Source organism: Labrus bergylta, chromosome 9 (assembly GCF_963930695.1).
Source record: "Labrus bergylta chromosome 9, fLabBer1.1, whole genome shotgun sequence".
Lineage (NCBI taxonomy): Eukaryota > Metazoa > Chordata > Actinopteri > Labriformes > Labridae > Labrus > Labrus bergylta.
Window position 1 is genome coordinate 21,887,393 of NC_089203.1, and position 144,179 is coordinate 22,031,571.

General features: G+C 40.3%; 4 protein-coding genes across 6 annotated transcripts; 3 read left to right on the top strand and 1 right to left on the bottom strand.

Moving 5' to 3' along the window:
- The first annotated feature begins 10,675 nt into the window (after window positions 1-10,675).
- Window positions 10,676-17,344, top strand: smu1a (SMU1 DNA replication regulator and spliceosomal factor a). Its single transcript, XM_020637498.3, has 12 exons — window positions 10,676-10,810; window positions 12,002-12,212; window positions 12,445-12,597; window positions 13,285-13,395; window positions 13,576-13,704; window positions 13,874-13,993; window positions 14,114-14,230; window positions 14,551-14,678; window positions 14,809-14,935; window positions 15,032-15,199; window positions 15,315-15,467; window positions 16,280-17,344. The coding sequence occupies exons 1-12, from the start codon at window positions 10,785-10,787 to the stop codon at window positions 16,376-16,378; spliced, it is 1,542 nt and encodes a 513-aa protein (XP_020493154.1). The 5' UTR covers window positions 10,676-10,784; the 3' UTR covers window positions 16,379-17,344.
- Window positions 17,345-18,824: 1,480 nt separating this feature from the next.
- LOC109986712 (probable carboxypeptidase X1) lies at window positions 18,825-33,691 on the top strand. Of its 2 annotated transcripts, XM_029277978.2 has the most exons (15): window positions 18,825-19,197; window positions 20,879-21,034; window positions 24,211-24,320; window positions 24,435-24,574; window positions 24,966-25,050; window positions 26,484-26,643; window positions 26,734-26,825; window positions 28,298-28,421; window positions 31,094-31,290; window positions 31,363-31,542; window positions 31,817-32,014; window positions 32,117-32,213; window positions 32,483-32,622; window positions 32,831-32,933; window positions 33,257-33,691. In XM_029277978.2, the coding sequence occupies exons 1-15, from the start codon at window positions 18,864-18,866 to the stop codon at window positions 33,571-33,573; spliced, it is 2,433 nt and encodes an 810-aa protein (XP_029133811.2). In that variant the 5' UTR covers window positions 18,825-18,863; the 3' UTR covers window positions 33,574-33,691. The 2 variants fall into 2 exon arrangements, with proteins under 2 accessions (XP_029133811.2, XP_065814876.1); XM_065958804.1 differs by lacking the exon at window positions 20,879-21,034 and having other exon boundaries at window positions 18,826-19,197.
- Window positions 33,692-34,443: 752 nt separating this feature from the next.
- elp1 (elongator acetyltransferase complex subunit 1) lies at window positions 34,444-48,079 on the bottom strand. Its single transcript, XM_020637478.3, has 36 exons — window positions 47,972-48,079; window positions 47,244-47,466; window positions 46,957-47,109; window positions 46,723-46,804; window positions 46,294-46,374; window positions 46,057-46,142; window positions 45,750-45,940; window positions 45,464-45,587; window positions 45,245-45,338; window positions 44,071-44,301; window positions 43,813-43,983; window positions 43,240-43,318; window positions 42,871-43,026; window positions 42,659-42,765; window positions 41,796-41,899; window positions 41,655-41,708; window positions 41,448-41,553; window positions 41,219-41,334; window positions 40,945-41,018; window positions 40,356-40,434; window positions 39,963-40,042; window positions 39,735-39,872; window positions 39,569-39,654; window positions 38,985-39,133; window positions 38,267-38,390; window positions 37,984-38,081; window positions 37,525-37,726; window positions 37,347-37,408; window positions 37,131-37,193; window positions 36,838-36,898; window positions 36,345-36,458; window positions 35,842-35,941; window positions 35,587-35,714; window positions 35,203-35,354; window positions 34,814-34,892; window positions 34,444-34,598 (listed from the first exon to the last, which is right to left on the bottom strand). Exons 2-36 carry the CDS (start codon window positions 47,391-47,393, stop codon window positions 34,531-34,533), a joined length of 3,942 nt encoding a protein of 1,313 aa, XP_020493134.2. The 5' UTR covers window positions 47,394-47,466; window positions 47,972-48,079; the 3' UTR covers window positions 34,444-34,530.
- Window positions 48,080-48,487: 408 nt separating this feature from the next.
- arhgef37 (Rho guanine nucleotide exchange factor (GEF) 37) lies at window positions 48,488-80,037 on the top strand. 2 transcript variants are annotated; one of them, XM_020637509.3, is made up of 18 exons: window positions 48,498-48,600; window positions 49,145-49,174; window positions 49,687-49,787; window positions 55,161-55,362; window positions 55,678-55,797; window positions 59,260-59,759; window positions 63,324-63,453; window positions 64,329-64,476; window positions 64,610-64,809; window positions 65,531-65,661; window positions 66,677-66,781; window positions 68,254-68,367; window positions 68,625-68,794; window positions 69,236-69,383; window positions 69,600-69,728; window positions 70,647-70,842; window positions 71,532-71,701; window positions 76,336-80,037. In XM_020637509.3, exons 6-18 carry the CDS (start codon window positions 59,271-59,273, stop codon window positions 76,531-76,533), a joined length of 2,328 nt encoding a protein of 775 aa, XP_020493165.1. In that variant the 5' UTR covers window positions 48,498-48,600; window positions 49,145-49,174; window positions 49,687-49,787; window positions 55,161-55,362; window positions 55,678-55,797; window positions 59,260-59,270; the 3' UTR covers window positions 76,534-80,037. The 2 variants fall into 2 exon arrangements, with proteins under 2 accessions (XP_020493166.1, XP_020493165.1); XM_020637510.3 differs by lacking the exon at window positions 49,145-49,174 and having other exon boundaries at window positions 48,488-48,600.
- Window positions 80,038-144,179: the final 64,142 nt, after the last annotated feature.

Consider the following 144,179-nt stretch of genomic DNA (forward strand, 5'->3'; position numbering starts at 1 on the left):
TCAACCTCTAGATATTTTCTGATGCTTTAGGCAGATTTCCTTCTCTCCATCAGTAATTAACATTCAGGCTGAAAAGCTGGAAACAACAGAGTGCAGTCTGTTCCACCCTTATAGTAAGCCCAGAGCCAAATATTTATGCAGAAACTCGTGCCGCTCATGACTCGGCCTCTGTGTCACCCCTCATCACAGACTTCAAACTGAACGTATGATTTACCTGGGTATTATTTGGTGAAGAACTGTACGTTACATGTTTACTTGCTCTTGCCATGAATCAGAATCAGTTTTTATTTTCAAGTACATTCACACATACAAGGAATATGACTTGGTGTTTTGGTGCAAAACAATTAGCAAAGGACTAAAGCATAAACAAAAAGCAACATCCAGTACAACACCATCCTTCCAACAAAATCATATTTCCAGTCAGCCAGGGAGCTACAATTAGTGATATATGAAGGTAATGTGTGAGATCACATCGAAAAAAAAGTTGAGTGTCTGCGGCCTTCCCTGCTGCTTCAGACAGCTGTGCAGGATAATACCACATGATGCTGCAGCCCACATGTTCTCTATCTCCTCACGTCCTGCTGATCAGGCTCCCCTTTGAAGCTCAGGGATGACAGACAGACAGATGCTTCTTCTCCTTCACAATCCGCTCTCCCTGAGTGTGTGTGTGTGTGTGTGTGTGTGTGTGTAAGAGAAAAAAAATGCATCAGCATGCATGTGTCCGTGGTCTTTGTTTTCAGGAGCTTTCTCTGCATCGCTGATTATTCATCCTCAAGAATACAACAAAGAAAAACAACGTCCTTTTGAGTCAGCAGCTGAATTCATGCTTTTATTTTTGCCTTAAATAATGTCATATGCTGCAGAGAAGCCACATTTGAAAATTATTATTTTTAAATTATCCTTAAGAATGTCAAGATCATGCAGACAGAGATCACAAGCGGCAAACTCTAACACCTTATCAGGGGTAACATAGAAAAACTGGAACTGAGACAGAGAGAATAACAACAAGAGTATTTTTTAGACATAACAAGCCACTTTTGCTTACTTGAAATTTTATGATATTTCTTAAATATCTTTTGAAGTCTGATTTATACGATTTAGTGTCCAGATTTTGTAACGCTGCTATACGAGATAGTTGTGAACAAAGTTTTGTTGTGTCTCTTGTACAATGACAATAAAGCGCCTATCTATCTTTCCATCCATCATCCATCACTTGTAGGCATGAAATAGTGAAAAGGTTTAACGTCCTTTACATTCAAATTTTACTTATCTTTTAATATAATTTGAATGCCAATTAGCAGTGCAGCAACTAAGAAATACCAGAATAAATATGTATTAAGAATTTTTCTCCAATGCTACAAATAATAGTACAAGTTATTGAATCCTCACTAAATGTACTTATATCTTACCTTCTCATACATCTTATATAATACATTCAAATTACTCATATGAAAAACGGCTTGACAGCTCTTATTGTCAGACTGTGACCTTTGCAGATGGGCCTTTCTCTTTGTGAAATTGTGACAGCTTGGATCCTTCCTATAGAGACAAAATGCCAGTGAAAAAGTAATAAAACACAGAGTGGTGCAATGGGACTGATGAGCAGTGACATTTCAGATTTCTTGTTCCATTTCTGCAGACACTCGCCTGAAGAACCCACAAGTGATTTTCAGCCCGATCTAATATTTGAAAAGAAAACCACGCATGCCAGTCCTGACTCGTTGGTGACAACTGCCATGGGGCACGGTGACAGTCTCCGGCCCATTATTTCAGCTTGAAACCGGCTCAATGCAGAGGACGGCGACTGTGGAATATTAAAATAGCCTCAGTCAGCGAAGAATGAAATGTCGAGGACTTCCTTTAAAAAAAAACAGGGTCTCCGAGGGCAAGAGGATTTGTGACATGTATGCTAATAGCTGACAAAAAAAGTCTCACTTTAAATTAGAGAAAAACAGGCAAAAGTATACCATGATATGTATATATTTTGATCATTTAAGGCCCATGCATGTCTCTATCCACTGGAAACCCGAATCCATTGTAGCTCTCTCACTTTGTAATTTAGGGTTAAAATAGTTTTTTGATTAACCCAAAAACCATTATGGTCAGTACGTTTACATGCACAGGTTGTGCCTCAATGTGGCCATTTAATTATTCCATGTACAAGCGCCAGGAGATTATCGGTTCATTGACAGAAAATGTCCAACTCAGCTACTACAGGTCAAAATTTGACCCCTTTCAGATAGTTACAATTGAACCTTTTACCTGACGATTCCTTATCACAATCAAGCAACAATCATTCAATATAAATCCTTCAGCTGACACAGCACAGATTGGGCCTCCTCGCCTGTCCAGAAATGTGTGCTTTTATTTCAAGCATTGGCCCGGGTTGATACCTTCGTCACGTTTTCGTCACAGCTTTCTTCTACGTCTTCTTGCATATGAGCATGCTCAGAACGCCTTGCCCATTTTTGGAGCCGATCAAGGTTTATACATGCAAAAGAAAATCGACCCCCCCTACCCCATTATCAAGGTGTGTTTGTCCAAGTTACTGTTTCAGTCTGACTAGCAGGTTTATATGTATTTTAAAAGTCTAGTTTGAGTCACACTAACACAATTAATCCACAATAGATCTACACATAATGTAAACGAACTGACTGTCAAATCAGTTTCTGTAAACTTTACGCACATTTGCTTTGAATCAGGCATGGTCCTGGCGAGACATTCAGTATGAAATCATGCTATTTAAACCAATACAAGGCTGCTAAACAGCAGTTTTCCATTTTTTCCACAGGCTTTTGAAAATGTATTTTCATTGGCGAGTTTTGCACATCATTATGGAGTTTAACACACAATTATTTTTTACAAGTTAACGCTCAACAACCATCATATTACGCTGCATTTACAGGAATTAGATAATTAGAGGCATTAAAAAGTACCGTGTGTATATCAACATTTAGCCCTAATATAAACAGTAATTACATTTTTGCAACTTTTCATTCAACATTAAAATGACAAATCGGAATGAATATATTTGAAAGGCATGACTCCTTCTTCCTCTGATTCTGAATTTGATGATTTTATTTGATGATTTTAGCACGTGGGTATAGACTGTTTGTTTTTTTCAAGTCTTATTGTGTGCAGAGCCACACAGATGACTACCAGAAACAGGAGGGTGTCAGTCAAAATGTGAGCGTATTTGAAAAACCAATACAGCCTTGAAACAATGGTTTTATTTGTTATTTTTGGCTTACGTCTGGTTGTGAAGGTTTACTTTACTTTTGCATTGCATGTTTACTATATCAAACCATTTTACCAGCGGCTTTATAGAGTACATTAGCTATGCTTCTGCTGAAGTGCTCCTATGTCTTTGCTTGAGTGTTTATATCCCATCAACTAGCTTTGTTCCACTCCAGCAGCCCACGTTAATTAATCCACCATGGATGATTTTATTCTATTATAGAATCCCTGCTGCCTGTCCGTTTTTTTCCCTAATGTGTCTGAGTTCTCTCACACTTCATGCATTGGTGCAGCTCAGTTCAGCGTGTTGGGACTGAACAGGGGATAACAATAAAATTGGCAAAGCCTCACCAAGACAGTAATATGGGACCTGAATAAGTTGCCCTCCACCCCTAAGGACTGCTTTCTCTTAAGCAGGGACTGACAGAAGATGGATTTACTTATCATCGGGCCTGTGCATGCCAATAAGTGAGACACAGGGAATCAATAAAACCCCAGGAAGAGCGTGAGGGCAATACAAATGCACGGTCACTCCGGTTCCTGTGAGGCAAGGGCTTCAGTAACAGAAAGCAGAGAGGTCTAAGAGTCAACTTTTCTTTTGCTGTATAAATTATTAGACAGTCACCAAGAAAATTAGCACATTAATTATCTGCAAATAGCCTCCTTTTGTCTTCAATGTTTTGCATAATAACCTCATTTCCACCTACCGGATCTGCCCACTGCAGGCTCGTATGAATGGGTTTCTGAACACAATTAGGTTTTAATTATTAGCCTCAATAGAATGATCAGAGCATTTTTGTGGCTCTGCACCTTGGAAATTATTACAGTGTCACAAGAGGAATGTACTTCTCCAAAGGTGAGAGAGGGATGTCTGTCTGATTTTTAAGAGTGGATTGAAGATTAGAGCAAGGCAGAAAAACCTGTTACTCTTTCCTCCGATATTAGGGAGTAGTGATGTAGTGAGTGCAGAGTACTTTTTATGAGTGGTGAGGAATCCCTACCCATCTCAATACCAAAGATTAAAGTGCACATAGTTTTTATCCTACAAAGTTGGCCTGGTCGTTCTACAGGATTAAAACTATTGGATAGGATTAAATATTGAAATTGGGTTGTTCAAAAGGGAAAAAAAGGTTTCCATAATCAGATAGGATCAGGCAGGATCCATGTAGGATCCTGGTTTTATCTGGATAAAAACTTCCAGTTTGTGTTGTCAAAAACTCTTGAGTATACGATACGGATTGTTTTGATAGACTAAATCAGGATCATCTTGATCCCAGCAGAGAGCTGGTTTCAGGCTGGATTACAGGGGGAAAGCAAGAAAACTAAATACATCATTTTAGTAGGGTACTAGAAGGATATTAGGGTCGAAAAACGGAATACGAGTTATTCACAATAAGGTGCTTCGCTGACCTGATTGACAGGTGTAACGGTTTGTAAAGAAGCTTAAAGCCCGCCTCAGCTCCAGCTCTCAGCTTGTCAGCAGGTTGACTGAAAGTTATGCTGAGACAGCATTTTCAGCATGACGACCACCATTGATGGGACTCCAAAGCCCCCTGCAGTAAAAGATGGGTGACGACACTCGGGCTATTAATTCATATTTACCGTCTATGGGGGGGATAATAGCAAGTTTTTAGCAAGATAAAAGTGAGCTGGATTACTAAATCATTTTTTTTCTGAATGAAAACTTTCCAACAGCTAGGCCCTTGAGATTTTCCCTGTTAGTTCAGAAAACTGTACATATTTATGAAAGCTTGGCTGGAACCAAAAAAGGTAAAGGAGAAACAGTAGGATGGTACAGTATAAATCTTAGTACTAAAAGGCCCAACACATACTCTTCATGTGAAACTCATAAATCCTGCAACAACAGACTGTCATGTCTGTTCACCAACCAAACCTGGGAAAAATATTTCACACCTCAAAGCTCATCACAGCCTTAAAAAAAAATGCCTCAAATGAAAGCCTTCAAAAGTCTCAAAAGGCACGCCATCCATCTATACTCCAGCTGAAAACATTCTGGTATGCTGTATGAATGTTCATCAATCAATCAATCAATCAATTTTTATTTGTAAAGCGTCAACTCATAACAAGTGTTATTTCGAGACACTTTACAAAAAGCAGGTAAAATCCCTTACTCTTTGTCTGTTAACATTACAAAAGAGCAGGTAAAAAGACCTTACTTATTGCTATGTTACAAAGACCCGGCCTATCCATCATGAGCACTTTTAGCAAAGCAGCAAAAGTTACAGTGGTAAGAAAAAACTGCCTTTTTAAAAGGCAGAAATCTTCGGCCTGGTCCCCGGCTCATGACCAAACAGCCTTCACAGGCCTAGACTGCGCCGGGCTTGGCTTCATAAACCCTTCCCGTGAATTCCCAAACAACCAAAATAAAAGAGGACGACTCAAGATGTACATGTCAGACTTACATGAAGGCAGGCGCTGGAACAAGCAGAGCTAAACCAGTAATTGAAAAGAGAGAGCTTTCCCCACCCCATACCAGCTACTTGTGTCAGCACTTTCTATGTTTTTTTTGGTCTTTTTTTCTCCCAAATACACCTCGGGCCCACAACCTTTTCAGCCGAGGAGAGGCAGCAGCATTTTCTCAGTATAAGTTGATAGCCTTTATTTACATTGAAACGAGTGGAGGAGTGCTCTGCTGCATACCTGCCTTATCTGGACTGCTCAGGGACCGGCATACTGTATGTCAGCTCACGCTTTTGCTGCCTGCTCTCCGCTTTATAAGCACAATCCTATTTCCAACTCAGTGCTTTATCACCTTGATAACCCTTAATTCATTGCGCTCCGATGCAAGCAGCAACAGCAAGAACGAGCCTCATGCTACTGCTCTGTATGGGTTTGTTCACCCACTCTCTGCAGCAACAGTGTGGCTCCTTTTCCTGTTTTTGTGTCAAGAAGATTGAAACTATCAATAAAGGTTTCCCAATGAGTCCCTTTTGGCTTCTAATGCGCCCAGTGAGAATAATGGACATGCCAATAGGCTTCCCCGCCTGCATGATAACCCCCACCACCCCCATCACAAATACGTCTTACAAACACACACTCACAAACAAACACACCCTCCACCCACCACCCCTCTTGACTCGAGGGCTGACAGTCTGAAATGAGCCATTAGTAAGGAGCTGCAAAGGTCTTCTAGGCAGAAAATTAATGGACCCTTGCTCATTGGTTTTGGCCAACAGGCACACTTAAGGGTAAAGCTCTTAAATAGACAGAAGCAAAAACCAAACAAAGCAATACATTTTAATTTTCTGTTGCTAGTTGCTGGACATGTTGTTACATAATCATTTCATACAAATGCAAAAATAAAGTGCAAATAGAAGCAACATAGATGGGAATATAGGAATTATGCATGAGTGGATGTTTGCACCCAGGTCCAGCGAATCTGATTTCAATTTTCTACCTCATGCTGAGATCAGACTGGTGTGTATCCTGCGGCAATTTGCTTGCTGTCGTCTTATCTGTGACACCATCTTGGAAAGAAAACAGGTCATGTTTTGCAATGCTTTGACTTGCCTACATTTCTTTCTTTAACCAAGCAGCCGGTGCAGTGCTCCATGTAATTATTTCCTGTCTGAGGCAAAGGTGTAAGAAGTGTGATCTTTGCCTGTGTTTTGTCTACATACTTCTGGTCCCTCACCTCTGGAGACAGTTTGATTCTTTTCTGCTTCAGCTCAGACTAGTCACACTCACAAGTGTTTATCTACCACAGGGTGGGTTAATGATTACTGACTGGACAGAAGAACACTATTAAGGCGTGTTTTTCTTTTTTTTTTGGTAAACATTAATGTTATTCTCTTCAGCAAGGTGACGATGCTCCAGCCCATGGGTCCCCTTCCTTAATTCATGTACAATGGATCTGATACCTACAGATCTAAGGGAAGGCAACAAGAGTAAACTTCATTTCACGCCTCCATGAACGTGCACTGCATGACAACTGGTGCAGGGTGAGTCCATGAGAGAGCTTTGGGAGATGAGCTATAGAACGTCCCTGTTTGAAAGGGATTGCACCTTTTTTCAAGCTGGGTGCCCCAAATCAACTATGAGTCATAGTCAGGCTTTCAAAGGCTGTGTCTCATGTGGCTCTTTCTGACAGAACCTGACAGTATGCTGACTGTTTGCTGTCACACTGAAGGGAAAGTCTGTCCTTTCAAGTGCAACAGGAGGCTGACGCCGTCTTTTGTAAAAGGGGAATGAAAATGCTGTTTTAATAAGATGCTTTACTTTAAAGCTGCTTTGAGGAACTTTCACTTTGTGTTGATTTTGGCACCCCTGTTCTTGTGCTGGCAATGGGTTTAAGGGCAAATTGTGAGCATGCAGCTGGATGGCTGACATTTAGGTTAGTTAGGGCATACTACAATTAGACAAAAAAGGACAGCTGTCTCATGTCACATTGTGGACTTCATTTAATAAGATCCTACACATCACAGACAGTGTTCTCCCTTCGAAAAATTGCCTGTCATCACAAATCCGGACCTGCACAAATCTCTGGGAGCTCTTCCTCCTCCTCCTCCTCCTCCTCCTCCTCCTCCTCTTCCTCATCATCTTTTCTCACTGTATTGTTGTAACCTATTGATTCATTCATCTATTCATCCCAATAAACAAGTTGCCCGTGGCTCTTTGCCTTGATTTGTTATCATTGCCAGACCGGTGAGAATTCAGACTGGCCAAGCGGTCATTTGATTTGAGCATTTTAAATGGTTTCCATGAGAACACAAGAGATTGGGTGTGTGAGGATCGTGCCAGAAATGTAGATTTGTCTGAAGTGTTTGATTTTTTTTTTTTTAAAGTGATTCACAAGCCATGAAATGCAGATATATGTTTGATTTTTGCAGTATAGTTGGTTCATGAATGTCAAGCTTTGGTCATTTTGGAGTATAAAGAATGAACATCCTGTGAAAGTACATCCTTTTTTTCCCTTTCTTTTTAGGCTGTGTGAATCATGTTTGAAGAATATTTTAAAGCCGCACATTAATTCATCCTACCGTCCTCCATCACTGAGCAGGTGGAATTTTATGTGTTTGTGCTTGAAAGTGTAGTTATCTTCCTGACACATCAAAGAACGGCTAAATGTCTTTGTGGTGGTAATGTGTTTGAGTTAAAATGTAAAAGGGTAAATTTAATGCACATCGAAGAACGGCACCTCATATAAATTTAAGATGTTCTTTGTTTTTCTCCGAGAGGATGAAGTGATTACATTACAGCCTTTTGTGTCGCTGTCATTCCTCCAGCGTGGTGGCGTCTCCCTCGTCTGTAAGCGTTCTCCAAACAGCCTCTGCTTTGTCATGCCAGCAGACGACAAAATTATATTGACGTCTCTCTTCTGCTCTTATGTTAATGTATTCATGACTGCAGTGTTTTTGTATTGTGTGAAAGCACCGCTGCTTCTCCTCCTGTCCCTATCCTCCGTGCTTCTCCTCATCGTTTCCCAATATATTTCTCCATCTGCAAAAGCAAACACGGTCTGGTGTGTTCCTGGTGCCAAATTTCATTTCCAATGTGGATGAGGCTCACAGTGGGATTATGTCATGATTGCCCAAAACAATCAAGCCCATGCCGTGGGACTGCAGACTGAAGTGGGGCTGCACTGAGTATCATCATCATCATAACCTTGAAAGACCTTCACTGGCAGAGAAGAGAGAGTCAAGAGGGCCTCTGAGGGTTAGCTGAGCAGATAGCGCCCTCTGTTGATCATGCTGGGAACAAAGTAATGCAACTAAGCAGATGTGCAGACAATAGTTTACGAGGCTCATAACGATCACATTATCGGTCCTCTTATTGACCGAATCCAAGGCAACCAACCCCATTGACTTCGTAAAGCAGAAGATAGAAACACCAGACCAATGAGACAGATAAAGGCAAAATAGTTAAACTGATATAAACCTGCAAATGAAACCAGTAGAATTACTTTCTACCAGTTTAATTTGGAGGTTTTTCAGTGACACAGGTTGGTACCTTAACTCCATTTTTAAAATGTATCTCATTTGCATTTTTATTCTTTTTAATATCTCTACTGTTCAATACTGAACATTTTATTTCTTCAATTCTCTTTACATTTTTTAAACATGCTTTTCTTATAATAATCTGCACTTTTTGTACTTAATGTTTGATTTCTTATGGATATTTCTTACTTAAGTCATATTTCTAAATCTATATTTCTCATTACTATTTTCTGTAATGTCTGAATTTTCCTTCAGGGATAATTCTGATTCTGATAACCACCTTGAGGGCTTAGTATAATAATGATGGAGGTATTGTGGATTATAGTTTTCACCTACATGTGCATTTAATTATATTATTGATTATATAAATGAATTGGCATTCTTATCCACACACATAATAGCCAATCAGCCATATACAAATACAAAATGATAACATTATTATCACCTGCTAAATGTTGTGTAGGTTATCCTCTCTTAAGGTCAGGGCCAAATCAATCAAATATACTCCACTAGACCTCTAAGGGTGTGATGTTGAATCTGGCACCAAGACGTTAGCAGTAGATCCTTTAAGTTCTGTAAGTTGAGAGGTGAGGCCTTCATGGATAGGACTAGGTTGTACAGCACATCCAACGGATGCTCAATAGGATTGAGATTTGGGGAATTTAGAGGATAACTCAACACCTTAATGTTGCTGTGTTCCTTCAGGCCACCTTCTTCCATTGCTCCATGGTCCAGTTGCGATGCTCCTGTGCCCATTGTAGGTGCTATTGTAGTGCACAGGGCTCAGCATTAGAAAGACAGTCTATGCTGCCCCATACACAACAATCTGAAAAGCACTGTGTGTTCAGCAGTGTGAGCTCCACTTGCTTTTTTTGTTGGATCAAACCACACAGGTCACCCTTGGCTCCCCACTCCCATTGAAGAGCCTTGCTGGCCCATGACCCTGTTGCTGGTTCACTGGTTTTCTTTCTTTAGACTAATTTTGGTAGGTTCTGACCACTGCAGACCTGGAGCATCCCACAAGAGCTGCTGTTTTGAGATACTCTAACCCAGTCATCTAGCCATCACAATTGTGGCCCTTATCATTGTCACATCCTGACCCTTGGTCATTTCCTGCTTCCAACACATCAATTTTAAGGAAAAAATGTGCACTTACTGCCTAACCAATCCACTGACAGGTGTCATTGTAAAGAGATAATCAAGTCCCCCTGTCAGTGGTCATAATGTTATGGCTGATCAGCATACAGTATATCACAATGTTGTAATAAGCCTTACATTTGTTTGGATTTATTATGGAGCCTTTTTGTTTGTCAGAAAGACAAAAGTGTGAATTGTTTACAGCCTACTGTCTACCAAATATTAATGTATAAACCACTGACTGTTTTCCCCTTTTATTTTCCTTTTAATGGCCTGAAAATGGTAATTTATATTGACTGTGTACTGCTGCCACACAATGAGCATTTTATTTTGAAAAGCCGTGACTCCTCCCACTACTTCCGTGTTTGCGTCCGTCCTGCTGCGTGTAGTTTCTTCCCTTTGCTGCAGATTCAAGAGTGTCTTGTTGGGCTACTTTTTTTGAGATAAACAATCATGTCTCTGGAGGTGGAATCCGCAGAGTAAGTCGCCTTTATAATAACTCTTAAATCGGGGGAGTTCCTGTTTTAAAATCCCGGCTTTAAAAACAACATTTGAGCACAGTTTGTGTGAACGAGGCCTACTTCACCACCCGCTGCAGTACACTAGCGTTAGCTCGCTAAGCTAACAAGCTAACTTAGCATTTCGTGGATGTTTTGTAGTTTTTCATTTAAATTCAAAATTTTCTCTGCGCCATTCATAACACTATTATTAACTATTCTTCTTGGATTAAAAAAAAGATAGAAATACGGGGTTACACGTAAATTAGCATTTACATAAAGTGAAGTAAGCGTTGTGTAGTAACTCCAGTATTAAAAGGTTTATTAAATTAAATTTTCTTATTGCAATTAATATTAGATTAAACCATATGAATTAATAATATGTGCTCACTTTGTTAAATATTTCAACAAAGAAATTAAGTTAAATAAATCACTTTTTTTTATTGTTTTGTTTTTCATTTTTTATGTTTTAAGTTAATATGCTCTGTTGTTCTTTTGCTCTCTTTCTGTTTTATTCTTTTATTTTTTATTTTTTCCTTCCTTTTTGCTCACTCTTCTCTTCTGTCGTAGAATGAGCCAGCAGTAATATTTATCCAGGCTGTGTAGATGATGCACTTACATGTAGATCTGTGCTCATTCTGACAGTTTATGTTATTTTTCTTCAAAACTATCAAATAAAAAGTATTAAAAAAAACTGAATGTAGCTGACTGCAAATATTGTGAAGGTCAGATGTACACATGCTGAATGAGAAATATTGGCTTCTTGAAATATTCTAATTTTTCTTTTTGTTTGCTATAGTTTAAGACTTGTGTATTGGGTTTATTGCAAATGGTCATGTAATACTGGTAGCGATAATATTGCCATCTATAATGCAGCCCTTCTAAAGAGGGCAATTGTACGACGATTGCATGATTAACTCTTTTCTGAATATAAATGTAGTGCAAAAATGTACAAGAGTCGATTGGATTTAGTGATATAGCTGAGAGATATTTCTCAAGATGGAAGGATGATCACACAAAAGAAGAAACAATTTGATTTTTGTTGGTAATACTAACCAAAAATAATGCACAATCATTTAACTGTCTCCTTCTTACAAGCACATTGTGATTTCAATATGCTCCTATCAACTATCTAGTAACGTCAAAGTGATCTGAGTTTTCTTTTTTCAACAGTGTGATCCGTCTGATCATGCAGTACTTGAAGGAAAATAACCTGCAGCGGACACTGGTCACCCTGCAGGAGGAGACCACAGTGTCTCTGAACACTGTGGACAGTATCGAGAGCTTTGTGGCAGACATAAACAGCGGCCACTGGGATACTGTCCTGCAAGCCATCCAGTCCCTCAAGCTGCCAGATAAGACCCTTATAGACCTTTATGAACAGGTGAGGTAGTAGACTAATTATTGTTTTATTCTATCATAATTCACAAGGTGTTTTATTGGTGGATTTTTCTACTTTTGTAATCTTGGAACTCGTCTGCTTTATTGGGATCAGAAGAGCGCACTTGTTCTTTTGTTGTCATTGCTCATATGAACAAATGTTCCACTGACAAGAACTTCATGAAGGCGAGAAGTTTGTTTTCAATCCAATTGTGCTTCCCTGACCTCCTGACCAGGTGGTGCTGGAGCTGATCGAGTTGAGAGAGTTGGGTGCGGCACGTTCACTCCTCAGGCAGACCGACCCCATGATCATGCTGAAACAGACCCAACCAGAGAGATACATCCACCTGGAGAACCTGCTAGCCCGCTCTTACTTCGATCCAAGAGAGGTTTGTCTTCTCATTTGCTTTTGGCCCTTTATATACCTTAGAGTCACATGTTTTGTCGCGGCATTGTAAAGCATTACTGTGCTGTGACATTAGAGAATATTGAGCATGTTTTGTTTTTCTCTCTTTTTCCTTTTTTTTTTTTTTATTACTGAAACAAATTGGGAACAATTTCCATGACCGCAGGGCTTCATTAACTTTAAACTGTGGAGAGCTCTTTATTCTCACAACAGGAAACACCAGATTTTGAACGCAGGGGGGCCATGAAAGAAGTTAAAATATAACAGTGTCTTACTTTCCCACTACATGTAGTTAAAGAGGATTCTCCAGCTTCACAAATCATTATATTGAAAAATAAAATAACAATGTGTTTCCACTCTTCAAACCACATCACGTCTTGCTACATCAGTGTATTCTGAATCTCTAAAGTCTTATTTCATTAGTTTAAGTTGAGTCTTTCGTTCCTTTTTCTCAATGTTTGAATTCAAACACTTCTCTGTATTTGATTGTTCTTTGTTTATGTAAAGGACCTTGTAATGCTTTGTGTCTATAGTGTTATATACATAAACTTCACCATTACCATTGTTCTAATCATTAGACTCATTTTGGCTAGAATCATATGGCATTAAGAGAATATGTCTGAGAGTACGGCTGTGTAGATATTCTGATCAACTTGTTCTTGTTGTCCAGGCGTATCCAGATGGCAGCAGTAAAGAGAAGAGGCGAGCAGCCATCGCCCAGGCCCTGGCAGGGGAGGTCAGCGTGGTGCCTCCCTCTCGTCTTATGGCTCTGCTGGGACAGGTAAGACATCTCAACACCTGCAGCAAAAATGACTGTAACTGTAATAACTAGATATGGCTTAATCCTGCCATACAGTAGTTGTCTCTCCTGATTCATATTCTGCACAGATTTAATTTATGTTTCCGTTTAAATAAAGTGTTAATGAGCGTTTGGTTTTCTGTCTTTGTTCTCTTCTTCTAGTCTTTGAAGTGGCAGCAGCATCAGGGTCTCCTGCCTCCTGGTATGACCATCGATTTGTTCCGAGGTAAAGCGGCTGTAAAAGATGTGGAGGAGGAGCGCTTCCCCACCCAGCTCAGCAGACACATCAAGGTAACCACACTGACCCCAAGTATGAGTCGTAGAATGCAACTTTAAAAGCCCGCATTACTGCTCCAAACTGTGAATCCAGATGATCATGCTGTTGTTTGATTTCTGGTTAATGTCTTGACCTAACTGTTTAGAAGTATTGTGATGTTATTTGTTTTTCTTCCCTGTACAGTTTGGACAGAAATCTCATGTGGAGTGTTCCAGATTCTCCCCTGATGGTCAGTATCTGGTCACCGGCTCTGTGGACGGCTTCATTGAGGTGTGGAACTTCACCACCGGCAAAATCAGAAAGGTAATGAATCTAAAAAATAAAGATGCAGAAACTACATTTACTGTGTGGTTGAATTTGCACGCACATTATCATTTCAAAATGACTTCTGCTTGAAATAGTTGTCTGCATTGTTCCCTACAGGATTTAAAGTACCAGGCTCAGGATAACTTCATGATGATGGACGACGCTGTGTTGTGTATGTGCTTCAGTCGAGACACAGAGATGTTGGCAACTGGAGCTCAGGATGGGAAGATCAAGGTTGACCATTTTTGTAATTTTACAGCTTAAAAAAAACATTATTAAATATGCGTAGAATTTCATTGTGCCTCCTCTTCAAGTTGGGCTGGTTGATGGTACTACCTGTGTGTTTCCCTTTTTTGCTATTCTGTTGCACAAAAAAACTCTTCATTAGTGATTTAAAACTGAACTTTGGAAGTAAAATGTGTGTAATTACAACATACCATGTATAGTCCTCATTTATTTTCATACTGTTGTTGAGTCCTTGTACTTATGATTGTTGCATGCAGAAAGGATCATTTTGCAGAAACAGAATAATGTAAGGCATTTTGTGTGTGTAGGTGTGGAAGATCCAGAGCGGTCAGTGTTTGAGAAGGTTTGAACGCGCCCACAGTAAAGGAGTTACATGCGTCAGTTTCTGTAAGGACAGCAGTCAGCTCCTCAGTGCCTCCTTTGACCAGACCATCAGGTAAACTCATACCAGCCCTCTCACTCTTTATTCTTCTGCACACCAAAAAGATTCCCAGATGAATTCTTCTTTACTATGTGGGAGGATTTTGAAACATGCCAATTAAACTTGTTTTGTTCATTTTTTGAAGAATCCATGGACTGAAGTCAGGTAAAACCCTCAAAGAGTTCCGTGGTCACTCCTCGTTTGTAAACGAAGCCACCTTCACTCCGGACGGCCACCACATCATCAGCGCTTCCTCGGACGGTACAGTCAAGGTGGGAGAAGCAGCTGCAGAAAACACACTTCTGTAATGGATGTCTTATGTGCCCTGTACCTGTATCTTAAACTATACTTGTCTCGCTCTTCTTCAGGTGTGGAACATGAAGACCACTGAGTGCACCAACACCTTCAAGCCTCTGGGCACGTCAGCCGGCACAGACATCACAGTGAACAACGTCGCTCTGCTGCCAAAGAACCCGGAGCACTTCGTAGTGTGTAACCGCTCCAATACAATGGTCATCATGAACATGCAGGGACAGGTCGGTTCAAATCATCACTGCACTAACTTGCAGTGTGTCTCTACAAGTGTTCTTAGGTTCAGATCTTTAAGGGTGTTTGCTCATGAAATCTATCTGTCTTCTTACCTTCGTGCAGATCGTGAGGAGTTTCAGCTCTGGTAAGAGGGAAGGCGGTGACTTTGTGTGCTGCACTCTGTCGCCCCGAGGCGAGTGGATCTACTGCGTGGGAGAAGACTTTGTGCTCTACTGTTTCAGCACAGTCACCGGCAAGCTGGAGAGAACGCTGACGGTACGTTGAAACACTGAGGAGCACTGATCAAAGTGTTGAATAAAAACATGACAGCACACTCCCCTCCTCTGCTTTTACTGCAAAGAAGTTCTGACTGAAGTTGTGATCTACATCTTAAAAGTGAGAGTGAAGCTCTTTTTTTTTCTTGCTTATGTAACGACTTCATAAATAAGCATGGAGAGGAAAATCTAACTTGACATGATCTTAACTCCATTTTGCCAGTTTCTGAAAGATCACATCTTATAAATCAGAATAAAATGCATGATTGAAAGACTCCTATATTAAAGTTAATGAGTGACCAGCGGAGACGCAAGATGTGGGTCTGTACTTCACAACTTTTATCGTATAGGCTGAGAGCCAAACTACCGTATCGTTCCTAGTTGAAGTGAAAACTCCACAAAGGGAAAAGAGCGACACAGCTGCACAGAAACTGCACATTGTTGACTTTGCTGAACACAATAGAAATCATCACGCTGACAGAAAGTTTAAACTTTTTATCTTTCTGGGAAACACCCCAAAACATACTGCACATACACTACAAGTTATTTATCTTTTTGTATCTACTGTCCGCTTTCATTCATACAGTGAAATGTGGTAGTATTATAACTTACATGCAAGTATTACGCTGTATGTATGTAACTCAAAACTATCAAGAAAAACAGCTTTTTAACAATTGATGCAACCATAGAGAACAACAATAAGATCTCCTAGATTTCTACTTTTAAAAGTTATAGATGAGCGTTGTTTTGAGTTTTTTCCACTATACAGCTCCTTGATTTTAAAAGATGTCGTCTTGTCCTTCCTCTCCTCAGGTCCACGAGAAGGATGTGATCGGCATCGCCCACCACCCCCATCAGAACCTGATCAGTACCTACAGTGAGGATGGTCTGCTGAAGCTCTGGAAGCCTTGACGTGTTTTTTCTCAGACTGAAATTAGACGTTCTCACTTGACATCTTCTCTCCTCACTCTGGATAGTCCTCCGCCCTTTTTGTCGGTTGTTGTTGTTGTGTGTTGGGAATCATTGTCTTTCAGGTCACTGGTCTGGACTTTGAACTGGGGTGAATAATAGAACCACCAAGTTTGACATTTAATCAGCTGCAGATTTCATCTTATAATTGTGACTCTTTTTGTACCTTTTGAAGTCTTACAGCTGAATAAAGGTAACTAAGGACAGTGAGGTATTTGCAGAGTAGAACCTTATTTAACTGAATTTGTAATTCTGAGAAACCGTTTTCACTTTATCCAACAGTAAAATGATTTAACATCTACTCTACAAAGATTAACACTGTTAATTAATTGAGTATTAGTCATTGCTTTGCAGAGGGAGTTAAAAACATACAATTATTACAAATACTGTGAACGTAGTCATTGACCATGTTTGGAACATGTTTATCCAGACTTTTGAGAATTTAACTTATTTCCCCTTGATGTTTAGTTTTATGTCCAAGTTGAATAAGGTTCTGCTGTCCAACACGAAGTCTAAAGACATTAATAAGATTCACCATGAGAATCTTCAGACAAAGTAACGAGGTGACTCAGATTTTCAGGGTGAGGAGTGTAAGATACGTGACTCAGTTCTTGTTTTGAAAATTCTTTTTTTGTACATATTTTTTATTTGCATCTTGATTTTTTCAAAAGACCTGGTTAAATAGTGTGTGGTTGATTGTCCGTCTGATTTTCTTCTTTTTTAACTCCCCAAAGAATTGAGTGACATCCCCTAAAATTATTTCATACACTTCTTTGTTAACTGAAATGATTCAGTTCTTACTAAGAGACCCAAGTAAAACATGCAAATTAACATCAAAGCCAATGTACCCTGATTTGAAGACGTCACATGTAATATGTCTTTATTATTATTAAAGCTGTTTAACCAGAACTGTTTGTGAAATGAGCATCTTTGAAATGTGTTGACCTGTGTTGTTAAAGAATCTAAAAATGGAAAACAGTTGAGTTAATCCAAGTGTTTTTGGAGAATTTGAAGAAAGCTCAATAAAATACAATACATTTGAGTTTTTAATAGACACAGACACAAGATGTCAGTACACAGCCGCTAAACTGGTCATTTTTGATTGGGTAGGTCAGGACGATTACATTTCCAGCCATGCATGCTGCCTCTGTGTAACAGAATGAGGGAGAGTGGACTGAGCTTAATCTCTGAACATACTTTGGTTGTTAGTTTAGCAGCTCTGCGGAGAAGAGAATAAAGTCAACATGAAAAACCAATGCAATAGTTTTAACACCATCAAAATAAAAGCATGATACTCTACTATGACTATGTATGTTGTAGAGTTTAAAAGTGCTTGCTTCTAGGTTTTGTCTCACCCTGCGTTTTGCAGAGTAGAACATTTTTGCTACCACAGTAATGAAAATGACATTTATTTAAACATAAACCAATTCTTATAAAATTAGTATTATTTGGGATAACCAGGTTAAGGAGGAAATATGTCCTCAAAGCTTTTTGTTACAAAGAGAAATTAGTTGTTTTTTTTAACTAATGCAATGCATGCGACAACCTAATGTAATAAAGGGGTTAAAACATGATTTGTGAAATGCCTGCTTTGCAATACCCAAACATTGCAAGGCGGGCAATTCACACATTACAAACTTTAAGTTTAGAGCCAAAAATTGTATAGTTACAAAAAAGCGGGCATGTTTATGCGTTGTTTCCAGTGAGCATCATTTTCTTTAAAGGGGCAACAACAGACAATCCTTAACATTGTTTGTTAATGCAAACGTTTCTAGTGATGCAACTAGCTAAGATATAAATATCATTGCTCTTCAAACCCCACTAAAAGCTCCTGTGGTTTTTTTTAAGACGGTAATAAAACAAACTGTAATTTACTTTGATGCTTTTTTATGACCTAAAAGCAAACAAGACCAACTGTGCCAAGATTGATTATTTCTATAATGTTCTTTTTAATGCTTATTAAAGCTGCCGCAGGGTAGGTGTTGACATATCTGATGAAAAATAGGTTGACGTGCTGCCAAAACAGCCTTGTTTATGTTTACACAGCAAATATTCTTGATGTGTACGTTTTAAGCAGGATGAGATTTTCTTTGCTATAAGAACGCAACTTACACAAGTACAGGACAAAATCAGAAAGAGATCAGATTTGTCCACAGGGGGCGCCAAAATCAAGATAAAACAGTAAGTTCCTTACAAGGAGCTCTAAGGGCTTAATTTAGTATCAAAACAGCTTCAAATCAATTTCCTGTAGATATCCTTATAACATCTTCCATAATACACTCTCTTCATACTCTACATCAACACAGCTTTTATTTTGTAAGTGCACACATGGAAGTTGTTTTTACACTGTGATGGGTGACTTGATGGTTCTGCTTAGCGAGTCAGGGAGGTTAAATGTACAAGGGATATTTGCAGGGGAAGGGACACAATGGCAGGAGCTCTGCACTTCATCCTGCTCTTATTTCTGCATTGTGGATCTTTTCTCCTCATTTCAGCCACTACTGTCAATGTCACAAGTACTGTGGCTTCAGATGCAACTTTTACAACAACATCTAAGGGCCTTTTTCCTGCAGAGAAAACCAACTCCACTCAGGTTTCCACCACTGGAGTCACAACCAGTGATAGTAAGACAACAACTAAACCTCCAAAAACCACCAAGACTGGCGTGCATCCGACTGAAGAAGCTGCTAAAACAGTGGAAAAAGATGTTTCTACAAAACCAAAAGAAGAAGAAGAAGAAGAAGAAGGTCCTTTGGAGTTAGGTGAGAAGATGTTTTCATGTTATGTGTTACATTTTATCCCCTATGGAAACATCATATTTTTGTGGAAATTTGCAATGTGTTTAATTTAATAATTGGTAAGATGCAAATTGAATCTCTCAACGTTTTTACAATATTATCTTTACGTGCTTATTGTTTTTAATGTATTGGTTATATCAAAGCTTTTTTTTAGGAGGGGCTGCCACACTCATCTTTAAAATGTTGATTTTAACAGCCTGACAAATAAGTTTTAAATTTATCCCATTCCCACACATAGTAAATGCAATGCTGGTGCAGTTACCAGGCAAACAAACACACCTCCCCCTGAGAACAAAGTCACTGAAAGTTTAATAAGAGGAGTAAATGTGTTAGAGAAAATAAAAAAACTCAGGGCTGGTGTGCCTCTGGAAATAAGAGCTCCTCAGGTTCAGGATAACCAAACCAAAGTATGTGGGATTTACATGTCAACAATGAAACAATCATTCAGGTTCCCTTAAAGCATAGTGGATTTCCAGAGTGTAATGGAGCTCTGTGGGTCTGTGCATATCTGCGGTCAGAGAGTCAGTGTCCGAGGGTTGGGGGAGGATGTTCCTGTGTGCTCTGAGGCATTTTAGCTGTGTATTTTCTACTGATGGAAACCAGATGGGCCATATGATTCCTCATGCTGAAAAAAAAAAAGAAAACAGAAGAACAAGACCCCTCACACTCCTCAAACCAAATTCAGCAGTACATTCAGTGAATCTGTAGCTGCAGCCAAGTGGTTGTAATGTAAACAGATGTAAATGTCTGAAGCCAATACCTCCACTTTAGCAGCAGTTACATAATCTCAGTCTCAAGTTGGTGCTGCTTTCAGTGTCCTTGGTATCCTCTGTTGATGGTTTCGTGAGCTATACCTCCACATATGTTCAAAGGCAAATATGAAGATGCTGCTATCAGTTAGCTTAGCATTTAGACTTGATAAATGAGGCAGGATCAAGAAAGGGGCAAAAGGTTAGCTAACCCAAAATGATCTGCACTAGCTTGGTTAGCAAGGTTTTTCCACATTTAAGAGTAACTGTGATATTAATTGGGATGCTCATTTTGGCTCAGGTTTTATACAAAATGTAGGTTCTAATGTAGAGTCTCCCTCTGCAAGCCAATAGACAGAAAACAGGTTTAAGGCATCGCTGTATCAGTTTAACTTTTCAGACACAGAGGCTGAGGATGACTGTGTTAATCCAGTTTCCAGGCTGGTTGTTTCCCCATACATTCAATCTTTTTGTTTTAACCTCCCAATGTCTGTTGCTTCAACTTTAACAGACAGATATAAGAGTGTTAACTACAGAAGCCTCAAGCGGATATACGTCAATACATTTTATTTTTCTCAATTTTCCTGTAATTTCGAGTAAATTTGTCCAGATCCCAAGAAAATGACTAAAATGAACTCCCTATTCCAGGAAAATGAGATTAATGAGTGGAGATCAAGGGAAAAAAACGATAAAATAAAATAAAATAAAATGTATAGATATGTTCTCATAGGACTTATGTAGATAAATGTAATGAACACATTTCTTAATATGTCTCATAATGTTTTCTTTTATAGTGAAAATGTATATAAAACGATGTTCTGTGTACCTTATAGATGTCTGAGCTGGAGGTATGCAGGCTTTCTATACGATGCATATAAAGGTTTGCATTTTTCTAGAAAGGAGGTCAACAAGGAGTGTTAAGGTAGCAAAGAAGCCCAAAAAGATCCTGAAGAAATCCAAACGAATCACCAAGAAGACAAAGGTGGTTAAGAAAACCAAACCTCAGGTCAAACACAGTGTGAGCCGGTCAGCAGCCAGGGAGACAGTCCCACGTATGTATGGGGATTAGCCCAAATGTATACAGTATGTCAATCAGACACGGGTCAGATATTAGGGGCAAATAGTTTTAGGTACTTTGCTTGCTTTAAACATGTGGGGATTTGCTGTGTCAGGACAATTCAATTAGTCTCTGGTGTTTTTTTTTCAGACCCATAAATACCTTTCACACCTATGTGTAAAGGTTTAATGGGGAGTTTGAAGCTCACACAGACACACTGAATTGTTAGCTGATGCAAACCCACCCAAGAAAAGGTCCAAACTAACTATAAAACTATTTGCTAATTCAACACTTATTCAGACCCAGATCTGATTCCCATGGTAACATTTCACATACTGTATATCTCAACCCGTCGAGGAGGAAACTAATTCAACTCGCTGCTTCAAATTCCAAGCTTCACTTTAAGTCTTAAAGTGAAGCTTTAAATAACAGAGAGGACTTGCTAAATCTAATGTTTTTCAATGTCAAAATACTAACAGCTTCAAAGAAATAAGGTGATATCTGAAGATGCCTTATCTATCTCTCAGATACAGGTTCGTTCAAATTTGAAAACTGCATTTTCAGTGTTTTGTGAAAATGTTCCCTTTCTCAGGTGATAGTCAAAGTTTTCCATTGTGCTTAATACAAATGTTAGTTGTTCAGAAATCTTATTGACCATAAAGTTGACTTTTATTTTTTTTTTGCTTCTGCAGACATTTAAAATGTTTCCTGTGCTCAAGTCTGAGAATTTTCCCAATTTGCTGTCGTCCTTCCTTTGATTTTCTTCATGTCTGCCTTCGCCTTCTTTGTCATTCCTTCTCTGTAGGCAGTATGTCTCCTTCCTTATCTCTTGTCAAACACTAAAACAAACAAGCTTGTAAGGACATTTTTTGTTATGGTATCCCTTACTACTGGTACTTGAACTCAAACTCCTCAAGAGCCACATTATTCTATGGAGGTTTGTACTGAATGACATGAACTGTGGTTCACATGTCTCTGTTTCCCAACTGCTTTGTGTATTTGCCCGTGCAAATGTATATTTAAGAAACCTCATGTTCCACAAATTGTTGTGATTGTATCCATATATGAGTACGAGCACTGGACCGGGAAATGAGTCAGCTGAGTCAGTTTGTGTACATAGAGCACTTTTATAATGATGCATGTATCGAGAGGTGAACGTCTCAACAAAGATTAGCTTATGAAGGAAATAAATGCTTACTAAGCAACATTTACATCCTGACTCGACATGTTGATGGGGAAGTCGCACATCAAGTCAAGTAAAGCCAAGGCCCTGTTTACACCTTTATCATCCCTCCTGGGTGATCTGATCTAAAGTGCGAGGTGTGAAGCATTGAGGCATTGTGAGGTATTAGTACAAATCTTGCTTTATGTTCCATGTAGTGGAAAAGCTAATGCCCTCAGTTCAAAGCAGGAGACAACAAAGAGAGATAATACTGTTCTCTACAAAACATAATTTTCCTCGTTTCCTTCTTTGCAACAGAAAATAAATCAAGATGCCCCCCCCTAACCATCAAACAGACGATTATCTGGGTAAATAAATTTAACTGGGAGAAAAAATAAATCACACTGAGTCTGGGGCTTCCTCAGCGTAACAAAGTTTAATGAATGTTTTTTTTTTATTCTCCTCTGGGCATCCTTGTGAGCTTGCCAGGTCTCTCTGGCTCAGCTTCAGTAGTTTGTGGTTTGGCGGGAATCCACCGGTCACATCGACGACAAAGACATTACAAACTCATTAGAGCTGAGTAACACTGTATGACAGCAAAGAGCCAGCTGGACTACAAGGCAAAATGGGGAAAGAGGTGATTAAATGAAATGCCACCTACATTTAGCATTTATTTTCTGCCTCTATACCTTAGCCAATGACTTTCTAGCAGCCAGTAAAGCCTGCTGGCAGGATGACACAGTATGAACCGAGCTGAACCCTGCAGACAATGAGGGTCTGTCTGAGGTTTTAACACGGCAAGCAGAGGACGCTGGACGAGTTGAAAAACATTTCACCCTCTATAATAATCACACTTTTTCTGTCTTTCACATTTTCTCTACTATTTGCTGCTGTTTTAATTTGCCATGGTGACTTGATTTGTAAACCTGTTAAGTCTTTACATCTTACCATAAAAGTTCTTAATTACAAGTGAAAACGTTTAAGAACAACGTGAGGCTTTCTCTGATTGTGGTGAGAAAGCCTCACATGTTAGTCAAACACATCTCTACATTTAACTTTATTTTATTAAGTTTTCATCTTTCAACTGCTATGAAATAGGCAGTTGGTTGTGTCTTTGACATTTTTTGTTGTTGTCCTTCTGACTTTTAGTTTGTTTGTCTCTTAGAGCCCATCCAAACTGCATTCGATCTGCAGAGTCCCTCTGCACCTTTAAGAAAAAGCTAAAGACCCAGCTCTTTCATGAATACCTACTAACTTAATGATGATGGTCTCCATATCATTGATGATGATGATGGTTGTGATGATGGTTTTTGTTTGATAACGATGTCTTATAAGATGGTTTCTATACTGATTAGAGCTCTCAAGAACTGCCGTCAATGTTGTGCTTTGCCTCTGTGCAATGCCTGTCAGCACCTGTGTGTCCAATCGGACTCAGAGCTGATCGTTTGCTCTTACTGACATTGTTCCCTTTTTTCTAGATCCTTGCTTGTGTTGTACTTACTCTCTGATGTACGTTGCTTTGGATAAAAGCGTCTGCTAAGTGAATTGTAGAATTGTAGAGCTTTTTTGAATTCAATGTTTAGTCTGTGCACAATATAGACTGTATATAAGGCATAGACGTAGTAACCACTACATCAACCAACTGGTTTGTTTGACCACTATTTTGAAGTCTTGAATTTGGGGTTTTGACTGAGCCAGAAGTGACCATATGTGGACGAGAGGCTGGACTTGGTAATCATTTGGTAACCATTCTCAAAGCATAATCTACTGTATTGTTGTCTAGTTCATTGTAAATTGGACAAAGGATTTGGACGAAATAAACACAATTTTCTTATCAGCTTCACTTCAAACCCAAAGCCTAAGTTGACTTCTTAATTACAGTCTATGTTGCACAATAAACTAAAATCCGACCTCTAGACGCTTGCTTCTTCTTGCTTTGCTTCTCCACCCTTTATTATTATGGTTAAATATTGTTCAAATGGTGAATAAACTCTTGTTTAATGTGTCAGAATGTCCTCCTCTGGGTCTGGAGTCCCTGAAGGTCAAAGACAATCAGCTAAAGGCGTCTTCCTTCAAGCGCAGAGGTCTGGGCCCCCACCGAGGACGACTCAACATCCAGGTATGATCAGTCACAGACTAACAGCAGACAAAAAAATATAATCTACACACACTACAGCTAATGTCAGTGTGTGTTTCTTTGTGTTGTTTCCTCGTGTGTGCATGTGTGTTGCAGTCTGGGATAGAGGATGGCGATATCTACGATGGAGCCTGGTGTGCTCAGTACAGAGACGAGAAGCAGTGGCTGGAGGTCGACGCTCTGCGACTGACTCGCTTTACCGGTGTCCTCCTGCAGGGTCGAAACTCCATCTGGAGGTAAGTTATTAAGGTGAAGATTATCTGAAGTCCAAGGGAGCTCTGGGAAATGTAGTTCCTTTTCAAAGATGTTGTATGAAAGTATTTTACTTTTATACAGTTTATGTGACTTTCAAATAAAAGCTAAAAGTCAGCACTGTACCTGTATAACATTTATCTGATTACATAACAAAAAAGTCATTCCATTAGCCTGCACTGTATAGTTCTGTTTATTTTAAAAACACATACATTACAGGTTTCTTCTCTCCTTTATTACGATCTTTTCTGATTTAATTTATAAGTAGAAATAATGACTAATCCAGGTTGAGGTTTTTATTGTGACTCGAGCTCTACTGCACGGTGCGTTTGTGTGTCACATGAAAACGTCTGAATGTTTCCTATTCGCACACAGTTGGGACGTGGTCTACACCTACAAGGTGCAGTTCAGTAATGACTCGCTGGTCTGGAAGCCGTCTATGAACGGGACTGAAGAGGCCGTAAGTGAACATTCAAGAGGACTTCTTTTTTACTCTCCACTTTCATACATTTTTCCTACTTTTGGTTTCAGATTTCGCAGCTTTTCACAACTTTGACATTCTAATCATAAGCTCTCTCATTTGTCTCCCAGTACTTTCTTTTTTTTATGATTTTGGTGTGTGATTGTAATGAAACTGTTCCTTTTTCACTTTTCATCATTTGGATTAAATTACAATCCAAATAGCCGAGCCAGTTTCAGCACCATTGAAGGAAGAAGTCAGCAGGCAAAACTTGCCGGTTCCCATCATTTTTATTTTCATGAAGACATGAACTAGACTGGGTCTTGAAGGTCCCAAGATTGACAGGGACAGGCTAAAGTCACTACAGAATTTGTTATTGACAATAAAAAACATTAACAGTTAATACATGAGGATGTATACATGTTTTAAACTCCACTTAGTAACTTTAATGTTGGTTTATAGAAGAGAACGAGAAATAATTACCACCGTTCCAACAAGGAAATGTTTGGTCATCAGTGTTATTTAAGGACATGAACATTTTCTTCCTGCAAAATTCTTTTATTTATTCTTTAACAGCAATTTAACAATCTAGACATGTTCACATAGTAAGCGCGTCCTCCCTTTTTCAGGAATCAAACGCTTATATGATGCATCATGCGGTCTGTTGTCTACATAGTTCTGACTACAGCTCTATAAGGTTTTATAAAAGTCATGAATCTCCTCTCCTCGTCGGTCACTCTGTATGCTTTAAAAGGCTGAGGAAATACTGCATACTTGGTTAGTTCAGTCAGACAACTCGTGTTTGTATCGTTTAAAATATTTATTGCAGCAGAACATAGGTTGTGTTTGGCGTCCAGGCTCCGACCTAATCACTCCTTGCGGTTTTAATTTACATGCAGGAATTTGAGGAGTGATTGGATGATATCTTAAACTCCCCAGTCGGAGCCTACAGGTGGATGCTGGGGTGGTGGGTGCTGAGCAAGAGTGCAGTACTGCTGCAGGTCAGACCAGGCAATGAAAGGGCAGAGGGAGAGGTCAGAAATCGTGCAGCTTTAATAGACCACTGGAGGTGAAGTCAGGAGACTGTTGAGAATGAGGCATGAGGCACATTAAGTGTGAGATCAGTGCAGCTCAAGTTTACTGCCTGAACTAGCTTGAAGGCGTTGCCTCATGTTTGTGTATTCAGCTGGTTATAGTGCATGTGTGCCACAACCACATGTGGGCAAGAAGTGTCAATCATGCAGAGACTTTTTTTTTTCCATGGGGGCACCACACAAGTTTACATAGCAGAGACAAATGAGTGAAGAAAATTATTGTCGGGCCAAATGTTAAGTCCATTGCAGGATTTCACCGTTATAATTTGATGTTTTGCATCTTTGACCTCTTGTTCAACATGATTTGAGATTTTTTTTCACTGTCTTTTTGTGCTGCAGGTATTTGAAGGAAACCAGGATGCGGATACGCCCGTCCTCGCTCTTTTCAACACTTCCACCGTGGCCCGTTACATCCGGATCAACCCTCAGACGTGGTACGAGAACGGCACGCAGGGTGACATCTGCCTCAGGGCCGAGGTGTTGGGCTGCACTGTCCCAGGTAGAGGAAGTAAACTCCTAGATACAAAGATTTGACCTAAATGTTTACATTTTGTATTCTCTTTCACATGCACTTTAACTCTTTTTATAGATCCAAATAATATCTACCCATGGCAGACAGAGCCAGCTGCGTCCAAAGACAAATTGGACTTCAGACACCACAACTACAAAGAGATGAGAAAGGTCAAGCAGTGTCCAAAATCTAAATGATAGTTTAATAATGTGAAGATAGATGGCTTTCTTTTTGTTTTTCAGGGATGACAACAATGACTTTAAAGAAGATGCTAATGGAGTTGTCACTTCATTCTATTTTCACTGGTTTCTTTGAGCAGTTGGAAAAAAACTGGACTTTAACTAACTCAAGAAATGTTCAAAATAAAACTCTCACACTGAGAAATGTGCTTGTTTGAAGAGAGTTGGGGAAGCTCCCACAGAATGTGTGCGGGCTGCCTTCAGTCAGACCATAAACAAATATTATGAAAAGCTTCACTCCCTCATGGCAGCGTCGTCACCTCGCTGACACTACCAGCGGTCTGTGTGGAGACGCAGTCATGCATCTGATGGTCAGAAAACAGCCCACAGAAACAAACAGAGATTCACATTCCACATGTGAAAATACATTCAATAATTAACCACTAAGACCAGACTAAGGACGAAAGTGCATGTTTATCTGCAGACAGGCGACAAACCAACTCCCCAATAGTTTATCTAAATCATTTGTCCTCGCTCAGTTCCACAGTAAAGTCAATCAAAAATGCTGACATACGGGTACAGGGAAAATTCTGAGACTCAAGTTTAAAAGCTTTAGATTCAAGGTGTTTAGAAGATTTAGAAGAAATAGATGAGTAAAGTGTCTCGAGATAACACGCTATACAAATAAAGATTGATTGATTGATTGATTGATTACTTTAGTCCCCTGCTGGTATTCAGTCATGAGCCTCCATTTTCTTCTGTGATGTATGAAGTCTCTTCTCTCAGACAAAAAAAGAGAAGTCATTGAGGCCCAACTGTACGTCATGCATGCAGAAATGTAATCTTGTTTTGAATCTGAAACATGCCCACACCGTAGACCTCATTAAAGAAGACAACAGTTGTGCTACGATACGGGGCAACAGGGCCTAGTGTAAGCGCCCCTTAAGAAAAAGTCTAATAGGAACTGCGTCTGGAAATGGAAATCTTTTACCTTGAATTTTTACCCCAGATAACATTTTCCCAATAAATTTGTCTTAACCTCATTTCAAGTCTCTCAATTGTTTAGCAACGCAGCACAGTGTTAATTTTACCAAATTGTGATCCCATTTAGACAGGTAGATGTTTCCTGCTGGACCAAAGTGTACATCCTTTCGTCCAAATACGGTCACTAAGGCTGCAAGAACACAACAACAAGATAGCCTACTGTAAATGTCAAACTGCCATAGCTTTAAAGTGATGCAACATTGGCTCAAACTATTGTTCATATTTTGTTCATGGTCCATGCTGGCCAAAAGCATTAATTAGTTCATATTAAAGTGCATTTCTGAGGTTTAATGTTTGTTGGTGTAGATAAACAGATCTTATTTATCATCAGTGATACTGTCGTTATATTGCGCTGAACAGCTCTATCAGATGACAGTCTCATTCTGACGTCTTCACACAGCTTTGTCTTTGTTTTCCAGCTGATGAAGGCGGTGAACGAGGCCTGTCCTGACATCACCCGGATCTACAGCATCGGGAAGAGTTACAAGGGGCTGAAGCTCTACGTCATGGAGATCTCTGACAACCCTGGAAAACACGAACTGGGTGAGACACACGGGAGACAGGTGGGATGAAAAACCTGTGCTACCAGATCGGTTTTAAAAGAGAACAAAATAAACCTGGCGTCCATTGTGGGTTATTTCTGAAATGTAGAAGATCCAGTTGGGGAAAAAAATAATTCTATTCATTTGAAAGACTAAAACGTAACTAATATTTTAAAAACTAAAGTAAGATTTGTCAGGGGAGCTCTTTATGTGAAATTAATAAGTTGAAGATAAAACACTTTGCAATGGAGAGGGTTTTGAATAAATACACCTGTAACTAAATATTCAGCCTCCTACATACGACCACAGCCACACATCTTCTGCTGCACTAAAATCAATCATTCAGTCTAATGAGGGACAGACGCTGCTGTGTGATCACAGTAATTTAAGAAGGGACATCAACTGCAGCTGGCACTGAATCCCAACCCTCCGAAACTACACAGGCAGTCCTTCACTGTGTGACACATAAACTCACACAGACCGGAGTAACACTTGGTTTGCGCTGAGGTGAACAAATGTTTTCTTTGGCCTCCTCAACTCATCCAAAATGGAGAAGTTTTCCCGCCGAAACGAACCGCAGAAAAAGGGAGCCGAGGGATAGCAATGTCCATCGATTCAGACATCCAGGATTATACTCATTTATCAAATATATTACAGATTTTTTCAGTCAGAGACTGTCGATAAGATGTGGGCGTGTCCTCTGTGACATCACTCATGAGCTTCTGGACATATTTTTAGAGCAGTGCCCAGTAAAACAAACTATTTTAATTTGATTACTGCGGTTTTGTCGGATGTAGCAGTCTATGCTTCAGCAGGTTCTGTGACCATCATCAGAAATACAAACTCATATGTTGGTAAAATTTTGGAGTTAAGGCAAGATCAGAAGATAAACAACTGCCTGGGCTACAGTTGTCCGGTCTAGTCCAACTGGGAGGAGACCCTGGGGTTAACCCTGAGCACCCTGAAGTGATTATACATCTCATCTGACCTAGGAAGACCTCTGTGTCCCCCAGGAGGAGCTGGAACACGTTGGTGAGAGAGAGGAAAGTCTGGGTCTTGTTTAGCCTGCTGCCTCCACAACCTGACAAGTTCGTCATAATAAGGGGTCTGACTGATGGACGGGCGCGGCATAGGTGTTTGTCAGGAGCCTTAAGACCCGCTACCAAAGCTACCAAAATCACTAGCTGGGTTAGCAAGTTGCATCTTTTACTCACATTAGCCCTATTATATTGGGATGCAGATTTTAAAATTGGCTTTTCGCACAAAGTTTAGTGTAAATACGACTAACTTCTCAAAGGGCTTTTAAGTATGACTGGTTCGATAAGTAGTTATCAAAGACAATGAAGTCATCAGCAAAATGTTTATTGTGGAAATAAGTTTCTCTTAGAATTCAGTGGAATAGAATAGGACTTTCTCCTTTGAACAGTGGAGTCTCTCCTGGTGGGCATGAGAAAGAATGCAGGTGTAAGGCATTACTGCTTTAGAAAACTGAAGAGGCCCAGAGTCCATGCCATCCCAATGTACAATCTTTGTTTTTAACACACTTACGGAAAGTGTGTTAAAAGAAAATATAAAGAAAATATAAAGAAAATATAATACCCACTTAAAGTACCCACTAAAATACCCACTTAAAGAAAATATAACCTTGGGAAGGGGGGAAAGTTTAAAAAAATGAGTCAAACATTCTTTTTTAAGGACTTCCTGTGAAGTTCCTTTAGAGGGACTTCAGATAATTGGCACAAAGGAAAATATCAGTTTTTCCCTTACACACTCAACTCAGTCTGTGACCTGATTTCACGTCTTTTTTCCAGTGGCAAGTATTGGTGTGGTGACTGGTTAACGTTCCATGTGTTTCCAGTATTTTCTGTCTTCTTGGTGGTTACAGTGAGAACATACAAACCCGGTTAAAAAGTCCATGTTGGTGCTGCTGTCTTGGCTGGGCAACTAGTTAAGTCTGTGTGTCTAATCATGGTAAGATTAATTAACTTAAAATGCATGGGCCAAATCCTTCAAAGTTTACAGAATAATAAGAAAGGAAAACCAGATTAACTGAAATGGAAAGACATTTCGTATGCACACACGCTGATGGCTGCATGCAAAACAAGTCTGGACAAACCAAGATAAGGTAACCAGCACAACCAGCATGTGAGAAACTCAAAGTGGGCTGAAAGTCCTGCTCATAAACAGAGTTGTGAAGAGGACGTGTGAGATTTCAAAGATGCCTGTCAGCGCAGTGTATGCAGAACAAACAGGAAACAGATCCAGGTCTTTTACTGGGGCCGCTCTCAGAGGGTTGATCTGTGCTGGAGATTTAATGAAAGCACAGATTGTATCCAAGTATTAACATTTTAAGTGAGGTCTTCTTGCCTTAAATTCTACTGTTTGCAAAATAAGGATCTCTTGTTTATGAAAATACTGAATAAATGTGTCACATACTGAAATGATAAAAGTATCTGGTAGAGGTAGTACATTGCTTCCTCAAAGATTTTATGACGTTGCCATCTTGGGTCTTGCTCTGATTTGTTTCAAGATCTTTGAACTTTTTCCCTCTAATAACTCAATTCCACTTGAAACACAGAACAAATAAAACATGAACCATGTCAAAAGATGTACTATATCAAAGCCAGCGCTGTTAACTCCATGCCTATGTTTGTGTTATGGCGCCCCCTGCAGGAGAACCAGAGTTTCGGTATGTTGCAGGGATGCATGGGAATGAGGCGCTGGGCCGAGAAATTCTCCTCAATCTGATGGAGTACTTGTGTCAGGAGTACAAACGCGGTGACCAGCGCATCGTCAACCTCATCAAAGACACCCGCATCCACCTGCTGCCTTCCATGAACCCTGACGGATACGAGATGGCCTTTAAAAAGGTACGTGTCGTAATCTCCATTGTTCCAGACTTAAGTGAAGAAAGGCTTCACTCCTCTTTCTCTACTCCTCAGGGCTCAGAGTTGGCAGGCTGGGCTTTCGGTCGTTACAGCTATGAAGGCATCGACATGAACCACAACTTCGCTGATCTCAACTCGGTGATGTGGAACGCCATCGAGCTGGAGACGGACCGGTCCAAACTCATCAACCACTACTTCCCCATCCCAGAGCAGTACACCTCAGAGGATGCTTTTGTAAGTTTCTAACACATGCCATGAAAAAGCACTGCAGCTTTACCCTCGGCTTTTAAAAGTAGAAACTTTTATTTTGTATGCAGTAGAATGCAGTTGGAGGGCATTCTGCATTTAGGCTTCACTTTTGCACAGTCAATGGACTAAACATAGAGAAAATAAATAAATAAAATGAATACAGCCCAAGTTAAGATGCATGCATTTAAAGGAATTTTGACAAAAGTAATGAAATGAAGATGTTAAAATCGGCGAAACGTGTGTCAATCATCATCCCTAGGTGGCATCAGAGACCAGAGCTGTGATCAACTGGATGCAGAACATCCCCTTTGTTCTGGGCGCTAACCTCCACGGTGGAGAGCTGGTGGTCACTTACCCGTTTGACATGACCCGGGACTGGGCGCCTCAGGAGCACACGCCCACCTCTGATGAGAGCTTCTTCCGCTGGTTGGCCACAGCGTACGCCAGCACCAATCAGGTTGATCCTACACCTCCGTTACCCCCTTCCTGCCCTCGTGAAGCCCCCTGCGTGGAAACACGTTTTTCCTCAACATGTTTCTGTGTCTCCTGTTATAACCAGGTGATGTCCAACCCAGACCGGCGGCCGTGTCACAACAAGGACTTCCTCAGATACAACAACATCATCAATGGAGCCGAGTGGCACAACGTACCAGGAAGTAAGAATGTGTGTGTTTTTTTTTAAAGTCAGTTCATTCTGATTCAGTCCTGACTGTTAACCAACAAATCAGCACGCCTCTTCTATAGAAGCAAAGTCAACTTTCAGGCTTTGTCCTGATAAAATCTTATGCATGCTGTTCTGTAGGTCGTGTGCCTTGTATACTTTCTGTCTTATTATAGATAGTGACAGAGTACACCATTGAGTCTTCACTAGAGAATTAATTAACTAAAATGATTTCTGTGCGTTTGTTTTTTGTTCTCCTTGCAGGTATGAATGACTTCAGCTACCTGCACACAAACTGTTTCGAGGTGACGGTGGAGTTATCCTGTGATAAATTCCCTCATGCCAGCGAGCTTCCCATCGAGTGGGAGAACAACAGAGAGTCTCTGCTGGTTTACATGGAACAGGTGCTGTCTGCCTTTGATGACTTCAACTGAGATACTGATCGTTTTAATAATGTCTTTTTTATCACGTTTTGTTTGCCTCTTTATCTTAACATATTTTCTTTTCTTCCTTTAATTTTAAAAACTCTTAAAAATGTTGAACATCTGAAATAAGTTGGGTCCATACATACAAAAGTTTATATCCCCTTTTTTTCCCGTTCTTTTTTTTTAGGTCCACCGTGGCATTAAAGGGATAGTTCGGGACAAGGACACAGAGGCCGGTATACCTGATGCCATTATTAAAGTGGATGACATAGATCATCACATCAGATCAGGTACAGTCTCACATCAGATATTTATTAGATCAAGGGCTGTTGGGACCTACATTTGAAGTTATTAGTCAAATTTTTGAAATATTACTCCTCTTTCAAACTCTTCCAGATACTTATGTTGAAACACATTTGATTCATGTACCTCATGACACACTAATATGTTCGTCTAATGGAGTTTATTCTTGATTTGAAGTTTGCATTGCAGGAAAAAATTTAGTGATTGGGATGCATTTAAAATTGCCAGATAATTTAACTGTATTTTCTCACAGTTGTTCATTTCTTCCTGAGTGCTTACTGTTACTTTGTGTAAATCGCTCCACTTCCAGTTGCTGATGGTGATTACTGGCGGCTCCTGAACCCCGGTGAGTACCGGGTGACGGCCAGCGCAGAGGGCTACTTCCCCTCCTCTCGCACCTGCCAGGTCATGTACGACTTCTTCCCCACCATCTGTGACTTCAACCTCACCAAGATGCCCAACCAGAGGCTAAAAGAGATTTTAGCAAAGGGAGGCAAACTGCCCAAAGACCTGCAGCTCCGGCTACGACAGCTCCGCCTGCGTAAGCTCCGCGTTACCACCAAAGCGATGAACCGGCGACGCGCTGCTGCTGCTGCTGCGGCTGCCAAACGGGCAAAGAAGGTCTGATGGTGATTGAATGTGAGAACAGAGCAGGACTTGGTTCAGAGACACTGATTCTCGCTGCTTTCATGTCAGTATTTCCACTGGTGTTATTTATCAAGGACCAACAGTAGGCACCATGAAACTTTTACACCAGTAGACAAACACGCCTGAGAAATAAACCGTGTTATCTCCTGCTGTGGAGCAGCAGAACAAACTGAGGGAACAATATCCTTTAAACAAGATGATAAATGTCAGAGTAATCCAGCGCACACCAGGAATGTTCAGATAGACTTTAAAGTTTGATGCATATAAAACATTGGAGCGAATTGTGGCTTCCTGAGGTCCGCTCTTCTTGATCAGCGTCAGGTGTGGGTTTACAATACTTTTCTCTGTCACCAGGTGGTGATAATTACAGGTCATGTGACAACTAAAGTCGTCTCAATACACAAAATATCAACTTGCATACATTTAATATCAAGTGGAGAGCGAACCTGAGGAAGCCATAATGTGAAACACGTTCTTCGCTCTAATGCTTTATATGCACTAAACTTTGAAGTCTATCTGAAGAGTCTCGGTGTGCACTGGCTCACTCTGATCTTGAAAGCTGTCTTGTTCCTGCTCGACCTGCACCCCGGATGAGTGCACAGGGTCATCGACCCTCAAGATGATAATTGTATTTAAGGCCAAACAATTCTGTTTTCGGTGATGTCATGATGCCTACAAATACAATAAAATCAACTTTTGATCCACATGAAGGAAAACCAGTCAGATTTCATTCCTACTTAAAAAGTCATTTTTATCGTGTTGTGGTGGGTTGAATGGTTTTTAATGAAGTAAGACTATAGATGTGTAGAAGGTTTCTGGACTTCAGGAATTGAAAACGAGGACATTCACTGAGAGGAGACATTTACCTGAATCTTTATTTATGACATACTAACCATCAGAATTTACAGTTAAAACAAGTTCACAAACAAAACTAACTTATGTCAGAACAGTCAGCTTCCACTTGACGCCGCTTCTCATCTTCGGTGGCGTCAGGACTTCAGCAGCTACGGAGAAAAAAAATGATTTAATAAAAGTCATAATAAATACTGGAAATAGAGAAATGGTGTTAGTTGTGCTAACTGTGACGGAAAATAAAAATAAATCAATAACCCGTGGCACACTCAAAATATCTTTACTGAATTTTATGGTGAACTACGTGCCTGATGAAACAATATAAGATAATGTACAAGTGTAATTTAATGCCTTAACATGTGCTGACCTTGTAGTGGAGCTGCAGGTCTCTGCTGCTGCTGGAAAGACGCCATGATGCTGTTTGCGGTCGAGTTTGGTCCAGTTAGCTAAAATAATAATAAAGAATAAGATCAGAGTTTCATTTACAAACACACAGAAGAAGATACAAAGATCATGTCAAGTATTAAAAATAACGAAAAATACTGCAAACATAGAAGTACACGTGTCTCCATTTTCAATAATTTCTAATTTTGATTCAAATTCTTTGATTCAAGTTAAAAACCTACGTAGAGACTTGTTTTACTGAGTGAACAATGTGAAAACAATGTGAGTAACAGGCCTTTAAAGTAGATCTGATGAAAGCATGTTTAAACGGCAGGTTTAAAAGATGTAATGATATGTTGTTATTTTATTTACCGGCGCTTGATTGTTCTGCTGGCCTTCGGGCCACACCTCAGGGGCCGCTGCCTCCATCATCTGCAGAGCCTCCTCGTACGCCTTCTGCAGCTTCTCTGCCTGTTTGTCGAACTGGAACATCAGCAGCGCCTTCAGCAGGTTGTGCATTTCCTCTGGAAGGGACACATGAGCTGTGAGTCCAACTGGATGAACTGATTACACAGACAACTACAGAGCTCAGCGGTTCAAAATCATTACGATTTTGTAAGAGAATGTTTTTAAACGCTTCTGTAAAATAAGACCACATTTCCATCGTCCTCGGCTGCTATTTCATCTCCACATTGCAAAATCTAATGTGAGGTAAAGCTGAAAGATATTAGAGCCTGTAAGTGTTTGTTCCCGTACCTCTCATCTTGTCCACGGTGGTGATGATGTCACTCATGGCACACATCAGCGCTCGGTCCTCCATCGGGCTTCCCTCCTTCAGACTCATCTTCTTCCGCTCGGCTTTCCGGCGGTTCTTCGATGATCTCCTGCAGGCAGAGCATGGAAACCATTCACCATAAAATATAAAAAAAAGTATCCTCCTCACAGGCAAACTTGACAATACTGGACTTAACTAGACTCTTAATAACTTGAAGGTGAGTGTGAAGGTCTTACGAGGAGATGCGGGAGTTGCTGTGGGAGTATTTGGAGCCGGTCATCACGCTGCTGGCTTCAGAGTAAAGCTCTGCATCAGGACAGTCTGGACCGTCCTCATCTGATGAGGGAGAAAAACAGGTGACACAGGTAGGATTTTATTATCGTTCCAACAGCAGAATACAACCATGAAATAATTACTAATTAACCCATTTCTCATTTCCTTCCTTTTTTGGCTTTGCATGCTGCATGTTGAAAATAAGGCTAAAATATATTCAGTGTACAGACTGAGATTGTTTTCCTGAATATTTGGATCATTCTACTTCAAGAAATACATTTTCTTTGTCAAGCTGAGATTCAGCCAGTATATATGATTATAAGCAATATTACATTTTGTCATATATAAAAAAAAAAAAAAAAAAAAAAAAAAAAAAAAAAAAAGGTGAATTCTGATGAATAAACTTCAAGTCAAATAAATTGTTTTAAAGAGATTAAAAGTCAAGTCTATTCCGACGAGTTCTCACCCAGCATGTCCAGCCTGGCCTTCTCTTTCTGCTCTCTGACCACAGCCAGGCGAGTCCTGTGCCGAGTGAACGTTGCTACCTGAGCCTCCAGGAAGGCGGTCTGAGAGCTGACGGCTGAAACAAGACACCACGATGACATCACACATTGAAAAAAACCCAAAAGTTTTTTCTTATAGCTTCTCTAGTACTTGTTTTATATTTAAGATAATTATAATTAGAACTTCATTTATATTCAGAATGTCCCCAAGACTCTCTAAGATAAATTTAAGACTTGAGACCTCTTTTTAAGACCCTGATTTAAAACTTCCTAAAGTTACAAAGTCCTTTACAATTAAAACAAGACAAAATAGCAAAAACCAAGACAATGTTAAAGAAAGAAATAGTCGGCTGATAAAAAGTGAGTTCTGAGTTCTGAGTACTGAGTATGATAAAACAGTGACAGAACAGCTGGGTATTGAACACAGCTGAAGAGATCAGTCTGATCCTTCGTTACCTTCCAGCAGTGCAGGTTTGAGGTTGGTCTCAGTGATGTCCTGCCTGTTGTGCATGTAAATCTGAAAACAGACAAGACAAGAAAACATCTCATATAAGACTGAAGTGAGACATATAAGAATCAAACATCAAAGAACTGCTTGTGTTACCGGAAATTATTCTCAGTTCAAATCCTGGACCTAAAAATGTGCTTTAACTGAATTTTAAGTGCTTTTCATATTTCCAGATGTGAAAAGGGAATCAACTCGTATATAAATGTTTCAAAAAAGAAAAAAGGCTTTTATCTTTACTGACCAGTCTGAGCGCCTCCTCCCAGACTGCCCCAGTGATCAGAGCCAAGATGGCCTCCTCACAGTCCTGTTGGAAACAAAACAAAAAAACAGACCTTTTCATTTTAACAAACAGAAGACTTTCCTTTTCTCACTCAGAAATCCTATTCACCAAATCAACATTAACATGCTTCGTCTTGTTGATCTGAAGTAGCAAGCTTCTGTCTGCGGAGGATCTTACTTTAGCGTACTGGTCCAACAGCAGAGCAGCTTCTGAGTACCGTCGCTGTTCAGTCAGCTTCTCTGTAAGAGAAAACAAAAACAATCTCGATATATATTTTTTTACATACAATAAATTGTCAAATGCCTAAACCCTTAATTGGCTAGCTGCATTAGCATCAACCTGTCGTCATGGTTACCTGCCAGGTCTCTGGCCAGCAGAGCTAACTGGTCCGGTGGAAGCGGGATCTGCTGGGCCACACAGATGGCGTTTCTCCAGCTGGAGCTGCTGGTGAACGCCTGCAGGGCGCTGGCTAACTCTCCACATCTCCATAGCAACAAGCCGGCCTGCTCTGCCTGCTGCTGCTCCATGAGGTGCTCTGCATAAGCACAACTCAGAGCCTAGAAGTCAAAGATCAAAGTGTTCTCACAGTGTCACCCCGCCGAAAAGCTTGATTTTTCTTTTTTTTTTAGATCAGAGAGATGTGACGAGTGTGTCGAGTGCATCTTCAGCCTCGTACAATTAGGCAAAGTTTGTTTACTCTGTGTTTAAAATCCCACGTTGTAATAAAATAGTTTAAATGATGAGTACTGCAGGTCACACACGGTGAAGTCAGACGTTTACACCGTGCGAGTCCCTCGGGTGTTTTCCTCTTTACCTTGTAGTGAGCACTGTCTGCTGTGTAGAGCCGCAGAGCTTCACTGTAGAGTCTTTGCTCCTTGACGAGCTGCAGAGCTTCATGGAAATGTTCCTCTCCTGAACACAAAGCACGACAGAGATAAGGTAACTACAAAAATAAAAGATCAAATCATTCACAGCTTTCTATTCCACGTTTTTCTTTTAGACTCCCAGAGTTAACTCATCATTTTACTCAGAATTACTTCCTTTAAAAAAAAAAAAAAAAAGAAGAGCAGCAGGAATAAAATGTAGAGCTGACTGACCACACTTGCTGAGGTGATGCAGGGCCTTCCTGTAGCGTTTCAGGTGTTTGTCGATGGTGTAGCGCTGGTAGTTTGGCTCCAGGCTCTTCAGCATGTTTAAGAATGGAAGGTACTCTTTGGGGTCCTGCAGAGATCCGGAAATTATATAGATACATACTCAGTAATTCATCCGCCACTTACTGTTGAGTTACATAACAAGTGTAAAAAAAAAACAACGTGTTTTTTGCTATGATAGAGGTTTTCAATCTTTTCAAAGTCTGGAGATATCAATGTCATAATTCTGGATATTATTTTGAAAGTTACATCTTTTCTCTCTTCATATCCTACATTTCTCTTTTTGTAAAAGATTGTCAATGTGCCACAATCTGTATATTTACAACCTGTTTGGTTTTTAGCACCTATATTGCCTCTTGTTTTTTGTTTTGTTGTTTTATATCCGCCTGCTGTTTTGTTGTTTTATATCCGCCTGCTTCCTTGAAAACATTCAAATGCTTCAAAATACAGAGGTCGTGAATATTTCTGGTGTGTCTAAATCAAAAGTGAGGGCTAGCGTAATAACCTCTTTGAGATGGATGATTGTGTTTGATTTATAAAATGTTGGGATTCTTTGGATTTCCGTTTTTTTAATTTTTTTATTACTGCCCTGAAGTATTTTCTAACACGCATTTAAGTCATCAGAGTGAAAACAAGAGAAGGGACATGATGTGTTCACTTGTACCTTCTGGGACTTTTCAGCCACCATGAGCACCAGATCAAAGTCGTACGTTCCCAGCGAGTGTTCGTACAGGTCGTTGACATTGACGAGGAAGAGGAGGTACTTCAACGCCTCTTCGGCGTTCACGGCACCGGGAGCCTGAGGAGGGTTCACTGTACAACAAACACAAACACAGGAAATGATGAGAGGAACCATCTGCTCTCAATGTTTGCTCCTGCTCCTGCTCCTGCTCCTGTGTGTGTGTGTGTGTGTGTGTGTGTGTGTGTGTGTGTGTGTGTGTGTGTGTGTGTGTGTGTGTGTGTGTGTGTGTGTGTGTGTGTGTGTGTGTGTGTGTGTGTGTGTGTGTGTGTGTGTAAAAAGAGAAAGAGAGTTTAGCCTTATCACAGACTTCAGCACTGCAAGAAAAAAACAGATTATCAGCCCTGTAAACGCCCGGGAATGTGTAAGATTCCCGGCAGTTAATGGAAGTTTACGACAACGTTTGCCTATGCCGTTAATTATTGCGAAGGAACAAGCAAGGGGGGGGGGGGGGGTCAGAGGTCAAATCCAACTTTTCATGCAGTGCAGCAGCTCATCAGCATGCTCACCCCGAAGCTCGTGGACTTTCTGCAGAGCGATCTCCAGCTCAGGAAGCGTCTTCTTCACATGAGCCGTCAGTATGGACAGAAAGAACCTGGATGGAAGACAACATGATGGTTTAATAAAACATCACCTTCCTCTTGCATGATAAGGTGTTCTTTTAGAATCACTGACTTGTTGTGATCCATTGACTCCATGGCGCTCCTCAAAGCATCACAAACCACATCCACCTTCTTCTGCCCGGACGCCGGAGGAGTGTGGACAGGACTGCCCTCAGGACGGGGGTACATGCTGCTGGTTGTGTCCTCCTCCCTGAAAAGAAAAGAAATGTGTGAGTCAAACACGAGAGTTGTTTTTGTCTTTGAAGTCTAAATCTTCTCAGGTGAATCTGAAGAGTCTGACTTGAGCTCGGTGAGGAAGAGGTTGACGTGGTTGATGGAGTTGAGCTGTGTGATGAATGTCTTGATATTCTCCAAGAAAACCTGAAGGTAGAAACAGACCGTGAAATGTGAGCAAAGAGAAACCTCTGTGGCGTCAATGTTTGGTTTTGTGTTTTTCTAATATTTGTGCATTACCTTATAATGTTAAGGGTAAGAAATAAGAAGAGTCAAACTAACCTTACCCCTAAAAACACTAGTTTACCATTTTAATGCTTTTTAATTCACCATTTATCTTTCACTCAAGTGTTCACTTCAGTTTTTACTTCAGCTTCCCAAACTCTTCAAAAATCGTAATACCACAAGGTGTTTTCTTCACTTTCTGCTGTGGAAAAAGAACTACACTGGTTTAATTTACCTTTGGGTTGTGATCATAGATAAAGTTCAGGTTGATCCTCAGCTTCCTCATTGACTCAAAAGCATCTCTGAACCTCAAACTGCAAAGCAGACAAACAACAGGTGGGAGTGTATTAAACAATCTGGCACAGTATTGTGACATGTAAGCATTTAGGCTGTCAGCAGCAGCTCAGTCTGTAGGGACCTGGGTTGGGAACCAGAGCGTCGTCGGCTCGAGCCCCGGTGCAAACCAAATACAGGAATTGGTCTGGTAGCTCACCAGGGCAGCCCCCTCCCCCTGACATCTCTCCATTAGTGCATGTACAGAGGATCCTTTTTGTGCATGTGTGTGAAGCATTTACAACAACAGAATGTAAATTGAATTTCCCCTCACAGGATTTATAAAGTATATTTTCTTAAATTTTGCTCAATCTGAGTTTCAGGTTACACATTCTGAAAATCACATCAAGACAATTGTGTACGTTTTAAGCATTTAAAAGGTTGTATTTTGTTATTAAAGGATCACAGATTGCTTTGGCATTATTTAAACAAATAATTCTCGCTGAAAAACGTTCATCAAGAACCATGAAATAGAAGAACATCAAACTCACCCGTCCAACCACTTCCTGAGCTGAGCCAATAGCAGCGCTCGATGATGCACCGTCTCCAGGTTTCCACGGGGCATCTGGACACGAACACACCAAACAAATGAAACAATACACCTTCAAACGTTTTCACTTTGCACACAAGAAATATAACAGTGATACTGAGCATTGCATGAAAACATAATAGTCCGATGAATGTAAACTTTTGAGGCTGCTGTCGTGTTAGCAGCGTAACAGGGAAATGTAGCATCAGGTTTGTGTGGATTTGTGTTCAACTCACCTGAAGTATCACTCTGGTGTCCTGTGGGACCACAGTGACGATCCTGGATCCCCTCTCCACCCGCCTCAGAGTCTCGTCATTCTGAACTCCATCTGACGCCAAGGCCACCTGCAGCCCTGCAGGGTCATTAAAAAAATCATTTACCAGCGGGAACATCAACCTCACATTTAAAATATTCCTAGTCGTGACTGTTTTTGTAACTGAGAACGCGTCCCTTTCGTGATCTTACCTTTGATACTGAGCGCGCTCAGTTGGAGGCAGCGGCAGGTGTGGGAGTGTGTTGTGATGAGGAGGAAGTCGTTGCAAACGGCAAAGGAGGAAATATTAGAGGCCAGCTGAGAGAGAGGCAGACAGAAATGGACACAACTACCATGAAACTTGTCTCTTTTGCTGAACACATCCTAAAAGGAAGGTGCTATGAAAGCTGACAGCTTACTTCTGTGTCTCCTGCGTACAGGTGGGACCTGTCTGTCAGGCCCAGTAGGTAATCCTGGAGACAAGGAGGCCAAACAAAAGAGAGAACGTTTAGAGAACTCATAAACAGGGAACATATCATTATGTGTAAGTGCGTATGTACCTCTCCACTGATGCTGCAGAGTGCAGTCTGAACGCAGGGAACAGGAAAGTTGATGCTACATCCGCTGGAGTCACGCCATTCCTCCACCGACAGCTCAGGGCGATCTACAAAGAAAAATGTACAAAATAGGAGATAGTTGTCTTTAAATAACCAGATGAGGGTTTATGCTTCTAAGCTGACATGTTCCTTGATATATAAAGCAAGTATGAATATCTAATTAAAGCACAAAGAGATAATCTACCTCTACTACTACAACAACGTCTTTTAAATCCGTTGTTTTGATGAAAGAAAATAACATCTTTTGCATTTAGATCTGTAAACTTGGGGTAACTGAAACACAAACACACAGCAGAGAATTAAGTTGAACTCTACAATTGACTTTGCAGACGCTTTTATCCAAAGCGAAGACCATCAAAACCATCCTCATTATCGTCATCCTCATCATCAAGGTGCGTAGGTATTCATGAAAGAGCTGGGTCTTTAGCTTTTTCCTAAAGGTGCAAAGGTACTCTGCAGGTCGAATGGAGTTTGGTAGTTTGTTCCACCACCAGGGGGGGGCGACAGAGGAGAAGAGTCTAGTTAGAGACTTGGGGCCTTGTTGTATAGGTTGGACTATATGCCTTTTATTGGCAGAGGGAGTGTAGACTTTATAGAATAAACTGTCATTTTTCATGACTTTAACAGCGACAAACTGTGATGTTCAATGATGTTTCTATTTGGGAGGCAAAAAAAGTCAGACCCTTTGGAAAACGTCTTTGCTGTGCAGGGTGCTTTTAGAACGTAAAATAAACATTTTGATTATAATTCATTGTAACTAAGACATCATATAATTTGAAGTCAGAAGAAGAGTTTTGGTGACTGACCCCACAGCAGCTTCCTGATCTGTCCGTCCTCCAGCTGCAAAGCCACAGTGCCAGTCTGAGAGCAGTGCACCGTGCTGATGACGATACCGTCCACCTCCACCTCTGACCTGAAAAAAAACAGAAACACCACGCTGAGTCCTGACTCACAACGGGCATTTACTTTGTTGGTTTCTATTTAGTTCATGAGCTAGGATACAAAAGGCCCTGCTGACCTGACAGTGAGAGTGTCATCAGCATCAGGAGCAGGGCGGAGCATCAGCAGGGTGGAGGAGGTCGGCAGCAGACCGGGGCAGACACCCACAAACAGCTCGCCTTCCAGCCACAGCAGCTGCCGCAGAGCCAGAGGCTCGTCCTGGTGAACTGTCACTCTGCAGAAAGACAAAAAAAAGATCAGAAGGAGAACATAAATCAGGCTGTTTGCATATTTTAGCCTGCAAACTGGAAATAACCTCCAAACTTAAAGTAGCACTTATCAGTTCATTATTTGGAACTTATTGAGACAGTGAATGGACACTAGAGATCAGACAACCAAGTGTGCACCATGTGGAAACAGCAGCACAGCAGTTTTTTGTTGTTGTTACCTGAAGGTTTTCTGGAGGACCAGAGGACGAGACATCGTCCTGAACGCATTTGTTGTTTTTTCAGCTTGTTCTCCTGAATCTGGAAACATTGGCAGGTCAAGTAAAGACAAAAAAAAAAAAAAAAATCACATTATATGCCAATACAAATCAGTGTTTTGAAGACTTGCTGAGATTTCTCCTTTCCACGAGTGAGACTAGAGCTCACAGTGGCCTTTAACCTTTGACCTCGTTACTCTAACCAGTTCATCTCTGAGTGCAAGCTGACATTTGTTGTGGATTTGAGGATATTTCCTCCGAGCATTCCAGATGTATCACACTTACAAGAATGGGAAAGATGAGTAGAAAACCACGGTTGTTGCTTGCAATGAGGTTCAAATAATTCTTAGAATGAGCATTATCCAGATAGATTCTACTGTGCTCAACTACAGATCGTTCTCCTTCTACCCAAGATCCTTTGTGTTTGTGTTTTTTCTGAATTTACCTCTCGCTACTCATATCTTATTTTCTGAAGCTGCAATATAAATGGTGTGAAAAAGAATCCAACACATATCGTTCTGACAGCTGCTTTCATACCTTGTCTGTAGACCGAGATGCGTCCGTCTGAGGTTAAAGCTGCCAGCTGATTGGTCCTCTGAGGTCGACAGAGGAAGGTCACCTGGTTGACTGGTGATGTCATCTGGAGCTCAAATGAACACATGGGAGGAGGAACCACACACTGCCTGAAGGTTGTCATCAGGATTTTATCTGAAGGGGGTTTCAATAAATGAGTCGAAACATCAAGTTGTAATCATCTGATATCTTTAGGTCCTCTCTTTTCTCATTGGCTCTCACCTCCGTCAATCACCGCCACGTTGGCATTGTCGGTGGCGTCCAGCCCGGGGCTCCTCTCGGTGGTCCAGCCCCAGTCGTAGGTGATGCAGGTCCAGTTGCTGGACACCACGTGGAGCCTCAGGGGCCGCTCAGGATCCCAGCAGACACAGACCGGAGCCTTCTGAGAGTCTCTGCCAAAGTCCAGACTCTGCTTCAGATACCAGTGGTAGTTCCCCACCGACCACAGCTGGACTTCAGAGAGAGCATGGACAGATTTAACAAGGAATAATCATATACTAGATGAAGTAGCAAAAACTCAAAAATCAGGTTTGTCCTGTAACCTCTCCAGTATTTTCTTGTTTTTATCACTTTGGAAGAAACGGGAACAGTTCATCAAACGCGCAGACCTTGATCCAAAATAAATCCAGTGAGAGTTGATTCTTAAAGTTGCTGATAGTTTTTATTGCAAATCCAAGTAAACCAAAAAGTATGTGTGAGGTCTCCAATGACCTAAAAAACATGTAATTCATGTAATTAAACGCCACTGCTGAGCCTGCGATCAATGACGGTATGCGCCGTGACCCATCTCCCCTCCCAGGTGCGCTCTGTACTCCCCATTACAGACGCGCCACTCCGCCTATCGAGGGCGCACACGCAATTAGCTACAAATTAAAATGCAAATACAATAAACTTAAATGCGGCTCCTACACTAGACAATCTATTTAATCACTTATTTATTTGTCTTTCTTGCATTTATCTACTTTTGAAACCCCTCCTTGCAGAGACATATCAGTTTAGATTTCTTTCAAGAGGGTATACGGATAAAAACATTTGCACGGTGCCAGACAGATCGGTGTTTAAAGTTTGAATCCTGTGCAAGATATAAATCAGTCTTTTGCATTCATAGGGACTTTGAATGGACTTGTACACTTGAATATGCTAGGCATGGTGATCTCCATGGTGATCTCTTAATCCAAATACTGCTTGTGACAGTTCAAAGTCTGACATTAGCGGCTCATCTCAACATCCAAGGAGGAGTAAAGGAGTGTTTCTTTATTTCTGTTTGGCTTGCTAAATGTCTTGTTTGCATGGATTGTGATAACTTTTTTGGAGATGATTTAGTGATCAAACTCTTTTTTTTTTTTTTTTTTTTTTTAAATGTCTAGCTTGAAGCTGTAACTCCGTCTGAACTCACTGTAAGTGTTGACCTGTTTGTCTTCTCCAGCAGTCATGTCCTCCAACCAAACAGCTAACACAGTGGAGTCACTGTTCCACAAGAGGTCCTTCACCTGAAACGTGCACCCGTTAAGACAATGTTTTAAAAATGGTACTGCAAAAGAAAGCAGCGACATAAATACACCGGAGTTTATCATGTGATCATTTTGAAACTGGAGGCAGGTTTAGCTGAACATACTGTTGCCTGGTCTTTGCTGAAAGGTAGGGTGAAGTCTCCGTGCAGCAGTCCGTTCTTCTCCATGAAAACCACGCTGTGTTTGTTGGGATGACGCTGAGTGCTCGCTATCAGGCTCCCTGAGGGTCTGAAACAACAGAAGAGGTTATTATACACGCAGGCTACTGCTAATGCTGCTTCGTTTATTGGACATTTGTAGTAATCCAGGAGAGACTTCTTGGTCAACGTGAAAGAGAAATCTAGAGATACGCAAACGGATTAAAGAAAGGAGTTGTGGCAGCACTCTTACTTCCAGCAGAGCGCCTGCTCCAGGCCGTTGATGGTCTCACTTGTGGCCTGCAGGACTCCCTCTCTGTTCCACACCCGGACCTTCCTCGCTCCAGTCTGGGGACAAACAGCACTGACGGCAAACAGCTGTCCGTCACCTCGCCAGGTCACCCGCGGCCTCCGGTCGTCCCAGGCTGCAGCCGGCTGCACCTCCTGCGGTTGTGTGTAACCACCATGCGGAATGATTTCTCATTACACAGGTTTTCACGTGATCTATTTCTGACACATTTTCAATGTTTTAAGCCGTGATGATAAATGAACACACCGACCTGGATCTTCTTTTGTGCTGCCTGTTTCCCCTCCGAGCCGTGAAACTGAGTCTCTTTCTTTCCCCAACCAACCGTGATGAACTTCCCTGCGCAACAAAACACAACCCTACTTTGACATTCAGCTACGAAACAAACATTTACTGCAGTCCTTGAATCCACTGGCGATCCCCTGTGGGTCATGAACCTTTAGGTTTGGATCCATTCATCTTTAACAGGAACCAGTTGGAGCTGACGTACCTTCACCAAAGTCGTCCTGGTGGATTCCAACCTCAGTGATTGGCTCAAAGTCCTTCGTCATCATAATGATCGTCTCCTGACCTGTAGAAAGAGACTGGAGTGATAACTTGAGAATCCTTTTGACTACCTTCCTTCTTTGTGTCTTTGTCTTCAGACGCAAATTTTTCAAATTACAAAGTACTTTTTTAAGCAATGATTTTGATCTAACTTATATGTTTATATCTAAAGAAAGAGTTTATTCTGACAGAACTCATTTTATTGAGGAAACAAAAAACTATTTTTACAACTTCTGTAATTACTTTACAACTTATACAGTTTTGGAACAAAAAAAGTATTATAACTCAATACTTCTAAAGTGTACTGTCAAAGTAAAAAAAAAAAAGTTGACTGAGTGAATATTCCAAGTTCAAAACTTAAGGGGGAACATACCAGTAGTGAGAATGACGAGCTCCTCATCAGGACTCCAACACATCGAGGTCAGACCACTATCCACACTGCCAACACACTCCAACTGTGGAATATGATCAGATCACATACTGTATTATGTGTTGTCCTTCATCCTAACTTGATTTAAACAATAAAACACCTGAACCATACAACCAACAACTCCTGATTAGCACACAGCCATTCAAAGACATTTTCCAACTTTCCTCAGCTGCTCACCTTGCACGTGTTGAGGTTGAAGAGGATGACGTCGCCACCAGCTGTGGCCAAACATGCCGACTCGAGTTCAGCCAATTCCTGCAACCCCACCACCTCTCCGCTGCCGTCCTCCGGGAGGAAACCCTCAGCGGTCAATGACGCCTCAGTGACCACCTGCAGAACAGAATTATGGGGGCTTGATTATCTCCAAATGAAAGTTGTCATCTCTCGCTGTTTGAATGTAATACAAACAGGCATTTAAACTCCGTCTGCAGCAGAAACAACAACAACATCCACCACATGCTCACCTGGCCAGTCCGTGGGTCATATTCTGTGATGGAGTAGTGAGAAGCAACCAGCAGTGATCCGGTGTCTGCCCGCACACAGAAACACTGCGGGGAGCCCGGCCCCTGCAGCTCGGAGCTCTTCAGGCTCTTCAGCAGCTTCAAGTTACGCATTTTACCTCAGGAGCTGAGTCTGAGTCTGGAGCTTGAGGGGCTGCAAAACTCCTGAAGCTGCAAGGAATGCAACCTGTGGAGAACAACAGCTGATGTAATGAATACACATCTATGTAGTTGTGTACAAAAGAGTTTTTGGCGACCCCAGACATCAAACACACAAGAAGCTTTCTGCTGAAATGAATTTGTTTTTCAATATGTAATAGTCTTTCTACTGTGTGGCAAGTAAACATTCATTTATACCACAGTTAGAGATTTTCATATAAACTTTTAATCACAGCCACTTCATTCCTCCTCATTTTTATACACACACAAACACACACAAACACAAACACACACACACACACACTGTTCCGAGTCTTATTTAATCCTGGTCATCCAGTCTTTGGATGGTATAAAAGCTGCTTTGCTGGCTGTTTTAAGACCAAAGAGAGGCAGCAAGGGGTCCGGAATGTGTATGGATGTGCCATCTTACGTTTTAACTAACTATAAGAACCGATCTGATGTTTATTCAATAACCTTTATAGACAATGATGTGTCTAAAACATGATCACATCACAGGTAAATGTCAAACTCACCGACAATAATAAGCAAGAGCTTGTAAATCCCTTTAAACGTCCTGCATCAACACCACAACATCAGGCATGCGGCTCTGTCAGACACTTCACCTTTCACCTCTGACGCAGTAACGTGTATCAGCGGCGCTGGCGCCCCCTGGTGACGTGGAGGGAAGACACAAACATTGTAGAGTTAGCAGCTTTTTTCCAGGACAATTGGTCAAATTAGAGATTTATCTTTGAAAAAAAACAACAACACAATAACTGTCAACAAAGTTTAGCATATTTTAGAGAAATGAGGTGAGCCAGCAAGATAAGTATTTGTCTTTTATATACCTTTATTTGCTTTAATCTGTCTTTCTTCAAGAGAAACACAAATGCTTTTTTTTTTTAATTGATACGGAGCACATTCCTTGTTAGGCGTTCACTCTAAAAAAACAAACAAACAAACAAAACAACAACAACATGGGCGTTGTTGTATTTTTAGACTTTTATTTCTAAAGGAGTAACCGGATGTCGTGTTCATGATTTGATGACGCGTGTTTGACAGGTCGCTGACTGACAACAGGTGAACACGGAGTTAGTAACACGGGGCTCGCGAGGACACCACAGCTGGATGAGATACCCGAGGAGAGGACGGTGACAGAAAGGTAAATGTTTTATTTCATGTCTTTGTCATTCTGTTGTTTTAATTGTTCAAACACAAACGGAGCAGCCAGCACCCAATTAATCCCCCAACCGACCCTCAACCCAAATTAGGCTTTTTTTTTTTTTTTTGCCTCGCTTATTTTCTATCTACTGAAGGTAAAATCTTCTCATGTCCCCTATTTGATTGAAACAATGCTTTAAATCGTAAATAGAATACATGTATCGTCTCTTGAGTGGTTGCCGCCCCCTTTTCCTATCACCCACAATAAGACCTAAACAGGCTGCTGTTTATCTTGGTGACACGTTTTAACCACCAAATGTCTGAATTTAACCTGACACATATAAATATGACATTCAGAACTTGATTTGTGGAAGAAATGTACGAAAACCGCCATTCATTGTTTTTATTTTATATTAGATGGTGAAAATTAAATTCTTAAATAGCCTGTCATGCCCCCCTGTTGCTGGTGGAGCTTAATGTATTTGAATTGGAGTATGTCTAACTATATGTGCATTTTTGTAAAAATATTCCTCTGTGTGTTTCAGATTTGTGTTCAGAAATTCTATCCCATGATGGTAATATTTTATGGTCAACTTAACACAATTTATTTTGAGTTAAACTTGTATTTCTAGTTTCCAGATTTTTCTTTTAAAGGCACATTATGTCTGTAATTGTTTTTCATATATTTATTTTTGATCCTTATTAGAATAACCAAGGTGTCAACTTCTATTCATGGGGTCTACACATGCGAAAATCACAATAAAATCCACATAAATAACCCCCAAAAAATGCCAGGAAAAATACTATTCATTAAGCAACAATAGTAATAAAAGTAACACATTGAACATTATGTCATTATCATGCCCTTAGTGTGTTTATTTAATGTCATTTGAAGCTTCAGCTGTCTAATAACTCAGAATTATTTGTCTGATTTTAAGCGAATAGAGACAGGAAGGTCAAATTTAAACCCACATGAGGTAAACTTAGAGTTGTCGTGACCGAAGTAAAAACACAAAAGAAAAACCCCAATGTGTGTTGATGTGAACCATAATGTTGAGTCTGTCTGAATGTGTTTCCTGTTCTCCAGTGATTAGGAAGCCAAGGATACCGGGATGTTTCCTCCTCCCTCCTGCTTCCTCTGGTGTCCTGAGCCGACCGGCGCTGACAGAAGAAACATAACCCACACAGGTAATCATTATACAGTCTATTATCAGTGTTTCATTCTAATCATTCTGTGAAACAACCTGGTGGAGGTAGCTTCACCTTCTACATTCACGTTCATGCACGTCAACTATTAGGATGCTCATCTGAAGAACAAACATGTCGTTTATTTGTTTCTCCTCTGGAAGAACATGTTTTTTGCACTCAGGTTGCAGACAACTTGAAATCTGATGAATTATGTGTGTACTTTCTCAACTGAGGACGCAACAAATAATCCATATGTAGTCATCTATTGAATGTATTGCCAGATATTTTGATAACAATAAGCAGTTTCAGTAGTTCTGTAAAAAAACAACACTAGCATTTATGAGATTCGAGCTTCCTAAATGTAAGAATTTTGTGGTGCTATTTTATTTCTTTATGACGGTAAATTAAAATATCTTCAAGTTGTTGATAATAAACAACTTTTAGCGATGTCATAAGTGCTTTGGAAAACAACAATTTTCTCCCTTTTCTGACATTGTATAATTGTATGTTCTGGGTAACACTTACTTGCCTGTATGTTGTTTCCTGTAGTCATTAACATTTCTTTCAGGGCAGCATGGCAGATTCTGTGATTTTTCTAACGTGCTTGTTTTTGCCACTGACACATATTAAGAAATATATATATCTTTTTAGTGTTAGATCATTTTTTTAAACCCGAAGCATTGAAACAACTGTAATTATAGCTCGCAGAAGACGGGAGTCACTTGTTTACCTGTGGCTGGGATGGTGCGGTTGTTTGTGGTGTTTTGGATCTTAGCTAACCCTTTGAAACGACAAGTCACAAAACAACACAAACAAACTGATCCAGGCAGCAATATAGCAGCATGTTCTGTAAGGTCAAATATGCTGTTTTCATTACTGAGGTGTGGTTGCTTTGAGGAGGCTGTTTCTGGTTTCAAAGAACTCGCTACATTAACAAAAGCTTCATGTTTTGTAGGGACCCTTTCTGTATTGTTGTCAGAAACTTTGAATTATTTTCAGAGCCTGTGAAAGGCAATAAAAAACAACTTTTATTGGATGCACTTTGATTCTGAGGCAAAGGCCGAAGGATTAAGTTGCAGCTACAGATAGATGGATAGATTTACATGCACAAACAGGATCCTATGAACATGCAATAATCCTTTGCTCAGGGGCCCCTCGGCAGTGAATTTGCACCTCTTCAGTTACCAGACCAATTACCAGACTTTGTCCGCACCAGGACTTGAACCAGCGACCCTCTGGTTCCCAACCCAAGTCCCTGCAGACCGAGCCACTGCCGCCCCAGATAAATGTATAAATACTTCATTTATCCTGCGAGACATTCAGGTTTTACTCATGCAACATTACAACCCGTTTACTAAATGATTTACTGAAGCAGTACCAAAAACATGTTGTATTTATTTGTCTTTTAAAACCTAAAATATATAAACCACGGCCATGCTTGAAAATATTGATCGTCCCCTTAAGCTTAATGGAGCTGCTTCCTCGCCTCCTCCTCCTCCTCCTCCTCCTCACATAATTCACATTGCTGCCTTTGAAGTTCTTCATCCAGTGAATATCTCAGTGATACACTCCTCGCTGCCAGTTTCTTTCCCCAGTGCCAGATTACAAAACCTGCAACCTATTTAGAAAGCTCAGCGTATGTCAGAGTGTGAAACAGACCAAATGAGGCAACAAAACTTCACTGGCCCAATTCTAGGTCAGAGCAAAGAAAGCAAATTAAGGGCGTGAGTGTTTCTCCTTATCTGCTGTAAATCACAGTCATGCTCATTCATTGTGTGTAACGCTGCAGCGAGCCTGAGGATTCAACAGAGAGGGTGTCAAACACTGACTGAAATGATCATCACTGCTTTTCAGGTTTAGTGTTGTCATCTTTAATCAGCTGTTTGTCACTCAGCCTGCAGGAGAAACACCTTCACACGAGCTATTATCAACAGTTTTGACAACTTTCAGTTCAGCAGATGATGTCATTTTTACTGAACACACGACCACAGTCAAGCTGTGTCTTTATGTTTAACCGACATGTTCACTACAGCAGTCAGGAACTGGACCAACCCTGTGATTACAGTAAAGATGGTTCTACATTTAGCTCTCTTACTAAGACACCACTCATCACTCCTTCCACCTCTGACTCTGCTTTCATGGTACTCATAGCAGGACTCACATTCTGCCCCTGTCTAAAACTCTGATGTCTAACAAGCACATGACTGAATGTTCACTAATGTGCTACACCTACATGTTGTAAAACTGCAAAAATCTAACCATCCAAAATAAATATTGATTATGACAGAAAGTCCAGACGAAAAAGTGATGAGATCTTTGTTTTTGTAAGAAGTTTCTGAACTTTTTAAAAGCCTGAGTTATCCAGTTAAACATCAAAGTCAACAAAAGAAAGAGTTTAACTAAAGCGCTTCTGATCAGTCGTAATCTCTCCATCGAAGACTGTTTCCGTCCTGTTTGTCTGTCTGCGAGATATTCTGAGAAACTTGGTGGAAACAGAGAAGCATGAGTCATGGAAATGAGTGATGAGCATGTGTTAAAATGTTTCTACTGAACTTTACAGAGAGATGCATTGTGATGATTGGGAAATTTCATGTCACAGTTATTATAGCTAAAAAAAATGCTGTGTCATGATAACCAGGTTAAAACTTATATATCCTATTGGAATCCCTTTGCCGAATTAATCAAACTCATTTGATATCGTCAGTTTTTTTGTAAATATTTTTTTTTTCGTAAATTAAAAAATAAAAAAAATCATCATCTTGTGTGTAGGGGGCCGTGTCTCTTATTTAGACTGTAACACTGGGAAGGTTGCGGCTGTAACCGGGGGATACAAATCAAACTAGTTATATGAAGTTATATGCTGTTTTAGAAATGGGTGTTTTCCTCCTTATCACAGTAATGACGTGGGAAAATAACAGTGGTGGTCTTGACCGGTCTTGAATAGAAATCTGGAGTCCGCCCAGTCACAGACCGGTAAAAGTAAAAGACCGGTACCTTCAAAAATCTCAAGTACTAAAACACTAAAGCACACTACAGTTTATGTTAGTGACAGTATTTTCAAGTTACTCAAGAGAGGATTCTCCGGTTTATCCCAGTGATTGAAGTTTAATCCAATTATCTTATCTGGAGTTTGTTTTGGGCCCTAATTTCAATAAATTAACATTTTCATCATTTAAAACAAGATGAGATAGGAAGATAATGTGCACAACAATCAATAGTTATTAATATCGGGAATACAGTTAGAATATAAAATAACATTCCCTAATGTAAACTATTTAAACAAATCCTGATATGGAAACAAGATCAGAGTAATCCAGCGCACAAAAGGATTGTTCAGATTGACTTTAAAGTTCAATGCATTTAAAACATTGGAGCGATCAACGCTCTACTCAAGGGGAGAGTGAACCAGAGGAAACTACATCCTGTACTATATGACTTCACTTAGACACTATTGCTCAATTTTCCATCCTAACCCATGTATCAGTCTGGCTTCATTGTCAGAAGAAGCCTCAGAGGTTTGCACAGGCAGACGTTTTCTGAATTCTCCCCAGTAACAGAGCCCTTTACCTCGTGTGAAGGCAGAGGTTTTCCCCCAGAGGAAGAAGTGTGCGCTCATTGTGGCTGAAGAGATAAATGCCTGAAGTGTAGACTTATTATGTCTCCAACACACCTTGAGTTGTCGTCACGTGGACATAAGTCAGCTGATGAAAGAATGTCGTCCTGCAGCGTTCCTCCCTGTCATGCCTATCTAATGAAGCAGATTAGCAGCTGCCCTCCTGCCTCTCTCATTCCCGACTCAATCAAGGCTGTGATGAACTCACTCATTTTGGTAAAGGTTAATGACATCATCTAAGTTTCATGTTTACAGGGTGCACAGACACATGATAAGATGGAAATTTAAATGTGTGTGTTCTTGAGACCAGTTTTATTCAGAAAAAGTGGACAAATGTTTTTGTTGAATCAGCTTAAGGGGAGGAAAACCCTCCACTAGAAATTATCAAAATACCTGCTGTCTGAATCAATATTTTTTTTTATGCTCTGCCAGTAAAACATGTTCAGTTTTCAACATGTAGTCATCAGAGAAAAGTAGAGAAGACCAGTGCCTCCCTTCTTCAGAGATGAAGATCAAGTTATGATAGCATCCTGTCTCTGTTCTGTCAGGACTGAATCTCCACCCTGTTACTTTTTTGGGGGGGATTTAGTGCAGCATCTCCTTTCTGCACTGTGTCAAACTATGGATTTGCTGTGCTGTGTGAGGTGACAGATCGGTCCTGTGGTGTGGAACACATTCTTATGAAAGTGCTGAAGCTGAATGAAGCTGTCACTGAGAACCCAAGTACCTTTTTAGAAAGTGTTGTTTGAATGTGTTTTCTCGAATCCCATTATGTAGGAGAGGGACAACTTCCAATGTAAATATCAGCGTAGTTTTTTTACAAAAACGTTCTAACTAACCGAACTTCAGTCTTATCCCAAGTTAGGAAATCCTCAATAATAAATCTAACGCCTTTTCAGTGTCTTAAGGTTTATATTGGTGATCTGAAAAGAAGTCTAGTGTTAGTCAAAAGTGTTGGTTCATGAAGTGAAATTGAACAAATACAAGTATCAAAAATGTGCTTTTTTTTTAGGGGCGCTGATAGCCTAGCAGTCATGACGTGCGGCCCATGTTTGGAGTCAATAGCCTTCAGCGCAGCAGTCGTGGGTTCGAATCCGACCTCGGCCTGTACTGCATGTCATCCCCCGCTCTCTCCTCCCAACATTTCTCTCTTCAGCAGTTCTAACTTATCAAGGCATAATATACAGTATATATCTATTTAATATTTTTGAAAAATCTGCATCGTCATTGTGATCACAGACTTGAGTTCAATGCATAAAAAGAAATAAACTGTGTTTCCCAACAGTTGCCGGCAAAGCTGTGGGCTACATCCACACATCTGTGTTTTCGTAGCCCAAATACAGCCTCGTACAGATGTTAGCACAGCTGTTGACTCCCAGTGCTTGTAGCATCACATGTGAGATTCCTTCCTTTTTCACTTTGTTTTGACAGAGTGAAAGAGAAAATGAAGTGATCATCTTTTAGTTGGACTGCACACCTTTTTTTTTTTTAGATTTTTTTTTTTTTTCTGGTTGAACTCGATCTTGAATGTTTAGGAAAAGTTGAAAAGTTTTTCCCTGCCTGGACTTTCAAAATACAAAGTCTTCTCAACTAAAAATCTGAAGTCCTTTGAACCAGCCTGTCGCTGCTCAGCGAACATGCATCTTCCCCAACTATCTGCTTGATTGTTTGACGCTAACAACAACCATGAATCTTTTAATTCCGACTGAAAAAATCCAAAGGAGTGAGCTGTAAATCTCCTTTTTGTTTCCTTCCACCAGAAAATCCAGACAATCCCTTTGCAATCAGGAGAGGATGGGCTGTCACGCTGTGCTTTTGTTTCCTGTGAGAGGGAAACTTCAATCACTCCAACGCTGCGCCCTGACTGGTCAGCTTAGAGTTTCATGAACCCTCTATACCTGCCCTCTAATTGGTCCTTCATTCCACTGTGAAGACTTTTGCAGCCAATCGGTGTCTGTCTGGGTGAGTGCCGCTTCCTCTTCCCACCAGCTGCTGCAGTCAATCAGCTTATTCAGCAGCATGAGTGTGTTTGTGTGTGTGAAGCTGTGGTTGAGTGTGTGTGTGGCAGCCCTTTCCTCCCCCTCCCCTCGTTTTCCTTCACAAAACCACCGGCCCACCCTCCTTTCCACTCCCATCCCCCCCTTATTCCTCACACACTCATGCCCTGTGTTTCTCCCTCACACACTCAAACACACTCTTGCCACATGAGGCCCAGCAGTGTGTGTGAGTCACCAGAGAAAGTTACACTAGTGCGTTTATGTGTGTGTGTGTTTGCAGTGCTGCAGCGTCTCCTCTGCAGCAGATTTCTGCTTCAGTCGGGACAGAGCACAACAGGAAAGAGAGAGAGAGAGAGAGGAGAACGAGCTTCACACAGCTGAATCAGGGATTCTGCACAAGGTAATAACAGCTTGATGTCATGTAAATGTTTTGTATGATACTCTGTCACTTTTACACGCTGTGGTCAGGATTAGTGTTGAGTTTTCTTTGGTTTTGGTTCATAATCTGAGCAGCACTTGTCTCATGAGTCAGCAGCTCTGATACACTTGTTTTGGGATTTAAAGGAAGTGTTGTCATGTGTTTCATTTATGTGTGTTTTCATGCAATAATTAATATGACTTAATGATTTGCAAAGAGCATGTAGGTAGTGCTAATATGATGTCAAAGTGTTGGTACCTGTACTAAGCTGTTACTCTTATAAGTACCTTCCTTTAAGAGTTATAAACAAGTTTTTCTTGTTTTCTTGTTTTTTACAGTATTCAAACACAAACAGCATGTCAACAACTTTGCCTGACAAAAAAAACTCTAAAAAAACGCACTCAAATTTGAATTTAAATAAGGAACTATTTCCCCAAAATGATGCCACTTTAAATCCAGTTTTTGATAATTGTTGTCTACGCATTAAAAAAGAATTGAGGTTGGATGCCAGGCTCTTGTTGTAAATCTCAGTTATCCCCCACATTGGGTCAACTCACCATATGCTGCTTAAGCCCTAAACCCCCGTTTGTTGGAGGGAAAAGATAAATCTGTGAGGTAGGGTTACAGTCACAATTGCCTACTTTCAAAGTATTGTATTACAGTGCCTGGTGTCATGTTAGTGTCTGAGTGTGAAGTACTATGGTCTTTAAGAAATCACAGTTGTATTTATTGTTTAAAGTTAAAGCTCTGAGGGCTGCATATTGAACATCCATGTGTTTCAGCACTGATCAAGCAATGTGGAGTTCAGATATCAAAAACAGTCGTTACCAAACGTTTCTGTGAATTGTCTTGTCTTAGTATGGCTGCCTGCTTAAAATAATTATCTTCATTATGAGTCAACTTTGGATTATTTTCACAATTCATAACTTAGTCTTTAAAATGTCATAAGCTTGTTTAAGTTGTTTGACAATTTCCTGATCAGAATAAGGCCCGACGATTCACATTATGTCCGAAAACTCTCCTTTGAAAATGACCATGAACTCAAAATATGGAATCAGCAGCTGTTTGACCAAAATGATTTATTCATTGTCAGTGTGTTTGGCAATTCATATTAAGTCTAATGTCTTATTTAAGAGTGTTTTAAGACTTTTTTTGTACAGTAATAGTTTTTCTTTTCTGTGGGAGGAATCAGTGAAAGGTTTTCAGAACAATCATTTTGATGATCTTTGGACATCAACAGTTGTTTTTGCACTTTTTCGGCAGCAACAACAAATGTGAACTGTGAACTCACATTTTCTCTCATGTTTGACAATGAAAACAAGACAGAGTTTGTTCAACAGGTGACTTCCTCTGTCCAATAAAAAACACTCTGGATCAGTAGTTAGGTGTGCTAGATTGCAGCAATTAAATTAAACTTCAGCTGAAGACAGCGGTTCATGCCACATTATTTACCGATGTGCTGATGTCTGTCAACAGGGCCGATATCGGCGGATACCGATGTTGAGCCGATGCATCGGTGCATTCCTGGTATCACGCTTTTAGAGCTACATATTCAATCTCTAGTCCTTTAGTAGTAACTGAAATCTGATGAGGGGTGTTAATCGTTTGATATCTTTATTTACAACAATAAAAAAGGTAAATGATTAAATAAGAAAATATGACAAGGAAACCTAAACAAAAATGCCGACCGCCATGTTCAACACAAAACATAAAGTAATGTTCGAAAAGGAGCAGGAAAAAGTTTAAAGTATTTATTTCTACCCTTCATCAATTTTAAGTAACTTTAACACTAACATCCATCCAGTGTCATCCAGAGCTTTTTTTTCTGATGCTGTCATGAGCATCTCCTCTCAAAGAAGTTCTAATTGAATCACTCGGTCAGAAATGAAACTGCCATTAGAGTTAGCGCTTTAAAGCCACAGATGGCTGAATCATGTACTGTACAGGCTAATTGTCACAACACTGTTGCTGACTGTGTTCGTCTGGCAGCCTCCCGGTGAGCCGACATGAGGTGTTCCAGCTCAGAGAATCCATGACAATACCCCCACCCCCCCTTCCACATGTTGGTGTGAAGTAAACAATATAAACAAAGCCTCGTCATCTGTCGCTCTGCTGCTGACTGCTGGATTAGTCATCTCTTTATGAGTCCCCTTCACTTCCTAAGGATTCAGGAATGTTACATTATCTGCAGAGAAATTCAAGGAATGTTCCTGTGGATGAAATGATTGGCACCAGATGTTCAGAGAAACGTATCTTCAACTTTCTGCACTTCTTCAATCTGTAAATAAACAAGCTCCTACATTTAGTTTGACTCAGTCTTATGTGTGTTATGTGTCACTTTGACATCTCTCTTTCACTGTTTGGACAACACGGCGGTGCTTATACAGGAGGAGGAGGACCTAAACATGTTACCAGGTGGACTCCTAGGATGTGTTGGTTAGAGAGACGCTGGAAAAACATCATAGTTGACAAACAATGAAGGTGCTTTAGTTTGAAAGGTTCTCCCAGTCAAAAATTATTTGACAGAACAAGAGATGATTGTACATAAAAAACCCTTCAAAATGTATTCAGAATATAAAAACACAATTGGTCAAGTATGTTTACAACTTTTCCCTTCACCTAAACTAAGGAGTAGTTCTAACTCGACTTTTTAAAGCATTGCTACTGATCTCTTGTTAGGTAAAGCTGCTCATTCAAGCTGAAACGGCTCCACAATGAAATGACTGAGATGTTAAATGTCTGAACTTGACCTAGTATTTTTAATTAGGGCCCGAGCACTCAAGGGTTTGAGGACCCTATTGGAATGCGCACCATGCAGCTGTTGCCCTTCACACTGATAATCAGACAATCGAAAGCCCTTTTCAGAGTGCGCTGTAAACGAAGCTCCTCCGACATCACGCCTTTGTACCTTCATATCTTTTAGGCAACGGCGTAATATTGGTTTCCCAGACTGTGAATTCACACTGCTTTATGGCGTTGGAAAAGCATGATATGTAGATAAATGCGGGAGCTTCACATCCCTCGGACATGCATACACACACACACACACACACACACACAGCGCTGTACTTCCCTTGCTGGCTGCGCTGATCCCTTCTCACCCCTGTAACGTCGTCTACCTCTCTGATAGCCGTACAGAGGTGGGATCACTTTGTTTTCCCATGACATTCATATTGAAGGCGAGAAGTCGCAGGGGCGTACATATCATACTTTGACTGGACAGTTGGAACAGGGCTAATAAAAGCAGATCTTATCCAGATGAGTATGCTATGCACTCTGAGGTTGAAATTAGAAATCATGGCGTTATCTCTCTTTTTAATCTTAACTCTATGCACTAAATGATTTCAAATTTCAATTACAGCTTTTATCATTTTGAATAGAGGCCTAACAGTGAGTTTGAAATTGTTGAACAACTTTGTTCTAAGCTGTGTCTTTCTCCGACAGTGATCTCCAACATGGAGGTGCCCAGGAGGCCTCAGCCCTCCTCCTTCACACTGGCTCTCCCTAAACCAGCTCTCTCTTCCATTGGCGCTGCAGAGAAAGTCACCAAGAAGGAGCTAATGACCGAACTCCAGGAGAAGATGGACCGAAGTACAGAGAAAGATCAGTTTGGAGAAGAGACATTGAGTTCAGAGGAGGAGTCGAATGTGTCAGTGTTTGTGGAGGCACCAGCTGACAGCTCAGAACTTACAGATACAAACACTTTCACTGCTGGATCTAAACTTTCCGCACAGGATAGCTTTTCAGAGGAGAGCTCCATATCGGAGGAGAGGCTGGCTGAGGAGGCCAGAAAGAAATCTGAAGAGGATGAAAAAGCAGCTAAAGAGAGAGCAGCTCAGAGGCAGCTGCTGGCTATAGAGGAGCTGGTGATGTCTGAGAGGAATTACCTTCGACTGCTGCAAGTCAGCACTGTGACCATCAGGAGCAACCTGCAGCAACTACAGGTAAGACAGATGTGTTTGTAGCATTAATCATGGATGGAAACAGATGATTCATTTCCATATGAATTGTTTGCAACCTGTCAAAAAATAATGAAAATGTTAATAGAGTCTTATGAGACTATTGTGGAGGTCTTAGCATTTTTTCTTTACATAGACAGAAGTCAAAATCTTAGAAAAAAAACATTAAAATGTACAACCAAAACTCATAAACAAAGGAAGTACAATACAGATTCAGGTTATAAAGTCTCTGAAAAAACGAATAACTGAAAAACCGAGTTTGAATAAGTCTCAGATCTCCCCACAACATGCCTGTGAAGTTTCTTGTTCTAAATCCACTCTGATCCTGTATTTGATCATGCCTATAAACCCCTCTATTTCAGCCCTGCTCAGAACAGGCTGTTTCTGTGTCTGTATCTTTAAATATGTAAATGAGCTGTGTCTGACCACGCCCCCTCTCTGGAACGGCTTGGGCAGCTCAGGCTTTTTCGCTCCATGCCCTATTGTTTACGGTGAGAAGGCAGACTCAGAGGGCAGAACAAACACCTAGCTGTGGGAGTGCCACCCACCTGGGGGAGGGGTTACTGCCCTTTGTGATGTCATGAAGGGAAAATCTCCAAACAGCCTGTTTGAGCACACATTTTCTGAAAAGTGGAGCAGGTAAAAGACAGAGAGGATGGACTTTTCTCATAACTGGGGGGTTTGCAGACAGACTAGGGACACATATAAGTGTATTTTTGCATTATGTGACCTTTTATCTACCATTTATTATTGTTGAAGAAATTACCAAGACTTGACTCCATTCATTAAAACTCAGTTGACTCAGATGGCTTACGTTGATGAAAGTTTATACATAAGATGAATACTCAAGGAGACATGATTCAACATCACACTTCCGTACTCGTGTCTTGCTCAATCACATCTGCGGAACTTTTCGAAAGGCATCGCATGTAATCTAAAAGACATCATTATTATCAGGGTTGTGTCACATTGACCCACCTAGACTAATCTGTGACGTCAATAACACTGGAGCAGACAATAAGTCTACCAAACATCCTTGCAGATATCAGGAAGAACAGTTGACACTCTCTAAGCTGTACTTGGTGTTATCATAACATCTGAACTCCGTCAGGTCTGACTGACATTAGAGAACAGTGAATAAACCTAATGACGTCTGTACATTATAATCTAAATAACTACAGAAATTCCACCACAATTATAAACAGATTTTTAAAGCCATTGTTTGGGCATTACAGTGAGCAAAAACCTCTAAATGTGTTTGTTGAAGATTCATTTTTAACTTTGGCATCACATATTTGTCATGAATTCCAACAAGGCTCTCATACTTCCATACATGCAAATGCCCTGGGAGGAGCTCATTTGTCAAACCTGAGTAAAAAGTTCTTTATCTCCCATAAAGATGCTCTCCCTATCTCATCTACCTCCATGTGACCCCAACTTAGGGTATTTTGTTCCTTTTCTTCTGCTTGCAGATGATGAAGAGATATTGTATAGAACTTATATAGAACTTATATTAACAATCATCAGCAAAGCTTTAACATAGATTAAATTGCTGCTTATTATTTTAAAAGCTGTCCATCATTTTTTTTAGCCATGATTGAGTTCTGTGTTTAGATTTTATTTTTTTTAGATATAAAGTTTGATAAGTATTAAATAAATCTAATGCATTCATGCGCTGCAGCCTCCAGAGGAGCCGTTCTGAAGATGTAGTCCACAGCTTGATTGTTGTTAGCTTTTCATTACATCTGATTCATTGCTTATTACTGCTGAATAATCCTTCATTATGCAGTAATGAAAAGAGGCCCCGTAAAACATAATAGAATCAGTCTTCATGGGCTGATAGGATGAGCATGGAAATGATAACACACACCAAGGGAACTGTAGATGAAGAGCAATGAAATGAAAATGGGAATAATGAATGGAAGGGATAACTATGAGCTGCTATTACCTGCTGAGAGGAGGACATTAAATAGGGAATAGAAGAATGGTTGATGAAGGAGATATTAGGGGAAAGATTCATCTAGGTTATGTGGCATTTGTCCAAGGTGAGAATTAAAATAAAATGAAAGATGGAGGTAAAAAGTGTGCAAAAATATGGACTATGAATGTGAGAGAGGAAGTGAGCACAGCAGGAGAAGAGCTGAGTGAAGCTGTGGAGAGACAGACAGAGGGCTGGGGTCGAGAAATAGAATAAATATTTGGCTGAATGGGGCTATTGTGGTGCAAGAAAAGTTCCTGGATTGTTTTCCATGTTAATGTGCCGATTGTTCAGTCTTCCAGCACGGCCCACTGTTGTCTCATTGGAACAGAATGGAGCCAAACAAAACGGCTCTTTATCAGCTGTGCAGGAGAATTTTTCATGTCAGGGAGCAGACACGTTTGGGTATAGTGCACAAGGGAGACATTGCATTTTCAATGTGAATAAATCTGAATTTTTAACACAAAGCAGGACATGATGCCATTGCTTATTATGATCTATGTCAATAATAAAGTTCTGATGAAGATGAAACAATATATTAATTGTGCTAGTAAGAAAAAACTGAAACAACTTTTTGATTTTATTCAAGCCATCAAAATATGTCAACGTGCTCTGGGATCATTTGCACTTATCACTATTTTTAATATCTATTTTATGTTTATTTTGCGCTTCGCATTTAAGCACAACCGAACAATAACTTTTAATATTATTGAAATCGTAATATAGCCGGTTCAATTTAGCATGCCAGGAGCAGCAGTTTGTATGATTTGTTTTTTTAACCACACATTGTTAATGAAACTTCGGAGAAACCCCAGCCAAGAGATCATGTTCTCTGAACATTATGAAAAGTCCTGGTGTTGCACAGACCACAGCAAAAACAAAAATCACATTAAGACTATTTCAAATATTTTTTCAATGAAGATAAAATGCCAAAATTGCAAAATCTGTCACAATTATTGCAGAAGGACTGCATTGTACCATGATTAAAAATATCTAATTTTGGCACGTTTCATCGACATTTATTGCTGATAAATAAAGTCAAAGCAGAAAAATGTGTGGATTATATTTGGGCGTACAGTATAATTAATGTTTCACTGGATGGAAAGAGAGTTATGTATAGGCAACAAAAAGCATTTGAGATAAAAATGTGGAACGATATAAGAAAAGTTCCTGCGGTAGGTTGGAACAAAACAGCTTTTAGACACGGGCAGAGCCAGAGGGAGAAAAAGAACCAGGAATCCAACCAGGTTAGAGTCAATGGACCGGAAGAATTGTGGATGAACACAAGAATGATATTAGATAAAGACGAAAATATGTTAAATACTTTTAAAAAGTGAAAGGGCCATTGATTGTGCATTATATTTGTAAAAAATGTATAACAATGATTTAAAAGAAACAGGTTGACACTGGATCCCAGAACAGCTGCTGTTATCGCAGGTAGTAGAGAAGAAGAATGATTGTGTATGTGTGTCTAGCTTGGACAGATATTTAAGTAGTCTTCTATCTAATACACAGTGTAATTCTGTGTGTACTGTACGTCAAGTTAAATCCTGTATTTTTTCTCACTACAGCCTCCTCTTACCAACTTGGACAGCATGTTTCAGTACATAGAGGATGTGATCAACGTGTCGAGTCGTCTCCTCAGCCTGTTGGACCAGAAGCAGATCCAACCAGGAGACCCTCTCTACCTGGAGACTCTCTGTAAGGGTTCAAACTATAACATAAGAGGCATGCAGTGCACCCCCATGTACAGAGGCTGTTGTCCTCTGGCAGTGGCTGGCGTGGGTTTGAATTCGAACTAGGCCCTTTGCTTGTCATCCCCCACTGTCTCCTCCAAAGACTTCCTCTCTCTCTTCAGCTGTTCTATTTAATACAGGCAAAAAAGGCCCCAAAAACAACTTAAAAGTCAGTGACTGACATTGTCTTAGTTACCTGGCAATATGAGCTAAATTAGCTAAGAAGAAGTGAAGCTGCTGCCGGTTTCACAACTGCTTCCCCCTGTAGATCAGTTTTCTTGATTATACTTGTTGACAGGAAACCAACAAAAAAAAAAAAAATCTTCACACATCTTGCCGACAGATGATGTCAAACATACTATCTCACACTGACAGTCTCCGCTATCGGTGGTGGCTGGAGTTTGTAATGGGTGCAGCTTCCGCTTAATGCAAACACATTAGTGTTTATTGTGAAGGATGTGTGCCTGGAAATGTCGGCTGAGTATTTTTCTGTATTGACACATGGTTAAAACAACATTCAAGAGTTAACAGCTGAAGATATTTGACTCTTTCTGGACTAAAAGTTGCTTCCTGTATTTTTACTTCACTTCCTTTATTATGGAAATTAGACCCATGTGGGACGCTTCTCTGTACACTTTAAACAGTTTATTGCTACTAAATCAGTGGATTGTGCCAAATTAAAGGAGGGTACACCTAATCTGAACTGCCATGAATTTAAGGCATCTGTAGGCATTTTAAAGTTAGTACATCTTACATTGCTTGAAGCCCTTATTTAAAAGGAATGTCATTACACTTCAGATTGTGTGTTTTGCTCTAAGCATGATTTGACTTTCCTGACAGGTGAGTCGTTCCTCAGCCTGTCTTCAGATATTGAAGCAGCTTACAGGGAGTACCTGGCAAACTACAACAACGTCACAGTGACGGAGAACAGCTACAAACAGAAGGAGGCGCTCTGGAACGACATTGTCAGAATCATCAAGACCTCAGCGTAGGTTTTTGTTGTTACATTTTCTGTTTTTTGATACTGGGACAGAAGGATTAACAATAGACATAACCTGTGATGGTTGTTGATTTTCATTGTTCTTAAGTCATGACTGTTGATACTTGCTGTTTATCTCCAGGCCTGAAGTAAACGCCACCTCTCTGAGTTTCTTCTTGGTGATGCCGGTGCAGCGGATCGCTCGTTACCCACTCCTCCTGCAGACCATCCTGAAACACTCCGAGAAAAGTCACCCAGCATATGCCCTTTTGGAGCAGACCGCTCACACCTCCATTGCCCTGAACTGTCGCATCAATGAGTACAAACGCTTCAGAGAAGTTGGTGAGGCAGGAAATCAACTATTTACCTACTGTATGTGCTGACAACAGAATATGTGATGTTATTCCTTTGACCTGGTGAGATCTTTTTAAATTGAACAAGAGAAGCAAGGCACTGTTATTCAAAGTGTCTACTGTATGAAAAGAATGCCTACTAAGGAAGACCTTATTTTGGCCTTTTTGTCATGAAACAGCCATAGCATTACTCTTTAGAGAGTAGAAGGCTGATATGCGACTACAGCCCTATTCAGACTGCCGTTTCAAGGTGTGATATTTACGCCCCTGTGACATTATCACGCACTGACGTTATCCCCCTCTCTGTGCCGGAGTTAGTAATAGAGGTGTTACAGGGGCGGAGCCAGCGGGGGAGAGCAGTGCTGTGTGTGTGTGTGTGTGTGTGTGTGTGTGTGTGTGTGTGTGTGTGTGTGTGTGTGTGTGTGGATGTCTGAGTGTGTGTGTGTATGTGGAGCTCCCACTGTGCCTTGGCTCTCTCGTGCTTCCACAACGCCGTCGAGCAATGTCAAATTCACAGACTGGGACACCAATATTACGCCGTTGCGGAAACAATATTAGTCTCTAAGCGTGTGATTACGACAAAACTTCATATCGGCACTGTTGCTGAATCGCGATATGAAAACGTCTTATAAAGCTATGTATGTAAAATGGAAGGTCTAGAACTGTACACCAGATTAACTATCCATCGTTCTCCCATTGTCCCATTGTAGCTGACAAATACAAGAAAACAGAAACTCTGACAATAAAGGACAAGATCAACCGTCTCAACACTCACAGCATCGCCAAGAAGACGGCGAGGATCAGCCAGCACTTCAAACACGAGACTGGAATAGCACCTAAGGTAAGGGTTAAAAAAAAATCCTTTCCTTCAGAAGTGTGCATGAGCCAACACAAGATCCCTTCTCCATGAAGCAGGACATTGAAAAGAAATCCTAACTAATTTGAATCAAAAAGGTAACTTGTTAGTCGTCTTTAAGGATGGTTTGAGGTGACTCTACAAGGCTCCTGAAACCTTTTTGAGTACCCACTCAAACTACAATTCTGTAGTTAATGATTAATCAGACAAGTGGACAACCTGCAGAGAAAATGGGACCTTTTATTGACTCTGCTGTTTGCGCTGACCTGCTTCACTGCGCTTTGCCAGGTCACACCTTTCAGTCTGATAAGGTTTTTATGATCTGACCAAAGGGTTGCTCCAAAAGTTAAAGGAGCAATATGCAAGATATATTTACTGAATTAAATCATAAAGTGACCTTACTACATGATCAGACATTAAGGAAACATGCTATGTTGAAGTGCTGACTTCTCTGAAAACAACGCAGCAGCCAGTTTGTCCTCCTCTTAAGTTTTGATTCCGGTCCGGAAGGGTCTGTTTTGTTTTGACCGGAGAAGGTAGGCGGTTTTAAGGCACCCCCACACAGCTGTGTCGGACGCCACTCCGTTTGCTAGGCAACCCACGTGTGCATTGACGCGAAAGAGAAGGGGAACTGAGGGAGACAACTCTCTCCAATGTTTTGAATTGGACAGCAATACCAATGTTAAAAGCTATAAGAGTTAAATATTGCTCCTTAAAAATAAATGTTCTCATTCCTGTAACTTGTTTTCCAGCAAATGAAGATATACCACTTGGAACATTACAAATAATTGTTTCAAGCTGATCATTTGCAGGCAAAAAAAATTCAAGCAATAAGCTCAAAGCCTCTGAGAGATATTATACTTTAAGAGCTGAATAAATGAATAGCTATGGAGTGGGAAATGATTTTAAGTGCAGATCAGAACTCCGCAGGCCTTTTGAAAATCCTGTTTAATCATCAATTAACAGATCTATTTGTGTCTGCCTGTGTGTTGTTTGATAGCTGGTTGATGAGGAGTTTGACGCATTGGAAGGTTTCTTTTACGTTCTGGAGCATGGCATCCTGGAGCTCCTGGAGAACGTGGAGATGTACCTGCACCACCTGCAGGTAGGCCGTGCTTGTTTGAACATTCTACTTACCGATGTTAAAATATTCTCTCTTTATGGCCATTGTTTATGGCTTAAATTAAGTTGACAAATAACATGAGCCTCAACATGACGAGATGATTCTATAGTGCTAGGTAAAAAACTTTTCAGGATATGTGTTGATATGGATACAGGAGGGACACACTCCTATTGGTCAACACATTTCTGAAGGTTAGAGCGTCATGTGTGCAATTTCTGGTTTGAATAAAGTCCTGGACAGTTTTGTGAAGGTCATGATAAATATCCTGGTATCTCTCAGGAATGCTTATCTGCCTTAAGAAAGGCATAAACATCAGATGTTCCCAGACTTCTTTCTCACTGGCAATAAGGAGGCTGTAAACATGAATGCGTTTTTTCTTTGTTTACATTCACACTGCAGACTTTGTTCTGTCTACAAAATACTGCTCATGTCCCACATGTGTGTTTGTGTCTCTGTTGTGTGTGTGTGTGTGTGTGTGCTTGCTTGTAGCTTTTCATGTAGTAAAAACTGAGTACACAATTATTGATTTGTAACCGTGCTTCCTCTGTTTGATTCAGACTCGCTTTAAACACAGTTTGTACATTTGATTAACTGAGGCATCTAATCAGATAATACTTTTGTTTTTGGGTGTTTTCAGATTACTTTGTCCTGTTTTCCAGCTCACAGCTCTGAGACAAAAGACTCATCTAGCTCTATCTTTAAGCCTGTTTCAGCTGTAAATGTGGATTTTTCGATGTGAGAAGCACAATTTTTATACAGGAAATGTAATAGATGTAATTGACCCCCTTTATTACAAGTAAATACCAACTCATATGTAAAGGCAAAATAATACTGTGAATGATTTGGGCTCCAGAGGAATTTTGTTGCTTTTTTTCCCTCGATATTAATTTAATCTAACAAAAATAAAGTCATCAGTGCAAAAGTGCAACAACCAGTTCAGTAAGTGTGCTTAAGAACATATGCAGGACTTCAGTGAAGATCAAAGAAAGCACACATTACCTAAATAATTTCTGGACACCAAAACTTGAATCTATGACTCTCTGGAGACGTGGAACAAGTTGGACATAGCTGGATATTTATTCTTGTACATGTTTATGAATCACACCATGTAAACTCAGAGGCTCCACAGGTCAAACACATGAGTTCCTGTGTACATTTCCACCCTAAAATTTGCCTCTGTTGAAGTTTTTCCTCTTTCTGTGCCCAACCAACAAGGATCAGCACGGAGTCCAAAATGTTTTTCAGAGTTTCCAACGTATAAAGGGCCAGTTATTTTTGAAATGGCAGGAAAGCTGTATGCTTACTTAAAATTAACCGTGTCTTGCCTTTTCACCAGCAACATCTCTTTAACAAGCTCTAACGTAGATGTGGTAACCAGTTTTAACTTTGAAAAAGAATCAAACAAACAAGATTTCAGCATGGTTTTTATGTTCTTCTATTTTTTTGGTCCGCAGGGGTTCCTGGCCTGCAAAACAGAGGAGTTTGACTTCGACATGGATGGAGAAAAGGCACCTATTTGCTACAAGGAGATCACTACAGCTCTCAGACAGTGGATTCTTCCTACATTTGTGAGTCTACCCATCATGTCATACACTTAAAAGAAGCAGAAACAGTATTTACTTGAGACAAAGCAGCAAAACAAAAACTGATCTGCAGGGAAAATTGTGTTGAGGAAAAAGAAAAGGCACAAAGAACTTACTCATAGATTATGATTAAACACACTCTCTGAACAGAATGGACCGTCTTGAATGAAGTCTTAATGGATTTATGCGTAAACTAACAAAGCGTTTTTCTGATGACGAGCACCAATTTTGCCTCCATGCAGGAGAAGAGGATGAGGACGTTGATCCACAAGCCGCTGTGTGCACTCCGTGACCTCCTGGTGGGCCCGAGGAACCTGATCAGGAAGAGGCTGGACAAGCTGCTCGACTACGAAGTGATCTGTGAGAAGTCCAGTCTGAGCTACGAGGAACAGGCTGTGGCTAACACGTACAGGTAGAGAGAGAGGGAGGCTTTAAAGCTACACACTGGACTGATGGGCGTTCTGTGTCAGTGCATTGAACCACGGGGGAATTCATCTCCACGCTCTGATTACTCATCAGAGTTCTCAAATTTAAAGGTTTATTTTACACTCTTCAGGGATGTAGTGCTAAATGCTGAGCAAATGAGAAGAACAGTGTAAACACTGTGAAGCTCTGAGTGTATCTGAGTCGGTGTCAAACAGTGGCTCTATTTTTACAGAAGCCTTCCTCAAATTTCCAGTCAGTAGTGGTGTAAAAAGTAGAATTTGAGAGGATCATAAGTAATAAATAGATCACAAAGTTCCCAATAAGACCAATGTCGCTACATTTTCTTGCAATTATGTAAAAGTCAGAAGTGCAACAATGCGGTTCTCGCTGACGTCATCTTGCATTTCAATATCTCCTCTCTTCACAGGACAATGAACACATTACTCCTCAACGAGCTTCCTCAGTTCAACGGTTTGGCTCTGCAGATGATCTGGAGCATGTTAGGGACATTCAGCTGTCTGCAGAAAGACCTCGCTTCAGACATGGAGCAGCTCTTCCAAAGCTTTGCACAGCAGGTAATGTCATGGGAAGTTTACTTTATATAGAATTGTATTCATTTAGCTATATGTCTTGTATGTGCTTGTAATGAATTTATCCCAGTTAACTAGTACAAACAACTCCATGAAGCTTTGTTCCAGACCCTAACCACAGAGGATATAAACATTAAGGACTTTCAAAGGTGTGATTGAACTTTTTCACTCATTTTGTTCTTATTCTCTGATGTCTTTAAGCTTCCTCACAGCTCTCTCAGCCCCAAAGCATTCTGGGAGTGGGCGGAGTCTGCAGTGCTGGAAGGTGCCAGAAGGCTGGAGACTTTGTGTCGAGGTGTACAGGACACGCTTAACGCCCCTGTCGACCAGGTTGGTACAGATGGAGATAAAATAGTTGTTGTCTCACATTTTATTTTTTTTGGGGGGGGGGGGGTTGTTGATCAGGAACAAAACTTCTGTGTCTGTTTCTTTTTATTCACCCTCAAACAAACAACATATCTTTTAACATATGTCCCCCTCCTGCCTGCCTCACCACCTATCAGATACCTTAAACTGACAAAAAGTCACTTTCAATTTGTTTGTTTTCTAAATAACCAAAGGTAAAATGAGAAGAGCTTCTGACAGGTGATACTTCCCTCCAACATGTTGTTCAAGCTGAAGAATTTGCTGAGTCATTGTTGTGATTCATAACTACAGCGTCGGTGTTATTCATGTATTATTAGAAACAAGTCATGAATGTGCTTCTTCTTGTTCTGAAGATCTCTTGATCCCTTCCCTGCATGGTCACATATTCTCAGATGTGGAAAAGTTTCATGTTATTACTGAGCTTTTGTGACATTTAGAACTTAGGGTATGAAAAATCACAGTGAAAAGTTCTTGTTGTTAATTGTTACGCATTTTTTTAACTTTCAAATGTGAACAATGGCAAAGAATAAAAATAATTGTATGTATAACTTTAACAGAAATATGTATCTTATTGATCTATCTGGTGGATTATTGCTGCTGCTAAAACAGTATATTTAATCCAATTGGTCATCAACAGAATTTTCTAAAATTGAATTGTGATTTATCTGCAGATTTTGTGAAATTGCATTAAGTCACAAGCTAAATCCAAAACTTTTCTACTTTGATCTACTTAGAAAATGATTTAAAGAATCCCTTACAGATTAAGTCATTTATTAAGAAGTATAGATTTTGAGAGATGTGTGTTGCAACATAACCATTCTTTTAAACCTGTCATTTCTTCCATTTCCCTGTTATCCACAAACTCTTTTATTTTCCCTTCAGCCTCAGAGTCCATCTTTTCAGCGCCGACTAAAGCAGCTGATGGATAAGCACGGTTCTGGAAAGATCTACCAGGTGGTGGGGACGGTGGTGGGCAGCCGGGATCTGGACCTGAACCTTGCCAAAGGGGAGCTGGTGGCCATCATCAGTGAGGCTGACACCCGCGGAGACAAGAGAAGATGGCTCGTCGACGCTGGAGGTAAGAAGCAAACATCCACACGCTGGAGAAACGTGTTACAATGTTAAAAAACAAGAACCTGTTGAAACACGAAACAATTCTCTGATTTCTAAGCAAGTAATATGTGACAGAAATTAACAAACATCTGCCGTTTATTTTTACAGATGTGCAAAGAACTATTATTACCCACACTGACTTATGTATATCCAATGTAGAAATAAATGTTGAGAAATAGAAACTGAAATCACAGAGGTTGCAGATGGTGCCAACAATAATCTGATGTCAGTGCAGCTTTAGCTTCATGCAGCTCGTTGGCGCCCTCTTTTGGGTGTTAATTGTTATTGCAATTAACCAGCGATCAAACAGGTAGTTTCTGGAACGGTTATACTGCTAGAGCATGAACTGAAAGTGGGATTTTGCTTTGAAAAAAAAAAGAGTGATAATTTCCACATCAAAAAAGTTATTTAGTAACCGTTATCTCCCACATCCCCTGATTCTACCTTCATAAATGTTATTTTCAAAATCTTCTAGTTTTAAACTTCAGTCTGTGCTGTTGCAAATTTTACCGACATTTTTTAGAATAATCAATACATTAATTCTTACTGCAGATGAATCCGCTATAAAAGTAAATGTTTCTTCCATTTAATCGTGCAGTAAATCTTAACATCTTTAACACATACTCCTTCTTGAATTGTTAATTTCCCATGCAGGCAGAAGAGGGTACGCTCCTTCCTCGAAGCTCATTCGTTATCACCAGCCAACAGATGACCCGCCCCCTTCACCACATTTGACCTTACCTGAGAGCATGACGGGAATCAGGAGACACTCCTACACCCCAGAGGGACGCCCACTGACTGTCATGAGCCAGCCCTGCTTTCAGGTGATTGCCTTTGTTTTGCATTCCCGAAACTTACCACTTACAACACTTTTACATAAAGGAGAATATTGATGATTAGAAATTGAGTCCAGATAGCCACAATCACACCAAAATGTAGACATGTGCATTCAAACTCATTGTAATGTGTAATGCATTCAATATGTGCCTGCATGAGAGAAAAAGTGTTTATACCAGCAGGTGACAGTGTACTTGTCTTGAAACCTGGAAAACAAAGATTTACAAAAGATTGTTCATATAAAGTAGCATAATTAATTATATTATAGCCATTTCTAATTAAAATTGTGTCAAATACTATGTTTTAAATGGCCCTGCGATTATCAGTCCTTTGTGTATGTGGATTGAAAAAAAGGGTCTTGCTGTTTGTTTGCTTCCCTCCCCTCAGTTTGTCGTTATCTTTTGCAGTGATGAATGTTTTCTATCACCCATGGGCTCTGCCTCTAATTCAACACGATCAAACAGCTGATGAACTGTAGACAAGAGCCTAAGAGGACCAAATGTGAGGGACACACAGCAGAAACTAGAGCTAAACATGCTCAGCCTCTAAAGAAGCCCCTCTAAATTCATCGCTCCTTAATAATATAGAAAACTTAGTTAATTTAAGCACTGCACACATTTCATGTAAAATATAATAGCTTATTCAAAATATTCATAACAAAACAGTCAACAGGCTCATTTTAGAGCCGTGTGTGTGTGTGTGTGTGTGTGTGTGTGTGTGTGTGTGTGTGTGTGTGTGTGTGTGTGTGTGTGTGTGTGTGTGTGTGTGTGTGTGTGTGTGTGTGTGTGTGTGTGTGTGTGTGTGTGTGTGTGTGTGTGTGTGTGTGTGTGTGTGTGTGTGTGTGTGTGTGTGTGTGTGTGTGTGTGTGTGAGAAGCTTTGACTGATGCATGTGACAACAACCTGCTACGGCTGCATCAATCTGTCACACATCTGACTAAGACTGTGTGTGTGTGTGTGGGCGCGTGTGTGTGTGCGTGTGTGCAGGTGTAATCATGTGTGTGTCAATATCTGCATAAAAGACTGTGCACGTGTGTTATTAATGGAGAGGTCCATAATTAGCAGTTTAACCTTGTAAGTGGGCTATTGTGTGAAGGGTCGAGAGTTAATTTATGCGGCACAGCGCTGCAGAGGAGAGATGGAGCGAGCCGGTGTGTGTATGTGTGAGTGCATGTGTTTGAGATTGATTTACATTTGCAACACATGTGAGTGTGAGAGGGGAGTGTCACAGCTTGTAAATTTGTGGTGGTTTATGTGGAAGTCTACATGGGAAAGACGGAGATTTAGAAGAGTGGATGAGGAAGAAGTGTTGTGTGGGGGTGTGTGTGTGTGTGCATGTGTGTGTGTGTGTGTGTGTGTGAGGGAGATATGCCTCCACATTGCCTGTTAAAGTGAGTGATTGCTCCAGTGACCTCATATAGGCGGTTTTTCATGCCCCCTCCTCCCCACGTCCCTCCTCCGTGACCCTGAGTCTGCTCGTATACAAAAACATACACAACACACACACCCTCACACTCTGTCATCACTAGTCCAGATCAAATATACTATACGTGTATGTGTGTTCTTTCATGCAGCCTAAAGAGAACATTTTAAAAACTAAACCATGGTTTTGTCATGAGGTTATGATGACGACCTTATGAAGACTATTTGGAGTAACAGAAACATTGAGTTGCAGGATTTGTCTTGACTGCAGTCCCCTGATAACCCATCTCTTTGTCTCAGATCTGCATCCAAGACAATGTATATACAGTATGTCTATCTGTATGACGTAGACGCTGATGTGTCCTGACTTATCCAGTGTCAACTAGGATGGCCTTCTGCAGCACCGTGACCCTGCATGTAGGCTGCTATATCATCTCTTCAGCATTGTTTGACAATGACCTGTACTTGGAGTCGTTTTGTTGGGCTTCCCTTTTACTGAGCTCTTTGTTGCGTCATCGCTGACAGAACTGACCTTTTTGTCTTTATCTCTACATCAAATATTTTCATTTCTTTTTGCAGTTGCTTATATTTTGACTTCTAATGGTCTGTAGTCTAATATGTTTTAAGACCTCTCTTTGTACAGACCTAGTGAAGGTTTCTGATTCTTATTATTTGGCCTTTTTTTGCCTATATTGATAAGACAGCTGAAGAGAAGCAGGGAATGTGGGGAGGAGAGAGCGTGGTAGACTCGCATGATTTGTGGTAGCGTGGTAGTTTCTCATGATATTTAAAAGTCAGAACAGATAAATGGAGGAGCTCAACAATGTGTCATTTTGAGTTGCTCTTTGGATTGAGACACATGGGATACATTGAGAACAAGAAAAACTCCCAAAAAATAAAATAAAACGCCTTGGTAGCCTAGTGGTTTGTGCGCGCACCCTATATACAGAGGCCTTAGTCCTCCAAGCGGGTGGTCCGGCTTCTAATCCAACCTCTGGCTCCTTTCCTGCTTGTCTTTCACATCTCTCGCATAAAAGCCCAAAAATACACCTTTAAAAAAAAAAAAAGACAAAAATAACTCAAATGAACTCTCTTTTTAAACAACTGAAAATCTTGTGTTTTCATGGCATGGTCATGCAGACCTTAAAGAAAAGTCTTGATGAAGACTTGATGCTGCTAGGCTTAAGTGTGTTTTACGGTCTAAAAGAGCATGTCATGAAAATAAAGGCATTTTAATTCTTTAAAAAGAGAGGGCCTTGGAGTTTTTCTTATTCTCTGAAACCTGTTATTAAACAAATACTAGACATAGCCATTTTTTGTCCTTGTGGCAGCCAATCAGAGATGTATACATATATTAGTGTCCCAGGCAAAGAAATGCCCTAATTTGCCCTGAGCCAGCCTATGTTCTACCATATCTGTTAAAATGATTTGTCCTTTTCATTCTATAGTGCACAGTGCTTTGAATATCATCGTCTCAGACTTTTTCTCACCTATTACTCTATTTACCCCCAGTTTACATTCAGTCATGAAGCTTCCTTGCCCTTCAGCAGACTTTCACCTTTGTTGGAAATGATCTATTTACCATCTCATTTTCTCACCGGTTCATGAGGTGTGTAGACATGCAGGGAAAGGGTGAAATGATCGATACATTCCAGTGTGTCTTCTGCAGGAGTTCTCAGTCAGCTCTGTCTCTCCTCCAGCTTCTCCTTTCATTTCCATCAGAAATATTGCTCCGGAGGATATTCACTCAGCTCCTTCAGCGTGGATCACTATGCGGCCGTTAGCCATGAATGGTCACTTTAGTTAATTTTTCTCTTTTTCTTAATTCTTACCCTCCATGTCTCTCCCTGGCTAAATGCAAATTTTATGCTAATTGGTGTAGACCGTCAGGGCAGAGCTGATGTCGTAGCTGAGAGGTGAGCCCAGGTGAAGGGTTTGTTAATGACACAGAACAGCCGGCTAAACTCGGCTATTAGCTGTGCTGTGGCTCTCTGTCATAACAACACGGAGCTCATTAGGAGGCCTTCATGCTCAGGGAGTGTGTGTGCATACGTGTGTGGCAGAGAGACGGGATTTGTCAAAACATAACTATGGCCTTAACCTTTTCAGAGAATATTACAATGATTTGTGGTTGTGTTTATGAGTGTGTGCGTCACATTTGTACCTGCGCGCACGCATTATCGTTCTCAAAGTTGTGTGTTGTGACTCTCGATGCAGCATCAGTGTGTGACTTGCACACAGCGGGTCCAGCATCACAGCTAGTGAGATGGTTATGAAGTCCTTGATGAGACTGTTAAAGCACTTCATCACAGAGGAGGTTGGACTAACTGGCTTGCAGACACTCAGGCAGTCAGGATGAGGTTTCTTTGGGACAGGGATCATTGTAGACCGATAGAGGAATGAGGGAATAATGGACTTGGCCAGAGAGAAGTTGAAGATCTCCTTGAACACTGATGCTATAGCAGGTCAGCTCTCTCTTTCAGATATGCTGTCCGGCCCTGCCTCCTCCCCTCAGTTTGTCCACTCTCCTGAAGTCCCCCCTTTGTACTCCACACTATTGATTTGCAGAATACTGTTGTGGATCCTCAAGTTTGGCACAGTAGCGATCGCCAAAAGTGTGCCTAAAAGATCAACATAAATAAAACGAGCCTTTTTGAATGGGTGTGTTTGTGAGTTATGGGTCTTCTGCAGCCAGCCTCAAGTGGACACTCAATGAACTGCAGGTCTTTACACGACCACATCGGCATTATTTTGCAACATCAGAGGTTGCTGCTTGGTGAATATGAGTTGCTACACCTCTCTTTTGATTTGTTGCTTTTTTTTTTCTTCTGATAGCTCTTTGTGGATCAAAAGGAAGCCACGCCCTAAAGCAAACACTGCTTTGTCGTTTTTTTGTACTATAAAATGACTAAAAATAACATCATCCCAGAAGACTTGAAAAATAATCAATTGTGAACTGAAACTCTATGAAATGGTTTTTGTTTAGCTTAAGAGGTAGGCTGATTTTCTCATAAGCTTACAACCACAGACGACCACATTTATCCTCCTTGGGGATGTCTTTTATTCTCTATAAACAAAGTATTTACTACATTTCCCTCTTATCTCATGATTGTATTCACTACTCTATAATGAAGAGCGTAAAAGCATCTCAGGCTAGCTGGTATTGGTGATTTCAGTCCTGTATTTGACTCCTTCTTCCAGGTGTTTGCAGCCTACGACTTCAACGCGAGAGGTAACCATGAAGTTTCTGTCCGGTCTGGTGAGCTGGTCCGTGTCCTGGAGCCACATGACAAACGAGGGAATCCTGAGTGGAGTCTGGTGGAGGCGAAAGGAGGGCAGAGAGGCTACGTGCCCTCCAACTACCTCACAATCATGGCTGTGCCGACTGCTTCTTGCTGAGAGGAGAGGAAGGATGGAGAGCAGCCATGTGCAGTATTAAAGAACGCTAACAGCAGTATTTCTTCAATGAAGCTGAACTTGCTTTTCACAAGTCATTGTGATTTTCAGTGACAAAATCAGTGTTCTCAATTGCAGGAAAGCAAAAAAAAAAAAAGCCAAATTCTGTTGACTTCTTTAAATTATTATTTTGGGGCTTCAATTTTTCAATTTCATCTTCAAGACCTTTTATGTTAAAACTAATGCGATGAGATTTTTAAAATTGGAAAAAATGTATGTAAAAGTCATTTTAGTTTACATCATTGTTGTTCCCCAAATCACTAATTTGCTTCAAAAAAGTCATTAGAGCATACAAGGCCTCTTTCTTTTAGACCCTGGTTTAAAGGGAAAACAAAGACAAGAGTCTTCCTCCTCTGATTATTTTGAAGTTTCACATTAAAAATTGTCCTCCAAAGTGGAGACAGCTGAAGTCACAAACAAATTTTGACTTTAAAAAAAACCAACCTGTAATGTTTTTGAAACTTCAGCTTTACATCAAAAATGACTTGACTTGAAGTGCATCAGTGGATTTGCCCTGATGTTGTGACGTTTCATTGTAGACCTTAAAACTGAAACAGGCGATGACATATCAGCAGTATTTTATATGTCTGCTCTAATGCGGACACTGCCTTACTCATGTCAATATACTACGTGACCCACTGGGGAAAATGAAGGAGGATACAGCCTTGGTGCTTGTAGTTCCATGTTGTCTGGCTCATGAGCTCTTCAGCACCACCTTGCTGAAGTGGATTATTCATTTGTATATATATGAAGGTCAAAGGAAGCTTCAAGCCCCACTTTTGTCAAGGCCATCTTTAAGTGACAATGACAGAAAGTTTTAATGAGGCTTGAAGGACTCCTGAGCTGTATGCAAAGGGGGACTCATTTCCCATGATCCTCAGCAGGAACTAAGGACACTTGAATTGAACGGCATGTTCTTGCTACTGTCTGCATGTTTGTGAGCTAACTGCAGCACTTAGACCCACAACGAGCAAAAAAGTGTGTGTGTGGATGCATCTGTTTGATGTGAAATTGAGCTGAAGGATGCGTGTGATATGTGTGGGGGTGTGTGTGTGTGTGTGTGTGTTGGGTCTTCTCCACATCCTCACCTGGAGGCAGGAGAAGTACTGTATCCAGACTGACAGGTACAACGCGCTCTCATCATCTCTGACTGTGTAATGTGATGTAAATATAAAATGTCTCCAGGGCCCAGAGACATGGAGAGAGGAGAGAGGAGGAGGGATTTTAAAGACAGTGGGAGATTTCTTTTTTTTAAGGGAAGAGGAACTGAAGGAGTTGGAGGAAGAAAATGTGTTTTTTCCTTCCTTAGCTGATTTAAATACACTCGTCTCTTCCTCCATGCTCTCATTTATCTGTGAATGATTACTTTCTGTTTTGCTTTTATTATCTCACTTCCTGTTGCAATAAGATGCTAAATTGTTTTTTTCCTGAGTTTTTGACCTAATAATGATATATACAGGACTGAAACAACCTAATTCTGTATTCATAGGCACCTGATGATGCTTGTTGCCATGGATACTGTTAATTCAATGCAGGTCCCGTCTGACTGTGCCATTTTTTTCAATTTGGCTGGACAGCAAGAACATTTAGTTCCAACAGAGTCATAATTGTAGCACATTTTTGCTGCTCCAGTATTTTTTCATGTCACTAAGTACACAAACCTGTAAGACAAGAGGAACCATTCTGCACGGAAAGCAAAATACCCCAGCCTCAATACTTCTGTGTCTGTACTTGACATGCAGGCAGAGTGAGTGTCTTTTCTAGACATGCATGTGATGGACCGGTTTGAATAGAATTCAGTGGCATGTAGCTGTGAGCAGCCAGTGTTCAGTTTGTCTTTTACAGGCTACAGTAGAAACATAGCTAAGTTGGACTATGTTGATTCACCTGTACTTAGCCTACTTTGCTGTGATTGGCTAGGGATGTCCAAACATCAAACACAGGAGTCCCACAAAGAAGTGTCCCTTGTTAAACCAAATGCCAATGCTAAATTGTGTAATTGAGACATTCCTTGAAGCAGACATCTTGTAACATGAGTATGTTCTTCATAAAAGCAAGCCTCCTCCCTCAGTATTGTGCTGTATCAGCTGCTTTGGGTGCGTTGCAGAGGGAGGGAGAACGGGGGAGGCTTGGACTCAGAGCGGCTCAGCTGGAGCTTAGCTGTCCCCAAACGTTTGAATGTCAGGACGGAGCAGAGCAGCAGGAGGGATGGGGAGCTGTTTGTGTACGATATGTTACCATCAAAACAAAATACCAAATGTCCTCGAGGTTAGTAGAGGAAGAAAATATACAGAAAATTCCCCCCCCCCCCCACCCCCGACTACATCTTACCTGCTTTCACCTCCTCAAAGGCCATTTTAAAGGGTGAAACCTTGGAGCCTTGAACTCGGTGATGTATTTCACCTGTTTGCAAAAGTGCTATAAATTCCCATGAGTGTTAAATACAGCGTGAAGCTGCTGTTTGTGATATACCTTCAAATTTGAAGCAAATTAATTTTTCACAAGAGTTTTCTCATTCCCAGAATATCTTACAAAATGTAGATAATGTATGAACTAAACCCCTATAAAAAAAAAGTCATACAAAGCCAGTGTCTTCCTCTTTTTCAAAGTACAGGGTCCCATTAAAATCTTTCATTTTGATCAGAAACCTAAAAATATAAAGTTATGATCAGTGGTTTGGGTATAAACTTTGTCCTTACAAAGATGTGTGTGTGACTGGAGCAGTTTTTGTTTCTCAACTCTCCACTAGAGGGCGCAGGAGACCTCGCCTGGTTGTGTTAAATAGGAGAGCCTATTGAAGTGAATGTAACTGGAAACGTCGTGTGTGTGTGTGTGTGTGTGTGTGTGTGTGTGTGTGTGTGTGTGTGTGTGTGTGTGTGTGTGTGTGTGTGTGTGTGTGTGTGTGTGTGTGTGTGTGTGTGTGTGTGTGTGTGTGTGTGTGTGTGTGTGTGTGTGTGTGTGTGTGTGTGTGTGTGTGTGTGTGTGTGTGTGTGTGTGTGTGTGTGTGTGTGTGTGTGTGTGTGTCCTCTTTACCTTTGTCAGTATTGGTGCTTTCTCGGGAGCAGAACATAATCCTGTACATTCTGTTCATATTGTTCAGTTGGGATTTTTTTTATTAACCACATGAAGTGTAACATATTAAACCTGTTGATATTCCAGTTTTAAAGTCTGTACAGCAGTTATGTTTATAAATTATTGTTTTGTAACTGTGCTTTTCTAACTTATTTGATGCCGCAGGGCTTTAGTGACCTGAGATGAATCATGAAGTCTTTGAAGTGTTGCCAAAGTTATGATGTTAAATTCACACGCGCACACACACAAACACACACAGATCTTTTCACACAACAGATGGGAGTGTGTGCACTGCAGCAGTAGTATCCAGTAGTATCTGTTGGGGCAGCTGTGAGCTGACTGTGTGTGGCTTCAATAAAACTAAACAGAAAACTGCTCTGTGTCCTTGTGTTATTTCACACCTTCACAAAATGTGAAACATTTGGTCTTAATGACAAGCTGCACCAATGACAACCAGCATAAAAGGAACATCAGCGTTCAAATTGTAGCTCACATCACTTCCAATCTGTGTAGGTTTTTAAAGTGTGTACTTTTTATTTTTTGTGCTTTTTCAATTTAATATACTGATATTTTTACTTGTTGGGTGGGAATTACATATTTGGGAGTTATCCATTCTGGGGAAGGGATGATTTATTGTTGGCTGATATTATCTCAGTTCTCTATCGGCTTACATGCTGCCTCATATGCACATAAAAGAAAACATCCATTTACACACCATGGTACAGACAAATATGCTTTTGTAAAGATGTAATATTGCTGTCTAATACTTTTTCTTGCAAAAGGCACTCGTACTTAATTGGTAAATATATGACAACACATCATAATAGCATGGATGAAAAAATGATTGGAATTGCATCTTAATTTTTGCATTAGTTTGAAATGTATTGGCTATTTAATGACACATTTTTGCAAAATATCTCTTAGCATTTTGTTTCCATGTATGTATGAACTACAGGTAATGGTTCTCTTCTAAGTTAAATTATTTTGTTTTTATTTGCTTTGATTAGTTGGTAATGGTTAAATAATAATTAAAAAAACTTTTCCTCCCTACATTTTTTGTAATGGTTAAAACTTTTATCTTAATATGGACATTGGTGATTGGTTTACAATACCATTCGGTAGAATAGCCTTTACTTTATTTTTTCAAAAATTTGTCTTTGACTCTTATGCACATCTCATACATACTGAAAGCAAATGACATTTCAGCTCAAGAAAACAGGTAGATCTATAATCAATTATTTTGTAACAAAAATATTTATGGATTTAGAGTGAAATGCAAATGAATACAAATGTAAAATAGAAATAGAAATACAGAATGATATTTGTAAACACATTAAATGACAGGCGCGATGATGACGTCATGTTTGCCATTTGTTGAACAACTTGCCTTGACAGGTTCTTATCTTTGAACATTATATTTTTATTTGGAAAATATAAACACAAGTTACCTCAAGAAGTTCTTTTCTAGCGCTCACCGCAAGCATCAATAGGATGGTGAAGTTTTGTGATATGAAGATACGATCAAGAAGAGGAAGGACTCTGAAAAAGTTGCAAAGACGATGTTTAGTTAAATTAAGCTAAAATGACCCAGGCTTCTGTTATGCGTGTTGTGTGTCTAGCTTAGAAGGCACCTGCTAGCTAGCTGATGTTGCCGATAGTGTTTCCATAGTAACCCCGAGGGGAATCTGCTTTAAAGATGGTTACAGATGTATTCCCTAAATTAATAGATGTTTTTATTGGTGGCATTTCAAATGTTTGAGGTTATTTTGCTCGTATTAAAGGATATTATTTGTTCAAACATAATGTAGTAAAAAATCATATAATTTGCTGGCGGTGTACATCAAAAAAGTAAAGTGGAAAATACACACATGCTGAGTGACACTACATTTAAACTGTTGTATTTTTGACTTTACTTTTACTGTACTTTATATTTTGCAATCAATATCTAGACTTAAGCAATGTGTTTATTGTGAATGCTCATATCGCTGAACGATAAAATCTCCATTAAGGGTAAAGTAAACCTGAATCTTTACTACAAAGAACAAATTAAGTGATGTTAAATAATTGTGATATATGAGACCAAAATGCCTTCACTTCATATTTCAGTCTACATACAACGGAGAACATACTAGCACGTTTCCCCCTCCCCTGCTGCTCTCTAAATTTAAGACCAGCAGGACAGATTTGGACCATGAAGATGGTGACTAGAGCTTTCTCAACAGCCAACCCTGTGGGGCTTTTTAGAAAGGCCACAAACTACACAGACTGAGAGTCAGCTGAGCAGTATACTTTGTACAAACTAGTTTTGGCAGATTCTCAATGACTGAACATGTTTGCAGAGTAAACTAAGCTCCTTGTAGGTTTGCAAACCTTGCAGTGTGAACAGGCCCGATGCCCAAACTGGTCAGAATCTTTACACAGCAGCTGGCACTACATCATCTTCTGAATGTTGTCTCTCCTCTCTTCTTGTTTGTTGACGTTGTAACATCCTCCACCATTCTTCCTCCTCTCTTATTTTCACCACAGTGTATAACAAAACAAGTGTAAAATCACATTTTCTCTTTAGCCATTTTGTGTTCCCCAGAGCAGCAGGTGTGTGTTTGAACTGCTCACAGGTACCTCTTTAATCTTCATACACTTTCAGTGAGGCAATGTGCAAAATTAATGCAAACAAAAAACTGCAGTGACTCAGTATATGTATACACACACCCACAGAAAATAAAACCTATTTGTATGCTGTGCTGTGTTAAGCTTTGTTTCTGTTTCAGGAGAGTTCAGTGTACAGTTCACCTACTGCATGAATGTAAATAAGCTCGGCAGCAAATATTTCCCAGGCAAAGAAAAATAGGGGAACATGTTCTGACAGTATATTTTTGTATTCTCCTCATATTATGTTCTTGTAGCTGAGCCAAACCTTAAAGCCTAGTTTGTATTTTTGTCTGGCTGTCAGAGGCTATTAGCAATATCTGCTTTTACCTGTTTGTTCACTCAGCCATCAATGCAAAGTAAGCATCAAGCCAAAGGTGCCTTAATGTGTCTTTTTGTTATAACTTAAGCAATTTATGGATAGCCATCACCTAGCAGGGCGGATGTGCTGCAAAATATTTCCTCGGAGGGGCTACACCCACAGCACACATTTGAAGTTTCTATGACAGAACTGGTGTCACAGATTAAAACTTTGGACATTATTAGAATGACTTATCTCTTTACAACTTGCATCTACTTCTCCACCAAGCTGCAGCCTCAAGTGTGGAAAAAAATGAACCGTCTGAGTGCACTCACAGGTTATTTGTCAGGAGGCTTTAGGCCTGCCTCAGCCCTACTTTTCTATTGACTGAAAGTTAGTTTGAGACATACAAGAAAAATCTCCAGCCTTTAAGTTGCATTAGGCTAATCACCTCCTGACACCAGGTCCATATTTATGATTGACATAAATCTTCTAATCTTATTGTTAGCAATTAAGGAACCAAGCCTAGTACAAAACAGGTTTAAAGGGTTATAATATGGGATAACATGGTCAATAATTCAAGAAAAACATGAATTGATGAATAAATAATAAGAGTGCATATTAGCTATTACCCACAGTTTCCATTCTTTTTTTTGTTGTTTTACACAACATCTGCAATAACGATGCAAAATCGCATGTTGATGAAGTGAATGGTTTAGCAAGAGGATTGAAAAGGAACTCTACATGACACAATTTATTTGGGAGCTGAGCATCCCGAAAGGTCTGATCCTAAAATCGGCCCCTTAAAATCTAGAAAACTGCCTCTGCACCATTTGCTGCATTTATTGACAGGTTACCGCTGTTAACTGATATGTGCAGGTACAACATTTTGGAGAGCAAGGAATTATATTTCTTATAGAGGGCAGCCGCTCTCTCTTGGGCAGCTGTCAGATGCTTAGCAGTGCATTATGTCCTGTTTTTCCATCAGGTTTTGTGGCAAAAGTTCAGCACTGACAGAAGGTGGAAGTATGATGGACAGCATCAATTTAGCTTTAGAGAGGAGTGTGGAAAAGTTGCTAATGTGCATTTCCAGGTCCCTGGAGTTCTTGATCTTAGATACTTCTGTGAAAAAGCTAAGTGCTGTTGAAAATGTAAGTGCAGAGGGCTATTGAGTTACATAAAATGATTACCTCGGTTCTATCAGTTATTTAAGTATCCTGTTTTTGTGTTTGTGCATTTTAACAGGTTTCTGACAGCTGCAGACGACCTGCGCAGGCGTGGCCAAGCAAAACAATCATGCAAAACAATCATGGCCGAGGCAACGAAAGCGTCTTACTACTGGAATGATGAAGAAACTGAGTTTTGTCTTACGGTAATGAAATAATTTTATATAATTGGAAGTTTTGATGGGAGAAATTATTGAAATGCGGACCTATTCAAGTCTGTGGTGAACAGCTTACTGGATGTCTGTTTCCCAGCATGTACAGCCGAACAAGTCATGGACTTGCACAAATAGGACAACCAGGTTTCTCTGTGTGCATGTTGATGCCATGTCCCGAATATGATCAAAACCGGAATAGGGCTTATAACCTGGACACCCAAGACCATGTAAAGCAAGGATGGGCAACTTTGGTCACAGCAAGGGCCACAGTCATTTAATTCTCACTGCCAGAGGGCCAAATTGTAGAATACAAAAACGATTACAGTCGATTATGTCTCAAATTTAACTCAACATATACCTGTGATCAAATATTATCATGGACATATTTCTGGTTTTCATGATTTCATGGCAGATTTTGTCACATTTTCTTCATGTTTCCAATTAATTGATATGTAAAAATTGACCTGAGGGCCACGTTGAGGGTTGATGGGGGCCGCATGTGGCCCCCGGGCCGCCAGTTGCCCAACCCTGATGTAAAGTGTCTTAAAGTTGATTGAATTAAAGAGCAAGTTATGTGTCCAACAGAAATGAACTGTCTTTGTAAATTAAGACCTTTTATCTTGGCTTCACTAATACGATTTTTCCTTTGTATCTTGTCATTTTTCAATGACCAAGATTCATTCACTGATCTGATCATCAGTACTAAACCTATAACTCCTACTCTTGTACTGTCAACAGAAAGTAAACATACTTTAAAGGTGGTGACTATGGCAGATTAGCTTTTTCACAACACATTTTCTGCCTTGATCTTCGATGATTGTATGTTGTATTGAATTCATATTCATATTTATTTCTTTGGATCTTACAAATGTAGGTCATATGTCGTTGGTTTATTGCCTGCACATCTGTAGCATCATGTCTGCTGATGTATTTTGGCTGTTCAAGACTGGAGCTGCCTTCTAAGCAGACAAGATATACTGTAGGTGTGTGTGCCTTGTGTGTGTGTGCGTGTGTGTGTGTGCTGAGCGAATCCACAGGGGGCTTTCGCTGGCTTTGACGTGCACTGGAGTGTGAACTGGTTTGGGGGCTTTTAGAGTGGCACTTAGTGAACAAATGCTGCCGCTGCATTTGTGTGGACGCACGTCAGGGTGAGCTCTGTGCAGCATGTTGGCGTGAGGGTAGATGCTGTAGATGGTAGTTTTGTATAAATATGGACAAACGCATGGAGATCTTGATGATTGTGTATGCATATTATGGTTCAACTCGTTCACTAAACATGTGTATCCATTCAGGGATGTGTATGTTCAGTTGGAACCGTGTCATGAATGTGTGTGGTGCTCTTAATGCTTACATCAGCTAACATATTTTCCATCAGCAGCAGTTTGCTGCAGAGGATAACCTTCAGGCGTCTCATACCCTCTGAATGACTGCATGCATGGGCGTATGTGTGTGTTTATAAATCCGTTTTGGTTTCAGTGTGTGTGTGTGTGTGTGTATTTGACTTCCAGTGTGTGTAGGAGTATGCATATGCCTGCGAGTGCAAGTGTGTGTGTGGCTGAGCCTCAGCAGCAGTGAACAAATCTCAGGCTATAAATATCCTGCCCGCTAACTGACGCTGAGCTAAAAATAGAAACACAGTTAACATTGCCTCCTAGAGGAGAACAGAAGAAAGGCACCCAGGTTTATAATCTCAAAAACACAGTGTACGGAGCTATTATTGTGGCTAAACTATTTGAATATGCGTACACAGATCCACAAATGTGTAAAAAGATCCACAAATGCGTGTACTAATCTGCAAATATGTAGACCAATTTTGAAATATTTACTTATTGATTAATGTCAGTGATCTTTTTCAGCTGTAAATCCTGAAAATAAACACAAATTATCGCTTACAACTGAGGCGGATCTCTCCATTGGCTGTCATTTTACACGTGACTTTTGCAACACTCCTGCCGTGCAAGATCCACAAATGCGTACATAATATATCTTCAAATGTGTGTCTGACCATCTGCAAACACATTAGTGGGGTTTGTTGCCCTGAGCTCAGGCTCACAGGCCCGCACTGTACAGGAAACAAATTTCAAAAACAATAATAAAACAATAATAAAACTATAATGGACCCTCCATCGTAGCCTCCTCGGTAAACCTGCACCCATGACAGCAATCCAGCTCAGTAATGTCCGTCTTGAAGTCACTGGGTGCTACCACGGACAGTCAGCCTAGCCTGGGCTCAGGGCAACAAACTCCACTAATGTGTTTGCAGATCGTCAGAAACACATTTGAAGATATATTGTGTACGCATTTGTGGATCTTGCACGGCAGGAGTGTTGCAAAAGTCACATGTAAAATGACAGCCAATGGAGAGGCCCTGTGTGTGCATTTGTGGATCTTTTTACATATTTGTGGATCTGTGTACGCATAATCAAATAGTTTTGCCACAATAATAGCTCCATAACGGTGTGTGTTACATCGTGTAGGCTGTTGTGAATTAGAGCTTTCCAGTGTTTTCTTTTATGTCTTAAAGGAAAAAGGAGGGAAAAACGTCAGTAGGTTAATATGAATAGCAGTAATCACGTTTGGAAAACCCAACAGAATCAGACTTCTGGCACTTGACTGCAGCAGTGTCTGTTGTAATTCAGACACAGTCAAACAAATGAATCTTTAGGTTTAATAAATCATTTTTAAAACACATTTGAAGGAATTTAGTAGGGAAAGGAATGTCATCATTCTGCCAGGACTGGAAAGCAGAGGCTTTTTTTTTTTTTTTTTTGGTCAGAATTTACAGACAGATAGTGAGACCATCCAGTGAACCCATTTAAAATGTCACACACACTTTTATTGTGGTCATTCTCTGCATTTTCCGTGCTTATATGTTTTCTATGCATGTTTTGTTTTGTGTTTTACAGCATGTTTAGTGTCTGTCTATGATGTTAAAAAAAAAAAAAAGCAAGAAACAAAGCGTTGATGTGTGTGTTTGTTGAAGGACTTTCTAATCTTCATATTCTGAGTGAGTTTCGTGCATGTGTGTGTGTTCAGGGCGACAACGGTCAACCAAACTGTTCATGTTGCTAATGGCAGCCTTGGGGTGAGTGCAGCCATCTGCGCCTCTGCTAGTAAGGAGTGTGTGTGTCATATTGTGTGTGTTTGTGTGTGTGTGTAGGTGTCACTGCCTTATTTACAGCTGAATGTTGTGATATATAGTAAAAAGGAAGCACACTAACACAATTTCCTCATTGGCTGGCCAACTCTATGACCTCATCCTTGTGAAAGCTAGGTGTTAACTCTGTGTGTGTGTGTGTGTGTGTGTGTGTGTGTGTGTGTGTGTGTGTGTGTGTGTGTGTGTGTGTGTGTGTGTGTGTGTGTGTTGTGAGGTTGTCTGTGTATTTGGGGGTGACAGCTGATGTCTGAAATTAGGAGCAGCCAAAGTCAAACCCCCCTGAGGAGTAGGAGAGGTGCTGGGCTGAACTGAGGAGAAACACGTGAATGAATGAATTTCGAACATGACACATTGCTAACAAATAATATTACTTTTGTCTGTAAGTGGCAAATAATAATGTCTGCTGGTAAAATTAAATGTTGCAAAGTCATTTGAAGAATTCTGGCATTTAAGGGGTTTCTACTCTTGACAGCTTATAAAACGAGGATAGGCCGGATAACTCACCAGGCAGATTGTTTTCTGCAGCTTTTAATTGACTCTGTAAATGACTCAATGTCATTGTAAATGAGGGTTTCCCCTCAATGATCCCCGGAGTTTAAGTAGAGCTGATGACGAAGATGATGAGAAAATGTGATAAAAGCAAAAATGATTTTACAGTCCTGTTGAAAAATGAGCAGAATGCCATTATGAGTCCCTGCGATTTAATTCAGACTCACTAATAAAGCTTTAAACAGGCCATTTTCACGGCAGATGCTTTTGCTGTGTTTCATTTTAGGCCTCCAGTTACACTTCCATGTAGTACTCTTCGTGCTCTGTGAATGCTACTCACTTGAGGGTAACAGCTGATGCCTGGTGTCAGAGCGTGAATTTCCGCAGAGAAGTGTTGTCCCAAACCTAACATGAACTTTCTGCACTTGAAAAGACAAATACACCATTTAACCATCCTTTCAAAAGAATGAGTTGCAGCCATCACTGACTCAGTCTCGTATGCAGCTTTTTCCACCTTCAAGCTGCAGATAAAATGTTAAGTCCTTGAGTGCCACCTAATTGATCAGTTGGTACAACCTTGTTGCGGCACCCTGTTTATAAAAGTAAATGGTGAATGGACTTAAGCTTCTGACTACTCACTCTACTTTTACACTGTAGGTCACACCTTTACATTCACACACTGATGGCAGAGGTTACATTGTAAAGTCACCATCAGAAGTAACTAATCCCTTTCATACACATTCACACGCCGCTGATGAAGCAGCGGGAGCAACTTGGGGTTAAGTGTCTGGCCCTAGGACACATTGGACATGTGACGCCCAAGGACACATCAGTCAACCTTCCAGTTGAGAGACAACTGACTCTACCAACTGAGCCACAGCCGCCCCTGAACTGTAGGTTCACTGTAAAACGCACAAGTGTTTTACAATCAGAATTTTGAAATACACTTGTTTTATTGTTACCGCAGCGCCCCCTGTGGGTTAAATGCTAAGTGACCTTTGCAATGCCAAGATATTATTTCTTCCCATCCTTGTATACCTGCTTATATTCATAGCTGCTGAAATGTGTTTGTTTTGCCGTTTGTCCTGGTCAGAGGATTAAGAAGTGACATCAACACATTCCCCTCTATAAACACAAGTAAAATGAGGTCAGTGACTTTAACCTACTCTATATTCCTGTATTCTTTTTGTCTGTGAGTGTATGTGTGTGTGTTGTACATCCATTTAGAAACACCCGTACAGGCATCCAAAAACAGAGAGTGTTATAAACACACTCACACATATATTCAGGAGGTCTGCTCTGCTATGTCGTCTGTCTCCTCTTCACTAAAAGTAAATGTCTATCTACCTTCAGCTTCTTCTCTCTCACGATGTCTGACATTTGGCACCAAGAGACTAACTCATTTTAAACATATCTGGGCTTTAGTGTGTATGTGTGTGTATGTGTGTGTATGTGTGTGTGCGTGTGCGTGTGTGTGTGTGCGCGCGTGTGTTTTCCATCCAAACAAATTCGATATTTGTTATCTGCTGTTTTCTGGCTCAAGTCAATTTGTTCTCTGTTGTGTGTGTGTGTGTGTGTGTGTGTGTGTGTGTGTGTGTGTGTGTGTGTGTGTGTGTGTGTGTGTGTGTGTGTGTGTGCACTATCACCATTGAAAGCTCAAATTGTTATTTTTTTCTTTTGTCATTGTAACCCAGCATTCATTAAATACAACACGCCTTTGTAGTGATTGTATTTTCATTTTGAAACCAGGCCAGTTTCATATGAAGACATTTGAATGCTGTTTCCTGAAAGTTTTAAAGTTTAAATACGGCAGCAAAGAAATGTTTTTATGAAGACTGATCTTTGACATTAAGCCTGAATGGAAAAATTTAGCAGCAGGTGGAAGAGTAACACTTTTTTTGCAAAACAGAAAAAAGAAAAATATTGTGTGAATAACTATTATCGATTCATCTTTAATGAAAGAAACTTTTCTCCAATGAAACCTGTTGTCACTGTATTGAAGTGTTCAGTATTGATCCACCAATACTTGGGTCACGTCCTCGGCTTGCATTTGCATAAAACTCTTTAAATGAAGTCAACAATATAACATCTACATTAAAATATCTGGCTGTCTGATATGAATGCAACATGCTTCTGTAGGCTTTGTTTGCTTACTAAAAAATGAAAAGCCAACTCTTCAGAGTATCTTTTAGTACAACTTAACAAAAAAAAAAAAAGATTTAAATTCGATATTCAATGCCACAGAGAAAAAAGAAAAATCAAAAGAAAAGACACCTCACAATTAATTTCCTGGGAAACTGACAGCTTTTCCACTCAGTTACTGCATATCTAAGATTCCTCTTTTAAGGGGGGTGCAGCCTCAGCCGTGCCTTTCATAGAGCAGGTTGAGGAGGTGTTGGGAACATAGAGGACATAGAAACAAAAGGGCAGTGTGTCATGTTCTTTAATAACTGTGTGGATATAAAACAGAATCCTGTGAATACTTACCCAAAGATAAATAAAGGTTAGAAAATAATTATGTGTTCAGTTAACTGATCTACAGAGTTTCAAATAAACACACACACACACACACACACACACACACTCCAGGAAACATTACAGCCACATCACGTGGTGCAGTTTATATTTGGGCTGAGACCGTCGCGCTCTCACACATATCAGGTGATAGTTGTTGTCAATTTATTTGGAGCACTCTGATGACACACAGACACACATGAAAGCAAGGTACACACAAGTGTAAAGAAATACAAATCCCAGCTCTCTTCTGCCTCTCTGTAAGGCTTAAACACCCACATTTACACACACACACACACACACACACACACACACACACACACACACACACACACACATACACACACGCACACTCTCATCAGTCTCATTTTACAGCCTGAACTGTCACTCTTCATAAGCTGTCTCACGATGTGTTACATTATACAGAGTGAGCACAGCAGATCGACATCTCAGTTTTAAAATATGAAGGAGGCTAAATACAGCTGGAGCTTAATGTTATGTTATGTGATATTACTGAATGAATATTCAAAATAACTGCAGTGCGTCACTTTGTCTACAGACTTATTTTTACTCTTTGGCGTGTGATGCGCGTGTTTTGAAATTGACCTGAATTCCTTTTTAATACTTAGCCTACTGCCTGCTTACTATTTTTAAATCATGAACCATTAGGGCTAGATTCATTGAATCAATACAGACTCCTGTGATGTTAACAGGTGAATTTACATTGATTTGGGCCATATGTTCTTTACCTTTTCTTCTGTCTTCAGCTGAAAATTTTTCTTTGTTTTCAACATGCGATTATTTTCTGCAATCAAACCTTTTTCTTTTCTTTTTGTTTGCAATATTGTTGACAGAGGAGTTGTAATGTTACCTCAAGAAATATCTCAAATGAAGGGACAAGTCCAATCAGTGGGATTCAATTATAAATTAAGCTCTTAGAGCCCTTTTTTGATGACATGAAGTGCTTTCAAAAGCGCAAGGCACAAAGTTATTTTCGGCATGAACGTCCACGTTTTGCTAGTTAAGCGGCACACAATATGGGTGCTAAATGCTAGGCTAGGGTGCAGAATGCAAAGAGGTTGAAAGAAGTCGCTTGATTATACATGGGTGTGTCTTGGCCGTAACTCAAACTAATCAGAGTGTCGTCTCTTATTCCCTTCAGTCTTTCTTCTTAAATTGACAAACTCCGGCCGGCTCATTTAACGTTAACTTTAACTCTCCTTCCTTTTTTTGCCTAGCTCCAGTGATTGGCACCCTTTTAGGTGATGCAGTCAAATATTTGCAATCATGTTCAACATGTTTCTATTGACATACCACACTGCGAACAGCCACAAGTATAACCACCACCGGGATTGAGGAATGGATTCTGCCATGCGTGACTGCGAACAGTGATGTGGGAACCATGATGGTTCAGGACAAATTCTACTACAGACCTATAATTAAAAAATCCACACAAGTTTAGTCACATTCAAGGCGTTGATGACATTATATAGGTGATACTTATGTGCTCTGTGATGAGAACATCAGCTGTCAGCCTTAAAGATAACAAGGTTGATTGACAGAACGTTTTTAATCATCATCTATGTGTCGTCCAGTGGGAATATTTGTTAAGGAAACTTGAAGAAAGGTCGGTCATGGGGCGACAAATTCCTCAAGAATTTGACAAATGAAACTGACACGTACTGACACTTTGATTGTGTATCAGTCTAGTGAGTGACATCTTGTTCAACTTGCTTATACTTCATGTGACTCCTAATGTCTTCCTTTATAATCATCATTTCTCCCATTTGACAGCTTTACTGTTTCCCTTTGTCTCCCAATGTTTTTGGGCTTTGCCAGCAAAAAGAATTGCCTGGAAACTTGAGACCAGTTTTTCAGTGTTTTTTTGGAGTATGTTTATTTTCCAGTGTACAAGGTGAATATTGAGTAAGTATTGCTTACATGCATATGGATATCCTTCATTTTAAATTGCCAGTTTAAAAATGATTTTCATCCATTGTTGATGATTTTCCAGACAGAGGTCAGACAGTTTTTGCACCTCCACAGAAGTTAGCTTTTCAGGGAAGGTGCTTTTGAGCAAATGATCAGGGGCTTTCTTTATCTGGTGAGGTCGATCTCACGTGATTTGTTACCTGTAAACGGTGACACATGAGGCTGAAGATGGACAACAAGGTAATAACTAGAGGTTGAGACCTGCCATCACTTTCCTCTCTGTCCCTCAGTGTCTCTCCCGTTATTTCCAAGAAACAGCTGAATCCCACTGTGACCTTGCTCCGCTCGATTCACCTCCAAGCTCCACCACACTGAGCTGTAAAAAAAACTGAAATAAAAAGATAATTGGCTATCTGTCTTAGAGGAAGAATAAGAGGATGGGAGTAGATGAGGAGTAGACGTTAGGAATGAAAATACTTTTTGATGAAGAAGGTAGGAAGAGAAAAATTAGAGGAAGGAAGAAATTTAGACAAAAGAAGGAGACATGGAAGTGAGAGGAACTTCATAGGGCTTAAGGTGTGGTGAAAAGAGTGGAGGACTATTGTGTCAAGAGAGAATAAGCAAAATGAGACAGAAAGAGGAGCAAATGACAGAGAAGCAGAAGATAAAAAGAACGAAAAAGAGAAAGAGGAGGTCACATTTATCACTGAATCCATAAAGACCCTGTCAATGTAAAGACTGAGGACGAGGGGAAAGGGAAAAAAGGTTGGAAGGCTGGAATAAAGGGCAAAGGAGCTCAGTAAAGGATTCCAGTATATCAATATGAACGAGGGAGGGAGAGGCGGTAGACAGCTTTAAGTGATTTAGTCAATAAGATGTTCTTCTTCTGGCCTTGACTCACAGCTGCCTCTGCGACTGCTTCAGAGATCGTTTTCTTTTTTTTTCCCCCTTTAACCAGCTGCAGATAAATGACAGGTTTCATTTTACTGCATATAGCGTACATATAAAACCAGGGTCCGCCGTTCCACTTTTACGCTCATGTCTCTGCAGCAGTCACATGCTTAGAGAAATTCTGCGACCTGAAAATCCCCCAGTGATTCAAAAATGAGATTGCTTAAGTCACACCAGCAAATTAGTTAACCGTATATTATCCCTCATCAGCCCCTTTCACTCACAAGGTTCCTCAAGACTCTATTTGCTCTGTAGCAACTAGTAAGCATGACATTTTCTTCCATTATTTGCAGATGACATCCTGCTGTATCTTCCAATTATATCCTAACGCCTTCAGTCTTAAAGCTGTTTTTGCCAGTTTCAAGTTGACAAAAGAGTGTAGATTAAGTGCTAAATAAAATGCATAAAGATAAACAGAACCGGTCAATGGCCCTGTTTCAAATATGGCAAACTGTGGTTACTGTCTTTAATCTAGCTAGACTTTGAGTTTAACTTTTTACTTATGAGAGTAACTTGATTTTAGGGGTCTTGCAGTTTGCATGAATCCAAAATCGAAGCAGCAGTTTACAATTCTTGAAAATCCAGTCATGTGGACTTAAAATTAAGAAGAGACACTTTCAAAAAGTCTTCTTATCTCTATGCTTTGCAGAAAAGCAATTGAATACAATGACAGAATTAATAATCTCACTGGTTTGAGATGCCTTAACGAAACCTGTGCTAGCATTAGCAAGCCAAGTAGCCAGAGCAGACCCAATATAAGACTTTCTCCGATGACAAATCAGCAGTCATTTAAGGCATCCAAGTCAGTTGTATGGCTAAGATTTATGATCTAATAGTACTGTTGGGAGGGACAGTTGTTATGCAATCATGGTTAAACCATATGAGTCTTTTTACTAGAAAAAATGCAGCATTTTCCTAAGAGCGTACCAGAAATGTTTAGCAATTTAATATTAAGTTAAACAGGAACAGTCTGATGCAGAGCCTCAATCACAACCAATCCCTGAACATCAAGTGCAATTCATATGATAATCAGAGAGAACTTATGAAAGGAGAAATATTATTTCTTGAATTGTTTTCCTGTTTTTAATTCCTATTATAGTTAAAATGTTAACAATGTTTACTAATGTGAATGCAGACCAGTGTGGGAGGGGGGAACAATCGTGCTCAGGCATGGTACGAGAAAATCTGGCAATGTTTGATCATTCTTTTATTCCTCTTAATCCATGAATATGCACATGCAATTCACAGGCAATGCAGCATACTAAAGATTTCACTATTCATAAGCAAATGTAACATAAAAATAGGTTATATATTGTGTATGACTCATGCAGTGCATTCATGAAGCACATAGAGGCATGATGCCCATAAAAATACACAAATAGTTTGTGCATGTGATGTGTGAGAGGGGGAGAGAGAATGAGCCTGTTTTTTTTATCAGAGAGGGAACACGATGTACATTAGAAACTCAGTAGCTGGGGTGGAACAGATTTTGGAACAGAACACACGCACACACGCGCACACACACACACACACACACACACGCACACACACACACACACACACACACGCACACACGCACACACACACACACACACACACAGGCACATCAACTACAGTAACACAAATATGCATGTGTTAATGTATGCTGGCAGTTTTTGTGCTCACATCCACACACACAATACTGCACACACTTGTACAAAAGCACTTCTCACACATGGTCTCCCAAACACACACACACACACACACACACACACACACACAGCCAGTGTCTGCAGAGGAGACAGATGCATGGTGACAAGGCTGCAGTGCTCTGGATTAATACACTTAGTGTTCCACATGTCAAACTGCATCACTGCAATCATGAATATTTTCAGGCAACTCTTTTTCGCTCTCTGTCAAACAGTTTCTCTTTCTGATTACTTCTAACAGCACAACCAGCTGTCTAATCATCCAGCCTTCAAGACAAGCAGTCGGTCACCGAGCACACTGGCAAACATTGAGCTGACAGACTAACAGTCACACAAGGATACCAACAACCTGCTACAACCCCTTAACAACCCTGCATGTCAGTGCACCCCAACATTTGCCAACGAGCAATGCAAGCAAACCACCCAATATCACTTTGCGTCAAACTATAGGGTTAAAAAGCCAATAACTTAGAACCTTCAATCCATGCAACTATCATTTTATAAAAGTCATCACGAAGATAGATTACAAGATCCCTAACTAGCCAAGTTATCAGTGAAGGCCGAAGGTCAGATGAGCCCCAATTTTATTTTTAGGTATGGCTGCAGACCTTGATCCTTGTCTTCTCCTTCTGTTGTTGATATAACCAAAATGAAATGTGCCCAAATCAAGACTAAGTCTGTCAAAACGGTCAAGTCCCTTTTGTCTTGTTAGTCATGTTGCAGATTCTTTATAGCCCTATAGCATCCTACTAACCAGCTGTCTTTCCTGCCCACCAGCTAAACAGCCAGCCACATCCAGGAAGAAACCAGCCAAGCCCTCTGGCAGACTTTGCTTTACCAAACAGTCAGTTGTCAAATAGCCTACCAGGCAGACTAACAGCTAAATGACCCAAAAGACAAGAAAGAGCCAACTGTCCTCCATCATGGGCCTTTACCACATGGGGAACTTGTTCCAAACTCAAACTGTTGTTTACTATTTGTTTCTGAATGAATGGCATTGGAAAGAGGTGCTGAAAGCTTCAGATTTGTTGTATTAGCATTGTCTTGTGTTATTTGCAAGGTGACCACAGCTTTGGCACAGACAACAGCAGCAACAGTCAGTTTACTTTGGATTGTCTTCCTTGTTTATATGTCACAAGGTCAAAAAGCAACACAAAATGAGCTGAGCGCAGGAATAAAAGAATAGCACAGCCTGCGAGAATGGCTCAGGTTCAATAGCTTGTCGTTGTGAAAAAGCATAAAGTAGTGAGTACACTCTCTAAAAAAGTGTAGTACTGATGTACAACAAACAAACAAAAACAACTCTATATAACTCTCTATAAAACCAACCTATTCCTACAGAAAACAAGGACATATACCAGTCAGAGAGCCAACTGGTGAGCTGGTTATTCAAGGTTGATAAACAGTTGAAGGTCGAGTCCATAAGAGGCCTGGCTCATGAAGAATGCTGCTGCCATGAAAAAGATGTCATGCGTAAAGATCACTGGGGATCACAGAGCACATGTGTGTCTTTATCTCCCTGCTGGTATGAGCACAGGCATGCTGATGTGTGCATGTAGAGGTGCTGCTACGAGGTGCAGAGGAAGCTGTGGGTCAAGAGGGGCGCAGTCACAGTCACTACATTCACGCCATTTTAGGACCCCCCCCCCTGCTGCGTTTTATGGCCATCTACTACCTGGCATTTATTTTGGCTTCCTTCCCAAGTGGGCCATGAATGTCCTGATAAGATGCTCTTGACTGGACCTCCACTGTTAGCTCATGATCGCAGAGCCACCTCGTCAGGCCAATGGCTCAAACTGCTTCATAATCTTGGTGCTATCTGTAAACAGCAGCCTGCTTGAGTTTGACCAACAAAAGTTTTGTGCATGTAAGATTGCTGGGTTGAACACTAAGGTCAGTAACACTTCCTTCCTCCCTCTGCATCTATTGTTAAATCGCCCTTGAACAGGACATAGAATCCCAGACTGCTTTGGCATAGCTGTTAAGTGCCTGTTGTGGGTATCCTAGTGCACAGTGCAGCGATAAAACTTTATTTTTATCGCACATTGTTAACCAAGAAAAACAGCTGAAGGTTCTTTACAAGTAGCACCATTTCTGTGAACTGAGAGTACACAGCCAAAAATACAATATTAACAGCAAATAGGGTCAAAATAAGAAAGACTGTAAAACAACTGCTTTAGAGTTTTGAACCATTTGATACGCTAAATACAACTTCAGAATCATGCAAACAGAAAGTGCAGTGGATCAGCTCAGGAAAGACGAATTTGTCTGACTCTGTTTGACTTGGCAGAGGTGGAAAAAGGGACCAGGGAATACAAAATCAGAAATTTAAATTACTTATTTTTTTACGCTGTTAAACTTTCCTTTCCTGGTTTATCTTGTTGACACAGGTTAACTTTCAGCGCCCAGTATGCTTTCACCAGGTTCTTTAAACTCATTGCACCCTTTTAAAGGATGTTATCAGATTGTGCTCACAGACCGTGTGTCAGCATATTCTGACTGCTTACACCTGGAATCAGCACCACACAGCTACACTTTCCCAGACAAAGTGCCACTCAGCAAAACAACACTGGCATAAGTATAGTTGTGTTTTCCTGAGAGAGAAAAATACTATCTCACTTTGTTTCTCCCGTTGGTTCACAGTGTTCATTTCTAACCTCCCACTGAGCAGCTAGTCTTAAGAAGCTCTCTCCTTCCTCTGAAACGTCTCAGTTTCCTGTGAGGAATTTGTTTATTGGCTGCGGTGGTGATGGAGCTGTAAACTCCTGTTAGAGCGTGACTCTAATTCCTGAGCTGGATCTCAGAGTGTTTAAATCTAAGCCTGTTCCTTACACTGAGCTTTCTGGAACAAGCCCCGTGCCACATGCTTCCTCTGGCTGCTGGCCAGACCGGACACACACACACACACACACACACACACACACACACACACACACACACACACACATACACACACAAACACATTTACCATAAATCAAAGTATGTGACCCCCACACAGATGGAACTAGATAAACTGCAAACATCTTTTCACACATTAGTAGATTTACAATTTTTTAACACATATATGCTCATACCTCATTTAATCTGCTTTTAATTTAAGTGCGCTGGCCAAAAATGTATAGACAAATATCAAATTTATATTCTAAATTCTCTATTGAAAATGTTTCACCTCACAAACATGCAAAAGTGTCATGCGACAGTGCATGACATACACAATTACAAACCAGTGCAATAGATCGAAATAATAAAAATAGGGGCGCTGGTGGAGCAGTGGTTAGTGCGCGCGTCCCATGTATGGAGGCTATGCTCCTCCAAGTGTGCGTCCCGGGTTCAACTCCAGCCTGTGGCCCCTTTCCCGCATGTCATTCCCCACTCTCTCTCTCTCCCTGATTTCCGACTCTGTCCGCTGTCCTGTCTCTGGCTTAAGGGCACAAAAAGCCCCAAAAATAAAATCATAAAAATAATGAAAGATTTCAGTTTCCAATGCATGATCTGTGACAGTTTTCTAACTTACAAAAAAAGCCAACACGAGATGTTACTTCTTGTGTTGTTCCCTGCCTTAGCGATTGAACACTGTAGGAGTGGGAAAAGGACTTAAATAGAATTTCAGGAGGACTGCCCCTTTAATCCCCCTGATCTGGATGTCCACATGCACCTCACAGGGGGAGATCCCTGTCGGACAGAACAGTACGCTATATCATGCTATGATGACAGTATTTGTCTATAGATCAATGTAGCTCGACAGAATCACAAAAAACAACATAAGAAAATAGAAGAAAATATTGGCGAACAGCAAGCGTAATGTAGCCATTTAATAACATGAGATCGCACCAGTCGCGTGCAGACAGTCTATGGTGGTGCACCGGTCGCAGGGACTAAACGTCTCCACCCCCTTTACTCTCACTCGAGGGGAATTATCCTGATTATATCCTGCTTAGTTCTCACATCAACTCACTCTGACTCTGCGGAAATTCTACTAGATGCAGATAATTTTGTGTAAATGTAAGATCCCATTACCAATAGTAAGCCTCTGATTCAAACATAAACATGGACTTCAATGGCTTCAATGTCATTAAATGGTTGTATACAAACACAAACATTTATAGCGTTTGAGTGGCATATTAATGATGAAAAAACAAATGTTTCCAGCACGTTCCAACTCCGCAGCTTTGTGAACATCATGCATATTTCCTGTGTTTAACTACCTGTGAGGACGCTAGATGGCTTCTGTTCCACAGTCTGTTATAATAAGGCTTACATGTCAACAGTGACGCAGACTTACACCCTGTCACTAAACAACAAAACTGTTTACAGTGTAAGCAGCCAACATAAAGGATTTCAACCAAAACCCAAACAGTGCTTAGCCTGATAGGGGACGTGATGATCTAATCAGAGTCCATGGGAAGCAGAACCGCAATATTGACTCAACAATTTACTCTAGAGAGTTTTTTTTTTTAAACGGCTAAATCCATGACTAAACAAGGGGAAATCATGTGATGGCATCTGCAACTGTCTGGATGTGTTTTTAGAGCACAATAAGAGCTGAACCGTGACTGCCAGGCTTTTTAGTTATTTTAATTCTTATAGGAAACAGTGACTTTTTTCTCTCTTAGGATTTACAGAAGATAAAAGGGAATTAGTTTAATCGTCTGCGTCATGCTGCGACCTCAGACTTACAGTATGAACCCTTTATCATTTGTTTCCTATAAAGCGTATTTTACAGTTGCACTCAATGTAAATCACGCTCTATGTTAGAGTCAGCAAAACCACAAAAATGTAAACATGATCCTTGGAAAGTAGCCATGGGTTGCTGTATGCTGTGCCAAACTGGCTACTGAATGAATCAAAATATAATGTAGTATAATGACTCCGATGAGAGGACGCCTTGTTAATGTGTTTTAAAGGTGTCAAGACAAAAAAAATAATCAATGTAGCTTTCTTTATGCGGTGAACTAATTGACACATTGGAGTGAGTTGTTATGCGGCATACAGCACTACACTCTTCTCACCACACCTGTAGCTTGTTGTTTTGATTCGTTGTCCTCCGCCTGCTAATTATGTGTCTGACAAGCCGCACAAACAGGCTGAGACTGAGCAGACAGATGGGAACATACCATGTTTATTGAGTAATAATCCTGTAGTGGATGGTATTTGCGAGATGGAGTTTTTGCATGTTGTGTAAGTGTAACATGGGCCCCTTATCTAACCTGTGTGTACAATATGAATGTTCTGTTTTTTGTACTCACAGTACAGTATTTTCTTAATTGCTGTTCAGTGCAATGCCAAGGTTTTTACAGCACCTTTAAACGTCATCCAGTAGGTACTATAGCACAGTGAGCCTGCTGTGTTATGGCAAGGACCAAATCCATGGGATATTACAAAATGTATTCTTGGGATATATTGTTTTGACACTTGCAGAATTAAAACACCAAGTAGTTTTGGTTTTGGCTAAGGAAGTGTATTTTTCAGCAGAGCATAACAACCCTACTTGCTAAAAGTGATGTGTTTTCTTTGTCAGAAAAGCGCTGGCTGTGAGCTCGAGAGCGCTTAGATGAAATGCTTGTGAGCTGAGAAAAAAGCAATGCACGTGCATCCTAACACTTTTTCTATGGGTGGCTGCCCTCTATCCTCATTGGGAAAAAAATTGAAAAAAGTAGCTGGCACTTGCCAGGTAGACAGACTTACACCGCCGCCCTCCTAATATAATGGTAGGGGAAACACTGCTGTATAAAACATTCCTCTCTTTAGAGAGCTCTATAGTACCCTTCACTATGTTAAGCTCATTCTGCAAGATAGCTAAGCTTACTATGAAGCCAACGGAGTATGCAAGCTAATTTTCACCACAATCATAATTGTTTTCTTTCAAAGAAAATTCTTAGAACCAATTCATTGTTCTGATAATTTGAGGAACATTTTGGCTGATTCATTTGCAATTATTTCAAGACAAAAATTGTTCGCCAATCCAGCTTAGCCAGGCTGCTTTTTTAGCTAATGTATGTGTATGCTTATAAGCTCTATCATTGAAAAAATATGTGATAATGACCGTGGTGTGTCTTGTTTATTGTCGTTACGCAAATACATCATGGGCAGGGATTTAGAGTAACAAACCAGAATAAAAGAAATCATGGCAGGAGATCCACTGAGCCTACTTTGTTTTTTTTTTCTGGATTTTCTATTATCTGCTTTCAGAAAACGTCTCTGCTTGCTTGTCAATTAAAATGCCCTGATTTAAGTCAGCACACAAAATGAATACCACCAACAAATATTAATGATATTTTGTATTTTATGTGGACCTTTAAGGGTTATGTTTTATACAGATAAAAGGTTTGGCCACAGTTTGGCATGAGGTCAAATTCAGTGTCGGGCCTTTGGCAGCCAAATTGCACATTACCATAAAGACTGATTTTGTTTAAGGCCGTAATAATCGTCCAAATGAGTGCAGTGCACTAAAGCTTTCTCACAGGGTAAAAATGAGGACCATAAACATGACAGCCAATCTGAATGCACTTGGCAATTAATATAACGGCAGAATGTAGTGAGAGTTATTGTTTAGTTTCAAAAGACAATTTATTGTTTTTTTTTTTGTTCTCCTAAGGGACCCTGAAGTCATCACAAATCACAGGATGTATTTTGTGCAAAGTTAATGTCAACATACTATTTCATGTTCAGTTTTGTTATCCAGCGGGGAAACGGTTGATGTGGAAACATCATACCAGGAATATTTGGATCCTGTGCCTTTAATCCTGTGATTTTCCAAATAATATCAGCAGGTAGCAGACAAGACAAACATCTCCTTGCTTGGGAAGCCTTCATTGGTTTGCTTCTCTGTTCCTTGTAGCCGCTGTACAGTGTCAGTGTCAAGCTACTGTAGTTACAGTGTCAAGTGTAGCTACACTGTACTTACAGTGGCTTGACACTGCGGAGGAGTATTCAGGTTCAGACTGACTTGAAGGTTTGTAAATTTACACAGTATGGATGATCTGTCTGCTTTAATCTGAGTTAGTGTTTCTGTCTGCTCCCTCTGGCTACTGTTCTGTCATCTTCTTTGTCCAGCTGTCACCACTAGGGGGCTGCGTGGAGTTGCAAACTCCTGTCCTGAACAGATTGATGAATGCCTGCATACTCTATCTTTCCCTGATGGTAGACACTACGGCATTACTTAATGTGCAGCCTCCTTTACATACTTCCTGTTTGGACTTGGTGATGGTCTTTAACACGAACAAGAAAAATAAAGGCTGTTGGGGCAGTAAAGTGAAGTAAAGGTGACAAATCCTGTTGGAACTTTAAAAGATATTTCATAGTTGTATGAGTGTGCTAATAAAGCTGCAGGAAACTGGCTGTTTTGATAAAAAAAATTGAGTATTAGATGGTCAAACAGCATTTTTAATTTGTATCATGGATTGACTCATGATAATGTGACTCATGACCATAACTGTTTACAAACTACAGTATGTAACTATTTGTCCCACTGCCTAACATTTTGTTTCCAATTTATTCATCCTTCTTTCTCACTTCTCATCTCTTTTTCTCTGGTTCTCAAACGGAGATTTCTCTATATCTTCAGTGCCAAGAAAGTCGGCCCCTGATAAACACCATTTGACTGATCTGTCATCTTTGGATAATTATGTGTGTGTCAGTGTGTGTGTGTGTTATGTGTGCATGTCCTCCCATACATCCTGCCTGTGTGGACAACCTGCTATTTGCCAAGATTTGAACCAAAGTCGATGCACTGCAATCCCAGAACACAATTTCTTTCTGTATGTGTGTGTTTGTGTGTGTGGCGTGTGTGCGTGCAAGCAGCTCTCTCCTCTCTCAGACTGAATCATGCTGCTCCTCTCTGGTCGTCTATTAAACATGAGCTCAGTATCTGGCTGCCAAGCTGCTGCCAGCTGCAGCCACGCTGCGTTTGGTGATGAGGTGATTCCGAGTTCAAAGGAGTGCAAAATTATTTTTGGGGTATTTTTATTCTTTTTTCAAATCAGAACAGCAAGAAGAAATGTATTATTCACTTTTCCTTCTTGAAAAACCATGAAAGGTTTGTTGCAGAACCACCAGATCACCTTTCAGTGATTGCGTTGGTGTAGTCAGTTACCATACTTTTGTAGTGCTGTCAATTATTTACACAGGAAATAAAAATTTACACACCCATTCCATTTTTACAGCAGAAATAAACATGTTTACAGCCTGGTTCTGAAAAAGTAATTTGGTCTGATCATGTCTTTCTCAGAACACACTGTACAGAGGTGTGTTTTTTTTTTTTTTTATACTGTTACTCATCTATTTAGATTTTTTGAAGGATAAGAGTTATTCATAAAAAGGTGTGTGGCTGGCGTGGCTGACGAACTGGCGCCGTGTAGCTGTTTGTCAGTAGGCTTAGTTAGGACCCGCCTCAGCTCCAACTATTTGCTATTTTTTTTGGCTGACTGAAAGATAGGTTGAGACAGCATTTCCACTATGGCTACCGTCATCGATGGGCTTCAAGTGCCCCCTTTAGTAATCAATGGGTGATGTCACTGATGCTTCATCCATGTTTATTTACAGTCTGTGATAACTACTCACAGACAACACATACCTGCAGATATACTTTGATGCATATTAAAACATTTGGGAGCCATATGAAATGTTATTTCACAAGTTTTTCATTTATTTCTAATGATGTATCTGTCAAATGGAATTTATACAAATGTAATATTACACTGTTTAGCGTTTTTGTTGAAAAGAAGTTTAAAGAAATTAACTGAGTTAATTTAGTCAATGCAAGTTTGAATTAATTAAGCATAATAATGCATAATGTAAATAGATTCTCAGTGTGTTTCCCTGTATGTCCTCATGACCCAGTTGTGTGATTGTTAACCAGCTGATGATGAATGGATTGGCAGAGAAGAGGGTGTGGTTTCTATACTATACTATGAAAGAAACACACACACACTCACATGACCACACGTTTCCAATGACATCACACATGTGGGTGTGGGTGTGTGTGTGTGTGTGTGTGTGTGTGTGTGTGTGTGTGTGCTGCCCTACTTCTATATAGATCAATAATGTTATAAATTAGAGTGGAGGCTTGAAACGGGATGGTGACCCCCTGGGTCAATAGATGTGTATCTATACACACTCATGCCGTTTTGACTGTGTACTGTGCACGTGTGTTATGTTGTGTGTTTTAGTAAAGACAAATTCAGATGATATCCCTTTATGGCTTCTAGTCTTAGTGTATCAGTGTTTGTTTAACAGAGCGATGCAACATGGTGTGCATCGCTCCATGCGTGTGTGTTTATGTGTGTATGAAGGTTCATTGATGTTGCAGTGAATGTGTGTGTGTGTATGTTTCTTTCCTTTCGTCCATAACAAGAGTGTGTGCTTGTCTTGTACAAAAGGCCGTGTGTGTGAATGAATGTCAGTGTGTGAAGTGTGAAGGTACAGGACTGAGGTGTGTGTACTGTGTTGCAGTATTGAGTACAGGGACTGGATTTACTTTTTGATGTATTATCTAGTTCAACTCTGAACAGAAACAGATTATCAGTGCTGTAGGTTGAAAATTCACCAATTGTATTGCGCCAATTTATAACAAATGTTCTCTTTTGTAACACACTTTACAAAAAGATTAAAACATAGAACATGAATCCACCATGAGCACAGCACTTTGCGACATTTGGCAAACTAACATAGCATGGAAAATTGCTTTTTTTCTCGAGCAGAACCAGGCTACCATCTGACACAACTGTGTCGGGCTTGAAAGGAAGGAGATGGAAAGAGAAAATAAAGGTATGATTTGTCGGTTAGGCAGATCTTCTGGACATCCTGGACATTTCAGTTTTGCAGAGTCTGTGTCACTGAACCCGTTCCTTAAACAACAGGTATTTTTGACAAAGTAATCAGATTGGACAAGAGGCATCAATGAGACTTTTCCCTCCATGTATCACTCAGCCTCAGCCAGGAGTTCTGAACACAGTACATTTCTAAATCACTCTGGTCCCTCATCATAACAGACTATAATTTCACTGGCAGCATGATGAATAGAAACATAGAGATGCATATTACAGAGCAGCTTCTCTGTGCTAACCATGCACAAAAGAAAGCTGCAAGAGGGCAGGAGAATGTTTGGGTTGCTTGGCAACAGTCCAGCTTCAGTTAAATTATGGAACTAGTTGAGTCAGTGAAGCAAAACTGTTGTTGATTTTTTACTTTTGACGATTTTCTACTGTTGTACAAAATCAATCTCTCACTTGAGACAAGATGTTGATATTATCTGAGGCCTCATTCTTAAAACCGAATCACAGCGGTGCTGATCAGTTTGACTGATATTCAGCACATTTTCAGTTCCTCGAATATGATCTTGTATAATTTAGTCCAAGATGTTTAGATGACAACTGTGCTTTCTGGTGGTTACAGCATGTGCAGCTCAATTGAAATATGAGCGAGGAACAGGAAGTGTATCTGTTTAAATTGAGCAAAAAAAACTTTCATATTAAGTCATTAAATACAGGATCTGCCAATGAAGGGTTGTTTTTTTTAGCTTGGTTTTTTAAGGATAAAAGCAAAAGAATTATGTAAAAATAAAAACAAACTCGGACATCCTACTAACAGAATATGGAGATATGGTTGAATAGAACCAATGTTAAGTGAAGAAACATTTTGGAGGATAAATGTCATCAAGAAAGTTAAATACTGGAAAAAAAAAGTGCATAGAGTAAAGAGGATTTTTCAGAAAAGGTAATTAAGCCAGTCACAGACAAATATCCAGTTTAAAGCCAAGGCTAAATGAAGTGCCCTGAGGGGTCAGAGATGAGCTACCGGAAACAGAGAGAAGTTAAATATTTATGTCGGGAAAAGTCAAGTAATGACAGCAGAGAGGAAACAAGATGAGAAGACTGAAGGTGTGAAAGCCTGTGTCTTGTTGTGTTTCTTGTTGACAAGGGGACTGCAGCGCTGATGATGGGTGACACGTTCAGGGTCACAGGTCACAGTGACTGACGGCTCAGGCCAGGCGAGTGCACAGCTTCTGTCCTGACAGACGTGACGGACAGGCAGGGAGACAAGCGGTACACATGTGGCTGGATGTCGCGATCAAAGCCTGAGGTGCTGGTTTGCTGCATGGACCAGTTTTGCTGATGTGATGATGATGATGAAGATGACGATGACAAGATTTCACAAAATATATACTAAGCACCTGAAGGCTGAGGTGAATAAAAAAAGATGTTTGTAAATCTGGGCATCCATTTTTTTTTTTAATCTGTGGGTATGGTTTCATAAACTGTGTGCATGCACAGACTATAAACCATGCAAATGGATTTTTCAGCCGGGTTCAGATTTACAAACAGCATTTTAGTTTTACTTACCTGAGCCTTGTGGGGCTCCTTAATTAGCAATCATACAACTTAGTATAAAAAATAAGCATCAGGCAAACAGAGATGAAGGATTGTTTCAAATGTTATATAATAATTTTAACTAGGTTGGTTGACAAGTCCAATAGTAACCTTTAAATCTTTAAAGTGAACGAACCTATACTTCTGTCAAAAAAAAAAGAAAAGTGCAATATTGCCCTATGCATGCATTTGAGCAGCAGCATAACGATAATTTATAATTTTGCAGTTTGAGTAGTGGCATAGTAGTAATAGTAGTAGTAACAGTATTCCAATTGACGCCCCTACAGCTGTAGCAAGATGATCAATCGTATTAGTAGTAGTAGCTGTTTCAGTTTATGAACTGGGAGCAAAGCAGACAGTCTGTTAGTCCGTTAATCTGGTTCTGCAGTGGTCTAGTCAGATGTTCACCTTCTACCCTTTTTTAGCCACACACACACGCACGCACGCACCCACACACACACACACAGTAAACATCATTCATTTCATGAAAGCAGATAGCCCTTGACATGTATAGCCATTATATTATAAATTGATATGCACATAGTGTCTTCCTATATTTTATATAAGAAAATCTAATTTTATATTTACAGTAACACCAACTCAGACTTTACAAAAAAATGTAATGCATTCATAAAAGCAAAGTATGCTGAGATGATAGATGAGGTGGATTAAAATCCCAGTTTAATCAAATGATCGCCATGTAAAAAATGAACCATCATCCTATAACAGACACAACATGAAGGATAAGAGGACATCATAAATAACTTATATAATCATGCATTATTATTTAGTTAAAGATGCATAATGTGACATTTCAATCATACTATCTTGCTATGACATATTTCTCGCTTACTTATATCCTTCTTAAAACATATTATGTATGAAAATGTACACAACTGAGGACATAAAACTTCAACAGAAACTCTCTCTCTCTCTCTCTCTCTCTCTCACTCATACACACACATACACAAACATAGATTAACAATTGACCTCTATGACTCCGGCTCCCTTGCTCGCCCTTCATGCCTTTGCTGCTGTGTGTCGCTCACCCGTCGTGCTGCTGATCTGCTTACTGCAGCACTCTGTTTCCTCAAAGGCAAACCATTAACAGCGACACGGCAGCGTGAGGAGGACGGGTTTGCTAGATAACTGCTAGTTGAACCTGAACAAACACACAGACATACACGCACAAATGACTTTCTCACAAGATCAAGAGTCGCTGATAAGTAGCTACAACAAACATGAGTGGCCTGCACCACGATCAAAGGGGCTCAGCTATAAAATATTTTACCAGTAAACTATTATATTAGCATATTTGATTTATTGTGTTAAAAAGTTTGATGCATAGACTCTCAACAATAAAGATGGGAGATAATGAGGAATTGAGTCCAAATGTGATACAGCAACATTACTCATGATTATGATATTGATTCTCAGTTTATGGTGATCGATCTGTTGGACAGATGTTGGCTCAGTATGCTGACAGTTGGACCTAAAGATTTAGGCCTCACATCAGAAAGTGGACCCTGCGTAAAGGATTTGCTAATGATAAGCAACACGAGCATTACAGCTGAATCCCTGTAAAGTTCACTTAATAGATGTTTTGGTCTAATGGATATAAAAAGTTTGGTAAATGCCTCTGTACATCGTTTCAGCCTGAAGCCATTAAATTGGATGTAATGGTTGCGAGAAGTCCTCAGGGGAATATAAGCTTGATTAAAGTACGCCTCTTAAGATGCTTGTTTCTGACACTATTTAGAAATGGATCCCCACTAGGGCTGAACTATATATTGTTTTACCATCGCATTTGCAGTGTTTGCATATGCAAAAGTTACATGTTCATGTGACCTGAAGCACGTCAACCTGCCACTTTTGTATTGTCTGACTTGCTTGTTACAAACCTAAACTTCCAGTTTCCTCGTTCCCATGACATGAAAAGTCCTTCAGAAAAGTTTGAGAACTTTTGATTCCACACTTTGGAGTATTTCCTTTTAAAAAATGTTTTTTTTTTTTTTTTGATGATTGTGATTTGCTAACGCTGAGAATGTCCGTCATGTGACCTGCAGTGTGTGTGTTTGTGGGTGTGTTTGTGTGAGGATAGCGGGATTGTCTAGTGGCTACCAGCAGCGTTATTGATGCCTGTGACCTTCAGGCCCTGAAATGATGGCGGTCTTCTCAATAATAGATTGGACTGCTCTTACGGGGAAATCTGTGTGTGTGTGTGTGTGTGTGTGTGTGTGTGTGTGTGTGTGTGTGTGTGTGTGTGTGTGTGTACTGAAGTATCAGTGTGTTTGCCCACGTGTATAAGAGAGAGAGTGAAAAAAGACAGATATATTGCTCCGTGTATGCACAATCATAAGTGTGTGTGTGATTTGTGTTTGAGAAATTGACTATTAATGTGTGTGTGCGAGTCTGCCTGTCTTTTATATTTTGTGTGAGTAAGGAGGTGCAGCGGGAGTTCATGGCTGCTGTGCTCACGCTGCATATTTTTCTCTCCACAGGAGGTGCGGAGAAGCAGAAGAGGCACGGGGATGCATGGGGAGGTGATGAAGAAGAGATGAGGAGGAGCTGTGAATGGATGGTAAGGAGGAGGAGGAGGGGGGATCGTGAGGAGCAGGTGGATCATGGTGTGTTCTCTTTAAACATCAGCAGAGTTAATGGTCAACCATCGCACTTTGCACATAAGTCACCAGGAATAATATCCAGATTTTGAATGCATACATACATACATCCATACGTCCAATAGTGACATTACAAAGCCCATGCCAGGGCGCTGGTGGCGCAGTGGTTAGCGCACACACCACATGCATGGAGGCTGTAGTCGTCCAAGCAGGCGGCCCGGGTTCAAACCCGACTTGTGGCTCCATTCCCGCATGCAATTTTCCATTCTATCTCTCCCTGATTTCCTAATCTATCCACTGTCGTATCTCTCCAATAAAGGTAAGTCGTTCTCAGATTATCTTTTCTGGTTACACCTGAGGCCAAACACATTTTCTGTCACACTCAAACTACATGACTGTCACTGGTTCATTGATTTAGGTCCTGAAATTAAACTTATTTCTGCAACTTCATGTCACCATCCATACCTCTCCATGCAGTGGCTGCACACCCAACATAGGGGAAATTCCCCTAGTTTAAAAATAATGTACTCATCTCTTTTTGTCTTATTGGAGTCTAATTTTCCCCAAAAATCTCCACAACAGATGTAACAAGCACAAGCAATTCAACTCAGCCACAGTGTGCCTATTTTGATCAGCATTTTAACAAGTGCATTACGGGTGTGTTTCTAACCACCTTTTGTTAGACAGACAGTGCCTAGGTGCATGGTATAAACTTTATCATTGACCACAAAATGAAAAAGTGACAAGTCAGTCTGCTATCAAGACATCTCAGCTTTATGCACCAATTTGATAGAAGCACACAGTTGATGGTTTACATTTTTTTTGGTGGATTTAATGATGGCTTGGCCTAGTTTGAAAATAAAATGTAGTAAGAAACAAAAATTAATACATTTCCTTCACAAGACATCTAGGCTCAACTTTGGTGACATGTGAGGAGCTCTACAATCCAGGCAGAGCTCTGATACTATCCCTGCTCATTCATATTGATGGAGCTGGCTGAGTTAGGTTAGCCACTGATTCTAATTTTGAGGAGACCCAGAGGAAAGCACGGGAAAACGCATCATAGCAGACATTGCTTTTCGTCACCCCAGGAGGAGATGGAGGAAGTAGCAGGTGGTATAAAATGAATGTATGGGCAGAATGAATTTGATTTTGGATTCTCATCCCTACATATTGTTAAGGCATCAAGACGATCATGCAACAGACTTGACATGAACATAGGAACAGGTCATTTTGCTTCTTTTTATCCTCTGAAATGTAAGATTCTCACCGTTGTGCATGGTGTCAAATATCTGCTGTAAGTGAACTTTTTGGGGGGGCAGAAATCTCTCTCAGTTCTTCCCAACACAGAATTGAAATTCGTGCTACTGTTCTTCTCGGTTTGTCGCTGTCAGCCTGAATCTGGCGTAGGAGGAGTAGAAAGGTAAAAAGCAGGTGACAGAGAGCTGAGGTGTAGAAAAAGAGACGGAGGAGGAGGTGAAGAGGGAAAGCAGAGCTGCTATGTATGTATTAGTCATCTGAGATTAAGTTCTGCTTTACTGTGTGAGTCACTGCTTCACCGCAGAGACGACAGAGAGGCAGAGATGAGCAGCTCCAGGATCTAAATGGTGCTGAGAGTCTCTCCAGCTGAAGCTTCAGAGCGAGTGAGAGAGTAAGAGACGGATGAAATATTCAGTGTAATAAAGTTCAGCTGTGATGGAAAAGAACTTGCAGAGAGGAGGACGGAGAAACGTGGAGATAGAGGCTTCTAAAAACAGCAGGAGATGATAATGCTCGGGCAAACACATCGTTACTCTAAAAGTAAAAATACAATTGCGAGGAAACTTTCTGAACTACACACAAAATCGATTTGAAATTACTTTTGTTCTCAATATGTTCCCCCAATCAGGCTTACAAAATGTGACAGAAAAGTTAAAACAATGCAATCCAAAAGAAAGCTTGATATATGTATTTTGTATAGAACATGAAAAAACTGGAAACAAAGCTTTCCCAAAGTAGCAAAGCCCGCAATTTCTGAAAATGCAAAGGGAGCTTAAGCTCACCTGTGTTTTGTACCTTAGGCTAACGGGACTATGCTAAAGCTACTACCACAAACTGAAAGCTTGGCATTGTATGGATTGGAGACCGCAAAACACTGACTACGGTGGTTTCCATTGAATTCATCCAGTTGAAGTACCGTAAATTATTTTTCATATTTTATGTACTTCCTTGCATGAAATGTCTATGCTGCACATTTTGTTGTGTTATTATCTTTTCTTAGTGTAGCTTAGCCCAACTTTCAGTCGCTTGCTGCGGTCCACTATGACCCTCTTCTCTCAACTTTGTTGACATGCTGTGTCACAAATGATGTAATGTTGCAAATCTCACTGAGGTTTAATCCTGAAATATTTACGTTGCTGTTGAGAACTGAAAAGCAGAACTAGAATTCTATTCCCTTAATGATTCCAGGCACTTCAGAAATTTAGAACCGGTTACAGTTTTTGATATCTAAGCCTTTATTAGAAATGCAGACAGACAGACACCCTATACTTATAGAGGTGGATATGAAATATGAACTTAATAATTGTGTGTGTGTGTGTGTGTGTGTGTGTGCATACTGTTACTGTAAGGCTGGAACTAGCTGATTAGCTGTATACTATTGGGTACTGTGAGTATCATATTCTATCATATTTTCACGTACATTTTTTTTGTTTTAAATGTAGTTTTTATCACTTATCACTTGTACAGACACAGACTTTTTTTTAAGGTAGGATACTTTCTTTCAACCGAAACAGAGAGTGAATTACAAAAAGGATCTTATCTTAACATGAAGGTCTATATTTGTGATCCTGTCAGTAATGGAGATGCTTTAAAACCATCGGTATTAACCTGTCAGTAGCAAAAAATGAACACCCTCAGCTGATGTATTTATATTGTGTTATTAGAAAGAATTGTTGCAGTTATTACAGCTCATGGCTACAGCTATCTACCGCAGAAGTTCTATTTTACCGTAGCATTGGGCTGAGACAGTGAGAGAAAAAGGGAGAAGAAACTAAGTCAGTTGGGAGTCAGGGCGGAGGCAGGAAGTGTGTGTGTGTGTAGTAGTGGAAGACACAAACCACACAGACAAGGTGGCTTCGTGCCTTTCATGCCTGAAACATGAACTCACACATTGTTGAAGTGACTGCGCTGTGAGACCGAAGAGGACACAGAGCAGATCTGTGTATATGTTTGATTGTGTATGCAATACCACTGCAGCAGACTGGTGAGTAATACTGTAACACAGGTCTCCACTGTCTCTCATTAGCAATGCAGGGTTTTCATGCATGCACACAAACACACACTACCACCACTGAGGATTTTATTTTGGGCTCAGAATTCCAACATAGTCATTAATTATTAAATAGTTTATTTTTGCTGTAGCCCCAAGGACTGTTCGCACTTTAAGTCACTTTTGTGTTTTTTTTCTTCTTGGACTTAAACATTTTCAGAAGTTTAACTTTAAATCATTTCTGACGTTTAAATGTTTTTTTTATGCTGTAAAAGGTTAAAAGAGTAAGACAAGCGTTCATGTATTTAACCAATAAAGAGAAAGAAATGATTCAAATAAGCAGTGTGAGGTAACTTAAGTCACGTCTGAAAGTGGAAATGTGGGTCAAGCAGAAATCTTATAGAGCAGAACACAGAGCTCGTCCTGATTGGCTGCAGAGGAACCAAAAAGACCTTCCTTTGATTGACAGGTGTGTGGAGAGCAGCCAATCAGAGCCAAGGTCAGATATTGAGATGTGCAGTTGGGTGTGATGTTGGAGGCCTGATTTATACTTTGTTCAGTAGGGTTGAGAAAGTGTGTGTGCGTGTGTTGGTGTGTGTGCGCGTGTGTTTGAGATACACGGTGCTAGGAGTGCCGTCACAGCCATCAAAGTGTGCACGTGTTTCAGTTTCATTTAAGATCGCTGCAGTGTGTGACCTCTCACATGATGCACCTGTCAGAAAAAAAAAAAACGCCACATGAAACTCGTTCAAAGGTCCAACTTAATAACGTCTATGACAAGAGATGTAAAAGAAGCCGTGAGAGGCTATATCGGATCCTTGGAGGCCTCCTGCTATGTGTGAACAGGCAGTGTGGACAGTCTGCAGCAACTGGTCAGCAGACCTCAGAGGGTAAAGTGGTACAGCATGTCTGGAAACAGAAGGTCAGCAATGTAGGAAGGGGCCAGGCCGACTGTTCCCCCAAAACTTTTACATTGATTCTTCTTCTTATGGCTTGGAGAAGTTAGAGCAGGAGGTCAAGAGTGCTATGAATAAGACCTCCTTATTTGGACAATTGTAAAAAATAAAATAAAAAAAAATCCTTAAACCCTTGGCACAACTTGAGGTCTAAAATTCTTCTGAAATACAAAATTATCTTTATGGAATAAGAAGATAGGTTGTGTGGGTTGAGGTCCAGTGTGAAAGACAGGGGGGGGATCTATTGGCATAATGCCTGTCAAACATTGAACACTTTATTTAGAAGAGTGCGTTCATTTGTGTGTAATCATCTGAACATAAGTAAGCTGTTCAATTACGATTATAACTCAATTTCCTTACTCAGTATACTGACTAAGTAATGCAGTAATGCAGAATCATTAGCATATAACCCGGGTGTTTATGGGCAAATGTTGTCTTCCTGTCAGATGCAGAGGAACCTCAAATAGCTCAGCCTGTAGGGACTGGATAGGAAACTGGAGGGTCACTGGTTCAAGTCCCAGTAATGATAAAATGTAGAAATTTGGCCTGGTTGCTGGAGAGGTGCCAGTTCACGTCCCTGACACGGCTTAGTTACTCCTTGGATAACTTTTGATGAATCGTGCATAACTTTGCTAAATACTAAATGTTGTATTAGAAAGCAAGGCAATAAGAGCCATTGTGTTTCTATTACTTCATAATGAGTCCTTTCTTAATTTAAGTGGATCCTCTACACATACCATCAGCATATTCTACAATAGCAATGCATTTATAGGACAAAAGATACACTTGCTTACAAAAAAGACGTGTTCTACTTTCAGACAATCTGCTTATCCGAATGAAACTTTCCAAAAATAACAGCATGAAAAGTACCAAAACACAGCCCACCTTTCTGCTGTAAGATATTTAACATTTTCGCCCTCACTGTCACTTTGAAACGAGTCTAAAATGTCCTGAAAATAGCTTGTTATAAATAGTAACAGGATAAACCCTGAAATGAGGCTCTGTGCCCCTGCTTGCTTCTGAAGGCAAGGATGATGGCTACTCCACAAAGCTCTAACTAATGCAACACCACAGAACTGTCTTGACTTCTTATAATCCAGAAAATTAACAGGAAGTACTGAAGAACATTCATGGTATTCAAAATGTTTGCCATGAATGTGACATGGCTGTCCAGGGGCAGCGATGTTTTTTTTATAGACCAGACATTCATCCAATACTTACCTCTCATCTGCATAAGTTATGATAACTACTCTCCCAAGACTTAGTCGGCAAATGTTTTGTAAAATTTGCACATGCTAACATGCTAAGCTGAGATAGTAACCAATTAAACATTAAGGTTGTCATGATGCTAGATGATGAATGTAAGACTTACATTTTTAAAAATCTAATTATATCAATACATGTTACGTTCCCCACAGAAAACTCAATCTAAATGACAGGGGTCACAAGTAGAGGATCCAACAAACCAGGCCTCCAAAACCAGCCAATGAAGATGGTGTCGGTGAACAGCGGGGTAATGGAAGGAGTCACAAATGGCTGGGAAAAAAAAATCAAAAATCAAAACACACACACACACACACACACACACACACACACACACACACACACACAACTGAGATTTTCATTCAAAAGAGAAACACAGAAAGCCAGCTGATGGTGTTGACTCTCTGGAGACAGGGAAACTCCAACCTCCATATATAGCCTCCCAGCCCAGCTGATTATCATCAGCCATCAGGTGATGGCAAGTGCTGTCAATAGCTCCTCTTGAGCTAGGAAACCTGTGACCTACAGTAGTTCCTTGGGAACCTATCCATAACACTGTCAGGGTACCATGGCAACAGAAATAGAAGTCCTATGTTGTTAGATTAGCAAGCTGCACACAGTCGAAATCGCACAAATGCATTCACAACGTTTCGGTACGGAAGGGTTGTGCATGTATTTATGCCACAGTCCTGTATGTAGACAGTGTCACCTCCCGTCCCCGCTCTGCTCTCTGTCTGTTTGTCAGAGGTTCAAGTCAACGGGTAGGCGACACGGACACCTCCAAATCCACATGGAGGTGATTTTGTCTCTTTCTATTTTGAATTTTGGTTTCTCTAGTTTTGTATTTATAGAACTTGAGCAGAGAACAGTTGTTAAATAAATCTGTGACACTGCTCATTATAAAGAAAGTCTTTCCCTCTTTAACAAAGAGATGTGAGTTTCCCAAACATATAGCCATAGAAAAAAACTTTGATTTAACCCGCCATGACTGGATGTTGTTGTTATGGAGATATATAACATTCTTTGCAGATAAAGTTTATAATCATAATTTTGCTCAATATAAAAAATAATAATAGGGAACATTTCTGGTAGTGTGTGTTTGAAAAGGAGATTTATTGTAGATATAAATATAAACACATCAGCCAGAGGAAAGTCAATTCAAAATGTTGTGTCACATTGTCACATGTCAGACGTACAAAAGCAGCAGACGTTTTGTAAAGTTCACATGTTCTCAGTTCTTGTTGCTGCTGATAGCGAGTTTGTTTACAGCATGCGTGTCAGAGTCTGACTACAGGCAACTAATTCTTTATCAGGCTGTCAGGATTAGCATGCCTGATCCACGATTCAGGTAGCAGATCTGTTCTGGTCCTCCAAAGTGACGCTTTTTACACTCTCTGTATCTTCCTTGTTTAAACTGCATTCTTTCTCTCTGTTTTTTTTCTCTATATTAATTTTTTATCCTTTCATCTTTCCTCCGTTGACATCTTCCCTCACTAGTCTCCTCCCTTTGTCTGGCAGTTGCATTATCATTCTTGGCCAGGGACTAACTGTGTGAGTGTGTGAGTGTGTGCGTGTGCGTGCGTGCGTGTGTGTGTGGTAGTTCTATCATACCACAGGGAGCATCCACTGGTGTCTGTTCTCTTTTGTGGCCTGCTGCTATTTGCAGAGTGTATCACATGAGTACAGACACACGTTTCACACACACATTATGACCTTCACACACATGGATGCACACTGAATCCTCATTTGGTAACACACATCCAGTGATACTGTAATTTGATCACACTTTCAAAGACACTGACACTGACACTGTCTGCTCACATCCGGTACACATTTGAGTACACAAAATACACAACATGACACATTTGTTTGATTTGTTCGATAAACCGTGTTTTGAAAATGATGCAATCCCTTTAATGTTAATGATCAATCGTAACAAAAAGAACCAGAGTTTAAAATAGAAAGCATAGATCACTTTTTTCACCCAAAGCTGCTGGGAGCAGAGGAGAGAGAGAGTACTGTCTAAATTGCACAAATACATTAGAAAAGTCGCTGTAAACATTACAAATTTCCCATAAACTCTTTTTGTAATTTAAAACAAGAAATGATCCAATCTGTCCAGGGGAATGTATACAAAGAAGGGTTTTTCAGTTGGAGGTTTCTTCAGGGTAACTCTGGCTTTTAAGTAGGCCTACTATGAAAGTGGTTGATTTTATAGTGTAATTCCTTAGTTTAAAATTCTGACTCACACTCACAATGTGCCGTTTAAACCAAAAACAAATGCTCCCAGCATGCTTTACAGCCTCTTCTCTTTGTGAACTCACTCCTCTTATAATCCTCCATAATCCTCCATGTTCTTCAATGATATCGATAGAGTAGAAAAAAAAATCAAACACAAGCAGAACATCATTTTTAAAACGGTCTCAATATTGACATTTTGTTAACATTGCTAGCAAGAGAGGTGGAAACAAGTTGTCATATTTGTACAGAATTGTTATGTGACAAGGTTGGGAAAAATACTTTTATAATATGGTTTTGTTGAGTGTTCTTTTATCTGCTACAACACATAATATATTTAACAGTTCAGGGTGTAACCCCGCCTCTTGTCCAATGACAGCTGGGATCGGCTCCAGCCCCCATCGACCCCCAACGGGACAAGCAGCATAGATAATGGATGGACGGGTGGACATAATACATTTCAATTTTTACATTTCAAGCAGTAAGACCTGGACCTTTATTCAAAAGTGTGCGTTACTGCTTGTATGTCAAAGTGCTTACACACCCATGACTGTCTCCAACTCAAAAATTACTGCAATGACTGTGTGTGTGTGTGTGTGTGTGTGTGTGTGTGTGTGCGTGCGAGTGTGTGTGTGTGTGTGTGTGTGCGTGCGAGTGTGTGTGCGTGCGTGTGTGTGTGTGTGTGTGTGTGTGTGTGTGTGTGTGTGTGTGTGTGTGTGTGTGTGTGCGTGCGAGTCTGTGTGTGTGTGTGTGTGTGTGCGTGCGTGTGTGTGTGTGTGTGTGTGTGTGTGTGTGTGTGGGTCCTTGCCTGCGTGCCTACGCGTGTGTTACCTGGGAGCTGGCTTCAGGCTGTCCTCTGAAGCGACTCCAGCTGTCCTCGACACCTGCTGTGAGAGACAGAAACATGGAGAGAAGACCAGGAAAGAAAAAGCCGAATTCATTAAACATGGAAACAAAATACCGACTGAAAGAGTGAGAAAATGAACACAACTCAGCAGGTATGAAGCTGGAGAAAAAAACACGATGAATGTTTTAATTTATAAATCTCTTCTGTTTAAGTTTGACTAACTGCTGTGGAGATGTAACAATGCTTGTTAATGCTTTGACAACCACAACACAAATGCCTTCACCTGCAGTGTGTGTGGCGGCAGGTGATCTAGTGAACAAGCTTCACCAGTAGTTTGACAGACAACGGTCATACTGGTCAACTGTGCAAGAAGCTTACCACGATACATATTTCTGTTTATCATCGGGTGCTGAATTGCAGCTATGAAAATCATGACTCTTTCAAGAGAAGGAAGTCTGTGGCTCTATGTAATGACTGAAAATGTACATGAAGGGACCGGATAGGATGGAGGGATTAAGACAGGCTGGAAAACCCAAAAGTCAACATTGAGTTCTCTTTAGTTAGATGTGCAAGTTTCAATCTAAGAATTATCTTTACCTATACACGACCAAGTAGTTTTGTTGCCGAATTAAATAGAACAACAGGGCCGCAGACTCCATATGTTAAAGTTTTTTTTACCTTGATGATTTAGGTCACTTGTCTTGGGATGGGCTATACTGCAAAAAAATGTATTACAGTACATGGGTAGAACAGTTTTTTTTGTTTTTTTTTTAACTAAAAGCTGCAGTACTTAGTCCCATGGTGGAAGGAGGAATGTGTCACCATTTATACGGCGACTGCGTCTTTAAAACTCTAAATCTGAATACGCTTTTTTAAAACACCGAGTGATTCAACAAAGGTAAGCAAGTGGAGTTGAAGACACTTTTAGATTTGTTTATTTGCCCCGACAGTTCGGCTCTTCGGTCAAATATAAATGGCTAGCACACAAATCAAAAAAGACAAACGTATGCAAACTTTATGAAATCAATCTTTAAAGCATGGTTTTGATATTTTAGTATCAATCGATCCAGCTCTGCACCTGTCAAACATTACCTGGCTTCTTCATCCTTTCCTGCACTCTCTAAATCCCTAAAAAGTGCAACACATTGAGGAGCCATGAATGTCACTTTCAATAGAACTACTCAGAACAACTACTATATAGGTCTAAGGAATATTTGATTATTTGCCTTTTCCCTCCTGAATCTCCCCTCCTCCCATCTTATTGTCCACCCCTGGCCCAAGGGCTTGAGCCTCCTGTACAGCTCACAGCCCCTACATCCATACATCCACCCCGGCCCCTCCCTTCCACCTGCCAGGGGTTAAAGGAAGCGTTAGGACTTTTTGTTTTTCTCCACTTCAGCGGAGGTGTGTGTGTGTGAGTGTCTGAACGTTAAACAAGCAGAGCCAGACTTAACCTTTACACCGTGTTATGAAAACACAAGAGGTGGGGGCTGCATTGAGTGTGCGTGTGTGTGTCAATTATTTTACACGCCTGTGCGACCATTACATGCATTTCTGTGTGTGTGTGTGTGCCTGTGCAGACATAACTCTGTGTGTGTGTGTGTGTGTATGTGTGTGTGTTTGTGTTTGTGTGTGTGTATCTGTATAGGACCCTGTGCAGACATAACTCTGTGTGTGTGCACGTGCGCATGCGTGCGTGCGTGTGTGTGTGTGTATGTGTGTGCGTGCGTGTGTGTGTGTGTGTGTGCGTGTGTGTGTGTGTGTGTGTGTGTGTGTGTGTGTGCTGGAGGTTGCCTGTCCATAGGGAAGACTGCAGGCGTTCTTGTTTTGAATTCCTTTGAGCCGGCTGTCATAATAGAGTCGTATGGGAGCAATACTGAGAGTGTGAGAGGAGGAGGAGGAGGAGAGGAAAACTACCGGGCCGACATGACAACTTTCTCATGTCAGGTGATTTGTAAATGATTTATCTTTACGTTGACACACAGCATCCTGTCTGCAAATTACATCAACACAATATCCCTGTGAAAAATTCATCTGGGAAAAACAGATCGATTTCAGATCCAACACAATGATAATATTTACTCAAATAAGCTACACATCATTGGGATCAGTTCTCTAAAATTCAAACAGACAAAGCTTACATGCTCCTTATCTCATGTGGTACCGAGCGCTGCAGAAAGCTCACAATATAAAAACATGCATCACAAATGTACAAGAGAAACATTATCTCTGCAGACGGAGTATCCTCACAAACACACTTTCATAGAGACTTTTCCTCATTCCTTAGTAGTGCTGGGCGATATGGCCTAAATTTGATATCACAATATTTTTTGCCGAATGTCAATATTTGATGACTCGATATTTTTCGTATTAAAGTTTATAAATGTAGCCTATAAAACAGAATCTCCACTGTTTAAAAAAAAAAACCTCACCAATTTACTCTTGAACCATTCTGATGCAAAAGTCAATTACAACTTTTATTTAATTAATTGAGCTCTAATTATAAAAAAATATTGTGTATTTTTCTATTCACCATGCTGGTAACTGTAAGAGTCTACTTAATCTGATTGACATTAATATGAGGCTGTGATAGAGCTGGAATCTCTCCTTCTTTCTTCTCTGTGAGAAACTCTTCATCCTTAGATCTTTACTTTAGGAGCTCTCAGCTAAGATGATTTGTGGATAACTTTTATCTTTACCAGGATCTATTCTTTAACTCTAAGGGGAAATTTAGCTGCAGTGTGTTCCAGCTTCTCCAGCTGTCTGCCACTGTGGCTGAAACTTTCTTCCGTTCTGTTTTCGTCATGCCCTGCTGTCACTCTCGACTCTTCTGGTGATTTTTTTTTCTTTGAATGCTGATTTTAGCTCGGCTTTTGTTGGGATATGATGGGTTTAAAACTGTTTTACCGAACGTCTTTTTTAGTAGCGAAAACCTGCGCTAAAATCTGTGCGCAATTGTGTACAATTCGAGTGTAGCGAGCGCACTCGCGGGAGTGACGGCAGTGAAGCCTCCAGCTAAACGTGCAATCAGCTGGCCCGGACTCTGTCAACCATTCGTCCGGGCCAGCGGGCCAGTTGTAATGTCGAGCCCTGCGTTGTGTGCCCTTTTTTTGGAAGTAATTCGGCCTCGCTCGCATCTTTCTCTTTCTCCTCCGTGTTGGTCGCTAGGCTAAGAGCTAGGCTGCTCAGCGGCAGGAGTGGAGTCTCCGCCGCCCTTTCGTCTCCGTGCAACAAGCGCTGCCAAATCTCGCGGGGCAACGAAATAGCGCGAGAAAAAAGAAAATCGATGTTCCCTTTTCCATATCAAGCATTTATTAAATATCGATCGAATCGAGCTTCACGATATATCGCCCAGCACTATTCCTTAGTAGTAAAGGATTCCTACTAACTTTGATGATTTGTTCTTTGTTCATTCTTTGGCTTTCCCTTCACTACCCCCCAGCCCCAGATTTGTTTTTTAATGAAATATATGTCCACATTTTAGATTTAAAATGATGATTGATGGACTTGCTTTGGCATGAACCCGATGCACTTTTCTACAGAATCTCCTGACGGTCGCTTTTGAACTTCTGTCCTTCCATTCATTTGCTGTTATTCAGGAAGTGTTTTTCTAACCCTAAGCCTACGACCCCTTCTTCTCCCCCCCTTCCCTCAAACAAGCCTGCGATATGATTCTCAAGTCATGAGAACGGAGAAAGTTGTTTGTCTGTGACTTTGTCTTTAGAATGAAGTCTTTAAAAGTAAGTTCAAAGTCTTCCAGTGTTTGTACGGCATTTATGACATTTTAAGAAAAGAAAAAAATCTTCTTAAACCTGAAATCCAGGAAATATTTAAATTTACGGTATCACATATTAATCTCTGCCCTATACCTGCTTTAATCTCCGAGAGGACAGACTCTGGAAAATACATTATGAATACTTATTCACCTCCAAATTAGCATTCAAACATTCTCCTGCATGATAAAACTGATCAGCTATTTGATCATTTGCGGTCATCTTCATGCTCTTTAAATTCCCTGCTCTGTAGATAAGAGTCGGCGTTTTATTAGGTAGTCTACAGAACTCTGCATGCAGCCGCAACCACAGAGGGATGGAGGGAATGGGTCCTGCACTCCCTGTCCTGCCCTCCAAAATTACAAGTGTAATATTCTCGTCATTATTTTTTTTCCCATCAGTTAGTGCCCTCGTGGCTGTGGGTTTGCATATTAACTCATCAGAGGAAGCCTAGGAGGGCGCGGTGGCCTCCCACTGACCCTCATTAGGCCCGATGTGGTCAAAACAAGAAAGCCCAGTTCAGTTCATCTGAAATGACTTACTGCAGAAGTGTACGCACCGAAAGGTCAACCAGGAGTAAACAGAGGTGCTTAAGAGGGTAAGTGGTGGTTTCATGAGTCAGGTTAGAGGCCTCATAACACAACAGCAGTTTAAATAACCTGCTGGAACACTGAAATATAGACTGCACAATATAAGTGGAAAAGAAGCTGTTAATGGACACAGGCCCTATAATAAGGTCAGAAATGATCATCTAAGATCCATACTAGAATCTCATGAAGGCTGCAAAGCTCCTTAAACTCAACTGAGATTTAACTAAATTATGTGATGTATGCTGCTCTGGAGCAACCAAATACCAAATTATATGGGATGAGTTTTACAGATTACCTGTAAAGGCTTAAGTTGCATGAATTCTTAAGATGGTAACATATGTTGTCCATTACGACTGTGCACAGAAATGACAAAGTGAAGGTACCCAGAAGGCTGCTTTGTTAAAGCCCCTGTGAGGAGCTCATGGTTCGCGTTGATTTTGGCATCACCTTTGGACCGCTGATCTCGTCCTGTACATGCGCAAGTGTTCTCCGATGAAGACTCATCCTGCTGTCTTTAAACGGTCAATCATATTGCTCACTAAATCTTTGCGTTTTGGTAACGTTTGGCTTCTCTTTAGTTGTTTTTGAAAGAGGCTTGTTTTCAGTTAAATGTTGTATCCACTTTCAGTTGTTAATGAATTATTTGTTTTGTTTTGTTTTTTTCTGAATTTCCGGTCTTTTTAGTTGATTCCTAATTTTCAGTTGCTAATGTTACTCCCTTCATCCCGTAGCCATACTGGGGAACGTAACAGCTTCTCACAAGAGCTTTAAACAAATAACTTTATGATCAAATGTTTTTTTTGAGGGAGGTTTTCTGCCTTTAATGGAGAGACAGGACGGTGGATAGAGTTGGAAATCAGGGAGAGAGAGTAGCCAAAGGCTGGACTCGAGCCTGGGCCGCCCGCCTGGAGGACCACACCCTCCATACTTGGGGCACGCGCACTAGCCACTGCGCCACCAGTGCCCCAAGAAGTATTTTTTTTAAAGTCACGCAAAACATTGTTTTCTGAGTTATATTCCTGTTAAAAGAATATACATCAGCACACATTGGAAAAAACATAGGCTGTTACCTTTACCTGTAATAGGCCAATATTGATCAACCAATGTATGAGTCAAGCTTGAACCCACAGCAGGAAGTTTAATGGCCACGTAGAATTCATCACACGAGTCAAGAGTGAACCTTTTGACAGAGTGAACCTCTGTGCCATGTCATGGGGATTCTTACTTGGAAGACTGCTGGACTCAAAGGTTACTTTTCTGTTTCATGTGCAAGACGAGATCAAGAACATGAATAGACTAAAGTCCATTAGAACGTAAAAAATAGCATTTTCAAGTTTTCCTTTGAGGGAAACATCAGTGAGCTACATTAAAGCTAACTGAGCTAAAGTGAGCTCTCCTCTGTCACTGTGGCCACAGCTCTGCTCCTCTGTGTGAGAGCATCGATCCAGAAGAAAACACTCCAGAGGAGGTGATGTGGCCTTGAGATGGCCTTGGCAGCAGCAGAATTAGATGGATGCCTATTATCATCACCTTTCACACACACGCACGCACCCTCACACACACACACACACACACACACCCACACACACTCACGCACACTCACGCAAGCACACACTGCCCATCCAACATGCATACCAATGGACAGTGAAATCTAAGCAGGCCCTCAATCGGCTACATCTACACAATCACACAAACCCACTACAGATATCTACCAACATACACACATTATAATGTGCACAAAGACACACACACACAGTCACGTGTATAACCAACCACTGATCAATAGCCGCACTAATGGGAACTTGCGACAAGCCACAGGACTCAAGCCAACGTGCACGCGTATACACACCAACATACACCCCCCCCCCACACACACACACACACACACACACATGGTTCTACCCTTAAACGTATATGCAACACTAGACATTCCCCTTCAAAGTCACAGTAATACTCCTGCTGCGTTGAAATGCAAATATTACCCAGAGGTCAACCCACCCCACACACACACACACACGCGCGCACGCTCAAACACACATATCTGAGTGTGACACCACTGGAATGTCGGCCACTCATGTGGAACCAGCTGACCTTCGGCCACTGATACTTGTCCTTGAGTCACATGGGGAGGGGGTACACCGCTCTCTGTGTGTGCGCGCGTGTGTGCGTGTGTGTATCTGTGTGAGTGTTTAAGAGAGAGAGAATGACAGCGAGTGCATGTGTGAATGCATAACTGCTTTGCATTTCCATACTATGAATGTGTGTGTGCATCTACAGTAGTGGCTAATAAGCTTACACTGAATGTTTATTTGCTTGAGCTGTCATGTATATTACATAAATATACTGTATGCTGTAAGAGTGCGTCGGTTGTGTTCACTTAAGTAAATAAACTCAAGTGAATCATATTTGATCCACTACTTCATTAAGACCTTTGCACCCTCAGTTAGGTCTTTTTTTTTTTTTTTTTTTTTTTGCAGAAAAACTTGAATACATTCAGAATCATGCAGAGCACAGATGATCCACCAGGGGGCCGAAGGCATGCCTCGTTGGACCTTCAAAAATGGATAAATTCAATCAGTGACCAAAAATGTAAACAATTTTAATAGATTTTTTTTTCGATTTTCAAAACAAAATTAGGCAGTAGAAGCATTAAATTAAATCATAAAAATGTGTTTTGTCAAATTTGATACAGCAGGTTAATGAGGTGATTCTGCCAATTAGCATTTTTTGCACTCTATGCATTATTCACTGCATAAAACAATGTCACCTCCCTGTCTCTCTTTAACATGTTAAAGTAAGCTAATTAAATGCTTGAATGGCATACTTTAGCTTGTGGTGTTTTTCAATGCAATATGACTAAAATGGATTTTTGCATGGGTCTTTTGCTGATAATTTAAACACAATACATTTTCACAGAAAACTGATCAATTCAGAAATGAAATGATGAGTAATGTTGGGTTTTTGAATACATTTGAAATAGCAAGCACCAAAATGAAGATGTTATCAACAGCAACAGAATATTCTACTAATCAACACATCCTCTAAGGCTATGTATGCTTTAGTATGTGTGTGGGGGGTTGTATGAACGTGTGTGTGTGTGTGTGTGTGTGTGTGTGTGTGGGTGACTGGGGGGGGGGAATGGTAAGTGTGCACTGCACATCCATATGTGCGTGTGCTGACAGATCCTTTTCCCACCGTTCACTAGAGTCCTCTGGTTGACCTCTGCTCCTCTCAACCCAGAAGGATTAAAGAGCGAGAAAGAGGGAGCATCTTCTTCCTCCCCCATCTACATCACCTCCACTTCATCCTTTCTCCCCCACTTTATCTCCATATTACCTCCTTTAACCCCTTTTTTTTTACCTCTCTTCCTTGAACATCCCTTTCCATATCTGCCTCTCCTCTTCAAACCCCCATCTCTAATCTCTCCTCTCCTCGTCATCCACCTGCCTTTTCTATGCCTTCCTTTCATGTCTCCTCACTGGCCCCCTTCTCCCCCGTCCTCCCCTTATGTTAGGTTCCTGAACATGCCTTCACACCTCCTGCAACTCTTCAGCTTACTGATTATTGTCGCCACAACTCTGATTCTGCACTTTATTGCCTAGTTTTACCGTATTTTTTCTTATCTATAAACTGTGTGTGTGTGTGTGTGTGTGTGTGTGTGTGTGTGTGTTTGTGTGTGTTGGTCTATGGACTCTAAATCTCGTCTACTTTCAGTTTTAGTTACAGTATCTTTACAGCCCTTAATTAGCTTCATGGATATTCTCAAGAGGCTCACAGATCAATAAGCTCATGCCTCCCTCGCCTTCATGTTACTGTGTGTTCCCTGTTGTAATTTACTTTCAGCGTCTGAGGGACCTCTTGTTTGCAGCGATCCAACAATAACGGACTTACATAAACAAACGTGTTTTATAGCTTTGCATGGCCTTTTCAATGACAACCAGGTTTTTCCCTGTAATTGTGTGTTTGCGTCTGTTACAGTGGCCGCTTTAATGACAGGTAGGTTCCTGCCACCAGGGACCTTCTTAAATCCTGTGGGAACTAAAGACTGACAGCACATTGGCTTTTTTTTTTAGAGGGAGCTTGATCGAACCCAAGGATGACGCAAAAACCTTAGACTGTGAAGAAAAACTGGAAGTACCCTGACATCAGCCATTTGTTTTTTTGTGGAAAAAATAACCCATGACTTGACGGGATGACGAGCTGCGACAAGTATTAAAAGAAAAACATTCATAGTTAATACATAATATACTAAGTAAGAGAAAAGCTATTTGTACAGCAACTAATTGACCACTTGTTCTGTGTGGCAGCTTCAGAAATGATCCTTTGTGGGCTTCTTGCTAAAAAAAAAATGGCCCTGACTTAATCCAGAATGTATTTCAACTGGGTGAGTGGGAAAAAAATCCCCCTTCTTACAGTTGTCATGTATTGCTTAATGAGCCATAGAGACAAAAAAAAAACGAAGGTTGAACCAGCTTGTATATCTCTGCTGTAAACTGCAGTATTCTAACATGAAGGTTTATGAGGTGTGACTATCTTTTTTGGGATCCATCCTCAAGTGGACACAAAATGAAATGCAGTTTTTCTGCACTTCTGTATTGGTTTCATTTTCACTCCTGGGGGCTGTCACTTGTCAACACAGAAAAATATCTGCAATTTGCTTGAAACAGTGCAATGTGAAAATGCAGTTACATGCCATAAACCAAATCAGAAATGTATGTCAGTCATCAAACCCCTTGCCCTCATAATCAAACCTGTACTGTTTGCAGAAAGGAAAGAAAATGTTGAGAAAGACTTTTCTCTAGATTTAGATAAAATGGTGGATCATAAACTGTGAGCAACACGCGGAAAACAATTTTTTTTTTGTGTGTGAAAATTCACCATAACATCGAAAGTTATTTTTCTGTTTGCATTTGGTTTATAGTCATAGTTTGGAAATTATTATTTTTCTTCACACTTTTAAACTCCAGGCCGGTAAAATCCAGCTGAAATATGTTTGAATTGATCTTAAGCCTCAGGATGTTTTAGATGTTGGACCAGAAGGAAAACCATGTATCACTTTACAACATAAACTTTATGATTTAATGACATTTTAACACCATTTGACCCAGACTGCATCAGCCCACTTTGATCCTATCAGCGTTGGTGTTCACTGAAGCACCACCTTTCTGTTGTAGTGTGTGCCCGCCTTCTTTGGGCAGTTCAGCTCCAGATCTTGATAACAATATGAAAGTAAACACACGTAAAACATAAATGGACTCATTGACTCCTGGACTCATTCAGAGTTCACTCATTTTATGGCCTTCACACAGCTTTATCACTTCAGCCAATGAGAGATTCAGTATCACCTTCACTGGGACTTTTTATGACGGACACCTTGCTCATTGGTGCTTCTTGTGCTTCTTATACTTTACCTTACAGTGAGAGGGGACGCTGATAGCTTATCAGAGGCCAAAGGCTCACATGTTAGCTGAAGGTGCTTTAAACTCCTGATAATGTAGTCAGGGACATGACGACAAAGACTTACTTTGCTAACATTGGTGAGGCAACACTGTGGCCTTTCCAAGAGGTTAAACACATGCTGATCATTTACCAGCTTTGAAACTAGGAGAAAGAAAGTGGTGTGATTGTGTTGTTTTTTTTAAAAGTACAAAAGAGCAACTTGGCTTTTCACATAAAGAGTGAGAGTAGGCTGTTATCCTGATCTTACTCGTTTTGCAATGAGAGCTTTTCACCTGCATAAACTGACGATATGAGGTTACTGTTCAGGATCATCTCGACCTACTATTTCCAAGCTTGACTCATAATAACAGTCTCACACTGTTTTGCAATAACACATCAGGGCACATTCAGACTGATAACGGCCTTCAAGAAAAACACCTCAAGCAGCTGTCTGAGTGTGGGTGTGTTGCTACAGGGTATTCATTAGAAGATGAAATGCAAACCAGGAAGTTCACTTTGAAGGTTTATGGGATGTTACACACAGACTGCAGAGCAGGTTTTACTTCTATGAAATAGATTTAAAAACCATGAAAAGCTGCATTTTTTTTCTTATTGTCAACAATTTAACTGAAATCAGAAGTGGTGCAGTGAATGTCACACATTCAAAGATTTCTACATTTGGTAATCCAAAATGGTGTCCAAATGTGTTGTTAATATTTTAGCTCGTGCTCGTGCCCTCTGGTGCGCTCCTCCCTCTACACCTCGCTGCTGCTACGCTTGGATGGGGGGGACCTCACCACTGCTTGTACCCCAACTTTGACACCTCTTGCCAGAGCATTTATGTCCGATCAGACACCGCAGTGGCCACCTGTCTTGTGCGCAACAATGTGCTGTGTGTCGCGCCTGAGCGCCACAGAAGAGTCAGCTCGCACCTCCTGCGCAATGAATGACAGGTCATGCAAAAGGTGGAGGGAAGAAAAGAGAGGCCCTGTTTAATGCCAAGGTTTTCCTATAAGCCAAATTTTTCTTTTTGTAATATTCAGTTTTATCTGCTATAACTCGAAAATACTGTACGTTTATTAGCCTCTTCCTCTGATACCTACTTTGCGCTTGCAGTCATCCTGCTTTCCGTCCAAACTCTCCATGACGTAAACCACACGCAAAAACCTAACAGTACCGCCTCCACAAGGTTTGCACCTGGTGTCATTCACTCAAATGCTCTTAGTAGATCACCCGCAAATCGCACACTAACCAAACGTGCAATTTTTTGGAATGGACACGCGATTTAGTACTTTTTACTTGGGAGCTTAGTGAATCAGGCCCTTAGTTTTACAGACATCTTTTCCTGTTAGTACAATTAATCACACAGCAAGTCATAATATTGGACCAAGATGTGCAAGATGGGTGGGTCCCCCATACAATTACATGGTGGTGATTTAGCTCGGTCAGTCACATAAGCTCTGAGTTTACAGACAGCTTGCTGCAACCAACGTCGAGTCAAAGCGATCTAAATGTTGCCTTTTTGTAAATTTAAATCTCATTTCATCAGTTGAGTCATATCAAAAGAAGTTGACCTTATTGTAACATATAGTATTCACTTCCTTTTCTCAAGTTTTGCATTAATATGGTGGTCTGTGGGGAATGTTGGTACCAGGGACATGAATTATGGTGCGTTACTTTTAGTGGATTAGATTCAGGTCTGAATCAAACAGATGAGACTGCATGTGGCAGTTTGTTGCACTTACAGACTGCTTAGGTAGAGCTTTGGGTCCACCGTAGTGCAGTCCCCCAAAACCCCTGTAAATCTGCAGCTCGGTGATTATTTAGTCAGGTGTTCCCATTTCTTGATTCCAGAACTCACTGTCTGTCTCATTTGGGGGGGGAAATGTCACCCTAAAATCCCCCGAAAGTAGCAAGAGCTCCACGGAGACTAAAAATAAATGTCAAAGCACTTTTATTATTCCAGTACAGAGCACTGTGATATATTACCTCGTTAGAAGTTTCTTTTGGTTCTTTGCTATAATTTTTATTAAAAACACGGCCATTGGAAAATATCACTTCATGACATCAATCACATTCCACTGTAAGCCTGTGGAGGTTAAAAAAACCCTGTAAAGATTGCTTGCCAAATCATTTTTTTTTAACAATCGTTTTCTGCTGATAAGACAGACTTTCCTGTCCGATCACATAGGTTAGCAGAGAGATTACTGTGGTGTTGGGAGATGTCTCTCCGCAAGCTTCGGGGAGTCGCTCTGTGATGAAACCTGTGATGAAACCTGTGATGAATCCTGCCTCACCCTGCAGCAAGGAGCCGCCAATCACCTCAAAGAATTTCATAATTTCGGATTGCAGGGAAGAGGTGTACTGTGTGTGGGAGTAAATGCTGCTTCTCAGGCTCTTTAACAGTTAAAAGAAGGGAACTCAGACTGTAAACGCACTCAATTCAAATGTGTGAAGTGACATCACAGGTGAAGATATGATGTTGGACTAGTTTCCTCTTCCAAACATACTTCAGCCACATGGAACAACTGTTTGAACCTCAAAAGAATGTACAGTGTACAACATCGGGGCAAAGCTCAGCACGCCAGAAGGTTTTTGCATACCTACTTCCCTGCTTTACATACATTCATGTGACATTCCTGTCTCTTTCATGTGCTCAACAATACTTGTTTTTAAACTCCCCCTGGTGCAAAGACAAGACAGCAGCAGATGGATGAGGCCTCACCAAGAGTTAAAGTCCCAAAACAACTTTCACTTCTGCTTGCTGACTGCACCACAATGAAGCTGTCAAAGTCAAAGCTGATGCTCTGAGTAAGATTGGTTGGCAATGTTTGCAACTGAACCTTTTTTGTTTTTAATATAACAACCATCCAAGAGTAAGGAGTTCAAAGATCAGGGCCAAAGGGAACTTACGCATTCCACCTTATCTCAAATGCAATTAGTATTGTACATGTTTCCTGAGGCTCTATTCCCCTCCTACTCTTGGCTATTTGCTTTGGTTGTGACCTGAAAGAATGATCAAGGCCCGACCACTAGAAATGAAAGATAGCAGGCTTCAAAATGTGTTTTGACTTCATATTTCATAGAAATGTAAACTCAAACAAATAAAGGATTCATCACCAAAGCAAAATGTAATTAAACTTTTAGAGAGTTGGACAAAATTAAAATAACGTGCAAAAAAAGTAGAGAGAGAACCTCAGCTTTTCTCCAGCTACATTACGTACTTTTTTGTAAAGTGTCTCGAGATAACACTTGTTATGAGTTGACGCTATACAAATAAAAATTGATTGAGTGATTGAATTGATTACCTCATGTCTTATTTAGCAGCATAACAACACCTACAATGATCACACTGAATGTAAAAAAACAAACAAACAGGGCAACAGTAAGAGCAGCCATGATGTCACTTTTCACACACTTAAACTCCCTCCTCCTCAGCTGTCGCCATCACTGAACAGTTTTATGAATGTTTCCCCTGGTTTGTCCCCTTGCTTTCTTAAAACTCTTGCAGCCGTCTCTGCTTCTGTCTTTCTTTTAGAACAGGGAGCCAGGTAGGCGTTTGATTGGCACTTTCCATCCGGACCTCACTTCAGTGATAGGTTTGTACAGGCAGCTAGAGATGACAGCTCTATTTTGGTCCTTTTTCAGAGTTCATGATTTATTGATTGCTGTTGGGGATATAAGGACCACTTTAAAGAATATCACAAATAGTGTATACTGGATAAAGTTACTAACCCAACCTTAAAGGGCCTGTGTCCATTAACAGTGTTTTGTGCACTAGCTGCAACCACTTGCAAAACAAAACCAATGCAGTTTTGCATTTTCAATGCCCTCAGTGTCAGCTGTCTTTTGTCACTGCATTCACAGTTGAAAATAGTTCAACGTGTTGCTCCTCAATGTCACCTCTCCCTCATCGACCAGTCAAAATCAAGAAGGGGAGGGACTTCTGATATCAGCTTTGTCAACAAAAAAGGAGAAACTTACCTGACTCGTCTTTTCTAGGGTACTATTTATTATTAGACGGAAAGTCTACAGCTGCTGCCAATGCCAGTACAGGATTCCTTTACATAATTTTCATGTTTTCTTGGTGGTATTTCCTTTATTAAAGGAATTATTAATCACACAGAGCCATCTGAAACAAACTTAATGGTTACAACTACGGCAAGCATAACTTAACTTCCATAACCTAGCAACATTAAACACCGGTGTGAAGTGCAAAATAAAGTTGTGGGTGCTACCAGCACAACAAAAAAATAATAATGATCTGTGAATAAATACAGGCCCTTTCATTAAAATAGAAACCAAAATATGGGTTATAATCTTTAATTTATAGTGTGCATGATGATGCCTGGTAGTTGAGTGTACCATGCCTTTTTAATGCGGACAAATGTTTTGTTTCTTGTGATTTTGAAGTCCTTTTGAATAAGTTGTTCAGTATGAGTTTGTTCTCCTGAATATTCAACCATTTAAATCACATTTTAATAATGTGGGTTTAAATCGTTTGGGTGGAAGATTTTAGTCTAAAAAACCCAGCCCACTGTTTTCACTTTTGGACTGGCAAGATATTTAATTTGAACTGGAGGATCAGTAATGAAAAGCTCTGTACCATGGGGTGCTGGTGGCGCTGAGGTTAGTGTGGGAGCCCCATGTATGGAGGCTGTGGTCCTCCAAGCGGGAGGCCCATGTTCGAGACCCACCTGTGGCTCCTTTCCCGCATGTCATACACCCCACTCTCTCTCTCTGATTTCCAACTCTATCCACTGTCCTATCTCTCCATTAAAGGCACAAAAATCCCCCCCAAAAATAAAATAAAATAAAAGCTCTGTATGGGACAAGCTATCACTGGATCCAATTTTAAATATGTAAGATACATGGTGATTGTTGCAACAAGATGCAACATTTCTGTTGGCCACAAGTTGTCTCTGAACACACTTGAGGCATGTAACAGGCCAGGAAGCAAAAACACACAATACATCTAAATGCGTTGTACAAAGGGTCCAAGTGGAACCAACAACCAGCTCAGCCGTGCAGTATATTTATTATAAGTTATTGCAGACTTAGGGATTAAGATAATGGGGTTAATTTGTTTAGGAGTTTATCTGATGCTTGTATACTTTAGTATGCACACACTAACAATATATATATATTTTTTTGTCCTATTTTCTTTTACTTCAAAGTGAACCTTCTGCTCCGCCAATACAAAGTCTGATTCATTTATAACTTCCTGCTCTGATAGCCACATAGCACAAGTACTAGATCAGCTATTAACTCGTTAAGGATATAGCGACAGAAGGACCTCAGATTACCTAAAAAATACAGCAGATTTCATCATTCAAGTAGTTATCTACATATAGAGCTGTTGTTGAAGTATTTGTACGAGAACACAGATAAGGGTTAAAAGGCAAATTGATGTTTATTTATTACTTTTAGCAAATCATTTCATAGTAATACATCAATGACTGATGTTTGATAACGTAAATTGGGCCATAAATGTCTCTCAAAAGCTTCATTAAAGTTATGATTGTCAGAGTCACTGCATGGCCGTTATAATGAAAGACAATTCCAAACTATGTATTCCTTATACGGACTGTTTTTCAGTCCTTTCGAACAGAGGCCATTACATTTTTATTGGCCTGGATGCTGGTTTTCATTCATTGTTCGCACAACATGAGATAACTTTAATTGCCTTGAGGAATTTGCACTGTTATGTCGTGAGAGCCTTACAGCTGTTCTGTGGAATAATAATACGATCTATACTTAGAAAGAGAGTTGTGTTTTAATGTGTGTGGTTTTTTTAATTTTTTTGACAAAGTTTATCTCTAGTTAAAGTTTGAGGTGTTTCACAAGAGACTTTGATGGAGAAACACTGACAGGAAGTGTCCAGAGGCAAAGCACAACATAGACAACTGATCTTGAGAGATCTAATCAGCATCAAAACCATCCTAAATATCGTTACCATCAATATCATTAGGTGTGTAGGTGTTCATGAAAGAGCTGGGTCTTTAGCTTTTTCTTAAAGGTGGGAGGAGAGGAGTGTAGTTATGAATGTTGGATCAGATGCCTTTCATTGCTGTAGAGCGTAGTGGGCGGGAGGGAGCAGTATTTAAATACCAGACGCTACAAACCCATGTTTTGCTTGCAAGAGTTTACACATTTTATACCATATTTAGGTTACCTTCCACAAAGATATGTTAGCTTAACTTCTAGCATAGCCTTCAGTAAGGTCTGTTGTCCCCCACATTACTTCTTCATACTGTCCTCGTCGTTTTATGTTTTTGTCAAAGCGTCTTTGAGTTTCCCGAAAAGTGCTATATAAAACCAATGTATTATACCTGGATGCACAATAAATAAATAAATAAATAAATAAATAAATAAATAAATAAAGGAAAGGGTTCTTTCCTGTATATGCTGCCTAAACCTATAAGTGTTTCTCTGTGTGATACCTGCACTAACAGAGGTATGTCTTGAAAAAGGAGTATACCATTCTTAATCAATATATGTCTTTGTGGCAGACGATCAGTACACATTGGCTTTCACATAGGTAGAAGCAGGTAACATAACATCACTAACAATATCTTGTAGCCAAGGGGCCAAAATAGCACTGTGACAGATTGATAAAAACAGAGAGTGAACTTAAAGTGACACCAAGCACAGATTGTGTGCACGTTCGATCCAAAGTGCCTTTTAGCACAGCTGGCTCCAGTGGGGATTGAAGTCTTGTGCATCGTAAGTGCCTTACTTTTCTTTTTCACAGAATGTGAGTGTTGAATGTGAAAGTATTTCATCAGAAATATGCAAAATAAATAATAATTCAATTAGAATACATTCATCTGATGTCATATTTTAATCATTCAAAATGAAAGGGGGATAAACAGATGATATAACATCTTAATAAAAAATAAAAAAAACATTGTCAATCTGCATGTGGCTGCACAGCTACAAAACCTTTTATTTTTGGTTTAATATCCAAGGTTTAGAGATTCTGGTGTACTGTTTAATCAGGACACACACACACACGCACGCACACACCAACACACACACACACACACACACACACACACACACACACACACACACACACACACACTACAGTTGTCACAGTTTGTGAACCATTTAATCTTTCCAGATCTGCATGGGGGAAAATAACCTTCGTCCATCTCAATTTCCTTTCGTTTTGTCAGTGCGTGTTTGTATTTGTGCTAGCTCTCTTTTTGATTTTACCGCTCTCTCTCTCTCTCTCTCTCATTCCCCTGATCATGCCTTTCAAAGCTTTCTTTCTCCCTCTCTCTCTCTCTCTCTCTCTCTCTCTCTCTCTAACCCAGTTTTTTTTTTTATTTCTCCCTCTCAGCATCTTCTGGTTGCTCCAGCGTGTGTGTATTTGGTTTTCATGTGTATGTGTGTGTGTGTGTGTGTGTGTGTTTGCATGTGTGTATTTGTTTGAGTCAGCGAGCGAGTGCCTGAGCCGTCAGCCTGCTGCATTTTGGATGGATTTACCGGGGTTATTTGAGGATTTCCCCTCTCTCTCACTCCTGCTGTGTGTGGTTTTATGTGTGTCAGTGTGCGTTAGTGTGTGTGTGGTCTACTGGGCTCCGAGGTAATTATGGGAGATTTCTCCCTCACTGGAGTGAGCGAGGGGCAGGTGCCTCAGGAATAGCCCCCCCCCCTCCCCTTGCTTTTATCTCGCTCCTCTCTTTTTTTGCCTCATCTCTCCCTTTTATTTCCTTTTTGTCCTTTCTCTTCCCCATGATTTCCTGCCTCTCTCGGCCTGTGTCCCCCTTCTCCGTCTCTCTTCTCCCCCCCATCATGGCCGTGTTCAGGTCATTAGATCATGTCATTTAATTTGTGTTGCCTGCAAATGTCACACACTTACTCTCTATTCCTCCAACTTTCTCTCTCTCTCTCCCCCTCTCTATCTCATCACACACACACACACACACACACACACACACACACACACACACACACTTGTGCCCAGTGCATAATCTAAATAATTAGTGGATAAATCAGCTGGCACATGCACTCCTAAATAGTAGCTCAACACTAAATCTACTTATTTTTTGAGGTTGTAAACACAATCACTAAAAAAATCAATTAGAATCGAATAACGCTGCCCTATGAAGGGGAAAATGTGATAATTTACACTGATGTTACATTTCTCAAATTAAGTTAAATCCATATCATGTAAGAATAAAAACAAACAGTTAACAGTGTTAAACTATAATATGACAAGCTGAACCAAACACACACACACACACACACACACACACACACACACACACACACAGCTGGCACTGAATGTACAAAATATCATTACACATGGGGATGATATCCAGCTAACTTTAAAAGTTTCCATGACCAAAGAAGTATGTTTTTGCATGTCTTTTATATGTGTTTTTTGTGTATTATTTCTGTCTTTATATTATGATGACAACATATAAACCAAACACAAATCAACACCCAAATGCAAACCCGACGACAAACAAATGTACACCCACACATTCACACACCAATTGACACCCAGAGGAGCAGCAGAGGCAGATCCTACGGAAACTGCCAGTTATCCTCACATACATGTCGTTGTCAGGTCAGTCATCTTCCCAGCTCCATCGTCTTTTTTAGTCTAAATGAGGAGAATTTCTTCCAAAATTCACATCATGCATGTTGTAAAGAAAAATTGACACAAGTGATGATGAGCTTAAACTAATTAGGGAAATATTTACTGAGGTAATTATCAGTGAGAATTCTCATAGACTTCTTTGCAGCCATTGCAGTGCAGTGGCTCGCTGCTGGACATTAGAAGAACACTTGTGTCTGATGCTTGTGCATAATCGTATGTAGCGGTCCAAGTACTGTTGCTATGTTCATGTCTAATAAAATAAACTTGTCTCTGATCATCCCTCTTTCCTTCCCCCCTCTCCGTCTGATTAATCTGATGTGCTGGTAACTGTCCAACAACAGCTGTTTCTATTGGCTGGCAGAGATTTGGTGTATTTGTATTTGTGCGTGTGCTCATTTACCCTCCAACTGTCTCTCTCCGTCTTTCACTTATTCTCTACCTCTATCTCTCGTTCCCCTCATTTTGAATGGGCTTCAGTGGCATTATTCCTTTATAACCACTGAAAGGCACACACGCTATCTCCCTGTGTTCTCTTATTGCACTTAATGTGTGTGTGTGCGTGTGTGTGTGTGTGTGTGTGTGTGTGTGTATACCACATGAACCCAGCAATACATTTCAGAAATACTCACTCTCTCTCTCTCCACGTGACTCAGGGATTATCTCTCTCAACCAAAATAAAGCTGAGAGATAGAGAGAGCAGCAGAAAGAGAGAGAGGTAAGGAAACAGGAGGAAGAGGACGAGAGAGGCAGACAAACAGTAAAAAAAAAAAAAAAAAAACAAAGTGAGAGAGAAACATGATGTACCAGAAAGGGAAACCTGAGGGAGAAAAGCAAAGGCAGAGGGGGTGAGAGAGCTAGGTAGAGAATAAGAGAGATAGAGAGAGAGAGAGAAAAAAAACAACCATCACAAATCTTCCAATCTTGGAGGAATTCATGACACGGTTAAACTTTCGACCTCCTCCAATCAAATTACTGATGCATCAGTAATTAAAGTGATCAAATATCGCGAAATCAGAAGTCTTTAGCTAGATGTCACGACTTTGTTTACTCTTTCATGAGAAACATTTTGCATCAGCATCACGACATACAACATCACGCTGCACAGCCAAGATCCCTGCAGTCACTCTGCATTACATCACACACACACACACTCACGCACACACACTGCAGGAGGGGGTGTGTATGTCTGTCTGTGGTTTGTGTGCTGCATCTGTATTTTTGTGTTCAGTATAATAGCATGTGTGTATTAACAGTGTTTATGTTTTATGCCTCTGAGCATGTGTTTGTATGTGTGTACATGTGTATCAGTTTATCATTTAACCACAGTGCAACATTATAGTGTTAATATTTGACGATTGTTTTAAAACATGTATCACAGAAAATGTGTGACAAAAAACCATTCAGGTGCATAATTTATCATATAATTCACATGACTCCACATACGTACCTGTACATAACACATTGTGGTTCCTTTCTTAATTTTTTCCTCTTTTTTTTCTTGTATTTATTGTTGTAAACTATGTTGATATGATATAGTACACACAGTTTTTCACGATCTGCGTCCTGAGTGCTAAAACTCCTTAAACGTCAGCTGTTTTTTTGCCAATCCACTCAGTGCACTCGATTAAAAACATTTCAACTTTTGGAACAGCACCACTCCCGTGAATGTAACTTTTCTCTTACTGACCAATCAAAATCAAGAAGGGGTGGGACTTCTGAGATCAGCTTTGTCAACAACAATGGTGGAGGAGAAACTAATTTGATTTGTCTTTTCCAGGGTAAAATGTAAAACAGCAAAAAACGACCATGCTGCACAGAAAAGCACGATCGCTGTTTTAGTTCTGAGAGCAGATCAATTACTTTGTCAGTAGGGCAGAAAGGATGCTGTCCACCAATCAGATGATTTCTCTGAAGCAGCTGGTTGCAGAAAGACTGTGGTGTGTTTTCTACTTAAAAGTCAGCGCGTCACTCACCAACACACCAACGCACTGCCATGAGATACAGGAATAGAACATGAGTCATGAGTGGGAGTACTGTACAGACACACACCTGCACACTAAGGAATGATCAAACTCACAAGCACAACAAACAAACATACAGTATACAAGTTAACACCTGGGAACCATTATGCAAGATCAAAATCGCTTTTTCCTCTTTCACGGCCGTCATATGTAGCAACTACAAGACCGAGAAAACGGCCATGGTTCACCTGATTTAGCACGTCATACTGATTAAATGTTGTGTTTCAAGTCAGGTTGAAACATCTGTGTTGCCCGAAGCATCATGCTCTGCTCAGGCACAGGCTTTGCAATAATTTAACAATGATGACAACTCCCTTGACCCCACGCTACTTCACAACAACATGTGTCTTCATTTGTAGTTTTTAATGGGACAGATGAAATGACAAGCTCTACAATCGATCTATCATTTACCCAGTATAACCTTTTTTTTTTGTCATCAAGTTGAGCTTTTATTGGGGATTTATTGAACATCAAAGTTATCCATTCTTCTTCCAATAAATGCTAAATGTTTGAATCATTATATACAGTGACAATTTTACAAGTGATTTATAAGCAATTGTCACTGCATGCTGTCATTCATTTGAGAAGGGGAGTCTGATTGAATGCTTGTTTGGTGGTCACACTGGCTTTCTCTCTTCCAGGTAGTTCATTTAGTCTTGTTTTACTTCGTCCTTTATCCGTCCAGAATCTTCTTCATTCAGAATATGAGGTTATTCACAGATTGATTTTATCCTTTAGTTATTAATTACATGGTATATTAATCACCCCCTGTTCACTATACAAATATGCTTAGTGAGAGCACACATTGTCAAAAGATGTGACCTGTTACCCAACTGTATCACAAGGAAATTCAAAGGAATCAAGATGAGGACACTATAGTAATGATTTCCACATATTCAGATTACAGTGTGTTCCTTGTAAAAACATTACACCGCACCCAGTTGGACTGTATCTTTAGTTAATTACACAATCACAGCACGGCTTTCAGAGACTCTGCTTGTCAACAAGCAAGGCAGGTGAATGCTTGGGGCACCAAAGCCAGTAGGGGGGGGCCCTGAGGGCTGACAAACTTTAAACCACAGCAATGGCTCCAAATGTGTAAAGTTTGCAATGACAGTCGGAAAACCTCCCTTTAGACAACACTTACTGTCAGTGTGCTGCTAAACGTCACATGACTTATTCCTACGAAAACCTGAAGTTACCAAAGGAAAGTATGCCATTAAATGTAATAGTAAATGACGGGTCTGTGGAAATAATGTAACAAAGAGTTCAGTCTGGGACTGTTCTTTTTTTAAAGTGTCTTCAGATAACATTTGTTATGAATTGGCGCTACAAATAAAGATCGATTAAATGATTGATTGAATGCTCTAGCCTTAACTATGGGGGAGACGCACTTGAAGAACATAACTTCCACTTGAATTACTTTTCGACGTTTTACATTTGTTAATTTAGCTAGCTTAGCAGCCTTGTGTGTCTAGCTCTGCTGCACGTCACTCAGTCGATTTAACCCCAGCAGGAGTCAAAGTCAGGACACTGGCAGTCAAATTGTTAGCTTAGCTCGTGGGCTTTAAGAAGGTTAGCTAGTACTTAGGCAATGTTACCACAAGTTCTTTGCAAAACTTCTGGTGGTGTCAGATTATTTATAACTTAATAGCGATGAATGCTAGTTGAAGGGGCCTCCTGTGAATCACAGAGCACTTCACAGGTCTAGTACAGCAAGGTTGTTTACAGGCTTATTTTGCCAGAAATATCCACCAGTCAGAGTTGATGATGCAATGGATTTTTTTAATAATAGGAAAACAAAAGCAAGACAGCTCTTCACATAATCCCAAATAAAAATAATGAGCTCAAGTCTTAATTAATCGATCATGTTCATTGTTATCTACGGCTGCTTTTACATTTAAAACCCAATTCTACAAGTTTCAGAAAACAGTATTTCATATGTACACTGCTCAAAAGTAAATGGTCACAGTATAACACCAAGTGTGATAACTTAAGGGATGTCAATCTGTCCATTTAGGAAGCACAGACGATTGTGAATCAATTTTACCCGCTTAGGCGCAAATGAGAGCAGACAGTAGCACAACATCTCCAGACTCTTTCACGCCTGTCACATGATCTCAGTGGGAACCTGTTCCCATCTGTGAAGAGAGCAGGGCGCCAATAGCAGGCCTGCCTATTCTGGTGTTCTCTGGCAAACACCATTGAGCTCTCATGTCACCTTCATGAAGTCTGCTTCTCCCATTTCAGTCATAAACATGCACACCTGTATTCTGCTGGAGGTCCTTTTGTAGGGCTCTGCCAGTGCTCCTTCTGCTCCTCCTTAAGCACAGCAGCATTTACCGGTCCTGCTGCTGCTAGTTGCCCCTCTACAGCCCTGTCCAGCTCTCCGCATTTAACAGCCGATCTCCTGGTATCTCCTGCATGCTCTTGAGACACAGCAAACCTTCTTGCAACCACACACTTTTGGAAATGCAATGGACATTCTGGAGGAGCTGTGTGCAACCTGATTGGTCTACCACCTCATGCTAAAAGTAGTGACAAGGACACTAGCAGTACATAAAACTAGAGAATAATTAGTCAGGAAGGAGTAAGAGAGAGCTTTTGTCAGTGGCCACAACATGCAAAACCATTACCTTATTAAGAGTTGTCCTGCTTTTGCCTCTTATTTGAACATGTTCTCACTTTCATTTGCCCCAAAACAGTGAAATTGATTCACAATCTCGTGTGCTATTGATATCCCTGACGTTTTATTGCCCTAGTGTTATGCCATGACCATTAAGGCTTCCTTTAATTTTTTTGAGCAGTGTAGTTTGGTCAGTTCAGAAATCTGCTGAATATGTATTTTCTGCAACATTTAATAAAAAAAAGTCTGTCGTATGTTGTATCAGAGTGTTTGTGTGTTCACAGTGCAGCGGATGCTCCTTATTTTACGCAATCAAATCTCAGCCTAGAAGTTAAGAAGTTATTTTTACTTTTATAAGCAATTATTTCATTATGGGGGGGTCAGGGGGTCATATATAGACTGAGCAGTAAATAGTAGATAATGAGATGTGAGAAGTCTGCCCCTTAAATGTAGAATCAGTCCTCTTAATTACTTCAATGATATAACTGCTATAATGATCCTGACTGGCACCTTCTTGCTGATTGCTTCGTAAAAGAAACACATGCGGTGATTGAGACAGGCAGCTGACAGCCAGCCGACTGTGTCAGATTGAAACAACCATCCACACTGCAGACTGTGAGGTGAAGGTGTGAACAAACAGCCACAGAGATGAAAGGAATTCAGCTTGAATGCTAATACCACCAAAATAACTCCCAGCCTAAAGCTGTACTCTCGAGCAGAGGATGCAATCTGTTCAGTCAGAAAAATACTGTTACTTAATATCTTCACTTAAAACTTTCCAATCCTACCTGCATGGCTTTGAAAATTAAAATGAATTTCTGACTTCATCCTAGAAAAAGAAAGTCAACCCGACTCGTTCACTAGCGAGAGAGAGAGAGAGAGAGAGAGAGCTCTTTAGTTATTTAGATAAAGCGTGCACTTTAACTCAGCTTAAAAGGAGAAAATAAACTTTATTTAGATTCTGTGCTTTCTGTATTAGACGGCTGACCGGCATAAAAATGGCTGGAATAAGAGCGTGAGGAGCATAACATTTTCTCTCTCTGTTCACACTGTTTTCTGCAGCTGTCAAACACAACTAAATATTGAAAATGTAATGTTTTTCAAATGGACTGGTTGGTTTCAAGTCTAAGTTAAAATACATAAACAAACACCAACTCCATGCCTGTATAATAGATTATCCATCTTATTACTTAATATCTAATATTCTAACAATATTCATGTGTGGCTCTATCAGCAGCGCAGAGATCCTGAAAATAATCATGTCAGCAATATGAATATATGAATATAATATTATTTTAAAGAGTTGAGTTCCTTGAAAAATCACTTTACCAAAACTCTTTCCTCTTTTATTCTTTTTTACAAAGCTCGTGAACTCCAAAAAGCTGTTGTGTCGGATATGGATGTCCTACGTTTGTTAGTGTTTGCAAGTCTGTCTGTGTGTTTGTGTGTGTGTGTGTGTGTGTGTGTGTGTGTGTGTGTGTGTGTGTGTGTGTGTGTGTGAGAGTGTGTTTGTGTGTGTCCTCCTCAGAGGCTGAAGAGCAGAAGTTGCCTTGAACAGACATCAGCTCATTGAAACATCAATGACAAGAATGCGACACATCCAACGCAGAGTACACACACGCTGCTTTGAGTCAGCCTCAGACACTCACAGCCGACTGGACACACACATTCACAAACACACACAGACACACACAGACATAAGAATCCAACATTTAACTCCTCTCTTTGTTGTTGCTTCACACAAACACACACACACACACACACAGACACTAAGGGCGTTATCGTATGCCAGGCGTAAATCGTCTTGTCGCGCAGCACAGATGTCATTTTCCACCTGACACAGTTCTCTTTTTACCGCCAAGGGCTCACATTGTTTAAATAACAAATGAGCTTCCTTCCCTGTTAGAGTGTTTGTTTTAAAATGAGGCGTGGTCACAAAGGTGGCACGTTTCTATCTTTGAGGACACCGAAAATCAACGGCGTCTTAGACATCTTGGTCTGAAGTCTGTTGCATAGTAGCTGATATTAAGAGGGTGTGTTCGAAAGGAGGGAAGAAATCCCCAAGTTCACGACGCACTTTCTCCGAGCTTGCTCCACACACAGAGGATCAGTGCATTTGCTGACAAATTAAAATTGAGTTTTTATGAGACAGAGGGCTGAGAGACAGCTGACCAGCATCAGGCTCTTTTCCATCACGCACCCATTAGACTAAGTATGAAGGTTTGAATTGACGTCACTTTTCCTCCGTCAGTGGGATGGAGTGGCAACACATTCAAAGATACCGCTTAAAGTTAGGACATCTAGACTCAACAGAGATCTTAACTATTTACTGAAGACAAAATGCACCTAGGGTGTTTACATCTGGGCAGACATCGGGTTTTCCCAACTTTTTTATATACCTGATTTTAAGAGAAAACACACATAAGCCCGGGTGGATCAGTGACGGATGTGAAACTTATCCACACACCCTTTGTATTCGGGGGGTGGGGATCCAGTTGTTTCTCTGTATTTCAGTGATCCCTTTGCTTGTTATTCATTTAGCTTTCAGTGGTCTGTAAAAAGTTCACCCACACAACAGCGGAGTGTAGTTTACTGTAGTTTAATGGCCTACAAAAAGTGCAGGCAATTCCAGATAGTAGATGTATTGCAATGCTTTACTCTAAATTTCACACCAGTAACACATCACAATATATGAGTACAGAGCATGTAACGAATGAGGATCCATTTGATCTTGTTTTGGCAAACTTGGATTTTAAACTGTGTTCATTTAAACCACAAATTAGGTTAGAGAACTGCAGCCAAGCAAGGCTGAGAATGAGGCTACTTGAGTGCAATGAAGCACATTTCTTTGTCAGTATGGCATTCTTGTTTGTAAGTTGTTTTTTTTTCTTCCATTCAATTGACTCCATTTATGAAAAAGAAATGTTGGGACATTTTAAGTTCCATATATAGAGGCCATAAATACAAAACTAACCCTGAACAAAGCTCACAGCTAAAGGCTACAGCGTCCTGAGAAGGGAACACACAGACTTAAAAACATCTTTCATTCGTATAATAGACTAAACACACAAAACGTAAACTTATTTCCGATAATGTATGCTACCTATATAATGTATTAATTTTAACTTACAATGCAAAGATATGGTTAATGACATTGTTGTCTAAAGCACTTTTTAAATTATACGAAAGGAGTTCATATTTATAAGACTGTTTGTCTCTGTTTATGCAAAAGTAGCCATGTGCAGTGATATAGAAAATTGAGGATGAATCGTGATAGATCATGATAGATCGTGATATCCAATCAAATCCAATCGTTGACTGGAAAATCACAATCGAATCGAATCGTGAGACCAGTGAAGATGCTCTAACAGCTCTAATGTGCACTCTAATGTACAGTCCACACACTTCCATATCAGAGAATAAAAGTTCAATTTCAAACTCAATGCAGCAGCCAAGATGTTTACAAGATGATACATTTGATTTTCAGTAAAATAAAGAATTAAGATGATAAAAGGTCTGTTTAAAGTTTCAGAAAGTATCACAGAGATGTCTACAACTTAAGCAGAATCAACATTCCCTGACATACAGATTACAATTATGAATGGCCATACATTGCATTGTTCATGGATTTGGATGTTAGTTTTTAATTCTACTTTAAATGAAAAATACACATTGTGCAAACAAAAATGGCATGTTCATAACAGGTCTTGTTTCCCTGTAGTTAGAACAGTTTTTTTTTCTTATTGAGTTATGTTGGCTTCCTCCTTTGACTCCCAGTTCACATGTAGACAATTTTGCAATATTTATTTCAGTTCCTCAAATCCACATTCACATTTGGTTTTCATTTGAGG

Excerpts from the sequence above, each read along its gene's own strand:
- arhgef37 (XM_020637510.3), top strand. The coding sequence starts at position 59,271 with ATGGAGGTGCCCAGGAGGCCTCAGCCCTCCTCCTTCACACTGGCTCTC. Across the intron at positions 64,477-64,609 it reads AGAATCATCAAGACCTCAGC|GCCTGAAGTAAACGCCACCT; the intron begins GTAGGTTTTTGT and ends GTTTATCTCCAG. Across the intron at positions 71,702-76,335 it reads TGAGCCAGCCCTGCTTTCAG|GTGTTTGCAGCCTACGACTT; the intron begins GTGATTGCCTTT and ends TCCTTCTTCCAG.
- elp1 (XM_020637478.3), bottom strand. The coding sequence starts at position 47,393 with ATGCGTAACTTGAAGCTGCTGAAGAGCCTGAAGAGCTCCGAGCTGCAG. Across the intron at positions 39,655-39,734 it reads GAGTCAATGGATCACAACAA|GTTCTTTCTGTCCATACTGA; the intron begins GTCAGTGATTCT and ends TCTTCCATCCAG. Across the intron at positions 34,599-34,813 it reads ACCTGCAGCTCCACTACAAG|CTGCTGAAGTCCTGACGCCA; the intron begins GTCAGCACATGT and ends TTTTCTCCGTAG.
- smu1a (XM_020637498.3), top strand. The coding sequence starts at position 10,785 with ATGTCTCTGGAGGTGGAATCCGCAGA. Across the intron at positions 13,994-14,113 it reads CCACCGGCAAAATCAGAAAG|GATTTAAAGTACCAGGCTCA; the intron begins GTAATGAATCTA and ends TGTTCCCTACAG. Across the intron at positions 14,231-14,550 it reads CTCAGGATGGGAAGATCAAG|GTGTGGAAGATCCAGAGCGG; the intron begins GTTGACCATTTT and ends TTGTGTGTGTAG.
- LOC109986712 (XM_029277978.2), top strand. The coding sequence starts at position 18,864 with ATGGCAGGAGCTCTGCACTTCATCCTGCTCTTATTTCTGCATTGTGGA. Across the intron at positions 26,644-26,733 it reads GTTGGGCTGCACTGTCCCAG|ATCCAAATAATATCTACCCA; the intron begins GTAGAGGAAGTA and ends CTCTTTTTATAG. Across the intron at positions 32,934-33,256 it reads AGATCATCACATCAGATCAG|TTGCTGATGGTGATTACTGG; the intron begins GTACAGTCTCAC and ends CTCCACTTCCAG.